Raw genomic sequence first — 144,179 nt, 5'->3', positions numbered from 1 at the left:
ATACTGTAAATATGTTTTTAGAACTCATTATGACAAAAACTTTTTATAACAAGGTACAATACTGTAAATATATTTTTAGAATGCTTATTATAACATCCATCCATTCATTTTCTGAACCGCTTAGTCCCCACGGGGGTCGCGGGCGTGCTGGAGCCTATCCCATGCGTCATCAGGCAGCAGGCGGGGGACACCCTGAACCGGTTGCCAGCCAATCGCAGGGCACACAGAGACGAACAACCATCCGCACTCGCACTCACACCTAGGGGCAATTTGGAGTGCTCAATCGGCCTACCAAGCATGTTTTTGGGTTGTGGGAGGAAACCGGAGTACCCGGAGAAGTACTGCAATTGTGTCGGGACTCCCTGCCTTCTGCTGGCGTGCGGTCAACTTTCGTGTAGTAATTTCTCAATTTAGAATTTTTATCTTACATTTTTTTTTTTGTAGAAAAAATCTGCGATGTGCTGAAGCCGCGATAAATGAACCGCGATGTATCGAGGGATTACTGTACTTACATAGATCTAACCAAACCAGGAGACGAGAACTTTTTCAGATGTGTCAAAGGAGCTTTTAGGAACTTTCAGCAGTTTTAGAACTTTGAGTTTTAAAACCTTCTTTCTTTGCATTAAGTTTCCAATAAAGGTAGTTTACACTTCTGCTGCACATTAAATTTCTTTCTTTGGACTGTCTTATTAAATGTGTTTGTGCGCGGGTGTTTAATTGCGGTGTTCTCCCACTGCTTTTGTGTTTTAACAGTGCCACCCTGATCGTCTTGGAGATGTGTGTGACTCAGAAGCAGAGTCTGGAAGGCGGAAATTTCTTGAAATTAATGCAGCCTGGAAAATCCTCTGTGAGCATGAGACGAGAAACCAGTATGATGAACAGAGGAGAGGTAATAACCCCTAATAATCTTTCGTACTGAAAATGGTTTGAAACAAAAACAAAACAGTTCACCTAGTCACTGTTGAGAGGTGTGTGTTGTTGTTTAGTGGTGCAGAGCTTTAAAGTATACTGATTTATAAATTTAGGACTCATTTAACCACATGCATGAGCTGCCAAGTATTCTAGATTGCCCGTAATTCATTCCAGCCATCTCTGAATGGGACCTCCTTACGACCAGAACATGTGGTGTTCCCAAAAAGAAAAGGCTAGTGGCTCTGATGATTTAGCATTTTTGTCATAGCTAGCAGACAAGTCCAAAGTGAGGTGAAAGCTAATGATTTGCCTTGATTGCGATTCCTTCCAGTATTAATCGAAGTTGATAGCTATTTATTGCACCCTGGGAATTTTGTTGTAGAGTGAAAGCTGAAGGAAGAAATTACCTGTGATACCGCTCTGTCACACATTTCGAGTGGAGCATCCTTTCACTTAAGGAGCTCCTCAGCGCAGAGTGTGTATGATGGATGGGGTGAGAGTCCCTGTCCAAAATTAGTTCACGACTTGACGCAGGCCCAGTCACTGCTCGTATTGATATGATGGAGGGGGTGAGAGTCTCTGTCCAAAATTAGCTAAATGCTAACGACTTGACACGACCTCAGTCACTGCTCATATTGATAGGATCATATCAGTGACAACAAACAAGGGCAGCCGCATAAAGGGAAGCGTCATTAGAATGTTAGTTGAAGCACCTGTGGCGAAAGCCAAATTGTTGCAGTTTTACCTTCTGAACCTAGATTTGCCACCTTCCCAATTTTGTCTAGTCTAGTCTAAGTTGTATGTATTACAATTTCTGCATAACATGTTGAAAGAATAGAGTATAGAATAGAATATCTCTGCGGAGGTAAAAAAAAAAAAAAAAAAAAATTAGGAGCGCCAATCCATTGGTGCGTACCGTATTTTTCGGACTAAAAGTCGCTCCGGAATATGGGTCGCATTAGCCATAAAATGCACAATAACGTGAAAAAAAAACATATGTAAGTCGCTGCGGAGTATAGGTCGTATTTTGGGGGAATTTTGACGTCGGACTGTTGCATCTAATTATTCCACAGACCCATATAACGATATATAAAGTATATTTCAAATAACTATCATATTACAACAATATTATCAAACCATCTGTGTCACTCCAAATCATTAAATCCATCGATCAAATTCCTCGTCCTTTGTCAAGGACCTTGTCGTTATTCCACATATCTAGTATATAAATATATTGTAGCGTTAACAAAGTACAAGCAAAGATGTTGGTCTGGTAAACGGCTCTTTATTTAACAAAACATGAGTTCAACGAGGCAACAACTACTGAACTGTAACGATAAAAACATACACAAGTTGCTACACAAAATAAAATATATCAAATAATTATAACATAAATAGTTCACCGCCACACGGCCTCAAGCACCAGCGTGGACTTCAAGGCGTGCGGCGGCGTGGACTTCCATCCCCGGAGGTGGCATTTCCATCCCCGGAGTTGGCATTTCCAGCCACGGAGGTGGAAAAGAGCGCCATAGAATAGGACCGGGCGTACGTAAAAGCCATGTCCGAGCCCCATCCACCGTCCCCGGACAGCCACCCGGCTGAGCGCCGGCCACCGATTTCCATCCACGGAGGTGAAAGAGAGCTCCGTAGAGTAGAACCGGACGCGCGTAAAAGCCATGTCCGAGCCCCATCCACCGTCCCCGGACAGTCACCTGGCCGAGCGCCGGCCCTCGACCTCCATCCACGGAGGTTAAAGAGAGCTCCGTCGAGTAGGACCGGGCGTGCGTAAAAGCCATAATAGTTTTTCAAACCTTTTGTGTCACTCCAAATCATTAAATCCTTCAAACTCTTCGTCCTCCGTGTCACTTACAAACAAAGCCGCTAATGATGCCGGTAGTACGTGGGGCCCTTCGTCATCTTCGTCATCCCGAATGGTTGTCCTTTATGTAAACAACACCCTCCCTTTTTTTTTGAATTTTGAAAACTTGTGAAAAAAATCACATAGAAGTCGCTCCTCAGTATGTCGCCCCCCCCCCAAACTAAGAAAAAAAAACGCGACTTATAGTCCGAAAATTACGGTAGTAAGGGGAATAGGGTGGAGGACAAAGTGAGAGAGCATACATAAAATGACATGGACAAAAAAATAATATGGAATGTAAAACCATATTACCACCTACTCTAGTGCAGGTTTTTCAGTTCAGGTGTCTTTCAGTTCAAATGTCACAACTTGAACAAGTATTCACCTTCAATCGTTTTGCTTCAACATGCCAATCGTGCTACCTGGCACGGATGGGCACCTAGCTACGTGAACTTGATTGACTTCATTTTTAATTTCATTGCAAGATTGCTGGGTAGTTAAATTTGCATTTGGTCTCATTGCAGTATTCGAGCCATTTCTTTCAAAAATCTTCTTTTGTTAATGCTGCATGTAATGCAGAGTCTGTGAGCCTGAACTAAGCAGAAAGGGGAAGGCAGAGGTCACAGACATACGTACACCATTGTGAGCAAGGAACTGTGAAAGAGCATTGTTATACTGAATAGTGAGAGACTACATGCGGCAAGAGTGAAAAAGTATGTGTCCCAAAAAATATCAAAAATGAATTGAAATTTGGCCATAAAACATCTACAGATATTAAAAATAATAGATCTGTTTGGGCAAATTCCATACAAATTTAAAATTTCATATTTGGCAGGTTCCACAACAAACTGCGTTATGAGTACCGTATTTTTCAGACTATAAGTTGCTCCGGAGTACAAGTCGCACCAGACATAAAATGCACAATAAACTGAAAAACAAACAAACATATATCAGTCGCACCGGAGTATAAGTCGCACTTGGGGCAAATTTATTTTTCAAAATCCAACACCAAGAACAGACATGAACCAGCAACAACAGGCCATATGATACGGCATGCTAACGTGACATATACACAAACGAGGAGTTGAGAACGGGCCTGACCTAACATTCAGAGTTATTCAAATAAGTATTACATAAATAACACGTTTGTCAAACCATCTGTGTCACTCCAATTCATTAAATCCATCGATCGTCCTTTATGTAAACAATGCCGCGTATGCGCCGCATATGCGCCGCTGACGTCGGACTCGTAAATTGCATTTCTAATTATTCCACAGACCCATATAACGATATATAAAATATATTTCAAATAACTATCATATTGCAACAGTATTATCAAACCATCTGTGTCACTCCAAATCATTAAATCCATTGATCAAATTCCTCGTCCTTTATGTCAACAACCCCGCGTGTGCGCTGCACAGATCTAGTATATAAGCTTTTCAAACCTTGTGTCACTCCAAATAATTAAATCAAATAAATTTAGGAGGGGACTCGCAGACCCCCCCTCTCCCCAGCCACTTCATCCAGCTCATCCCGGGGGATCCCAAGGCGTTCCCAGGCCAGCCAAGAGACATAGTCTCTCCAGCGCGTCACTGGGGCCCCTCTCTGGAGCCAGGCCTGGAGGTGGGGCTCGAAGGCGAGCGCCTGGTGGCCGGGCCTTCGCCCATGGGGTCCGGTCGGACATAGCCCGAAAAGAAAACGTGGGTCCATCTTCCCATGGGCTTACCACCTGTAGGAGGGGCCAAAGGGGTCGGGTGCAAAGTGAGCTGGGCGGCGGCCAAAGGCGGGGACCTTGGCGGTCCGATCCCCGGCTGCAGAGGCAGTTGCAGTTCAAATAACAGTAATCCCTTGCTACATCGCGCTTCGTTTGTCGCGGTTTCACTACATCGCGGATTTTTGAATTTTGAAAATTTGTGAAAAAATTCACATATAAATTGCTTCTGAGTATAACTCGCCCCCCACACCCAAACTATGAAAAAAGAAATGCAACTTATAGTCCCAAAATTACGGTATTGTTCACCCATACATCCAGGGAAGACAAGCAGTTGATGAACTTGTGTGTCAACTGCAACTTTTGCTGCTCCTACAATAGTTCAACAATACACAAACATAATACGCTTTTGTGATGCTCCTTTGTTACATTTTATTTTTTGTAGTATAAGTAATGCATTGTTTAATTAGTAGATAAATATCAACATAATTTGGTCATATGTTGAATCAAGAAAATAAGAAATATAGCGAGCCTAACATTGGCACTTATATTATCTCACAAAAGTGAGTACACCCCTCTCATTTCTGCAATGTTTTAATTCCCGTATTGGCCTGAATAAAAGACGACCCTGATTATAAGACGACCCCCTCTTTTTCAAGACTCAAGTTTGAAAATAGACTTTTTGAACACCAAATTTAATTTTTATACAGAAAATATTTACAGTACATCTGAAACAAATGATTACCGTATTCTTCGCACCAAAAGACACACTGGATTTTAAGGCGCACCCTCGTTGAATTTTTTATTTTAGAAATCCTTTCATATTTAGGGTGCACCGGAGTAAAAGGCGCATAAAATAGAAGCTATACGGCAACAAACTGAGGTTGACTAAGGTTGCGGTATGCATCCACTAGCCCAGTGGTTCTCCAACGTTTTTCAGTGATGTACCCCCTTTGAAATATTTTTTCAGCCATATACCAGCGCACTTCTGTATGCAGGAGTTGCTGCGTGTGTTCAGCTCCCATGTTTTCACAGAGGTGGCGGAACAAACATGCATTAAGTGGCCTTGACTTGATGAAGTTGATCACTTTGATGCTGTTGTTCAAAACGTCATGCAACACGGGGCTCATTAACTTGGACACTGACGCTTCCCTGTGAATCACACAGTGAGTCCACTTAATGTCGGGATTTTCCTTTTTAATCCGTGCAATGAGCCCTTTCGCACTGCCCGTCATTGATGCAGCCGCATCTGCACACGCGCTGCTGCAGGATTTCCAGCTGATACCATTTTTCAGAGAAAAATGCGTTCACAACATAAAAAATGTCCTCTCCGGTTGTTCTCCCCTCCAGACTTTAGCAGAAAAGATTCAAGATTCAAGAAGAATTTATTCGCCATGTTTGAGCGTGCCAAACAAGGAATTTGACTTCGTTACATCACAGTCTCTGTTCAACATTTAGATGACTAACAACACTCAGGACTTGTGAAAATGACAAATGACAATATTCTCAGCCATCCCCTGATCTTAAACTCCCATGAGGGCAAGGAATAACTCAAATCTCCGACTAGGGGAAGTGAGAAACCTTGAGAAGAGACCACAGATGGGAGGGTCCTGCTTCCAGGATGATCAGGCTGCAATGGATGCAGAGAAGACACATAGTGCAAACAGTGTAGAATATCCAAAAAGGTGTGGAGAGCAGGATGTTACAGCACAGCAATGACTCTGAGACTCTAAGAGTGGTGTGAGTTCATCAGAGCAACAGCCTGGGGGAAGAAGCTGTCTCTGTGTCTGCTGGTTTTGGTGTACAGAGCTCTGTATCGCCGTCCGGAGGGGAGTAGTTCAAACAGACTGTAACCTGGGTGAGAAGGGTCTGTAGAGATGTTGCTTGCGCGTTTCCTGGTCCTGGACAGGTACAAGTCTTGGATAGATGGGAGGTTGATTCCAATGATCTTTTCTGCAGTCCTGATTGTCCATTGCAGTCTGTTCTTGTCTTGTTTGGAGGCTAATCCAAACCAGACAGTGATGGAGGTGCAGAGGACAGACTGGATGATGGCAGTGTAGAAGGTCTTCAGCTGCTCCCGCGGCAGGTTGAACTTCTTGAGCAGTCTCAGGAAGTACAGCCTCTGCTGGGCCTTCTTCCGGACAGTCTATGTGGCCGGTTCATTTCAGGTCCCGTGAGATTGTGGTACCCAGGAACTTGAAGGTGTCTGAGGAGAGTATGGTATTACTGCAGATAGTGAGGGGTGAAAGTGGTGAAGGATCTCGCCTGAAATCCACTGTCATCTCCACAGTCTTGAGCGGGTTCAGCTTCAGGTGATTTTGGCTGCACCAGTGGACCAGCCGCTCCATCTCCTGTCTGTACGCAGTCTCATCACCGTCCCAGATCAGTCCGATGAGAGTCGTGTCGTCTGCATACTTCAGGAGAGTCACCTGAGGAGAAATCGTTGGTGTAGAGAGAGAAGAGCAGTGGGGAGAGGACGCACCCCTGAGGGGCGCCAGTACTGGTGGTCCTGGTGCCAGATGTGATGCTCCCCAGCCTCACACGCTGTCTCCTGTTGGTCAGGAAGCTGGTGATCCAATGACAGGAGGAGGCAGGCACCGCGAGCTGGATGAGCTTCTGTTGGAGGATGTCAGGAGCGATGGTGTTGAACGCCGAGCTGAAATCCACTAACAGGATCCTGGCGTACGTTCCTTTGGTGTCCAGGTGGTGCAGGATGTAGTGCAGTCCCATGTTGACCGCATCATCCCCTACCTGTTTGCCCGGTAGGCAAACTGGAGGGGGTCAAGCAGGGGACCCGTGACATGCTGCTCGCCACTGGCGGAGTTTCTGATCATTAAGTGCCGTCCTTTTTATCTGCCAAGGAAATTTACTGCGATTCTGCTTGTCACGGTCTACATCCCGCCTTTCAACATTGGAAGCGACAGGATCACGGCCCTTAGTGAACTGTACCAGGCTGTCAGTGATCAGCGGACGGCGCATCCTGACAGTTTCACCATCTTCGCTGGTGATTTTAATCATGCTGACCTGAAGTCTGTCTTTCCAAAGCTTCACCAGCATGTTAATTTTCCAACTCGTGGTGACAGCTTCCTGGACCTGGTCTACACTGCACATAAAGGAGCTTTCAAGGCCACCCCCCTCCCCCACATTGGACTTTCTGACCACATCACTGTTATGCTTATGCCCGCGTACAGACAAAGAGTGAGAGCTTCCAGGCCGGTTCGCAAGCGGGTAAGAGTGTGGCCTGAGGGGGCCTCTGATGCTCTTCGTGACTGCTTGTGCACTACGGACTGGGAAATGTTTAAGCAGGCAGCCACTTGCAACAATCAGACGGACATTGAGGAGTATACTGACTCTGTGACCTCTTACATCGCGAAGTGCATTGATGATGTGACCCTCACAAAATGCATCGTCACTCGGGCTAACTGGAAGCCATGGCTGACAGGGGCTGTCTTCGGGCTGCTGAGGGCCAGAGACAAAGCCTACAGGGCTGGGGATGAAGCGGTCGTGAGATCAGCTAGGGCGAAACTGTCCCAGGGCATCAAGGAAGTGAAAAAGGCATTCTCTTCCAAGATTACCGCCCACTTCAAAGACAGCAGGGATGCTCAGTGCCTGTGGCAAGGCATTCAGACTATCACGGACTACAAGCCCACGCCGCAGAGCTGTGAGGGCGACGTCCCTCTGCTCAACAAACTGAACGGCTTCTTTGCTCACTTCGACGCTCAGAACAGCATTTGCCCGCTAAAGACCCCTCCCCCTCCGAACGAGCAGCCCCTGTGTCTCTCTGCCGTTTGCGTGAGGAGGACGCTTGCCGCTATCAACACCCGTAAGGCGGCGGCCCCGGACAACATCCCAGGTCGAGCGCTGAAGGACTGCGCTGAGGAGCTGATAGATGTTTTCACGGACATTTCTAACATTTCCCTGCAGCAGGCCGCCGTCCTGTCATGTTTCAAGGCTGCCACCATCATACCTGTGCCGAAAAATTGTGCTCCTTCCTGCTTCAATGACTTCCGCCCTGTGGCGCTGACACCCATCGTCATGAAGTGCTTTGAGCGGCTTGTCATGGCGCACGTCAGATCTGTTCTTCCCCACACCTTAGACCCCTTCCAGTTTGCCTTCCGAGCCAATCGGTCCTCTGAGGATGCCATCTGCTCTGCCCTCCAGTCTGCCCTCACCCACCTGGAGAACAGAGACTCGTATGTGAGATTGCAGTTTGTGGACTTCATTTCTGCATTCAACACCATTGTTCCACAGCGTCTCATCTGCAAACTCGAACAGCTGGGCCTCAGCACCTACAATTGCAACTGGCTACTGGACTCTCTCTGTCAGAGGTCTCTGGTAGTGCGTATTAGCGACAATGTCTCCGTCAGGATCACGCTGAGCACGGGGGCCCCTCAAGGCTGCGTGCTCAGTCCGCTGCTCTTCACCCTGCTGACGCATGACTGCACCGCAACCTACAGTAGCAACCGCGTGCTGAAATATGCCAACGACACGACTGTGGTGGGTCTCATCACCGGGGGCGACGAGACTCAATACAGGTCGGAGGTCGACCTTCTGGCCAGGTGGTGCAGGGACAACAGCCTCCTGCTGAACGTCAGCAAGACCAAGGAGATTGTTGTTGGCTTCCGGGAGGGTCATGCCCAACACCTGCCGCTGATCATTGACGGTGCTGTGGTGGAGAGATTGAGCAGCACCAGATTCCTGGGGGTGCACATCAGTGAGGATCTCTCCTGGACCACGACGCTGCGTCGCTGGCGAAGAAAGCTCCGCGCCGCCTGTACTTTCTGCGGAAACTCAGGCGAGCATGTGCTCCTCCTGCCATCATGACCACATTCTACCGTGGCACCATTGAGAGCGTCCTCTCCAGTTGTATCGCTGTGTGGAGTGGTGGCTGCACTGAATACAACATGAAGGCCCTGCAGCGCATAGTGAACACTGCTAGTAAGATCATTGGGGCTTCACTCCCCTCCCTGAAGGGGACCACGATTGTGTGTGATGTGAGTCACCCCGCTCACTCTTTGTTTGATCTTCTGCCCTCCGGGAAGAGGCACAGATGCCTGCGCTCCCGCACCACCAGAGTCACCAACAGCTTCATACTCCAAGCTGTCAGGATCCTTAATTCTTTCCCCCCTCCACCCTCGGCTGCATAACGTCCTGTTCTTTTGCGCTATATTCTGGCTGTCTGCTGTATGCACGCTTGCTCCATTTTGCTCCTCTTATTTGTCTGTTTATTTTTTTATTGCTTATTTATTTGGGTTATTTGCTTATTATTCATTGCTCCTGTCTATTCGTTTTTACTCTTTGTGCTATTTGCTTGTATGTGTTATGTAATGTGTCTAGTCACCAAGGGACGGTGGGAAACGTAATTTCGATCTCTTTGTGTGTCTTAACGTGAAGAAATTGACAATAAAGCAGACTTTGACTTTGATAAAACATACCTTTGTATTTCATCAAACTTTTTATAATTAATTCTCAAGACAATCAGGCTTACGTTTTTTTTTTAATATCGGTATATATTTTTGTTAAATCTCACGTAACCTTGGAGTACCTCCACGTACCACCAGGGGTAAACGTACCCCCATTTGAGAACCACTGCACTAGCCAATAACCAATGAGCCCTCTGTAAACAATCGCGTTTCTCAAACTATCTCCTATAAAATGATCAGAACTGACTAAAGTTCGATCTAACTCATTGGTACTGCTTACCTATGTTTCCCTTCCATATCGATCGGTAAATTTACTCGTAACATTCACAGAGCAGCCTATTTTGAAATGAAATAGCCTTGTGCGTACAGCAGCTATCACTATAGCATTAGCCACCCACAAACTCCCATGAGCCTCAGCTTGCAGACTCCCATGAGCCTCAGCAAAGTGTAAACAATCGCGTTTCTCAAACGAGCTCCTATAAAATGATTGGACCTGACTGAAGTTTGATCTAACACATTGGTACTGCTTACCTATGTTTCCTTTCTATATTGATCCGTAAATCTACTCGAAACATTAACAGAGCAGCCTATTTTGACATGAAATAGTCTCGTGCGTATAGCAGCTATCACTATAGCATTAGCCACCCGCAAACTCCCATGAGCCTCAGCTCGCAGACTCCCCTGAGCCCTAGCAAAGTGTAAACAATCACGTTTCTCAAATGAGCGCCTATAAAATGATCTGAACTGACTAAAGTTCGATCTAACGTATTGGCACTGCCTATGTTTCCCTTCCATATCGATCTGTAAATTTACTCGAAACATTAACAGAGCAGCCTATTGTGACATGAAATAGCCTCGTGCTTATAGCAGCTATCATTATAGCATTAGCCACCCACAAACTCCCATGAGCCTCAGCTCGTAGACCTCCATGAGCCTCAGCAAACTGTAAACAATCGCGTTTCTCAAACAAGCTCCTATAAAATGATCGGAACGGACTAAAGTTCAATCTAACACATTACTGCTTACCTATCTTTCCCTTCCATATCAATCCGGAAATCTACTCGAAACATTCACGGAGCAACCTATTTTGAAATGAAATAGCCTCACGAGTACAACAGCTATTCAGTGACGCCCCCTGACCACGATTGCCGTCATGCTGGGAAGCGATGCAACCTTGTAATTTACTAGTTGTACTAAAACGTACTAAAAAATTTTGGCAGAGCACTGTGTACAACCAGTAGGGATAAAAAAATTCATCAATTTATCCATATATAAGGCGCACCGGACTATAAAGTAAGCCGACAGTGCACTTGAGAAAATGATAGGTTTTAGGTGCGCCTTAAAGTCCGGAAAATACGGTTTATTCAAGCCTCATTCAAATTATGCAAAAACTGTCCATCACATCTTAATATCTGAACATTTAAACATGTAAACTAAAGTGCAATCACATTTGTAAATGAATGGCTTCTGGTTTTTGAAATGTAATCTGCTGTGATAAAACAACAAAATTACAATAACTGCATTAGCCATCAAAGTGAAGTCTAAGTGTAACTGTAGTCTTGAAACAAATCTGAATAAGGAAAAACATTGCAGTAAAATAATGCAAACTGCTACCGCTATTGTTGGGGAGCTGAGGACTGTATTGGGGGTTAACTCAGATGGTTATGCTCTTTTCGCCCCCGGGTGTCGGTCAGAACACAGGAGGAAAGACGTAGTTCAGTTTTGATTGCTGTACTGAATTATTGACAAGAAAATAACAGACACTGTGGCTCATAGGGGCATACAGTCAAACTGGCAAAAGGGTATAAGCACACGTTCGGTCGTAAGGATGTGAGAGCAGGTTTTTGTAGTGTACATGGGTGATGGGAGTCTTTGGGTGTGTGAATGTGATTCTTGTGTTTATGATTATTGTTTTAAGCGCGTGGGTGTGTGGGGTTGTTTGTGTGTGGTGTGTGTGTGTGTGTGTGTGTGTGTGTGTGTGTGTGTGTGTGTGTGTGTGTGTGTGCGCGTGCGCGTGCGTGTGTGTGTGTGGTGTGTGGTTCTGCAGCAGACAGAAATACAGCACATAAGTCAATCCTCAACTTCTGACGTCACACAACACTAGTCGAAGGCACACATTACATAACTATCTGCGCGTATTGGTTCCGCTATACTAAATAACCATGAATGAAATAACTCTCGGCAACACACCAAACATAAGTCATCGAGACGACAAAATACATTTGCTGGCGACCGTTGGCAATCTTAAAGGAGTGCGCCGAAGCTATCAGTCAAACGGCACACACATAAAACAAACCGCGATCAGACAAATGGCACAACAGTAGACAGTAGTAACAATGAAATGTATATACCGTAATTTTCGGACTTTAGGTGGCTCCGGAGTATAAGTCGTACCAGACATAAAATGCACAATAAAGTGAAAAAAAACATATATAAGTCGCACCGGGATATAAGTCGCACTTTTGGGGCAAATTTATTTGTCAAAATCCAACACCAAAAACAGACATGAACCAGCAACAACAGGCTAAACGATACGGTATGCTAACGTGACATATACACAAACGAGGAGCTGAGAACAGGCCTGATGTAACATTCAGAGTTATTCAAGTATTACATAAATAACACGTTTATCAAACCATCTGTGTCACTATAATTCATTAAATCCATCGATCGTTCTTTATGTAAACAATGCCGCGTATGCGCCGCATATGCTGACGTCAAACCCATTGTAAGTTGCATTTCTAATTATTCCACAGACCCATATAACGATATCTAAAGTATATTTCAAATAACTATCATATTACAACAATATTATCAAACCATCTGTGTCACTCCAAATCATTAAATCCATCGATCAAATTCCTCGTTCTTTATGTCAACAACGCCGCGCGTGCGCTGAAGAGATCTAGTATATAACTATATTGTAGCAATGACAGAGTACCAGGAAAGACGTAGGTTTGGTAAACAGCTCTTTATTTAACAAAACAAGAGTTCAACGAGCCAACAACCACTGAACTTCCAGCCACGGAGGTGGAACAGAGCTCCATAGAATAGGAGCGGGCGTGCGTAAAAGCCATGTCCGAGCCCCACCACCGTCCCCGGACAGCCACCCGGCCGAGCGCCGGCCCCCAACTTCCATCCACGGAGGTGGAAGAGAGCTCCCCTCGAGAAGGACCGGGCGTCCGTAAAAGCCATAATAGTTTTTCAAACCTTCTGTGTCACTCCGACTCATTAAATCCTTCAAACTCTAAGTCCTCCGTGTCACTTACAAGCAAAGCCGCTAATCAAAGTCAAAGTCCGCCTTATTGTCAATTTTTTCACGTCAAAGCACACAAAGAGATCGAAATTACATTTCCCACCGTCCCACGGTGACTAGACACCGTACACAACACTCACAAAGAGTAAAAACGAACGAGAGCAAGAGCAACAAATAAGTAATGAGCAAATAACCCAAATAAATAAATAAATAAATAAATAAATCAATAAATAAATTGACAAATAAGAGCAGCAAAATGGAGCAAGCGTGCTAGTAGCAGGCAGCCAGATCATAGCGCTAAAGAACAGGACGTCATGCAGCAGAGGGTGGAGGGGGGAGGGAATTCAGGATCCGGACATTTTGGAGTACAAAGCTGTTTCTGATGCCGGTAGTACGTGGGGTCCTTCGTCATCTTTGTCATCCCGTGATCGAATCCTTTGCCCTTTATGTAAACAACCGCCGGGCGGCACGGTTGACGTCACTTGCAGTTCAAATGACAATAATCCCTTGCTACATCGCGGTTCGTTTATCGCGGATTCACTAAATCGCGGATTTATGAATTTTGAAAATTTTTGAAAAAAATCACATATAAGTCGCTCCTGAGTATAAGTCTGATTTATTGTCAATTTCTTCACGTCATGACACACAAAGAGATCGAAATTTCGTTTACCACGATCACACGGTGACAAGACATATATATATATCCTTCATCTTCTTCATTCCTTCATCTTCTTCCGCTTATCCGGGGTCGGGTCGCGGGGGCAACAGCTTTAGGAGGGACTCCCAGACCTCCCTCTCCCCAGCCACTTCCTCCAGCTCATCCCGGGGGATCCCAAGGCGTTCCCAGGCCAGCCAAGAGACGTAGTCTCTCCAGCGCGTCCTGGGTCGTCCCCGGGGTCTCCTACCGGTGGGACATGCCCGGAACACCTCCCCGGGGAGGCGTCCAGGAGGCATCCTGATAAGATGCCCGAGCCACCTCATCTGACTCCTCTCAACGTGGAGGAGCAGCGGCTCTACTCCGAGTCTCTCCCGGATGACCGAGCTTCTCACCCTATCTCTAAGGGAGAGCCCGGACATCCTGCGGAGGAAACTCATTTCAGCCGCTTGTACATTGGACCTCGTTCTTTCGGTCACGACCCATAGCTCGTGACCATAGGTGAGGGCAGGAGCGTAGATCGACCGGTAAATCGAGAGCTTTGCATTTGGCTCAGCTCTCTCTTCACCACGACGGACCGGTACAGAGTCCACATTACTGCCGACGCTGCACCGATCCGCCTGTCGATCTCACACTCCAACCTGCCCTCACTCGTGAACAAGACCCCAAGATACTTGAACTCCTCCACTTGGGGCAGGATCTCATCCCCGATCCGGAGAGGGCATTCCAACCTTTTCCGACCGAGGACCATGGACTCGGATTTGGTGGTGCTGACCCTCATCCCGACCGCTTCACACTTGGCTGCGAACAACTCCAGTGAGAGCTGGAGATCACGGACTGAAGAAGCCAACAGCACCACGTCATCTGCAAAAAGCAGTGACGCGATGCTGAGGTCCCCAAACCGGACCCCCTCAACGCCTCGGCTGCGCCTAGAAATTCTGTCCATAAAAATTATTAACAGAATCGGTGACAAAGGGCAGCCTTGGCGGAGTCCAACCCTCACTGGGAACGAATCCGACTAACTGCCGGAAATGCGGACCAAACTCTGGCATCGGTGATACAGGGACCGAACCGCCCTTATCAGTTGGCTCGGCACCCCGTACTCCCGAAGCACCCTCCACAGAACCTCCTGAGGGACACGGTCGAATGCCTTCTCCAAGTCCACAAAGCACATGTGGACTGGTTGGGCGAACTCCCATGGACCCTTGAGGATCCTCCCGAGGGTGTAGAGCTGGTCCACTGTTCCACGGCCAGGACGAAAGCCACACTGCTCCTCCTGAATACGAGGTTCGATCTCCCGACGGATCCTCCTCTCCAGCACCCCTGAATAGACCTTACCAGGGAGGCTGAGGAGTGTGATTCCCCTGTAATTGGAACACACCCTACGGTCCCCCTTCTTAAAGAGGGGAACCAACACCCCAGTCTGCCAATCCAGAGGCACCGTCCCCGATGTCCACGCAATGCTGTAGAGGCGTGTCAGCCAAGACAGCCCCACAACATCCAGAGCCTTTAAGAACTCCGGGCGGATCTCATCCACCCCCGGGGCCTTGCCACCAAGGAGTTTTTTAACTACCTCAGTGACTTCGACCTCCGAGATTGGAGAGTCCGCCTCAGAGTCCTCAGGCCCTCAGAGCTGAGCCAAATGGCAAAGCTCTCGATTTACCGGTCGATCTACGCTCCTACCCTCACCTATGATCACGAGCTATGGGTCGTGACCGAAAGAAAGAGATCCAGGATACAAGCGAACAAAAAGAGTTTCCTCCGCAGGGTGTCCGGGCTCTCCCATAGAATAAGGTGAGCCACGTTGAGAGGAGCCAGATGAGGTGGCTCGGGAATCTCATCAGGATGCCTCCTGGACGTCTCCCCAGTAAGAGACTCCGGCGACGACCCGGGATGCGCTGGAGAGACTACGTCCCTCGGCTGGCCTGGGAACACCTTGGGATCCCCGGGATGAGCTGGATGAGTGGCTGATCCTGCGACCTGACCTTGGATAAGCGTAAGATGGATGTATGGATATACAGTAATCCCTCCTACTTCGCGGGGGTTACGTTCCAGACCCACCCGCGAAATGGGAATTTCCGCGAAATAGAAACTAGATTTTTTTGAAGTATGAGCCATAATTTAGCCATAAGATATTCTATTTTTATCGCTGACATCAACCAGCTCGCTGCTAGGGGACTTTCATATCAATGGACTGTGCGCTCCGCATTCATGCCTTAGCGACGAGACTAACAGTGTGTTGCTATGTCCAGCTGAAGGCCACCGCCGGTGGAGAGAACGCCCTGAAGTCACATGTGACGATAAAGTATACTGTACTGACTCTTTAATTTATTCATTTCAAAACAAGAAAACGACTTTTAAACATAAGCTATCATTATTAAAGGAAAATGAAGAAACTCAAGTGGCCGCGAAACCTCGTGAAATGATGAAATTTCTGCGATAAAATCATTAATTTATTTTTGAAAACCCGCGATACAGCGAAGCCGCGATAGTTGAAGCCGCGAAGTAGGAGGGATTACTGTATATATTTATATATCCATATTCCACGGTCAAACAAAACATTTAAGTAAAGTAAAAAGTAAAAACAAGAAGGCACATACAATGAATAAATAAGAGCAATGAATAAATAATAAATACAGAAATAAATTAATAATTAGGAGGAGCAAAAATGGAGCAAGTGTGCATACAGCAGACAGTCAAAATAAAGTGCAAAAGTACAGGAGGAGTACTGCAAGGCAGTCAACCTGGCACAAAAGACCAGGATGTTATGCAGCCAAGGGTGGAGGAGGGAGAGAGTTCAGGATCCTAACAGGCTGGAGTATGAAGCTGTTGGTGAGTCCGGTGGTGCAGGAACGCCGGCTTCTCTACCTCTTCCCAGAGGGCAGTAGGTCAAACAAAGTGTGAGCAGGGTGACTCACATCACACACAATCGTGGTCGCCTTGCGGGTGAGATGGGAGGTGTAAATGTCCTTCAGGAAGGGGAGTGAAGCACCAATAATCCTACCAGCTGTGTTCATTATGCGCTGCAGGGCCTTCATGTTGTATTCATTGCAGCTACCACCCCACACAGTGATACAAGTGGAGAGGACGCTCTCAATGCTGCCACGGTAGAATGTGGTCATGATGGCTGGTGGAGCACTTGCTCGCCTGAGTTTCCGCAAGAAGTTCAGGCGGCACTGAGCTTTCTTCGCCAGTGATGCAGTGTTGGTGGTCCAGAAGAGGTCTTCACTGATATGCACCACCAGGAATCACTTTTTCCACCACAGGTCAGTGGCAGGTGTTGGGTGTGACCCTTCCGGAAGTCAACAACAATCTCCTTGGTCTTGCTGACGTTTAGCAGGAGGTTGTTGTCCCTGCACCATGTGGCCAGAAGTTCTTGTCGCCCCCGGTGATGAGACCCACCACAGTCGTGTCGTCGTCATATTCCAGCACGCGGTTGCTGCTGTACGTTGCGGTGCAGTATTGCGTCAGCAGGGTGAAGAGCAGCGGACTGAGCACGCAGCCTTGAGGGGCCCCGGTGCTCAGCGTGATGCTGCTGGAGACATTGTCGCCAACACGTACTACCTGAGGCCTCTTACAGAGGAAGTCTAGTAGCCAGTTTCAGAGGTAGGTACTGAGTCCCAGTTTATCGAGTGCAGATAAGTCGCTGTGGTACAATGGTGTAGAATGCAGAACTGAAGTCCACAAACAGCAATCTCACATACGAGTCTCTTTTTCCAGGTTGGTGAAGGCTGAGTGGAAGGCAGAGCAGATTGCATCCACAGAGGACCGTTTGGCTCGGTACACAAACTGGAAGGGGTCAAGGGTGGGGGGGGAATGGATCTAATGTGCCTCATTACAAGGCGCTCAAAGCACTTTATGATGATTGGTGTCAGTGCCACAGGGCGGTAGTCATTGAAGGAGGATGGAGCAGTTTTCTTCGGCACAGGTATGATGGTGGCAGCCTTGAAACATGAATGGACAATGGCTTGCTGCAGGGAAATGTTAAGGATGTCTGTGAAGATACCCTTAAGCTCCTCATCGCAGTCCTTCAGCGCTAGACCTAGAATGTCTGGGCCCGCTGCCTTACGAGTGTTGATAGCAGCAAGTGTCCTCCTCACGCTATCGGCAGAGAGCCACAGGGGCTGCTGGTGGGGAGGGAGAGGAATCTTCAGCGGGCAACTGCTGTTCTGACCGTCAAAGCAAGCAAAGAAGCGGTTCAGATCGTTGAGCTGAGGGATGTTGCCCGCACAGCTCTGTGAGGCTTGTAGTCTACTACAAACTCTAAACTAAACTCTAAACTCTACTACAGCTTATAGTCCGTGATTGTCTGAATGCCTTGCCATAGTCTTCGTGCGTGTCAATGTTTTGTGTGGCCACCATTATTTTCCAGCGCCGCCGTAACCCTTTTAGGCATGGAGTTCACCAGAGCTTTACAGGTTGCCGCTGGAATCCTCTTCCACTCTTCCATGATGACATCACAGAGCTGATGGATGTAGGAGACCTTGCATTCCTCAATCTTCCGTTTGAGGATGCCCCACAGATGTTCAATAGGGTTTAGGTCTGGGAACATGCTTGGCCAGTCCATTACCTTCACCCTCAGCTTCTTTAGGAAGGCAGTCGTCGTCTTGGAGGTGTTTGGGGTCATTATCGTGTTGGAATACTGCTCCGCGGCCCAGTTTACGGAGGGAGGGGATCATGCTCTGCTTCAGTATTCCACAGTACATGTTGGCATTCATTGTTCCCTCAATGAACTGTAGCTCCCCAGTGCCAGCCGCACTCATACAGCCCCAGACCATGACGCTTTCACCACCATGCTTGACTGTAGGCAAGACACACTTGTCTCTTTACTCTTCACCTGGTTGCCGTCACACACGCTGGACACCATATGAACCAAATGTGTTTATCTTGGTCTCATCAGACCACAGGACATGGTTCCAGTAACCCATATCTTTAGTCTGCTTGTCTTCAGCAAACCTTTTGCAAGCTTCCTTCAGTATCCTTTTTAGAAGAGGCTTTTTCCTGGGACAACAGCCATGCAGACGGTGCTGCTGGCACTTCAGTGTACTCTGTTTTTTGAGATACTGTATGCGATAAGGCTTTTTTAAAAAATGATTCCTCCTTAATTCCAAAGTGATTTAATGGTATTTTGGAACAGAGTGGCGATGCACTTTCTGATGCCCACGTTTTGGGTGAAGCTTGCTTGATTTGACATATCAGCCTGACTTCATCAGGACATTTACACCTCACGTCTCACCCACAAGGTGACTGTGTGTGATGTGAGTCACCCCGCTCACTCTTTGTTAGATTTTCTGCCCTCTGGGAGGAGGTACAGATGCCTGCGCTCCCGCACCACCAGACTCGCCAACAGCTTCATACTCCAAGCTGTCAGGATCCTGATTTCTCTCCCCCTCCACCCTCGGCTGCATAACGTCCTGTTCTTTTGCGCTATATTCTGGCTGTCTGCTGTATGCACGCTTGCTCCATTTTGCTCCTCTTATTTATCTATTTAGTTATTTATTGTTTATTTATTTGGGTTATTTTCTTATTACTTATTCATCGCTCTTGTCTATTTGTTTTTACTCTTTTTGCTATTTGCTTGTATGTGTTGTGTAATGTGTCTAGTCACCGTGGGACGGTAAGAAACGTGATTTCGATCTCTTTGTGTGTCTTAACGTGAAGAAATTGACAATAAAGCTGACTTTGACTTCGACACGATCACAATTTCCCCATTGGAAATCATTGTGCAGCCTATCGCTTAAAATGTCCAAAAACAGCTATTAATTGGCACCAAAATTTACATGGTCATCTTTACTTATGACCACTTCAACATATCAAAAGGATTAGCGTGTTTGTGGCTGACTTAAGAGAAATGTGCATCGTCTCTGCAGCTCAAGTGCCCTGTTACGTCGGTGTATTTCCTTTCACCAGTCTCCACCGTACGCAAACACGACGTGTTTCAAGAAGCTTTATGTAAACTGAATTGTTCATACGTCATTATATATTCAATTAAAATTGGTATGCTTCATTTGACTTAGATTTTCCCTGAAGTCAACATATGGATACCACCTCCGCCGCCTATCTAAATAGGTGCCACACTCAGCTAAAGGGTCGGTCTCCTCGCTGGGAATCCAGTGCTCACAATCTTTTCAACAAGCCGACCACTGGAGGTTGTGACACGGTCCGGGTCGAGCCTCCTGCCTGAGCCGCGAGCGAGATGACACTTGTATTTGTAAATTTCCATCTGAAGAAACTAGGTGTCTTTTCTTTTCGGATCATGAAAAAGACATATGAAAAATCCACTTTTTTTGCTTTTATATTCATTTTATTGTGCACTTGGAGTCTCCAAGATTGTAGAAAAGTGTAATCTATCCCTCCAGGTGTCGCAGAGATACTTTTATGATCTGTTTCTCCATTTTCTAATATGTATTTTACCTATTACATCACATCCGTTGGGGCGGGAATACCAAACAAGGTAATGGTTGTGGCCAAACGGTTTTGCAAATCCGCCATCTTTATTACTCGGAGAGACTTTTTTGGTCCAAACAAATCACAGATGCTGAAATGGAGAGATCAAAACGTTCCGTTGTTGGATGTATCAATCCACACAACACATTACACCGTCCCCCAGCATCAGAACCTCAAAGAAGTGCCTCGTCATATTTCATTTTTCAAGCAGTGTTCTTACATCTGTATTGCTAGTCCTGCTTGTTCAAGGACAAGTGTTTCAAAATCTGTTGTCAGTTTCGAGAAGGATTCGCTGAAAGACTGTTTTGTTGCTGGTTCAGTTCCTTCAACCTATGGAAACAACGGACACAGTAAAGCGGTAAGCTTTAGATGACAAAAATAAACTGTATTTCACTTTCATATTATTGCGTGTCTATCATGCACTCGTTTTTATCGCAGTTACAACAGTCTTTCTGCTGATTTTAGAGCTATATGCTCTGTTTTCACTCGTGGGTGTATGTTGAGTAGTTGTATCAGATGAATTGCATCGATGGTGCTGTATTATTCTTGGGGAACACAATAGTGTGTTAAATGCATTCCTTAGCTTCTCGCTAAAGCTAGCATTAGCTTACTGGTTCACTTGACTGCAGCACTTGTTTACAAGACGTGTTCATAAATATTGTGAGAGGATTTATTTTTGTACGTGTTATCTATGTATGGACAAGTCTTCTGCCATTGACATCTTTTAATCAATCAAAAAGTTTGCAGCGTAAGTAAACGCTACCTCGGCTGTAAAACTATGTCCAACTGAATAGGAAGGAGGCAACTCGGTGGGGCACTGGTTAGCAGATCTGCCTCACTGTTAGGAGGGTGCCGGTTCGATTCCATCTCCAACCATCCCTGTGTGGAGTTTGCATGTTCTCCCCATGCTTGTGCGGGTTTTCTCCCGGGACTATCGTTTCCTCCCACATCCCACAAACATGCTTGGTAGGCCAACTGAGCACTCCATATTGCCCCTAGGTGTGAGTGCGAATGCGAATGGTTGTTCGTCTCTGTGTGCCCTGCGATTGCCTGGCAAACAGTTCAGGGTGTCCCCCACCTACTGCCCGATGACGGCTGGGATAGGCTCCAGCAGGGACAAAGCGGTACAGAAAATGGATGGATCGATGGATGTGGCCTCTCTCCATCCATTGCAGCCTGGTCATCTTGGAAGGGGGATCCTCCCATCTGTGGTCCCTTCTGAAGGTTCCTCATTTTTCCCCCCGTAGGTTTTTTTTGGGAGATTTTCCTTGCCCTCCTGGGAGTTGAAGTTCAGGGGATGTTTGAGAATAATTGTCAATTTTTTGTACATGTGAAGTCCTTTGAGACTTGCCTGTGATTTAGGGCTATATATAAATAAACTTGACTTGACAAGGATTTTCAATGGGGAAATTGTGATTACAACCGAATGTGAGTGAACGCTGGCACGACTTGCTGCCGCTGCTCTCCGGTTACTTTTTAAAGTTTTTTTTAACGTCTTTTTCTTTTAATTGTGTTTGCTATTTTATGTTTGTACGGCAACCTTGAGTGCCTTGAAAGGCGCCTTATAAAAAATATGTATTATTATTCTGATTATTATTACTTCTTTCCGTGATGTCATAAACCAAGGCATGGCGGGGTATGTGGCTCTGATCCTCATTACAAGTGGGCATTTTTAAAGGCATTTGTTATTTCATTGTTTCTTCAAAATTAATGGATAAAATAGACAATGCTAACTTTATTCATTTTCCTGATAAAAAAAACAACAACATGAACTGGACTATTTAGTGAAAAATGACCCATCTTTGCTTTACCGTTCCTTTAAGGAGAAACTTAATAAAAGAGATGAGTTGACTCTTTCCAGGGAGCTAAGCTGAAAGACAGCTGGAGTTAAAGTGAACCTTTCTTAGATTGTGCAATCATGATGTTTTTTTATTTGACTTTGCTCACAGTCCCTCATTCATTGCCATCGTTTTACTCGAGTATGTTACTGAGCAGCAATTATCTTTTACATAGTTCAAACACTAATTAAAGCCTTTGCAAAGTTCGACACTAATTTATCCGTGACTCAGTCATTATCACTATCAAAGTGTTAAACGTGATAATGATTTTTACTCAGAACTAATCTGTTAAAATGAAGTGTGAACATTTGTTCACCTGTCTATTCACTCCCTTCGACAATTGTTAATGACCATTGTCTACCCATCAAGTCATGCATTACATTTCATGAACTTTCATTAATTTAGGGAGAGTACAAAGGTAATATTTTGGACCCGTTGTTTTTCCTTTGAATTCTTCGATTGCTCAGGATTTTAATTGTGGGGTTCATTAGACATGACCAGAAAAATCCTGCAAGTGGTTAAGCCAAAGTCTCATTAAACTAATCAAAATGACAACAGACAGAATATGGTCCACTGGCCATAAAAGTTGCTCAATTGCTGTTCCTCAATTTTTCTTCCTTCAGCTCAAGAACTTCAACAGGCCTGGCCAATTGACTCTATAGTCTCACTGGAGGACATGACGTGGGACCATGGTAAGCACACACGAAACTAATGTGTAATTTTAATTTGGCCCCCACATTGATGTTTTCTTTTTCAGACATTAAAACTTGCCTCTATTCTATTTTATTTTAAATTGCCTGTCATATCTGTTCTTGGTGTTGGATTTGATCAAATTTCCCTCAAAAATGCAACTTATACTCCAGTTCGACTTATATATGTCTTTTCCTTCTTTATTATGCTTTTTATGGCTGGTGCGACTTGTACTCCGGTGCAACTTGTAATCCAGAACATACAGTACAATTTTTTTTCTGACACTGTTTTTACTTAGAAACTGTCACTGTAAATGATAGTGTTGTTTGTAGCATTATTTTCAAATGCCACTGTAAATAAATATATAATGAAGAGTGTACATACTTTTTAGGCATAGTTATCTTTCATTTCTCAACAATATGGAACGTTTGCAAGTGTAGAACAGTCAAATAGTCTCGCTAAATAAATAAAAATTAAATAATAAAAACTTTCCAACGGCCAACCACCGGGAGTTTTTCTTTGTTTTTTATCTGAAATTGAATTGGAACGTGGCCAACGCGGTCTACGGCAAGCCTTCGCGCTGAGCCGCGGGCTTCAGACCCCGGGACGCATACCCTGGACTGCATCACAAGGTCTGGAGGTCGGCTTGTTGAAAATATTGGGAGCACTGGACTCCCAGCGAGAAGGTTGACCCTTAAGCTGAATGTGCCGTTTAAAGCACCTCCTTTTCGGAGGTATGGTACCCCATACGTAAATTTCAAGGGAAATGTAAGTCAAATGAACCCTTACCAATTTCAATTGAATATATGACAAAGTATGAACAATTCAGCTTACATAAAGCCTCTTGGAACCCTTCGTGTTTGTGTATGATGGTGAGTGGTGAAAGGAAATAGACGTGACAGAGCACTTCAACTGCAGAGAGGCTACACATTTCTCTTAAATCAGCCACAAAGATGCTAATCCTTTTAATATGTTGAAGTAGCCATAAGTAGAGATCATGAAAGTTTTGGTGCAAAATGATAGCTGTCTTTGGATATTTTAAGCGATCGTCTGTACAATTATTTCCAATGGGGAAATTCTGACGCACGCTTTGGCACTCTGTTTTCAGTTCACTCTGGATAACCGATTCGCAAATTTGAGCAATGCACTGAGTTTCCAAACAATCAGAGTGAATTTATATATGCTCGAGCATTTTCCCCAATGCCCCTGTAGTCGACATGCATTAATTACCACGATCGGACAGTTGTTGTAAACAAGTGAAGCATACCCTGCCCTGGGGGAACCAGGGCCACACTTAGCATTTTTTTTTTTAATATGCTAGCTCTGTTTAATTGTGCGGGACCTCTTACAAATATTACAATGTTGTTCAGCCAAAACATTTTTCTATTGTGTATAAATATTTTTATACATATTGTGTACTTTGCAGATGAGTGTTTATACACATACTGCTGCCGCTGTGGTGGACAATTCATCTTTTCAGAAGAAGAGTTGCCATGGAGGCAAGGGAATGATGATGAAAAGAAAAGAAATGAGAGCCAACATATGGTTGTATGCTGCGATACTTGTTCTCTCAGTATATATGTCAAACTTTCTTTTCATAACAAGACTCTAAATTCTTAATGTCAATAATAATACATTAGTGTACTGTTGTGAGCACAGAACCATAGCAAAGAATCCCCCTTTTTTGTTTAGACATTATTTTAACCTCCTATTAAGTGAGAACAAAAATTCTAAATTTCACACAACAGAGAAGAGGCATGATAACAATGCTGCCAAATTTGAATGATAAAAAAATTGTCAAATGTATAAAAGGAAAAACTGAAGTCCAGGCTGGTAGTGGCAGCCACTTTTGTTTTTATATTAAGAATATTCACAATGTGTCACAGGCTTAACAAATTAGCGTTCAGTGATTTTTGCAAAACATTTGACAGCTCTATGCTTTGCTGGCCTGTTCGCAGTTTTACGTTTTAGTTTGACTCAAAATGCAATGTGAAAACCTCCAGCCTTGTTATTTTTTTATTGATCGATGAATAATTACTTTTGTGTTTGATTGTATTTCTTTCGGTATAGTCTTGTCATGTAAGCACCGCCTTCCGGACTCAAACATGAGAACCTTCACACAGAAAGGCTTGAGCTGGGATTCAAAACCAAACTTCATTACTGTGTCGCTGATCCAAATATGTATATTCCCTGCTTAACCTTTTGAATGCTACAAATGTTTTAACCCTTTCTAGGACAGTATATCACTACAGCGGACAGCTATTTGCTTTCTCCTATATGAATTCTTTTTTTAATATCCTTATATAGGTAAAATTCAAGCATGAAAGGGGGTGAAATAAAATTCATAAGAACATTTATCACTGTATGTTTGGTCGGATCAGCTTTCATTAGAAATGTGTCCATATGAAAGCAGGTGTATTAAAACTTTGAATATTTTACTTTTTTGCTTTCTGATGATTGTCATTTTGAGATTTTTCCAAAGACAACACTATCAGTCTGTCGAGTATCATGTCATATAACCTTTGTTTGGGTCGCTAAAAATAGATAGAAGTAACTTTGATTATTATCGTTATTATGGGGAAAAAAACTTTTTTCACAAACACGTCACATATTATTTAACAAAATAAGTTATGACTGCACAAATTGTGTCCTTTGTTTCTTTACAGAAGATCAATCATTAGGTGGGCTCCTCACTGCTGATATCTGCTCTTGAGGTGGTTCCATTTCATCAAGTTGTCAGTTGTAACACTGAGCCTGTCATGGGATTTCTTCTGAACCAAAGTAGTCTAAAGTAGTGATGGTTCAAGATGACGGCGCGTGCACACGCAGCGGCCTCTCTCCGTCCCAACCGATCAGTGTTTTGTTCATTCATTAAGTGTTTGTCCGACAGTTTTACGTGTTCGTCTGGTCTTACCATGTCATGCTACAAGTACAGCAGGCAGGTTCTGCTCGACATCGGCAAATGCGAGTTTTGCGGCGTTCTGAACTTTGATATGGAGACATTAAAGACACTGGGACTACTCCGGCCTGAATCAAATATGTAAATATGAATATGTATATTCCCTGCTTAACCTTTTGAATGCTACAAATGTTTTAACCCTTTCTAGGACAGTATATCACTAGAGCGGACAGCTATTTGCTTTCTCCTATATTAATTCTTTTTTTAATATCCTTATATAGGTAAAATTCAAGCATGAAAGGGGGTGAAATAAAATTCATAAGAACATTTATCACTGTATGTTTGGTCGGATCAGCTTTCATTAGAAATGTGTCCATATGAAAGCAGGTGTGTTAAAACTTTGAATATTTTACTTTTCTGCTTTCTGATGATTGTCATTTTGAGATTTTTCCAAAGACAACACTATCAGTCTGTCGAGTATCATGTCATATAACCTTTGTTTGGGTCGCTAAAAATAGATAGAAGTAACTTTGATTATTATCGTTATTATAGGAAAAAAAGTATTTTTCACAAACACGTCACATATTATTTAACAAAATAAGTTATGACTGCACAAATTGTGTCCTTTGTTTCTTTACAGAAGATCAATCATTAGGTGGGCTCCTCACTGCTGATATCTGCTCTTGAGGTGGTTCCATTTCATCAAGTTGTCAGTTGTAACACTGAGCCTGTCATGGGATTTCTTCTGAACCAAAGTAGTCTAAAGTAGTGATGCGTTCAAGATGACGGCGCGTGCACACGCAGCGGCTCTCCGTCCCAACCGATCAGTGTTTTGTTCATTTATTAAGTGTTTGTCCGACAGTTTTACGTGTTCGTCTGATCTTACCACGTCATGCTACAAGTACAGCAGGCAGGTTCTGCTCGACATCGGCAAATGCGAGTTTTGCGGCGTTCTGAACTTTGATATGGAGACATTAAAGACACTGGGACTACTCCGGCCTGAATCAACGCCGGACTCGTCTGCTACTCCTTCCGCGGATAGACAGCGTCGGAAGCGGTGTGCGAGGAGGCAGAAGAGGGGCAAGCGCGGAGGCGTCCGGGGCAGGCTAGGGGCGAACCCGTAATCGCCCGGCCGTGCCTTCCATTCTTCTGGCGAACGTTCGGTCGCTGGACAACAAACTGGATTACATTCGACTGCTGAGATCCACGAACCGGACAGTGAGTAACTGCTGTGTGCTCATGTTCACTGAGGCTTGGCTGAATGTCAACATTCCAGACTCAGCTGTGCAACTGGAGTGGCTAGCGTGCTATCGAGCGGACCGGGCCATTGAAAAAGGGGGAAAATCTCGTGGAGGTGGTATCTGTGTCTACATCCGTGACGAATGGTGCCGGGACTCTGTAGTTATACGCCGGCACTGCTCGCCACTGGGGGGGGTTTGTTATCATTAAGTGCCGTCCTTTCTACCTGCCAAGGGAATTTACTGCGATTCTGCTTGTCGCGGTCTACATCCCGCCTTCCAACGTTGGGTGTGACAGGATCACGGCCCTTAGTGAACTGTACCAGGGTGTCAGTGATCAGCAGACGGCGCACCCTGACTGTTTCACCATCTTTGCTGGTGATTTTGATCATGCTGACCTGAAGTCTGTCTTTCCAAAGCTTCGCCAGCATGTTAATTTTCCAACACGTGGTGACAGCTTCCTGGACCTGGTCTACACTGCACATAAAGGAGCTTTCAAGGCCACCCCCTCCCCCACATTGGACTTTCTGACCACGTCATCGTTCTGCTTACGCCTGCGTACAGACAAAGAGTGAGGGTTTCCAGGCCGGTTCGCAAGCGGGTGAGAGTGTGGCCTGAGGGGGCCTCTGATGCTCTTCGAGACTGCTTTGGCACTACAGACTGGGAAATGTTTAAGCAGGCAGCCACTTGCAACAATCAGACGGACATTGAGGAGTATACTGACTCTGTGACCTCTTACATCGCGAAGTACATTGATGATGTGACCCTCACAAAATGCATCGTCACTCGGGCTAACTGGAAGCCATGGCTGACAGGGGCTGTCCTCGGGCTGCTGAGGCCCGGAGACAAAGCCTACAGGGCTGGGGATGAAGCGGGTGTGAGATCGGCTAGGGCGAACCTGTCCCGGGGCATCAAGGATGCGAAAAAGGCATTCTCTTCCAAGATTACTGCCCACTTCAAAGACAGCAGGGATGCTCGGTGCCTGTGGCAAGGCATTCAGACCATCACGGACTACAAGCCAGCTCCGCAGAGCTGTGAGGGCGACGTCCCTCTGCTCAACGAACTGAACCACTTCTTTGCTCGCTTCGACGCTCAAAACAGCACTTGCCCGCTGAAGACCCCTCCGACCAAGCAGCCTCTGTGCCTCTCTCCCGTTAGCGTGAGGAGGACGCTTGCCGCTATCAACACCCGTAAGGCGGCAGGCCCGGACAACATCCCGGGGTGAGCGCTTAAGGACTGCGCTGAGGAGCTGATGGATGTCTTCACGGACATCTTTAACATTTCCCTGCAGCAGGTCGTCGTCCCGTCATGTTTCAGGGGTGCCACCATCATACCTGTGCCGAAAAATCCTGCACGTTCCTGCTTCAATGACTTCCGTCCTGTGGCATTGACGCTCGTCGTCAGGAAGTGCTTTGAGCGGCTTGTCATGGCGCACGTCAGATCCATTCTCCCCCCCAGCCATAGACCCCTTCCAGTTTGCCTTCCGAGCCAATCGGTCCTTTGAGGATGCCATCTGCTCTGCCCTCCAGTCTGCCCTCACCCACCTGGAGAACAGAGACTCGTATGTGAGATTGCTGTTTGTGGACTTCAGTTCTGCATTCAACACCATTGTTCCACAGCGTCTCATCTGCAAACTCGACAAGCTGGGCCTCAGTACCTGCCTTTGCAACTGGCTACTGGACTTCCTCTGTCAGGGGCCTCAGGTAGTACGTGTTGGCGACAATGTCTCCAGCAGCATCACGCTGAGCACGGGGGCCCCTCAAGGCTGCGTGCTCAGTCCGCTGCTCTTCACCCTGCTGACGCATGACTGCACTGCAACCTACAGCAGCAACCGCGTGCTGAAATATGCCGACGACACGACTGTGGTGGGTCTCATCACCGGGGGCGACGAGACCCAATACAGGTCGGAGGTCGACCTTCTGGCCACGTGGTGCAGGGACAACAGCCTCCTGCTGAACGTCAGCAAGACCGAGGAGATTGTTTACTTCCGGAAGGATCATGCCCAACACCTGCCGCTGACCATGGACAGTGCTGTGGTGGAGAGAGGGAGCAGCACCAGATTCCTGGGGGTGCACATCAGTGAGGACCTCTCCTGGACCAGCAACGCTGCGTCGCTGGCGACGAAAGCTCAGCGCCGCCTGTACTTTCTGCGGAAACTCAGGCGGGCAAGTGTTCCTCCTGCCATCGTGACCACATTCTACCGTGGCACCATTGAGAGCGTCCTCTCCAGTTGTATCGCTGTGTGGGGTGGTGGCTGCAATGACTTTGAAAAGCTGACTTTGACTTCATACTCTGGAGAACACACCTGTGGCTTTTTTCTTTTCAGCAAGAGGGTCATCTACATGTCTCAGCTTGCCTACCTGGCATAATACTTTGAATATGTGATCCATTCTTCTCAAATTAAACACAAGACAGCTGAAAAATAATTATTGCTTTGTAGAAATTTCAAAATAGATTTTGGTTTCTGTATTTTTTTACAAGTATATCAATTTTGTTAAGCATGTTATGTAAATTTGAGGCAAGATCATTATTTTAGTATACTGTTTTATAATCTATAGGTTGATGCGCCATTAGCCCTATCTATTGCAAAAATATGTGCATTTGCTTAGTAAAGCCTTTAAAAAGGCCAAACGCCCCTGTCAAATGCCAAAATCTGTCAAAAAAGAGACCATGATAAATTATTTCTAATGTTTTTCTACCATTAATAAGACATAGAACCTGTACAACCTCAATAAGACGTTGAGTACAATTACCATATTTTCCGCACTATAAGGCACTCTTTAAAGGATTTAATTTTCTCAAAAACCGAAGATGCACCTTTTAATAAGGTGCACCTTTTGTGTGGACTGAATTCCAAAATGTGTAAATGTTGCAAGGAATGTAATATGTAGACACCTATCAGCAAACACTATATGATACGCGTAATACATACAATGACAGCGATGAACTAATCAGAGGACATTGTTTAATTTAAAATACATAGAGCGGGGCATTAAACCAATCAGAGAACTGTATGTAATACAAAGAGTACGTACCCCCACTGTGATTGTAGAATTAATACTATCAGTTTGTGCAAAGAAAACAGCATTAGGACCCTCACAAATTGGATTGAGAAAGACTAATGCTTATGAGGCACAATTCAAGTTTTCTGGAAAGCTAGGATCATTGCCAAAGAGCGACGTGACAACGACGGGAAGGAATTTGTCATGTTTAATGGCGAACTTGCCCAACTGTTTAATTCGGATACAGAAGATGATGACTTTGATGGATTTGCTGATGAATATCCCTTAACAATAACATGAGTACAGTACAGTACATGGTTAAAAAGTAAAATAAAGTACAACCGAACATACTGTTTTGCTATCCTTTCGTTTTTGTTTACTATAAATCATGGCATGCATGCGCCCTATGTGTGGATTAAGCACAGAATAGTCCCTGCAAACGAGTCTGCGCCTTTTAACCTGAAGCGCCTTATGGTGTGCAAAATATGGTAAAGGAAACTGTGACAATGTACTTGAACAAGCATGTACACCCTCTTATAATTGGGGATGTGGCTGCTTCCTAGCAGAAACCTGAAGGTTTAGGTTTTGCCTCAATAAACCATAGCCACTGCTTAACACCAAAACAACACCAGACTGACAGTGAAGTATGGTAGGAGCAACATCATTCTTTAGGCGTAGTTTTCATGAGATGAAACTGATGCCCTTAGTCAAGTTGTGGACAGTTCTAAATATCTATTAGCATAAAATCTTCAGACTAAAGCTAGAAAATGACAAAATATTAGGAAAAGTGTAAAACATTTCACATTTGTTTGGGGTTGAATTTGAGACACTTCAAATAGTGGCAGGCGTGTGCTGACCCTATAATTAATGATGTTCTTGGCTTCTGGTTGGGTGGGTAGCTGTTTTAGATCCAGGCTACTGTACATGATATGGCAGATTTACATTGTAAATGTATTTAAACAAACTACCATGTAAACGCCTTGTGTATGCTGTACTATATTAACATTTCATCAAATTATTTTGTTTTATAGGCTCTCGAATAGAATTGTAGAGCATGTTATGTATTAAGCATGTTATGCTTAATACATAAGCATTATGTATTTGTGTACATAATGAAGAATACAAAGTAGTTTCATATATATGAAACTACTTTGTATTCTTCATACTCTTTAAATTATTGTCTTGTTTATGTGTACTGTAGAAATAAGTTTGGCTTTTTATCTCGAACAGATATAAGATATATAAGATGTATATACAGATATACATTCATGTTTAAATGAAGGGTTTGGCAGTATGTTGACCCAGCAAATACAATAAGACCACAGCAGATCACTTGGTCATGCAGTGCATTGTGGGTAAGGTCATTTTTGGGCCTCTTAAATGGTATTCAATACTTCAAAATGAAGAAAATGGTCATTTAGGCCTTTTGTAAGTTGATTTTATTTTATTTTACATACATACGTTCTATACGGCTCGGTGCCGCACTGGGTAGTACGTCCGCCTCACAGTTATGAGGATGCGAGTTTGAGTCCATCTCTGCACCCTCCTAACTGTGAAGCGGACATGCTACCCACTGCGTCACTGAGCCGCCATAATATATAAGTATATGCATATATGCATAACCAGTGTATATCCCCATCTTTTTTGTATGTCAGGTCAATCTTTTCTGTCTGCAAATTGTAAAGAATGAATGGAGATTTGCAATGAGTTTAAATTGTGTTCTTTTCACACCAAAATCTAAGCCTCTAAATTCAATCAGATAAACATGGCACAAAGTGCACCTATACAAAACATGTCGCTTGTTTTTTTTCACAAAACTTGATTCTCGCATGCACAGATGAGATGTGCAAGTGGCTTAATACAAATGGCTTCTTTGTGTCTCAGATACGAAGGTAAGCAGCATTTTTTTAAATATTTGCCAATAATAGTTTTTTTGCTTCTTTAAAGCAACAACCAAATGTAGAATTAGTTTGATATGGTAGCTATAGTGCTTATTCATAGAAAGTATAAAGTATTTTTAAAAAGATGTTTAAATCTTTGCAGAAGAAATGCATTTTGTGACCCAGCAAATTTATATTGTGACCCCACAGGGGTGCCAAATCCCAAATTGAGAAGTGATGCCCTAAATGACAGAGCTATTCTCCTCTCAGCAGGATTGCGACAGACGTACAAAAGGGATAAAGACTGGTAATGACTCTGCTCTCTCTCTGGTCACTCAACCTGCAAAGGTCACAGCTGACAGAGAGACTGAATAACGATCATCTGTCATCATTTATCCCCTTTAATCCTTGTGGGTACACTGCCCTCCTCAGATATCTGAAAGAAGAATGCCCAAGAAAGTTAAAAGTTTGACAGAAAAAAGTGTGTGCAAATGAATTTTCTCAACCCTGCACTAATTAGACCCAACCCCCCCCCCCATCACAATCAGCGAAAGTGGTCAGCAGCATTGAAGATTATCCAAACTGGGGGTGGGGGACTTGACAGCTGATGTTTAAATGAAGGGTTTGGCAGAATATTGATGTAACAGAAACAGAAACCCGTAGAGTTGTACAAAGAAAGAAAATCACTTTAAAAAAATACCACCTGCAATTAGAATTAGAACGCTTTAGATCACGTTTCAAGATTCCCCAACCATCATTTATCGGACAGCCCTTCCCCATTCCACTTTCACAAAACAATTCAATATAGCAATCATAGTGTTGTTTTATTTTATTGTTCACAAAGCTCAGACAAAGTTGCCTTAGCAGAAGAACATTGAGGAGAATGTTATTATGTATATGACTGAAGTCCATACTTGTACATGTTAAAATGCATTTTGTCCTTCCTGTTTTCAATGTTTTATCTGAGGATAAAAAAAAAAAGCACATTTTCAACAATGGGAATTGCCTTACTTTGCAATTTTGCTATTTTTGTCAATACATGTAATGGGCAAAACATATCACAGTGACCATTAATAATAGTAAAATAATTTAATATTAATCAAGAAACAATTCCCTTATGTATCAAAATATGCTGTACTGTATAAGAATATACTATTTTAATATTATTTGCAGCAGTGAGACCAATTGCAGTTAGATGCAGGGGTTATCACATGAACACACACACACACACACACACTCCCTTTCCAAGAAGCTTATTTGTGAAGAAGTGATACCTCATTGGGCGCTAACTAATTGGCTGTGGCAGGCAGGGCCCTAGAGGTTCTCAGCCCTTGTCGAGTCATTAGTGTGTTGTTAGCTTGTTATTAGGTTCAAGCTTTTTGTTTTCTTACCTCTTCATCTTAATAAATGACTGGGAAAACAGTCACTGAACTACTCGGCTCTTTATATACTAAGTAGCTTCAAGTGTTTCTTCTGACCTTATTAGGATCTATTAGAGACCAGGCTGCAAAGAGCATGTGGAGGTAAAATGATATTTCACCTGTTTTGGGTGTGTTTCAGTTTACATGTGATGAGATGTGATGATGGAAGAAGTTGGACAGACATTCATAGTTCAGAAGACCAGCTTTTTTTTCATAGTATTTACATTTGTACGTATTCTTTTTACTCAGGAAAGAACACCTTTTGTTTGAAGACACCCATTTTTGAACTGAGTATAGTACTGGAACAGACATTATTAATCAACTTGAAGTGAGTAACATTTAATTTTTGGAGGCATAATTCTTACTTGCAATAACAACATCAAGCCTGCATCCCATTGGCTTCACCAAACAGTCTTAACTTGAAATGCCTTTACTGGCTAACCAGTACCACCAAAGTCCTACAGGATAAAAGGCCCAATAAGACTCCTTCAGCTTGGCAGGATCCCTTACCGCTGGTGTCCACCAGCATGTTCGGGGATTGCTGCTACAATGGGCACCAACAACCTTACGGCAACAGCTCCTTTTGGCCACCTCAATAATGAAGGCATGGAACAAGTCCACTCACGCTGAATGTCCCCCGCCTCCTGGACTCCCCCAGGCAAAGTTCTGCCGGTTGTGGGAGTTGAAATTCTTTCTGACAGGGAATTCTGCCAGACGTTCCCAGCACCCCCCTCTCCTTTACAAATCTTCAGGTGAGGAGTCACCTCAGAAAGATCAAGGTAGGGAAGGCCCCGAACCCAGACGGCATCTGGCCGAGACTGCTCAGGGACTGTGCGGACCAGCTGAGTGGTGTGGTCATGTACCTGTTCAACCTGAGCCTGAGCCTGAACAAGGTCCCAGTAGTGGAAGACCTCCTGTGTGGTCCCAGTACCGAAGGTGCCGCGCCCCAAGGAGCCTAACCACTTCAGGCCTATTGCCTTGACTTCCCACGCGATGAAGACTATGGAGAGGATGAACCTGGGTCACCTGCGTTCACTAGTAGGAGCGCAGCTGAACCCCCTGCAGTTTGCTTACCGGCCTGGTGTTGGGGTGGACGATGCAGTGATTTCTTGGAGGACATTGGGAGCACTGGGAGGATCATGTTCTTCGATTTCTCCTGCGCTTTTAACACCATCCAGCCATCACTGCTTAGGGTGAAGATAGAGAAGGCGAGTGTGAACCAGCACCTGGCTGCATGGACAACGGACTTCCTCACTGACCGGCCGCAGTATTGCTTCCCTGCTTGGCACTCAGCATTAAGGGTTGGAATTGGGGGGTTAGATCACCAAATGATTCCTGAGCGCGGCACTGCTGCTGCTCACTGCTCCCCTCTCCCCCAGGGGATGGATCAAAATCACATGGGGATGGGTTAAATGCAGAGGACAAATTTCACCACACCCAGATGTGTGTGTGACGATGATCATTGGGACTTTGGGACTTTTTCCTTTTCACCCTGTTCACTTCAGACTTTATCCACGACACCGCTCACTGCCACATCCAGAAGTTCTCCGACGCCACGGCCATTGTTGGATATGTCTCAGAGGGAAACGATCTGGAATATGGGATGGTCATTAAGGACTTTGTCAGCTGGTATGAGCTCAACCAGCTTCAGCTGAACACCAGCAAGATGAAGGAGTTGATTGTGAGCTTCGGGAGGACAGCACCCATCTTCACTCCGGTGAACATCCAGGGATCGGACATTGAGGTAGTGGAGAACTACAAATTCCTGGGTGTTCGCCTTAACAACAAACTGGACTGGACTTATCACACCCATGCCCTGTACAAAAAGGGTCAGAGTCGCCTCCACTTGCTGAGGAGACTGAGGTCCTTCGGTGTGTGCGGGGCTCTCCTCCAGACCTTCTATAACTCTGTGGTGGCCGCAGCCATCCTCTACGCTATGGTTTGCTGGAGTGGGGGCAGTACTGACCGGGACAGGGGGAGACTGAATAAGATGGTCAACAGAGCGAGCTCTGTTCTGGGCTGTCCCCTGGACTCCATTGAGGTTGTGGGTGAGAGGAGGACGTTGGTTGATTAAGCTTAAATCCATCATGGACATTACCTCTCACCCCCTCCATGAGATTGTGCAGTTTCTGAGCAGCTCCTTTAGCGGCAGACTTTTGCACGGTCGGTGTAGGAAGGAACAGTTCCACAGGTCCTTCATTCCCTCTGCTGTCAGACAACATGCGTGGCACCTGATAAAATTAATGTGTTTCGTCTCTACTAGCGGCTCTTGTGTTTGTCCTTGTTTGTTATTTACCCTTTTTTTTTTTTTTAAATTGGCACTTGTTTTATTCTTGCACTCATATGCGCTGCTGTGACAAGTGAATTTCCCCGGTGTGGGATGAATAAAGTTCTATCATCATCATCATCATCAAACCCTCATATTATGTTTGGGTCTGCCAGGTCAGACCATGAGCTTCCCCCACCATTGGAGCCAACACGTTGTCCACAAGAGCATTGAAGTCACCCAGGAGAACAATGGAGTCCCCAGAAAGAACACTCTCCAGCACTCCTTCCAAGGGCTCCAAAAAGAGTGACGAATCATAACTGCTGTTTGGTGCACAATAGACAGGACTCATCCCCCCACTCAAAGGCTGAGGGAGGCTAACCTCTCGTATACCAGGGTGAACCCCAATATACAGGCGCAAAGCAGGTGTGAGTATACTTATTGCCCCCCTTATTGCCTTTCAATGTGGGCAACTCCTGAGTGGAAGAGAGTCCAACCACTCTTGAGAGGACCAGAGCACAAACTGTGTGGCATTGATTCCGACTATGATAGTTCTGAACTTCACTGCCTCGCACACCAGACTTGTTCCCTGCCAGAGAGGTGACATTCCACGAACCGAGAGCCAGCTTCTGTATCTGGGGATTGGACCGTCTAGGTTCTTCTAAAATTACTGACATTTTATGTGATTGTAAAAGCTAAAAAGACCTTAATCAACGCAAAAAGTGCATAGCTTTTAACCTGTTTTTAAAAACATTTACAAATGGGCCAACTTGACTTTATTTGGCAGCATTTTCCATTTGACCTCAGCACAACAGCTAAATGCTGCTTCACCATGTTTGCTTTGATGGTCCACTGACCCAAGTCCGCAGACCTTAGAGCCCTACCGCATTGACTCCACATTTCTATAATATTTTCAGCACCAAAACTATGCAGTGATTTCTAGATCCATAGCTGAATTAGAAAATGTACTTTACAGGGGACTGAGAGCCTTTGTAAAACATTTAGGAACTGTAGTGTGTTCTGATGTCTCTGTTCTGGTCAGAACCTGAGCTGCATCATTCTGAATGAGCTGTAGTTGTTCAATGATCTTTTGAGGGAGGTCATTCTGAATTTCGTCTCAAGTCTACTGGAGGTAAAAGCATGGATACGTTTCTCCTGATGTTCTTGGAGCACGATTATATGCAATATTTTAATATTTTTCATTGTTATTAAATATTAATATTATTATTGATAATCACCACCCCATCATCATCATTAATGAATAAGACAAAAGGCAAAAGTATGACTTATTTTTCAAACTTTTTTCATAAAATCACTGACAAATAGGGCCAGTGAGAAACAAAGTTTCAAGAGAAACAACAGCTGAAACTCTTGTGTTCAAGTGTGTGGATGCGTGACCACTTGAAATTTATAGGCCAAAAGTAAGATATATACATATAATTTGTTCATTCATATGGGAGAAAAGGTCACGTCCTACAGTATGACTTTAAAATTTAAAGAAATGATCATAAAATAGAATTTAATAAATAAATTTCTGCAAAAATGCACATTTTCAAAAATTTTACCGAAATGGTACAAATTGTATTAATTTTCATTAGTGTTAAGCTTTGAGTATTGTTTGTGAACAATGATTCTTAACCTCTGTATGAATCCCAGCATGCTAGCTGCATCTTGCTGATATTAGGAATCAAAGTTATGGAACGAGAAGAACAGCATAGTAAATCAAATATACTAGTAATCAAGTATAAGTCATTGTTCGACTGAAACAAATGGGGGCGTGGCTTAGTGGTGGCGTGGTTGTCTCCCAACTCTATGGTTATTGGTACGATCCTCAAACCTGGAAGCCATTTTTGAAGTGTCCTTGAGCAATACGCTGAACCCTAATTTTGCAGTGAACCTGGCAGCGCCTTCCATGGCTACAGCCTCCCGTTGGTGTATAAATGTTTGTGGATGGATGAATGTGAGGCATTTTAAAGTGTTTTGTGCACCATATGTTGTAGGTAAAGCTTTACATAAATGCAGTCAATTTACCATCCTTAACCTTGAACGGTGTATACATTTGATGTTGGTGTTGATGCCAAGCAGTGAAAACATGTAATCTACACAGATTTTTGGCTATGAACTCAGTTATTATGACTTATTATGACTGTCCTGGGCGAAAGCTAATGCAAGCTTTGAGTAACATTGATGTAATTTTGTCTTGTGGTAATAAATTATGATTGTTCCTTGTATTCTATATTTAAAAGTAATATACATGAGGTTTGACTAATTTTTTGTTAAATTTCACTGAACGACATACTGCATTGCTGATATATATTTGCAATGCATTCTCCATAACCTCCAAATCAATTCCTTGATTCTCAGTGACTATTCTTACCAATGGTCTGATTTGTCTAACTAATGGTATTTGTTTTCTCTTCAGTGCTTCATTGTTCACCACTACATTCTACTAAAATGAGTGAAATGAAAGCATTAACCTTCAAATGATGTCTATAATTCACCTCTGCTCTAAGATACGAGGGCACTGATGGTCATAATTATTAATTATGCTTAATCATACTAGGTTTTCAGGTTCTGTAGGCCATGCATGGGGAGGTTTTATGGAGACATTTGAGATCCCGTGACAGCCTTTTATTCAGATGACAGTTCTTTAAGTATCGGGGTGGGGTGGGGTGGACGTCTTCATCAGCTATCTGTCTAGGTGGCTTTTGAACTGAGCTCAATAGAGCAAAAGCCTCACTAAAGCTAGTTGAGATTAACCTCAGTCGGTACAACAGTTCTATCTGGCCGCACTGTGCTTTTCATACAGTTTTTTTGCATGCATCCAGAAAAAAGGCCTGTGCTGACACTTTAGCTGCAAAGAAGCCTTACAGCAGCTTGTACTCTTTTGTACAAAATCCAACACCAAGAACAGACATGAACGAGCAACAACAGGCACTGCAACCTACAGCAGCAACCGCATGCTGAAATATGCCGACGACACGACTGTGGTGGGTCTCATCACCGGGGGCGACGAGACTCAATACAGGTCGCAGATCAACCTTCCTGCCACGTGGTGCAGGGACAACAACCTCCTGCTGAACGTCAGCAAGACCGAGGAGATTGTTGTTGACTTCCGGAAGGGTCACACCCAACACCATATACGGTGCTGTGGTGGAGAGAGTGAGCAGCACCAGATTCCTGGGGGTGCACATCAGTGCGTACCTCTCCTGGACCACCAACGCTGCGTTGCTGGCAAAGAAAGCTCAGCGCGCCTGTACTTTCTGCGGAAACTCAGGCGAGCAAGGTGCTCCTCCTGCCATCATGACCACATTCTACCGTGGCACCATTGAGAGCGTCCTCTCCGGTTGTATTGCTGTGTGGGGGGGTGGCTGCACTGAATACAACATGAAGGCCCTGCAGCGCATAGTGAACACAGCTAGTAAGATCATTGGGGCTTCACTCCCCTCCCTGAAGGACATTTACACCTCCCGTCTCACCCACAAGGCAACCGCGATTGTGTGTGATGTGAGTTACAGATGCCTGCGCTCCCGCACCATTAGACTCACCAACAGGTTTATACTCCAAGCTGTCAGGATCCTGAATTCTCTCCCCCCTCCACCCTCGGCTGCATAACGCCCTGTTCTTTTGCGCTATATTTTGGCTGTCTGCTGTATGCACGCTTGCTCCATTTTGCTCCTCTTATTTGTCTATTCATTTATTGTTTATTTATTGGGTTATTTGCTGATTACATTCATCGCTTTTGTCTATTCGTTTTTACTCTTTGTGCTATTTGCTTGTATATGTTGTGTAATGTGTCTAGTCACCCTGGGACGGTGGGAAACGTAATTTCGATCTCTTTGTGTGTCTTAACGTGAAGAAATTGACAATAAAGCAGACTTTGACTTTTAAACGATAAGTATGCTAACGTGACATAAACACAAACGAAGAGCTGAGAAACGGGCCTGACGTAACATTCAGAGTTATTCTAATAACTATTACATAAATAACACGTTTATAAAACCATCTGTGTCACTCCAATTCATTAAATCTATCGATTGTCCTTTATGTCAATAATGCTGGCCGGGTGTGCGTCGCTGATGGCGCTTACACTTCAAAATATTCCACAGCCCCATATAACGATGTATAAATTATATATCAAATAACTTATATCAGCAATAATATTATCAAACCATCTGTGTCACTCCAAATCATTAAATCCATCGATCAAATTCGTCGTCCTTTGTCAACAACGCCGCGCGTGCGCCCTGACGTCAGCCTCGTTATTCCACAGATCTAGTATATAACTATATTGTAACGTTAACAAAGTACAAGCAAAGACGTGGGTTTGGTAAATGGCTCTTTATTTAACAAAACAAGAGTTCAACGAGGCAACAACTACTGAACTGTAACGATAAAAACATATAGAAGTTGCTACACGAAATAAAATATATCAAATAACTATAACAGAAATAAGTTTTTCAAACCTTGTGTCACTCCAAATCATCAAATCCTTCAAACGTGGGGCCCTTCGTCATCTTCGTCATCTCGTGATCGAATCCTTTGTCCTTTATGTAAACAACCGTCGCGCGGCGCCAGTGACGTCATTTGCAAATGTCAGTAATCCCTTGCTACATCGCGGTTTGTTTATCGCGGTTTCACTACATCGCGGATTTTTTAATTTGGAAAATTTGTGAGAAAAATCACACAAGTTGCTCCTGAGTATAAGTCGCCCCACCACCAAAACTATGAAAAAAAACGCGACTTATAGTCCAAAAATTACGGGATATATAGCATGCCTTTAACTGCCTTTAACCTTGACAAACAACTCTACTTTTGTCCAGATGGTATCGATGGTCATGGGGTACCGGGAGATAAGCCTGGTCTTGCTTCCAAGAGACATGGACTGGGAGGAAAACGTCCAAACAGGCCCCAAGCACCGGCGTCGACATCCAGGCGTGTGGCGGCGTGGACTTCCATCCTTGGAGGTGGCACTTTCAGCCACGGAGGTGGAAGAGAGCTCCATAGAATAGGACCAGGCGTGCGTAAAAGCCATGTCCAAGGCCCATCCACTGTCCCCGGACAGCCACCCGGCCGAGCGCTTGCCCCCGACTTCCATTCACGGAGGTGAAAGAGAGCTCCGTAGAGTAGGACCGGGCGTGCGTAAAAGCCATGTCCGCGCCCCATCCACCGTCCCCGGACAGCCACCCGTCCGAGCGCCGGCCCCCGACTTCCATCCAAATGAAATAGAGTTCCGTCGAGTAGGACCGGGCGTGCATAAAAGCCATAATAGTTGAAAGAGAGCTCCGTCGAGGAGGACTGGGCGTGCGTAAAAGCCGTAATAGTTTTTCAAACTCTTTGTCCTCCGTGTCACTTACAAACAAAGCCGCTAATGATGCCGGTAGTACGTGGGGCCCTTCGTCATCTTCGTCATCCCGTGATCAAATCTTTGTCCTTTATGTAAACAACCGCCGTGCCGCTGAAGTCAGTTGAAATTCAAATTACAGCAATCCCTTGCTACATCGCGGTTCGTTTATTGCGGTTTTTTTAATTTTATTTTGAAAATTTGTGAAAAAATTCACATAAAAGTCGCTCCTCAGTATAAGTCGCCCCCCCCAACCAAACTAAGAAAAAAAAACGTGATTTATAGTTCAAAAATTACGGTATATGCAAACATATTTCTGTATATGTAGTAATTTTAGCTCTTGAGCACATATTGCACTGTTGCACACTATTTTGGCTGCACAGATTCTCCCATTGACTTAGGTGTGCATTGCTTGTTAACCTGGTCAAGTCTCAACTTGCACAAGTATTCATTCTGATTAGATTGTTTGTATTGAATTTCCTAAAAAGTGGGCGCATAAACACACGCATCTTCAAAGTAGTCTGCAGATAAACCGCGCTCACTGGCAATAATTTATGTATCTATGACGCTTGTTTATTTCAGAATCTAGACGAGAATTATGGCTATTTCATGAGTATATTCCCTCCCCCCACCTTAAAAGCCTGATGTATTTGATCAGATGTACGTGCATTGTATGGCTAATCTTTTAGTGGGCAATAATTTTCCATCAGATGGCTTTACAGTGACCTTGCAAGAGTGTTATACCTAAGAAAATTGAGATACCTGATTTTGAAGGGTCAAAAAAAGAGTTTATGGTAATAAAAAGTCTTTCATACATAAACAGACACTGGGTAGGTACAATGTAAAAACACTCAATATTTTAGTATTCTAGTAAAACCGTGTTAAAAATCGATGTAGAAATGAAACTGGATCTGTAAATTTTATTTTATTTTTTTCCATTAAATATGTTCTCAAGTCTTGATTTTTTTAATCAATTAATAAAATACATATCCAAGCAAAATTATGGAAAGGCATTGTAAATAAACAATAAAGAAATTTGGCAACTCTGGGTATATTCATGCACATAGATTGAGTACAAATGCCCAACACACAATGCTATTGTCTGGGCTAGGGCTAGGGTTTCATCATCCAAAGTAAAAAAAAAGAGCCACAATTAATAAAATAATAAACAAAAAATTGAATTATTTTTTGATTGCCAGTTCAGAGTCCTCAATGATGGTGCTAGCAATTGATAATTAGAGGGAAAGGTTATTTTTGATGTTAAGAAATACTAGAATGTTTGATGTTTGTTTATTATGTTTTGGCTTGTTCTCAAATCAATATTTTTTAGCCATTGAAACTTATCGAATATTATACAAATCGAAAGTCAAGTAGAAGTGGATTTCCCTCACAAAATTTTGTTTGTTCATGAGGACCAACAAAGTCTCCATTTTCAAAGTAACAGAACTGTCTCATAACTATTCCATGCTTCAGGCTTTAAATGTTTAACCCATCCCCTTTGTTTTTTTAAATTAAAATGATTAACTTTTATGATTTATGTTTTTACGTGATTTCAGTGTGCAGCCATGGGTTACTAAGGCAAATTAAGTTAATGTTGGGGAGGGGGTTGTAATATTTTATGAGACATCTCTCATTTAGTTAATAACTTTCCATCACTGTATGAGGTCTTTAGTGTAATTGTTGCAGATTACAGACTATGTGTGAGATTATGTGGGAGAAAAGAGACACGCACACGTTTCTGGCAATTTAATACTATACTGTATGCATAAATTGACTACAACATTCTGGCCACTTGCAAAATCAAAAGAGATGGAATCTAGGAACTTTATAAAACAGTTGGCTGGCAGGAAGGTATTCATTTATTTTGGTCATGTTTTTAAGATACATTTCAAATGAAGTTTCCAGTAAATACTGGTCAAAGTACAGATGTTTTGTGATGATGCTTACTAGATTTTTTTTTTTGGTGGATGATGGGGTTCTATATACGTGTATCAGTGTTATGAGAATCACAATTCACTCGTTACATTTGGGCGCTGTTCACATGGGCGTTCCAAACAAATCTTTTTGGTTGCTTTAGTATGAATCTATTTACCTTGGTTGTTTGATAATACAATTTATTTTCAATCATTAACTTTGGTGAACAAAAAGTTAGCTTTGTGTTAATTCACAATTGTGGAAAGGAACATCACGCAAAAACAAAAAAGGAATCAAACACTTTGAATAACCGAGTCGTTTAAAGCTTACCCCAGTGTTCTTCTTTCTTCTATTCAATGCTCAGGAGAGGACAGTAAACACTCAACCACGGTGTCAAATAAAGGCTAATACAAGATCCAGCCAATATCATCTTGTGCTGACAGCCATTCAGTTTGTTAAGTCAGTAATAACCCCTGTCGTTATGAGTCAAGCTTAACTCTTGACTGGGCATACCTATTAGAATTTTCTCGTCTCTGTCACCCGTTCACAGTGGTAACAAACAATCAGCACACTGGGGACTTCAGGTAGTGAATCTGCTGTGCTGAATGCCCTCAGAGCCCACTCTGAGGCACTATTTAGATCTACTACAGCTGCTTTGAGATGAACTGAACCGTATTAAAATGTAGGGACTGAGTATTGAAGCTGCATTGAAGAGCACTGAGGTTGAATTGAGATGTTTTTAGTCATATTTAAATTGTACTGAAGCTGCATTGAGATGTATCAGAGCACAGCTAATTGAAGCTGAGCAGCCAGAGAATGTCGTGCTTTGTAGCGGGACAGGATTGTCCATGCTGTTGCAGCACAGCATTGTGGCCAAAAGGGAACCTCCATTCTTTTGTGATGTAAGAAGATTGGCCACAGTAGAAAATAAGAAAAGGAGAAAAGCCACGAAGAGAAGGAGCACTTGAGCTGCCAGAGGTGATGTAAGTCTGCCTGGCTGTGTGTTGTTTGTCTCGGCTGCAATGAAGGGCGAGGCCCAAATTGAATTTGTCGAGTGTGTGGCCCAGGCAATCTTCTTATATGATGTGTGGCCTCGTCTCACTTATGTGTTTGATACGTGGCCCAGTCTGACCTCCATAATTGAAGTGCTGAGCAGTCCTACCCCTCTATTGTTTGAGAAAATACTCTAAGGCGGAGAGCATGGACCTTTACAAAACACTGTTTGACATCAAAACTAGGATGGATTGGTCATTTGGTTATCACCCTGTTAGGCAGTCAAATATATGGTTGGTTGGTTGGTTGGTTGGTCGGTCGGTCGGTCGGTCGGTTGGTCGGTTGGTTTTCATCATTCAGAAAGATAACTAATGTTGATAACTGCTTGATTCAATGCATTTAACATGCTGGGATGGGCAACTTGAAGCTGGCACACTCAATGCAATTTTAACATTTGTCATCGGACTTCCAAACTCTCAAAAAGATTAAACGTGACTTTAGACGAAACAAACATGGTGGACAAAGGCGCAACAGTTTTTGGTTTGTTTTCAGCCGAAAAAAGTATCAAAAAGAAAAGCTGTTGGGCTGACCCACGATTGTCAGGAGGGGTGATTCGGGGCTAAAATTGGGCCAGTAATCCTGCCGTGTGAACTTGGCTTTTAATGCTGGAGGGGGCCACAATTGTTTATCACCGCTATTAGGGGCTATTAATATGTTAATAATTAAACATTACATGATAACATGAGGGCGGCTCGGTGACGCACTGGGTAGCACGACCGCCTCACAGTTAGAAGGGTGCGGGTCCGATTCCACCTCCGGCCCTCCCTGTGTGGAGTTTGCATGTTCTCCCCGTGTCCGCGTGTGTTTTCTCCGGGCACTCCGGTTTCCTCCCACATCCCAAAAACATACATGGTAGGCTGATTGAGCACTCTAAATTGCCCCGAGGTGTGAGTGCGAGCACAGATGGTTGTTCGTCTCTGTGTGCTCTGCGAATGGCTGGCAACCAGTTCAGGGTGTCCCCTGCCTACTGCCCGATGACAGGTGGGATAGGCTCCAGCAGACTCGCGACCCCCGTGGGGACAAAGCGGTATCGAAAATGGATGAATGGGTGAGTGGTATGTTCATTCTTTCTTGAGAAATCAAAAACAGGGTTAATATGGTGGATCAAGACTGTTATAATGCTGATAAGTTCAAAACAAACTATAGAATGATTTGTTGCACTAGGCTGAGTAAGGTATGGGTAAACTACGGCCTGCGGGCCACATCCGGCCCACGAGGCCGTTTAATCCGGCCCGCCAACCCTGAATAAATTGTATTATTTACGAACTAACTTTTGTAACTTTTTTTTTTTTCGGTCATTTTCCCTGCAATAACTGCGTTTCCCCAGTAGATGGAGAACCACCCGCCTGGGCATTTTTTACCGGAAGCCGTGTCAGAAAGCTCGGTGCACACTCACAAGTGCGTGTACGTACTCAGTAGTACGAACACGCTGCACTCTGCGCTTTATTTCTATCAATTCCAAATATACATTGTGGGCTGTGACGTCACCATTCTCGTAATTCACGCGCTGAGCTTTCAGATACAGTTTTACGCTAAAGCCACCCACAAACCTTCCCCTGGAATCCTTGCATTAAAATGAGTCACCCAAGAAAAGAAAGGCGAACACTGAGTGCCATCCATCCATCTATCCATCCATCCATCCATCCATCCATCCATCCATCCATCCATCCATCCATCCTTGAGTTCACCGGCCCCAAGCGACAGCGGACACCGAGGCACGCGCTCCGAGCACCAGCGGTCACCGAGGCACGCCGTGGCTGGCTGGCACTTCCATACTTCCAGCCACGGAGCTGGCACTTCCATACTTTCAGCCACGGAGGTGGCTGGCTGGCACTTCCATACTTCCAGCCACGGAGCTGGCTGGCACTTCCACGGATGCATGGATGGATGGATGGATGGATGGATAGATGGATAGATGGATAGAGAAAGAGAGAGAGAGAGAGAGAGAGAGAGAGTGCTGTCAAGCAATTAAAATCCTTGAGTGTGATCCACTGCAGTAAACCATTTGAATTCAACAACATTTTAAAATAAATAACTTGAAAAATGATGTTAAATGCTGCACAAAACACTTTTGAATATGGCTATTAAAAGTCAAGTTTAACATTATTTTAATTTCGGTGTTAAGCCAAGCAGATGTGCTGAGTGAAGACCTGCTTTATTGATGAAATCATCATCTATGGACAGCTGACAATTTATTATTATTTATTATTAAATTATTATTTTCAATCAATAGGTTTGTCGGTTAGTCACACCATTTTATTGCGTCTGGTATGCACAGATGTTGGCAAGAAAATACCCCTCTGAGGTGGGATACATTATTTTGAATAAAACTAATCTAATTCCCATCTGCTCTATTTGGTTTCATTTCATCAATTTGGCTTCATCTCTCTTTATTTGCCCGCAAAACGGCAAGATGCCTTCCTGTCACAAATCCATCCTGTGACGATTAACATGCAAATATTTTCATTAGAATGTAGATTGTCAACATAACCATCACATTTAATCAAAATGTAAATTGTTATTGTTTTTATGAAGAGACAAGCAGCATGTGTGACGTCTGACATAATTTATTTGTTCTTTTTATTCAACTATTTAAACAACTCCAGTCATTCATTTACATTCAATTATCTACTCCTTGATGAGTCAATGTTGGGTAAGGAAGTTTTCATTGCTGTCTCTCTGTTTATTGTGGGCATGCAATGCTGATATATCTGGCAACCTGAACAGCGGTAATGAAAATGGATGGATTAAAAGTATGTTAAGCATTCCTGCTTCAATATATCATTAACAAAAATCAGACATATGTACTAGGTGTTTTTTTTATGTAGTAGTGTAGTGCTGATCCAAATTATAAAGTTTTTTTTGTATCTGAAAGTCTGAAATTGTGTGCCTGGCATGTGAAGAAATTGACAATAAAGCGGACTTTGACTATTGACTTTGACACAATTATTGGTGTTCCAGGGCGATAGGGGTGCAAGGGAAATGCAAGTGGGGGGGGGGGGATCTGTCATTTTTCAGGATGTCCTCCTATTTACTCTGTCCATTATACCGCACTGCAGTTGCTTTGCCCCTCCCTTGGGGTGGGTGGGGCTGCCAGCTGGCCTTGGGCCTATTGTTGGACTTGGCACCTCTCTTTTAGGGGATAGTTGCACTGCCCTGCCCCACTTGTCATCTGGGCGTCCTTTCCTCTGTTATCCTCTAGCAGCTAGAGAATAACAGAGGAAAGGACGCCCAGATGACTAGAGTCTAGCTGGACATAGTCTTCAGGCCTCTTATATCAACACAAGGCAAGGCAGCTTAATTTATATAAGAAGAGTATTTTATACACATAGTCCTTCAATGTCCTTCACATTATTATAAAACATTTTAAGACATTTTAAAGCAAATAAATAGCAAGTACCTTACTAGATAGAACTTACAGTGCAAGTGGAGTATTTTTGATTTTTTTTTTTTTTCAAATACTATAAAAGATCTCATGGAGGGTCCAGTTTTTGACATGAATTTAATAACATGTACACTAGGGGCTGACTGCACTTTTGTTGGCAGATTATTCAATTTATGCGCAGAAAACAGCTAATAGCTGCTTCACCAAGTTTGCTTTTAACTCTGGGCTCCACTAATTGACCTGGGTCTGCAAATGTCAGAGCCTTTCTGTACTTGTTTATTACACCCCAAAAATATTATGTTTCTCCATAGAATGCTGACATTCCCATATTAACCTCAATCAGAGGGGCGATAGAAAAATCATTCTTTACATACCATATGTGTCTGATGTGGCCAGTCAGTCCACGGAGGCACGGTTGACACCAACCAATGATTTATCTAAATGTTATTGACAGTGTTACCAATTAAAAACGACCCCAGCTTGATATGTAGCTTAATTGTTTGTTGTCTTAGAATTAAAAAAAAAAAATGTTTTTTTTGTTTGTTTTTTTAAACGTTATTGTATTTTGCAGGGAACCTACTGAACTTCCAGTTCAGCTTACTCCAGTCACTATGATGGGAGTATACAGTACATTACACCAGTAGATCGTGAGTGGATAAATGGATGTATGTATTTGGGGAAAACAACCACTGCACAACCTTGACACAACACAGACGGGCTAACTCCTCAGGTCAAGACTCAACTGTACCTGCGCCTCTAGGAGAAGCAGCACTTTTCTGAGGTCAAAATTGTACATTTTCTTGACAGAGAATACAGATGGTTTGAAAGAGGAGTGAGACATGCCATCTACGTTATTTTCAGCACCACCTATCCCCCCCCCCTCCCCCACAGACCTTTGTCTCCAACAAACAACAAATGCCACTTTTCCCATTATGAATGCCAGCATACACCACACCTCACCAAAAGCCATCCATTGATTTTCCATTATAACAGGTGTGAGGCGGGAATGCAGAGTGTCGGGTTCTGCTCAAACATTTCCCGACTGGCAAATCTTGGGAACTGTCCATCCATCCATTTTCTGAAACGCTTTGTCCCCACGGGGGTCGCGGGCGTGCTGGAGCCTATCCCAGCCGTCATCGGCCAGTAGGCGGGGGACGCCCTGAACTGGTTGCCAGCCAATCGCAGGGCACATAGAGACGAACAACCATCCGCACTCATACCTAGGGACAAATTAGTCTTCAATCGGCCTACCAAGCATATTTTTGGGATGTGCGAGGAAACCGGAGTGCCCGGAGAAAACCCACACGGACACGGGGAAAACATGCAAAGTCCACATATGGAGGGCCGGAGGTAAACTCGAACCCGCACCCTCCTAACTGTGAGGCAACTATTTTTGCAGAAATTCAAAACATGTATGACGTTGAATGATGTGTCAACGTAGCAAATTACAGCTCATTAAATGCCCAGAACCTTTACTATTTAGCTTTTTTTTAGGTGTACACTTAGATATGTACGATCATGCAAAAACGCTTTTTGTTTGGTCATCTTTTTTTTTTTTTTAAACTTGATTCTCACCCACGCGCAAATAAAATTTGCAGGGTTTGTGATTGCCCCAATTCTGTCTTTGAGGTCCTTGGAAAATTCTCAGAACTTGTTTTTTGTCTCTTAGCTGCTTTGTGAGCTGTGACATATGTAGAAGCTGTGTCTTTTGAAAGCTACTCCAGATACTACAAAAGTGTGTAAAAGTAAAAAAGATTAAGAAAAGGAACAATAATTGTGCATGAAATGAGTTTATTAAGGAAATCTTCCCTAATCATTGCGGAAGATAAATACTTAACACATGGACATAAATCCATACTAAGGACACAATTTATAAGAGTTTGTAATTCATTCTGTGTGCATATGGTACAATGTTTCTACATGAGCACAGGTCGGCACCCCAATCCCGTTTAACGTTTTGTATTTGATCAAATTATAAAATCACTCACATTTGACCAAGCATGTCATTGTTTAAACATTTCTCCACATATTTCATGTTTTTTTTTCTAACGAGAGTTCCAATTAAACACATTTACAGTTAATTTTCCCGTTCACGTCATCAGTTTTTGTAAAATGTTTATTTACATATCAAGGGCAATTAGTGTGTCTTTGTTAGCAAAAGAAAAAAAAAACATCACTTTACGTCAAGCACCAAACCACATTTTGAATGTCAGCTGATGAATGTGACATCGTGAGATCTGTTGTTGCTAATCTTGTACTGATTTACAGTAACTGGCAATATACTCAAACGTTGTTTCACTTGCTTAAAGAGTCAATCTGATCCTGAGTGGTATTCTCACTGTCTCAATGTCCTTTATGACATTTGCGTTAACAAATGCTGCAACATTGTTGACATCAATGACATCATTGCAGACGTGGCCAATACTGTGACATGTCTGTTTCATTTCCTGGAACTTGGACTGGAACTGAGACTCCTGGAGAAATCAGACCTAAAGAAGAAGGTAAATAGAATTGTGATTATAATACAGTAATCCCTCATTTATCGTGGATAATCGGTTCCAAAAACCAACCGTGATAAGGGAAATCCGCGAAAGTACGGTCACCCTCTCATCTGTAAATTTTTTTGAGTCAATAGATGTATATGAAACCATTTAGGCGCATATTTATTTTTAACCCTAGGCTAACATATGAAAGCATGTTAGATATCATGCCATATCATACTAAATTATCTTTTTGGCGCTTTTAGCCATGTTAAAATGCTAATTCCTCTCCAACACACCAAGCAGTGTTTTCCTCCATCTCATTCTTCCTCTCTAAGCACCAGCCCTACCTGGTCAAAGAAAATGACCAGATCCTCACTGTGTGACATCAGTCATAATGTTAGGACAAAAAAGCCAAGTTCTCAGAGCAGCTGACCCCTCCAGTTTGAGTAAATAAATAAATCATGAAATCTTTCCACATACTCGTGCAATCAGTTATTGCTGTTGTTGTCCTACTTTGTGAGTGGTCATTGAACGCACCTCAAGTCTGCCGACGAATGTGTATGAACAGCGAATGCAGCGTTTTAGTGAACCAGGCGTCTTATTTCCGGGTGGGAGTAACTATGACTCTCTTAAGTATGTGAATGATTTACTGTGGTAGGTTCATATTTCAAGTGATTGATCTCTTTTAGAGCAGAATAATTTGTAACCTATCCATCCATCCATCTTCTTCCGCTTATCCGGGGTCGGGTCGCGGGGGGCCGCAGATTTAGGAGGGAATCCCAGACATCCCTCTCCCCAGCCACTTCATCCAGTTGATCCCAGGGGATCCCAAGACGTTCCCAGGCCAGCGGAGAGACATAGTCTCTCCAGCAAGACCTAGGTCGTCCACGGGGTCTCCTACCGGTGGGGTGGGACATGCCCTGAACACCTCCCCAGGAATGTGTCCAGGAGGCATCCTGATGAGATGCGCGAGCCACTTCATCCGGCTCCTCTCAACGTAGAGGAGCAGCGGCTCAACCCCGAGTCTCTCCCGGATGACCAAGCTTCTCACCTTATCTCTATGGGAGAGCCCGGACACCCTGCGGAGGAAACTCATACGGCCGCTTGTATCCTGGATCTCGTTCTTTCGGTCACGACCCATAGCTCGTGACCATAAGTGAGGGTAGGAGCATAGATTGACCGGTAAATTGAGAGCTTTGCCTTTTGGCTCAGCTTTCTCTTCACCACAACAGTCCGGTACAGAGTCCGCATTACTGTCAACTCTGCACCAATCCGCCTGTCGATCTCGCACTCCATCCTGCCCTCACTCGTGAACAAGACTCCAAGATACTTGAACTCCTCCACTTGGGGTAGGATCTCATCCTCGATCCGGAGATGGCATTCCACCCTTTTGCGACCAAGGACAATGGACCCGGATTTGGAGGTGCTGACGATCATCTCGACTGCTTCACACTCGGCTGTGAACCGATCCAGTGAGATCTGGAGATCACGGCTTGAAGAAGCCAACAGTACCACGTTGTCTGCAAAAACCAGAGACGCAATGCTGAGGTCCCCAAACTGGACACCCTCAACACCTCGGCTGCGCCTAGAAATTCTGTCCATACAAGTTATGAACAGAATCGGTGACAAAGGGCAGCCTTGGCGGAGTCCAACCCTCACTGGGAACGAATGCGACTTACTGCCGGAAATGCGGACCAAACTCTGACATTGGTGATACAGGGACCGAACTGCCCTTATCAGTTGGCTCGGAACCTCGTACTCCTGAAGCACCCTCCACAGAATCTCCCGAGGGACACGGTCGAACGCCTTCTCCAAGTCCACAAAACACATGTGGACTGGTTGGGCGAACTCCCATGCACCCTCGAGGATCCTGCCGAGGGTGTAGAGCTGGTCCACTGTTCCACGGCCAGGACGAAAGCCACACTGCTCCTCCTGAATCCAAGGTTCGACCTCCTGATGGACCCTCCTCTCCAGCACCCCTGAATAGACCATACCAGGGAGGCTGAGGAATGTGATTCCTCTGGAGTTGGAACACATCCTCCGGTCCCCCTTCTTAAAGAGGGGAACCACCAAGCCAGTCTGCCAATTGAGAGGTACCGTCCCTGATGTCCACGCGATGTTGCAGAGGCGTGTCAGCCAGGACAGTCCCACAACATCCAGAGCCTTTAAAAACTCGCGGCGGGTCCCATCCACCCCTGGGGCCTTGACCCCGAGGAGTTCTTTTAACAACCTCAGTGACTTCAACCCCAGAGATTGGGGAGTCCACTTCAGAGTCTCCAGGCCCTGCTTCCACAATGGAAGGCGTGTCGGTGGAATTGAGGAGGTAGTATTCTCCCCACCAATTCACAACGTCACGAGTCGAGGTCAGCAGCATGCCATCTCCACTGTAAACAGTGTTGACGGTGCACTGTTTTGCCCTCCTGAGACACCGGAAGGTGGACTAGAATCTCCTCGAAGCCGTCCGGAAATCATTCTCTATGGCCTCGCTAAACTCCTCCCACGCTCCGGTTTTTGCCTCAGCAACCGCCGAAGCTCGGCCATCCGGTACCTGCCGGCTGCCTCCGGAGTCCCACAGGCCAAAACGACCCGATAGGACTCCTTCAGCTTGACGGCATCCCTTATCGCCAGTGTCCACCAGCGGGTTCAGGGATTGCCGCCACGACAGCCACCGACCACCTTACGGCCACAGCTCCGGTCGGCTGCCTCAACAATGGAGGACCGGAACATGGTCCACTCTGACTCAATGTCCCCCGCCTCCCCCGGGATGTGGGAAAAGCTCTGCCGGAGGTGGGAGTTGAAGCTCTTTCTGACAGGGGATTCTGCTAGACGTTCCCAGCAGACCCTCACAGAGCGTTTGGGTCTACCAGGTCAGACTGGCATCTTCCCCCACCATCGGAGCCAACTCACCACCAGGTGGTGATCAGTTGACAGCTCCGCCCCTCTCTTCACCCGAGTGTCCAAAACATGCGGCCATAAATCCGATGAGACTACTACAAAGTCGATCATCGAACTGCGGCCTAGGGTGTCCTGGTGCCAAGTGCACACATGGACGCCGTTATGTTTGAACATGGTGTTCATTATTGAGAATCCGTGTCGAGCACAGAAGTCCAATAATAGAACAACGTTCGGGTTCAGATTGGAGGGGGGGCCGTTCCTCCCAATCACGCCCTTCCAGGTGTCACTGTCATTGCCCACGTGTGCATTGAAGTCACCCAGTAGAATGAGTCCCCAGAAGGAGCGCTCTCCAGGACTTCCTCTAAGGACCCCAAAAAGAGTGGGTACTCTGAGTTGCTGTTTGATGCATAGGCACAAACAACAGTCAGGACCCGTTGTCCCACCCACAGGCGGAGGGAGGCTACACTCTCGTTCACCCGGGTGAACCCCAATGTGCAGGCACCCAGCCGGGGGCAATAAGTACGCCCACACCTGCTTGACGCCTCTCACCGTGGGCAACTCCAGAGTGGAAGAGAGTCCAGCCCCTCTCGAGAGGGCTTGTACCAGAGCCCAAACTATTTGTGGAGGCAAGTCCGACTATGTCTCGTCGGAACCTTTCTGCCTCACACACCAGTTGGGGCTCCTTTCCAGCCAGAGAGGTGACATTCCATGTCCCTAGAGCCAGCCTCTGCAGCCAGGGATCGGACCACCAGGTCCCTGCCTTTGGCCGCTGCCCAGCTCAATTTGCACTCGATCCCTTTGGCCCCTCCTACAAGTGGTGAGCCCATGGGAGGGGGGACCCACATTTTCTTTTCAGGCTGTGCCCGGCCGGGCCCGATGGCCGAAGGCCCGGCCACCAGGTGCTCACCTTCGAGCCCCACCTCCAGGCCTGGCTCCAGAGGGGGGCCCCAGTGACCCGTGTCCGGGCAAGAGAAAACTAGGTCCATATATTTTATTCATCATAAGGAGTCTTCTGAGCCGTGCTTTGTCTGGCCCCTCACCTAGGACCCTTTTGCCATGGGTGAGAATTCTTCAAGTTGGTTTGTGTCTGACAATTATGTCTTTTTTTGAAATTTGGTATTTTAATTTGTAAGGTGGGTGGCATAATGGATCACTCCGCCTCACAGTTCAGAGGTGCAGGGTTTGATTCTGGCCCTGACCTTCCTGTGTGGAGTTTCCATGTTCTTGCCGTGCCTGCATGGGTTTCTTCCAGGTACTCCGGTTTCCTCCCACATTCCCAAAAGATGCATGGTGGGCCGATTGACCACTCCAGATTGTCCGTAGGTGACAATGTGAGTTTGTCTAAGAGTGCCCTGCGATTGGCTGGCGACCAGTTCAGGGCCTATTGCCTGCTCAGTTCAGCAGAATTTTTAAAGTTAACAACCTTGAAAGTTTCCCTAACATCTCAACCACTAAACAGAGAATAGACCAATTTTACATTTCATGTTTAAAAAACTAACTAAAACTAGCGACAATGTCTTTTGTCAATAAATTTTATACACAAGCCTTTAGGCTTGATTTTCAATGTATTTATTTTGATATTACTGCACGGTCACAAGCCGGAGGGAGAGAAGGTTCAGCTTTGTAGTTCTATGAATGTGTCACAAAGCAGCAGCCAACAAAACAGAGCCACCAGATGACGTCGCGCCAAGGAGCCGAGCTTGCATGTGGTTTAGGCTTGTAGGGCTCCCGTGCTTTTCAGCCCGAAACACAATACTGGATAAGTGCCTCATTTATCAAAAATAAAATGCAATGTACAATCGCGTTTAAAACGTCTCAATGGGAATTTAAGCAACAAATCCACTTTAGAAGCTGACAAATTGGCAAACAAGGCCTCCTAGCTTTGTTTAATTTATTTAATTAGGGTGCATGCATTCATGTGTCTAACTTTAGAAGCAGCAATATGCATAGCACATATTGTGATTCAAAGTCTGTGGACTGTTAAACATCACCCAGTATCAAAATACTTGTTTTCTTAAAATTTAGCAACACGTAGTGTGTACCATTGTGTGTTGGGCACAAGCAAAAAACCATTTTATTAAAATGAAAACTAATATTGAAATCAAATCAAAGTATTTAAAAAAACAAACATAAAACCCTAAAATGATTAAAAACTCACATAGCCACCCGGAAAATTAATTAAAACTTAAAACTACAACAAAAACCTCAAACTACCGTAATTTCCGGACTAAAGGCGCACCTAAATACATAAAATTTTCTCAAAAGCCGACAGTGCGCCTTATATATGGATCAACTGATGGATTTGTTGATCCATACTGGTTGTACACAGTGCTCTGCCAAAATGTTTCAGTACGTTTTAGTACGATTAGTAAATTACAAGGTCGCATCGCTTCCCAGCATTACGACCTGAACCATGGTCAGGGGGCGTCACTGAATAGCTGTTGTACCTGTGAGCATGAGGCTATTTCATTTCAAAATAGGCTGGTCTGTTAATGTTTTGAGTAAATTTACGGATCGATATGGAAGGGAAACACAGGTAAGCAGTACCAATCTGTTAGATCGAACTTTAGTCAGTTCCGATCATTTTATAGTAGCTCGTTTGAGAAACGCGATTGTTTACACTTTGCTGAGATTCATGGGAGTCTGCGAGCTGAGGCTCATGGGAGTTTGCGGATGGCTAATGCTATAATGATAGCTGCTATACGCATGAGGCTATTTCATTTCAAAATAGGCTGCTCTGTTAATGTTTCAAGTAAATTTAGGGACCGATATGGAAGGGAAACACAGGTAAGCAGTTCCAATGCGTTAGATCGAACTTTAATCAGTTCTGATTATTTTATAGGAGATAGTTTGAGAAACGCGATTGTTTACAGAGGGCTCATTGGTTATTGGCTAGTGGATGCATATCGCAACCCGAGTCAACCTGTTTGTTGCAGTATAGCTTCTATTCTATGCGCCTTATAATCCGGTGCGTTTTATATATGGACAAAGTTTTAAAATGGGCCATTCATTCAAGGTGCGCCTTATAATCCAGTGCACCTTTTAGTCCGGAAAATACGGTAACTTAAATTAAAGTTCCAAAATCACAATAACACTGGCCGTGATATTTTTGTTTCTATGCTGGTCCTTCAAGCCCCACACAGTCAGGGAAACAATTTTCAGATGGCTGCCATTAGGTAAACAAAACAATTCTACATTGTTCTTGTGCATTGTTGGAATCTCAGTGCAATGTAAATATGTCACCACTTCTTTTTGATTTATCGAGGCATTCATATTAATTGTGTGCAGTTATAATTTTGAGATTAGTACACAGTCATAGTCATGAATGCAGTATAGTACAGTTTGAAGATGCTACCATGAAATAATCACTAAAATATTGTGAATATATGGGGCCATTGCCGCCTCTGACAGAGCCACCAGCCAAATAAGGCCTTCAATGCCGGACCTTGCATAACTTTAACAAAGAACAATTAGCCAACTAGAATTTGCAATTTCTGGAGAAATTGCGTGTGAAGGCGAAGAAGCTGAATATTTTTTTGGGGGGAATACTGTGGAATGATTTTGGAATGAGTTGAATTTCTCGAGAAACGTAGAATTTAGAGGTGAAAAACGGAATTTTGGGGAATTTGGTGGAATTTGGTGGAATTTGGTGGAATTTGGTGGAATTTGGTGGAATTTCAAAATTGAAAATGCGGAATTTTTGGGAAGTGGGAATTTGGGGAATAGCGTGGAAGAATATGAAGAGTTGAAAGCTGGAATGGGTTGAATGGGTTGAAAAACGTGGAATTTAGAGGTGAAAAACGGAATTTTGGGGAATTTGGTGGAATTTCAAAATTGAAAATGCGGAATTTTTGGGAAGTGGGAATTTGGGGAATGTTGAGAATCTTTCCCAATGTGATGTGAATGTGCTGAATGACGTGAATTTCAAACTGGAACGACGTGAATGTAAAATGTTGAATGTGCCATTGAGAATGAATGGGGAAAAATTTGGCGGAAATTTGGGAATTTGGCGGAATCTGAGAATTTTCGGAATAAGAAAAATGGAAGCGCTCATCTCGGGAATATTTGGAATGCGTGAAAAGTGGAATGGAGTGAATGGGTTGAATTGTGTGGAAGAAGAAGGACAGAAATCGCGGAGAATAAAATAGAATAATAATAATAAAGTAAAAGGAGTAGAATAACATAAGTGTGAAGGCTTTCGCCTTCACACAATAATAATAATAAAGTAAAAGGAGTAGAATAACATAAGTGTGAAGGCCTTCGCCTTCACACAAAAAGGAGTAGAATAACATAAGTGCACAATAACCCGGGTGTGGATCGTCCGCTAAATGCCGCAAAGAATAGGAAGCATTGGAGACGACGAGTCAACTCACATTGGCTGCGGTGTGCTTGCGGAACGTCACGACGTTCCCTCGCCGTCCGCAACCCTTCAACTGTATTTTCCGCCCCATAAGGCGCTTCGGGTTAAAAGGTTCACTTAATTGCGGGGTCTATTTTGTATTTAATCTTCACATAGGGCGCACTACATTGTAGGGCGCATGCATGCCATGATTTACGGCATTACAAAAAACGTACGGAACAAAAAACGTCATGGGAGGAAGACAGTGACTTTGGTTGTACTTTATTCTACTGTTTAACCATGTACTCTACTGTACTCACATTATTGTTAATCGATATTGAAGAGGGAGCAACAGCAATGTGTACATGTTCTATTAGGGTGGACAATCTCTGCACAATATGATGCTCATATATGTACAATTCTTTTATTATTTTATGCAAACATAACTGCTCAATCAGAACACGAATACAACACACATAACTGAATGAACACACACACATAGGCAAACACACACGCACATAAATTAAACATGACAAAATGACACTATATAAATATAAAGTGTGCTTAACCATGGTAGAAGAGCCAAAGTCCCAGAAATTACTGTTCCAAAAGCGTATAAATGTGAATGAAAGGATGGCTATTGTTTACAAATAGCTCTCTTCTACTCTCTTTTTATTGCCGTGAGCTCAACTCTTCAGTGTGCACCCCTGCCCCTTCCCCTGTGATCTTGTGGTCTCGTGGATGGAGATTTCCACAGGTGCAACGCAGTTGATCGCCGCCAGTGTGAGTTGCAATGTGCCAGTGTTCCGCGGAAAAAACTCAACTGTTCTGCACCCAGTGTGAGTGAGGTGTGAGTTGACTCGTCGAGTCCAATGCTTTTTATTCCTTATGGCGTGCGGTGGATGACCGTTGTGAGCAAGGCGTAACCCTAATCACTGCCTCTTTTCTCCCCAATCAACCTAGTGTTTCAGAGGGTATCCCCATCATGGACTGGTTGCCAATCAGAGCACATACCTACAAATTGACAGACAACCGATTTTTAGTGTTTAACATGTATAAATTTTACATAAAGTTTGTTTTTTCACAATTGCACAATAAAATGTTCTTTGAATTTTTTTGAAATTTGCTTTAAGTACTTTGTAATGCAGCAAAAATGCAGTGGAATGTGAATATTTACTTTGCAAGTCAATTTGCTCTGTGTGCTCCTAAATCTTACCGCGCTCCAAATATCCGCCGTAGTGGTCAGTAAATTCATGTACCTACTCCAGAGGTTGAATTCTCAACAGCACTTTACCTGTTGATGTAGCAGAAGAATTCAGTGGCTGGTTGTTCATGTGCTGTTGCATGTGTGGAGGAGTGTAGGTCTCATAATTCCTTCCATTTACTGGTGCGCCTGAGCTGGAGGGCAGCATGCATGAGTAAGACGTCTGACAAGATGCCTGAAAGTACAAATTAATATACTCAAACTTTATGCAAATTTCATGCAGAATACAGCAAGGCACACATGCAGTGTTCAGGGTCAGGGATCCGGTGTATTGGCTCTGTGGACATATACTGTTTTGTGGACCTGGAGAAGCCTTAGCCTTTGCGTTCAGGGTGTATTTCGTTAAGAGTATGTTTGCAGCTTCGTTGACGTCTAAAGGGGGCTCATACGAAGTTCCAGTACCCTTAAGACTAAAACTGCCAGTACTCTGTACTGCTTCAGACCAGCCCATTTAAAGCACTGACAGACATTTCTTGATGTCACTCCTTTACAGATGACTTTTCAAAAATGGAAAAGACAAACATTTTTTTGTGTGGATAAAGCCTCAAGTTTGGCCTAAAATTATTTGTCATATTTTCTGTGGACATATACTGTTTTCACTACTGTAATTATTTCGTACTGTATTTCCAAACATTCATCAAAAACAACCTAATGGCTTTGGGGTCTCTCTATCGGACCCTTGCGGTGTTCATTCATTGATGGCCGGCCATCAGTGATTTAGAATTAGGTTCCACACTTTAGAAGTCTTCATTTGTTTTGGTAAAACAAATGCAAAAGCTAATCTCAAATAGTTAACTGTAAAGCACATCAATTCAGAGTGAGTAATATTATATAATACAATTCATTTCAAATGACAGTAAAGTTCTGATATAATTGGGTTTTGGAAGTTGCACAGATCTAGTATCATAAGTATCATCCATTCCTTTTCAACACTGCATATCCTGTTCAGGGTTACGGGCATGCCCCTCCGTGAGTCGTCACCTTATCGTGGTGGAGGGGTTTGCGTGCCCCTATGATCCTAGGAGCCATGTTGTCTGGGGCTTCATGCCCCTGGTAGGGTCACCCATGGCAAAAGGGTCCTAGGTGAGGGGCCAGACAAAGCACGGCTCAGAAGACCCCTCATAATGAAAAAGACAAATGAACCTAGTTTTCCCTCGCCCGGACGCGGGTCACCAGGGCCCCTCTCTGGAGCCAGGCCTGGAGGTGGGGCTTGAAGGCGAGCGCCTGGTGGCCGGGCCTTTGCCCATGGGGCCCGGCCGGGCATAGCCCAAATAGAAAATGTGGGTCCCCCTTCCAATGGGCTCACCACCTATAAGAGCCACTTTGACCCGGATGTTGTGAGTGAACGCTGGCGCAAATTGCAGCCGCTGCTCTCCGGACATTTGTTTGTTGCTCTACGCCTGGCCGCCGTTTTGCCGGCCCTGATGAGCGTTTTTCTGCCCGTGCATCAAGCGTCCAACAACTCTGCTGTGAGCTTTATGCTCTGGTGGACTATCCTGTCCGCCATGATCTATCCAGCATCATTCATGTTCCAGTACTCGAAGACTCGAGCTTCTCCAACTCCGGCGCTGCCGGTATGCTCCCCCACCTGTGCTGCAGTGTTTCCCGAACATTGCTCGACTTCACCGTCGCAGATACATTCATCGTGGCTCTGGACGCAACTACTACATCGACGACTCTACTTCCATAAACACCATCTGGTCCTCCACTCGCCGCCATCCACCGAACAACACAAAAAGGAAGGTCGATCACGGCGTTTTAGCTAGCCTAGCTAGGTCAGCTAATTTTTTAAAATCCAATCTACACTGTGACGTCAAAATGGAACTACTCAACATTCGCTCCCTCACGAGCAAGGGTCAACTGCTACAGGACCTTCTCCTCGACTACAAGTATGACATTTTGTGTTTAACAGAAACATGGCAACATCCTGATGACTTCTCTCAATTAAATGAAGCAAGTCCGCCCGGGTTTGTTTACACCTGCAAGCCACGTCTCACTGGTCGAGGTGGAGGTCTTGCGATATTTTATCGTGAGTCCTGGAAGGTTTCATCTGTTTTAGTGCCAGAGTCCAGTTCCTTCGAATGTGGCCTTACAGCTGAATGGTCCCACACCAACTATTTTAGTTAATATCTACCGTCCACCCAAACCAAATAAGGATTTTATTAATGATTTCACCACATTTCTCACCCACATCTGCTTACTCTCACCCAACATCATTCTGCTGGGTGATTTAAATATTCACATGGACAACACCAACAGCACTCCTACTAAGGATTTTAGTTTTTGCCTGTACAGTTTTGGACTTAAGCAGCACATCGACTTTCCCAGCCACCCTAAAGGCCATGTTTTAGATCTGGTCTGCTGCTCTGGTGTCACTCCTTTTAACTGCTCTGCTGTTGATCTGGGAACAGGCTTCTCTGATCACTTGCTAGTTTCTTTTACTTTTAAGCTCACATTGTCCAAAATCAAACTGCCCCGTGTTATATCCTTCCGTGACATCAAAAACATAAACTTAGCAGATTTCACAACAGCGATTGAATGTCTACCCACCATCACCCTCCCATACACCCCGGATCAACTGGTTTTTAATGATAACAATGGACTCCAAACTTTGCTGAACTTATTTGCCCCCCTCAAAACCCGGACTGTTTCTTTTACCCACTCTGCTCCCTGGTTCTCTCATCATTTGCGCCAACTGAAAGCTAAAGGACGACAGTTGGAGCGTCTTTTTAGGAAAACTGGTCTCACTATCCACAAACAGTTATTTCACACGCACATTCTCCAATATAAGGATGCAATTTCCTCCGCCAAATCACAATATTTTGCGGAGAAAATTACAGCCGGTGCGGGGAACACCAGAGCTCTGTTCGCCACGATTAATGATTCAACCCACCCCCGGGACTCCCTCCCCCCTCAATTTTACTCTTCCGACTACTGTAACACCCTGATGTCCTTTTTTGACAATAAAATAGCCTTCATCCACCAGCAACTGATCCCTCACTCGTCTAGCCATCCATTTCCTTTCTTTCCCCATCCAAAACCCCCTCTCTTTCCTGCTTCCAACTTCCCTCGGCTTCTGACCTTTCTAATTTCATCCGGAATTCAAAGCCATCTACATGTATTCTTGACCCCATGCCTTCCTCCTTGGTCAAAGCCTCTCTCCCTTCTCTGCTGCCCCTGATCACTGCCATCATTCATTCTTCCCTCATCTCTGGCTCTGTCCCTTTACCTTTTAAATCTGCCGCTGTTACACCAACCCTTAAGAAACGCGGCGCAGACCCAAACACCCTCAGTAACCTTCGCCCCATCTCCAACCCTCCGTTTCTCTCCAATATACTCGAAAAAGTTGTCGCATCACAAATCCACACTCACCTCTCCAGTAATAACTTATATGAACAGTTCCAATCCGGTTTCCGTCCCCGTCACAGTACGGAGACGGCCCTTATTGAAATTACAAACGATCTTCTTCTTGCAGCCGACTCTGGTCTTTTATCCCTTCTCATTCTCCTTGACTTAAGCGCAGCCTTCGACACCATCTCTCACTCTATCCTCCTTGACCGGCTAGCTTCTATTGGACTGTCAGACACACCCCTGCAGTGGTTCCATTCATATCTCTCCGGCCGCTCACAATTTGTCCAGTTAAAATCATTTACTTCACATCCCTCCCCCCTGTCCTCTGGTGTTCCCCAGGGCTCTGTCCTTGGTCCAATTTTATTTACCATTTACCTCCTTCCGCTTGGTTTGATTTTACGAAAACACAACATCAATTTTCATTGCTATGCGTACGACACCCAGCTCTACGTCTATTCCAAACCCCCCTACACTTTCCCACCCTCCTCCCTCACTGCATGCCTTCAAGAAATTAAATGTTGGTTCACCTCAAACTTCCTCAAACTCAACTGTGATAAATCAGAGGTAATCCTCATTGGTTCCAAATCATCCCTCAACAAACAACCCCGTCTTATGCTCACCATAGACAACTCCTTGGTTTCCCCCTCCCCTCAGGCCAAGAGTCTGGGTGTCATCCTTCACAGCACCCTATCATTTTGCACCCACATTAATAACGTCATCTGTTCGTCCTACTTTCACATCCGTAACGTCAACCGCCTCCGTCCATCACTCACTCCGAACAGCACTGCTATCCTGGTCCACTCCCTCGTTACCTCTCGTCTTGATTACTGCAACTCCATCCTTGTTGGCCTCCCTCACAAACTCCTCCATAAACTGCAATTGGTCCAAAATGCCGCTGTCCGCATCATCGCCAGAACGCCTGTCCATCACCACATCACTCCTGTTCTGCTCCAACTTCACTGGCTTCCCATAAAACACCGCATTAACTAAAATCCTCCTCTACACATTTAAGGCCATCCATAACCTAGCCCCTTCATACCTGACTGACCTCCTCCACATTAACATTCCCACCCGGTCTCTTAGGTCTGCATCATCTATTACCCTCACCGTCCCCCCATTCCGTCTGTCCACTATGGGAGCTAGAGCCTTCACTTGCTCTGCCCCTCGTCTCTGGAACTCTCTCCCCCCTGACATTCGAAACATCGACTCCATTTTACAGTTTGCATCCCACCTAAAAACCCACCTTTTTAAGCAAGCATAAACTTGACCCCCCCATTCTGTTGCAGATGTTTCCTTACTTTTATACTGTTTTGATTGTGTATGTTATTTCATCTTTGAACGGCGTCCTTGAGTGCCTTGAAAGGCGCCTTACAAATAAAATGTATTATTACTATTATTATTATTATTATTATTATTATTATTATTATTATTATTATTAAGAGGGGCCAAAGGGGTCGGATGCAAAGTGAGCTGGGCGGTGGCCAAAGGGGGGGGGGGAACCTTGGTGTGTGAGGCAGAAAAGTTCCAACTAGACATAGTCGGACTTGCCTCCACACATAGTTTGGGCTCTGGTACAAGCCCTCTCGAGAGGGGCTGGACTCTCTTCCACTCTGGAGTTGGCCGTGGTGAGGGCGTCAAGCAGGTATGGGAATACTTATTGCCCCCCGGCTGGGCGACTTGGGGTTCACCCCAAGGGTAGCCTCCCTCCGCCATCGGGTGGGGTAGTCGGGTCCTGACTGTTGTTTGTGTCTATGCACCAAATGCCAGCTCAGAGTACCCACCCTTCTTGGAGTCCCTGGAGGAGGTGCTGGAGAGCACTCCTTCTGGGGACTCCATCGTTCTACTGGGTGACTTCAATGCTCACGTGGGCAATGACAGTGAGACCTGGAAGGGTGTGCTTGGGAGGAACGGCCCCCCCGATCTTAACCCAAGCGGTGTTCTATTGTTGGACTTCTGTGCTCGACATAAGGGTATCCATGTGTGCACTTGGCATCAGGACACCCTAGGCCGTGGTTCGATGATCGACTTTGTAGTTATGTCATCGGATTTGCGGCCGCATGTTTTGGACACTCCGGTGAAGAGCGCGGCGGAGCTGTCAACTGATCATCACCTGGTGGTGGGTTGGCTCCAATGGTGGGGGATGATGCCGGTCCGAACTGGCAGACCCAAACGCTCTGTGAGGGCCTGCTGGGAACGTCTGGCAGAATCCCCTGTCAGAAAGAGCTTCAACTCACACCTCCGGCAAAGCTCTTCCCAGATCCCGGGGGAGGCGGGGGACATTGAGTGCGAGTGGACCTTGTTCCGCACCTCCATTGTTGAGGCAGCCGACCAGAGCTGTGGCCGTAAGGTCGTTGGAGCCTGTCGTGGCGGTAATCCCCGAACCCGCTGGTGGACACCGGCGGTAAGGGATGCCGTCAAGCTGATGAAGGAGTCCTATCGGGCCGTTTTGGCCTGCGGGACTCCGGAGGCAGCTGACAGGTATCGGATGCCCAAGGGAAATGCGGCTTCGGCGGTTGCTGAGGCAAAAACCCGGGCGTGGGAGGAGTTTGGAGAGGCCATTGAGAATGACTTCCGGATGGCTTTGAGGAGATTCGGGTCCACCATCCTGCGTCTCAGTAGGGGGAAGCAGTGCGCGGTCAACACTCTTTATTGTGGAGTTGGCGTGCTGCTGACCTCGACTCGGGACGTCATGAGTCAGTGGGGAGAATACTTCAAAGACCTCCTCAATTCCACTGACATGCCTACCATTGTGGAATCAGGGCCTGGAGACTCTGAGGCGGACTCTCCAATCTCTGGGGTCGAAGTTAAAGTAGTCAAAAAAGTCCTCGGTGGCAGAGCCCCGCCAGTGGATGAGAATTGTCCGGAGTTCTTAAAGGCTCTGGATGTTGTGGGGCTGTCATGGCTGACACGCCTCTACAACATTGCGTGAACATGCCTCTGGATTGGCAGACTGGGGTGGTCGTTCCCCTCTTTAAGAAGGGGGACCGGAGGGTGTGTTCCAATTATAGGGGAATCACACTCCTCAGCCGCCCTGGTAAGGTCTATACAGGGGTGCTGGAGAGGAGGGTCCGTTGGGAGGTCGAGACTCGGATTCAGGAGGAGCAGTGTGGCTTTTGCCCTGGCCGTGGAACAGTGGACCAGCTCTACACACTTGACAGGATCCTCGAGGGTGCATGGGAGTTCGCCCAACCAGTCCACGTGTGGACTTGGAGACGGGGTTCGACTGTGTCCCTCGGGAGTTTCTGTGGAGGGTGTTTCGGGAGTACAGGGTGCCGAGCCAACTGATAAGGGCAGTTCAGTCCCTGTATCACCGATGCCATTGATCCGCATTTCCGGCAGTAAGTCAGATTCATTCCCAGTGAGGGTTGGACTCCGCCAAGGCTACCCTTTGTCACCGATTCTGTTCATAATTTTTATGGACAGAATTTCTAGGCCCAGCCGAGGCGTTAAGGGGGTCCGGTTTGGGTACCTCAGCATCGCGTCTCTGCTTTTTGCAGATGACATGGTGCTGTTGGCTTCTTCAGGCCGTGCTCTCCAGCTCTCCCTGGAGCGGTTCGCAGCCGAGTGTGAAGCGATCGGGATGAGGGTCAGCGCCTCCAAATTTGAGTCCATGGTCCTCGGTTGGAAAAGGGTGGAATGCCCTCTCTGGATCCTACCCCAAGTGGAGGAGTTCAAGTATCTTGGGATCTCATTCACGAGTGAGGGCAGGATGGAGCGTGGGATCGACAAGCGGATCGGTGCAGCGTCGGCAGTAATGCGGACTCTGTAACGGTCCGTTGTGGTGAAGAGAGCCAAAACCCAAAAGGCAAAGCTCTCAATTTACCAGTCGATCTTTGCTGCTACCCTCACCTATGGTCACGAGCTATGGGTCGTGACCGAAAGAACGAGATCCAGGATACAAGCGGCCGAAATGAGTTTCCTCCGCAGGGTGTCCGGGCTCTCTCTTAGAGATAGAGTGAGGAGCTCGGACATCCGGGAGAGACTCGGGGTAGAGCCGATGCTCCTCCATGTAGAGAGGAGCCAGATGAGGCCGCTCGGCATCTCATCAGGATGCCTCCTGGACGCCTCCCTGGGGAGGTGTTCCGGGCATGTCCCACCGGTAGGAGACCCCGGGGACGACCCAGGATGCGTTCTCCCGGGATGAGCTGGATGAAGTGGCTGGGGAGAGGGAAGTCTGGGAGTCCCTCCTAAAGCTGCTGCCCCCGCGACCTGACCACGGATAAGGGAAAGAAGATGGGTGGAAGGATGGATGGTTACGGGCATGATGAAACATATCCCAGTTGAAAAGGAAGACTCCATTGAACTAGTTGCAGAGCACACATACAGACAAACAAAGATTCATACCCACGCCAACACTGATAATCTTACTTGCATAGGCAGGCTGGCAGCCATACTGAAGTGTGGCATGGACGGTAGGCCGTAGCTGCAGGACAGGACTGAGTCCGACCTCCCCAACAAAGAGCCTGATGCGAAGGACACTAAAATACAAAACACCTGGGTTTAGAAAGAGAGGATCAGCAAAATTGTTTACAAACTTAAACCATAACTAAAGAAAACGAACAAACAACTCAGTCTGTGCCCTGGAATTAACTCAACTAATCCAGGGTTAGTTGGAATCGGCACCGACTCACCTGCAACCTGTATGAGTACAGACAATGTATGGTTGGATCCAATTTTTAATTTGGGAGGTTTTACTATTGTGGGTTATAAAGGTATAGGATATGACAATGAAAATGATGTCAGAATAGCCACCACAATGATAAACAAGAAAGATACAAACCAAATATCGTATTTTTCAGATTAAAAGTCGCTCTGGAGTATAAATCGCATCAGCCATAAAATGCACAATAAAGGGGGGAAAAAACGTATAAGTCGCACCGGAGTATAAATCGCATTATGGGGGAAATGTATTTGATAAAATCCAACACCAAGAATAGACATGAACCAGCAACAACAGGCTAAACGATACGGTATGCTAACGTGACATAAACACAAACGAGGAGCTGAGAAAGGGCCTGACATAACATTAACAGTTATCCAAATAACTATGACATAAATAACACCTTCATCAAACCATCTGTGTCACTCCAAATCATTAAATCCATCGATCGTATTCTTCGTCCTTTATGTAAACAATGCCGCGTGTGCCTCGCCGCTGACGTCGGACTCGTCTTCAGTTGCAATTCAAATTATTCCACAGGCCCATATAACGATATATAAACTATATATCAAATAGCTTTAATATAAACAACAATTTTATCAAACAATCTGTGTCACTCCAAATCATTAAATCCATTGATCGAATTCTTCGTCCTTTATGTAAACAACGCCGCGTGTGCGCCATGCTGCTGACGTCGTCAGTTGCAGTTCAAAGTACAGTAATGCGGTTCATTTAGCGTGGTGTCACTGCGGATTTTTCACCACAAATTAAAAAATAAATAAAATTCAAAATAATACTTTTATATTGAGGAATTATGGCACGAAAGTTGCCCACACGTCAGCAGAAGGCAGGGAGTGCCCACACAATTGCAGTGCGAACACTTGTACCTTTTTATAAAAACATTTTTTTTAGAATAATAAGAGTTCTAAAACCACATTTAAGAGTGTTATACCTTGTTATAGAAAAATCGTTATAATAATAAAACAGTTCTAAAAACATATTTACAGTATGTACACTTGTACCTTGTTATTAAAATTGTTATAATAATAAAAGCTGTTCTAAAAACATATTTACATTATGTGTTAAGAATTCTCCATGTTATTTTTGTTATTCAGCCGTGCTTTGATTTGAGGTAGGGTGTTTTATTTTGAAGGCCATTTTCAGCCGATACCATCTAAAAATAGAGGTGACAAAATGTTCAAACTGTAAACGCCTAATTACTAGAAAGGGGAGGAAAAAGTGGTTCATGTTGAATGGCAAGCGATCAAACAGCATCAACAAAACAAGACAACTAAATACAGTAGTATTTGTCTTTGTTAGTACCTGGTGTAGTAGGTTTGGGTAAAGATTGGTAAACGCTGGTGTTAAAACTGCTGCTGATAGGAACATGGTTGGAGGAGTTGGACAGCTGACGGCGTTGATTTCTCAACTTTTCCTCTCTTCTCCACTTTGCTCTTCTGTTGGAAAACCAAACCTATAAATAGCACAAACATAACTTTATTTAGTCCGTTGTGAAGAGAATTTGTCCCCTAAAATTGTTCAAATCAAATGTAACTCTTGCGTAGGCCTTAATAATAATGGCCTTACAGTAACATGTTTTTTTTTTTTCCACAAAAATCTACTGTTCAAACTGTGAATGCCCACCGCGTACAGTAGTTGGCAATGATCAGTGTGATCAATTCCATGATTGCTCTCTACCTGACTCTTTTCTTGTCATATAACAATTGTGATCCAGAACTCTGCAACAGAAAGTTTGTAACTACGGGCACGCTTCAGCATGATTTTTGAGTAGATCTGTCTTCTGCAGCTCCCTCTATTATCTATTAAAATTATTCATTGCAAACCTTATAACTCTCAAAATTCGTTGGAAGGAAAGCTTAGGTGACTTTATTGCCTCACAGACGGTCAAATGCCACTAGCTAAGGCAGTTTCTGCTGTTCAATCGTCTATCGATTCATTCTGGGAGGAGAACCAGGCTTCAATTGCCTCGATACACTCGATTGTAAGCGATTGTAAACTTCTCGAGCTTTTCTGGTTTAAGAAAACAACACGCTGAAATAGAAGCTAGCGTACTTATACACCATATATATATATATATATATATATATATATATATATATATATATATAAATTCCTCCCCTACCTCGGCAGCCTTCTCTCCTCCAAGGCGGACATTGACTCTGAGGTCAACCATCGCCTGAGCTATGCCAGTCGAGCGTATGCCAGACTCCGGAAAAGAGTCTTTGAAGACAGAGACCTCCGGGTTGACACCAAGCTCCTGGTTTACAAAGCTGTGGTTCTCCCCACCTTACTTTATGGGGCAGAATCATGGACAACCTACAGCAGGCACCTAAGAGCTCTTGAGCAACACCACCAGAGAACCTTGAGGAAAATACTCAGGATTAAATGGGAGGACAGACGCACAAACATCAGCATTTTGGAGGAAGCCAGGATACCGAGCATCACCACTTTAATAATGCAGCACCAACTCCGATGGACAGGACATCTCATCCGCATGGCTGACACCCGCCTCCCCAAACAGATGTTATACTCCCAGCTGGAGAGAGGTCCGCGAGCCCCGGGTGGGCAAAAGAAACGTTTCAAGGACAACCTCAAGACCAATCTCAAGAAATTCCAAATAACATCTCAGGACTGGGAGCGCATCGCCTTGAACAGGAACCTCTGGAGGGCAGCGGTGCAAGAAGGTGCAGCACATCACGAAAAGGAACTCCGCCGTGTCGCAGAAACCAAACGACAACTCCGTAAGGAAAGACAAAAACTGGCTCCAGCACACCCACAATCCATCACCACTTTCTCCTGCCCATACTGCACAAAAATATGTGGATCCCGGATCGGGCTCTACGCCCACCTGCGGACCCACAAGTAGACAACCCTGAGAAGAAGACTGTCATACTCGTCTCGAGTGACCGCCGATGATGATGATGATGTGTGTGTGTGTGTGTGTGTGTGTGTGTGTGTGTGTGTGTGTGTGTGTGTGTGTGTGTGTGTGTGTGTGTGTGTGTGTGTGTGTGTGTGTGTGTGTGTGTGTGTGTGTATGTATATATATATATATATATAGCAGGAGCAGCTCAAAGCGCGGCTGGGCAACTCCGGACACCCACACGCTCGTGAAAGATGGAAGGAAATAAGACTTTTTTTTGGTCTCATTTCCTAAAAGATCAATTAATTCATCAAACTTAATTCTCTTCCCCTGGGGCTTGCCTCCAAATCCTCCAAATCTCTCTCTCTCTCTCTCTCTCTCTCTCTCTCTCTCTCTCTCTCTCTCTCTCTCTCTCTCTCTCTCTCTCTCTCTCTCTCTCTCTCTCTCTCTCTCTCTCTCTCTCTCTCTCTCTCTATATATATATATATATATATATATATATATATATATATATATATATATATATATATATATAATGGCAACAGCAGACCACGGCCATTCATTGTCACTCTCCATCACTTTCGAGTAAGGAGTTGATCCTGCATCTTGCCAGGCAATCGGGCCCACTCTCCTACAATGGATCGAGAATTCACATCTTTCCCGACAACAGCCCGGATAACAACAAACGACGCGTGGCCTTCTCCGAATCTAAAAAGAAGCTCCACGCCTCAAAGATCCAGTTTGCCCTTTACTATCCGGCCACTCGTCAGTTCACGCACAACGGGAAACACATGAATTCACAGATCCTACAGATTTTTTTCAATGAAAATATAACCAAAAATTGAGATTTCACATCATAATCTACAGCTAAAGATTGAGGTAATATGCCAAAATTTGTCAAACTACAGCTGACTGAAAGGACGGTAACTTATTTTTATTTTTTATTTTGGATATATTTGTGGACATTTTTTGGTTGGTTATTTGAGTGATACAGTGATACATTTATTATTGTATTATTGTAATGGGTTGGGGATTTACTTTCACTTAAATTGTATTAATATTTAATAAGCATTGTTATATTTTTCTTCTAATTGTGTTTCACTCTTGTGTTGCCTCCTTTTTCTTACTATACTTTTTTCTATGATCAATAGTTATTGTTATTGTTTCAACAAAGGTAAAAGGTATCAATGTTATTTCACACATTATTTGAGAGGTTCTGTAAATACAGGGTAATTTGCTTTTGCGGGAAGCACGAAAAATGTAGGTTTGCGACAGTTTGATGTTCAGTGGTCTTCAGAGATGATATGAGAAAGAATTATCTCAAGCCTGAGTGCAATAATCTTACACAACACTTTACCATTGCAGTTCATCAAGTCAGTAGGTCTGTAAAAGGAACATTCACAATGATTCTTACCTTTTTTTTTTACAACAGTGGCATAGATCGCTCTCGAAGAGTAGGGAGAAGAATATTATTTTCCAGTGCTTGTGTATACACCGGTAGAAGAAGGGGTGAACGTTTCTTCACCACGAATCTTTAAATTTCTTATAGAAATCAGTTGGAAAACCATCTGGGTCGGGTGCGTTTCTACTTTGAAGGGTCATTATAGCATTAATAATTTCCACTAGCTTCAAACTTTCCTCCAGTCTCATTTCAGATTCAGAATCAATTTGCGGAATATTCAAATTAGAAAAAAAAAAAAAAAAAGATCAAATCGGTCGCAGTCAGCTATGGAGTCAGTATATACCGTATTGGCGAACCCCTGTCACAAAGAATTAAAAAAAAAAATAGCGGTAGCACGAAGAAGAAAAATAAAAAATAGCGATAAGAAAAAAAACAAGAAAATAAGAGAAGAGATAACAGAAAATGGAGAAATAGTAGGTTTATTTACATTTCAAAGAAGCCATTCATTTACAAACGTGATTGCACTGAAGTTTACATATTTAAATGTTCAAATATTAAGATGTGATAAACAATTTTTGCATGATTTCAATGAGGCAAAATAACATGCTTTTTCTCTCAAATATGTTGTTATAATAACTTGTTTCAGATGTACTTTAAAATTTTTCTATGTAGAAATTAAATTTGGTGTTCAAAAGTCTTTTTTCAAACATAAGTCTTGAAAAAGAGGGGGTTGTCTTATAATCAGGGTCATCTTATATTCGGGCCAATACGGTAAGTATTAAAGGGAAATGTGCTTTCAGCGGTTAGCAAACATATTTTTTAAGGTTGTGTGAAACATATAATCATATCAATATAATATCTAGTATTGGAGTGCTTGTGTGGATTGGTGGGGGGTGAGGAATGTGTAGGCACACTGCATGAACTTGTTTTCTTCTAAGAGTTATGGAACAGGCCCAGGAAGGGAGTACGGGACGGTACGGAACGAAGGGAGTACCGGACGATAACACCTCGAGGTCGGTGAGGAACGAGAACAAAGAACAATACCACGTCCAGGTGGTTGGGCTTCGAGAGGAAAACAACCAACCCCCTGACCACAGTGATGACACCTCGACGGGGAGGAGATGACCATCGACCAATCATCACACAATATTTTGCATGCTTTAATATTCATATTGTGTTTCTTTAAAACTGGGCAACCCGGAAGAATGTGTCGTCTTTTGGTGGTCACAAAAACGCACGAGTTTTAGTGTGAGGGACCCGGGACCCAGGCCTGTATTAGTGCGCTTTGTTAGGAATAAACATTTGGTAAATTTGGTCTGATTGATCTACTGGTCTTCTCTTTGACAGAACGAACTCGCAAAATTGTTAGGTGCGCCAGTGTGTGGATTAGGACATAGAAACTTGTGTTAAGTGTTGATCGTAATTTGGAGTCAGATCAATAGCTAAAATCCGTATCATAACAGTATACAAGTTTGAATACAACTCTTTAAGGCAATTATTGATTAATTGATTAATATCTTTATTTCTAACATCCAAAACAAAAAGAAAATTAAGCAAAACAGATAACACTTTGAAGTGCCATATATAAGTCCATACAACAGACAAACAAAAAATAAACCAACAAACAGAAAGAATAATTAATTTAAATAAATAAATAATAATGATAATACATAAATACATAGATCAATAAAGAATGCTCGAAAAGTGGGAGGAAGCATAGTTTTTTAGATTCCTACCCCTTTTTCACTTTATCCATTAAACCAGTGATTCAACATATACTGTAATTCTACAACAGAACGCAAGTAGACACACTTTCACACTTATTTTCTGTTTCATTTTTACTTGCACCTTTAGCCTTTGTACTCTCTAAACAACATATTTTTGTACATTCTTTTAAACTGGTGGATATTTGGACTTTGCTTGAGTTCCTCACTTAGATTGTTCCATAGTTTGACCCCGGTTATAGTTATACAGAAACGTTTTAAGGTTGTTCTTATGTTTAAGATTTTGAAGTTGTGATGCCCCCTTAACTTATAACCTCCCTCCCAATTCCAAAATAAGTCTTGGATATTTTCTGGTAGTTGTTTTGCTTTTGCCCTATACATGATGATTGCTGTTTGATAAGATACTATGTCGGTGAATTTTAATAGTTTGGATTGTATGAAGTGTGGATTTGTGTGTTCCAAGTAGTTGACTTTATGAATAGTCCTTATTGCTCTTTTCTGCAGAATGATAAGTGGCTGTAGTGAAGTTTTATAAGTATTCCCCCAAACCTCAGCACAGTAATGCAAATAGGGCAAGACAAGAGAACAATAAAGTGTACGAAGTGAATGATAATCCAGTAATTCTTTTGCTTTGTATATGACTGCCATGCTTCTTGAAATTTTAGACTTTACGTGTTCGATGTGTGGCTTCCAACTCAGCCTGTCATCTATTATAACCCCAAAAAATTTGTTTTTCTGCACTCTTTCAATTTCAGTCCCATCTATTTCTATTTGTAAATTTTTGTTCTTTTTGCCAAATACCATAAACTTGGTCTTACTTACATTTAATGATAATGAAATTATTGATAATCTGATGATCTTCTTCTGTCAAGGAGCCATCGGGTAAGATAATTTGTGATATATAAGTATTACGAGATGCAGGCGGTATGGTGAGTAACTGACTGGTTAGCACGTCAGTTCAGAGGGTCTGGGTTTGTGTCGACCTGTGTGGAGTTTGCATGTTCTCCCCGTGCCTGAGTGGGTTTTTTCCAGGCACGTCAGTTCAGAGGGTGCGGGTTTGTGTCGACCTGTGTGGAGTTTGCATGTTTTTCCCATGCCTGCGTGGGTTATTTTCAGGCACTCCAGTTTCCTCCCACATTCCAAAAACATGCATGGTAGGCTGATTGAGAACGCCAAATCGCCCGTAGGTTTGAGTGCGAGTGCGGATGGTTGTTCGTCACTGTGCGCCCTGTGATTGGCTGGCGACAGGTTCAGGGTGTCGCCCGCCTACTGCCCGATAACTGCTGGAATAGGCTCCAGCACGCCCGCAACCCCTGTGATGACAAGCGGTACAGAAAATGGACGGATGGATGACGAGATGACGCTTTTTGACGGCGTTCATGGGCTAATAATCTAGATGATTTTTACCCCTCTTCATAAAATCTGCCATGGGATTTTTGGACAAGCCTCTCTACCTGAGTACTGGTCAGGAGGTAAATTTCAGTTTGCATGGTCACTCTTCTTCTAATTAAGTCAGGGGTTGAAGAGCTGGCTATAAGTCTGTCCAGATCTTTAATGCCTGAAGATAGTTTTTCAAATTTCTCGACTTTAACTTTCCTAATATGTGCTGACCAAGAAATAGTTTGTTCTCCAAGATAAACTTTAACTGTCTCCCAGAGAGTTCAAGATGAAATATTAACCATTGTGTTTGTCTGTGAATTTTTTTTAATCTGTTCTGTAATGAACTGTATAAAGTTTGAATCAGCCAACAATAATGTATCAAGGCACCATGTCCATTTTGTCCTCTGTGTCGGAAAAGTCATAGTAGTACTCACTGGGCCATGGTCAGAGATAACAATCGGGTCATATTTACATTCCGTAATAATATTAAGCAGATGGGTGTCGGTTAAAAAAAAAAATCTATCCTAGAGAACAATTTACGTATGTACATTAGAGTAAAAGGAGTACTCCCTTTTAGTGGGATGCCTAATTCTTCATGGATCCGTACGTTTGTGTATATTTATAAACAATGTTTTTTTGCACAGATTTTATTGGTTTAGATATAGACTGAGCAGAGCGATCCAAAGTGGAATCCATCACCAAATCTCCAGACATGATTAAATGATGACTATCCAGGTTCAAGATGGTGTTTAGCATATTTTTAAAGAAGTTAAAGAAGTTTCAAAGTTGGGGCCACAAATATTTACGAAGACAACACGAAGTTTAAACAGCTCACCCACAACTATCACATATCTACCATAATGATCTGAAGTGGGAGAAACAGCAACGTGTACATATTTTATTAGGTTAGACAAACTCATATACTTTTTCATGTTCATACATGTGCAAATTCTGTTATTTTATATAAACATAACTGCTCAATCAGAACACTGATTCAGCACCCAGAGCTTTGTAACCTCCCAATACACATAGGCACAGACAGCAGACACAACACACACACAGGGCGGTGACACTCCAATACACATAAATACTAGGGTTGGGAAGATTCACCGATATGCATCAGAAAATCGATACGACCTGTAAGATGCAGTTGCATTGTATCGTATCGCACTGGATCGCATTGTTTTAAAATTAAATCGTACTGTATCGCAACGTATCGCAGGAGATGGGAGAATCATATCGCATTTGGCATTTGTCAATTCCATGAATCGTGAATGCATCGAATCGTTGGCAGTGTATCGAGATGTGTATTGTATAGCTTTGATGGTGAAGATTCCCATTCCTAGTATACACACTGTACTAGGATTGGGAAGATTCACCGATATGTATTGGAAAATCGATACGACCTGTAAGATACAGTTGCATCGTATCGTGCCGGACCGCATTGTTTTAAAATTAAATCGTACTGTATTGCTCCGTATCACATCTTATCATTGGCAATTCCATGAATCGTGAATGCATCGAATCGTTCGCAGTGTATCGAGATGTGTATCATATCGCTTTGATGGTGAAGATTCCCATCCCTAATAGATACCTAATGGTCAGGTGACACTTTTCCGCCTTTTCCAGACAGTATCTAACCTTCTGACCTGGGGGTTGTTGTTTCATCTGTTGCCGTGCCTCGTGTACTGGCCGCCATTAAACAACCCAAGTGTTGTTGTGACGATCTGTCACAGTTCATTTCCTTGTTTAAGCCCCGATAACCAGCGAGACACGCCAGTCTGATCGGTCTCGGTCGAGAAGGTCTGCCTAAATGCCTTTAAAAACGCTTTGTAAGAACAACCAAAATGCCTGCAGTCAGAAAATTGGGCCTCTGCCCATCGTAGTGCCTTGCCCGTGAGGAGTCCCAAAATAAAAAACGAGATCTTAGCTCAGTCGTGGGAAAAAGACTGGGGAGAACGACTAAAAACTAGTCCACATTGCAGGAGGAAACCTCCGCAGCCACCACCCTCTCCGGAGAACTTTTCCGGATGAGGGGAACTAACTTCGCCGAGGTGCAAACTCTGCTGCGAGACTGAGGTGCTCATGGCGCCAGCTGGCGGCGATGGGGTTTCTCTGACCTGGGTGTCTTGAAGCAGTCCTGCCATTTGTTCTAGATGAAGATTGATTTGTTGCTGCTGCTCCAGGAGAGCTTGGAGAGTGGTCTCGTGGGACTGGAGCCGGTGTTGCTGTTCCGCGAGGGTTCTTCTGAGTGACTCTGCTGGGTCTGATTGGCCTGAGTGTCCTGTCATCGTTTTTGCGATTGTTTTGACCCACATGCAGAAAACGAACTCGGAAGTCCAAAATGAGTGAGGAGTGTTTATTGGAGAGGATGCGGTGGAGGTCGAGCAGGAAGATCTTGAGCCAGGAGCACGGAGCGGGAGCAGCGATGACGGAGCGTGTGGAGTCCGGCCAGAACGGGATGGATCTTGGCGATGGTCCGTGGAGGGAATCGGAGGATCACAAGATGTGGCGTTGTCGAGCAAGAGGATATCGAGGAGCTAGAGGCACAAGCGTGGAGGTGATCACAACAGGTAGGACACTCAGGCAACGAGTAGCTGACAGCACGCTCCTTAAGAGCCCTCCTAAGCCTGATGAGTTGCACCTGAATCCTTCACTACTCTGCTCACGGGTGCTCCCTGTGGACATGAGAAGTACACCACCCCGGACCCTGACACCAAGATCTTGGCAATAAAGAACCAACTGTTACTCCACATCTTTGTTTTCCTTGCTCAACGACGGACATCTCAAACAACATGCAACAGATCCAAAATGGGAATTTGAGATACAAGTGGATTTTTTTTTTTATTATGAAGTGTAGACACTCCCCTTCTTTTACAATTGAACTGGGAGTGAAACATCTGCCCCACCTATTCTCTGTGAAATTTTTGCTCTTAACCACACCATTTAAACCTTTAACACTCCAGTTTATAATTTTCACAATATCATTACCTGGGACGACATATATTAAGAATATCAGCATCTCAGTTAAATAACAAGCAAGCCAGTTAAGTGCACAAGATATACACCATACAAATACCGTATTTTTCGGACTAAAGGTCGCTCCGGAATATAGGTCGCATTAGCCATAAAATGCACAATAACGTGAAAAAATATATATATAAGTCGCTCCGGAGTATAGGTCGCATTTTGGGAGACATTTATTTGACAAAATCCAATACCAAGAACAGACGTGAACAAGCAACAGCAGGCTAAACGATAGGTATGCTAACGTGACATCAACACAAACAGAGCTGAGAATGGGCCTGACGTAACATTCAGAGTTATTCTAATAACTATTACATAAACAACACGTTTATCAAACCATCTGTGTCACTCCAATTCATTAACTCCATCGATCGTCCTTTATGTAAACAATGCCGCGTATGCGCCGCGCCGCGCCGCTGACGTCGGACTCATAAGTTGCATTTCTAATTATTCCACAGATCCCTACAACGATATATAAAGTATATTTCAAATAACTATCATATTACAACAATATTATCAAACCATCTGTGTCACTCCAAATCATTAAATCCATTGATCGAATTCCTCGTCCTTTGTCAACAACGCCACGCGTGCGCCCTGACGTCAGCCTCGTCGTTATTTCACAGAACTAGTATATAACTATATTGTAGCGTTAATAAAGTACAAGCAAAGACGTGGGTTTGGTAAACGGCTCTTTATCTAACAAAACAAGAGTTCAACGAGGCAACAACTACTGAACTGTAACGATAAAAACATATACAAGTTGCAACACGAAATAAAATATATCAAATAACTATAACATAAATAATTCACTGCCACACGGCCCCAAGCACCGGCGTGGACTTCCAGGTGTGCGGCGGCGTGGACATCCCTGGAGGTGGCATTTCCAGCCACGGAGGTGGAAGAGAGCTCCATAGAATAGCACCAGGCGTGCGTAAAAGCTATGTCCGAGCTCCATCCAACGCCCCCGGACAGCCACCCGGCCGAGCGCCGGCCCCCGACTTCCATCCACGGAGGTGAAAAACCTGCTTGATAAGCGGATCAGGCTGTACTTGGTTGGCTAGTCTCCTAGCTCTTGTGAACTGACTCCTCCTGATCCTAAACATCCGCTCGAATACCAACAAAGGAGAGATACCCCACTGATTGCAAACTGATTTCACTCTGCCAGACTACATTTATTTCAGGTGTCTTGCCCTGCAAATGACTGGACTAACTCCCACTAACAGCTGTTTATTAACCACCAACATCCAATAAAAAATATCTTAACCTTTCTGATGCCCAACTTTATGAAACCCTTAAAATTCACTCATTAGCAACTTCAAGTCCTAAATCTACAGTTTTGGACGACAATAACTGGAGGTGGGGCTCGAAGGCGAGCGTCTGGTGGCCGGGCCTTGGCCCATGGTACCCGGCCGGGCACAGCCCGAAAAGAAAACGTGGGGGGACCCATGGGCTCACCATCTGTGGGAGGGGCCAAAGGGGTCGGGTACAGAGTGAGCTGGGCGGCGGCCAAAGGCGGGGACCTTGGCGGTCCGATCCCAGCCTGTACAAGCTGGCTCTTGGGACATGGAATGTCACCTCTCTGGCTGGAAATGAGCCTGAGCTGGTGTGCGAGGCAGAAAATTTCAGACTGGACATAGTCGGACTTGTCTCCGCACACAGTTTGGGTTCTGGTACAAGCCTTCTCGAGAGGGGCTGGATTCTCTTACACTCTGGAGTTGCCCACGGTGAGAGGCATCACGCAGGTGTGGGTATACTTATTGTCCCCCGGCTGGGCTCCTACATGTTGGGGTTCACCCCGGCGAACGAGAGGGTAGCTTCCCTCCGCTTTCGGGTGGGGGGGGACAGGTCCTGACTGTTGTTTGTGTCCATGCACCAAACGGCAGCTCAGCGTACCCACCCTTTTTGGAGTCCTTGGAAGAAATGCTGGAGAGCACTTCTTCTGGGGACTCCATCGTTCTACTGAGTGACTTCAATGCTCACGTGGGCAATGGCAGTGAGACCTGGAAGGGCGTGATTGGGAGGAACTGAGGTAGTTAAAAAAACTCCTCGGGGGCATGAGATCCGCCCAGAGTTTTTAAAGGCTCTGGATGTTGTGGGACTGTCCTGGCTGATACGCTTCTGCAACATCGCATGGACATCGGGGACGGTACCTCTGAATTGGCAGACTGGCTTGGTGGTTCCCCTCTTCAAAGTCCCAAGTTCAAGTCCCAATGATTATCGTCACACACACAGCTGGGTGTGGTGAAATTTGTCCTCTGCATTTAACCCATCCTCATGTGATTTTGATCCATGCCCTGGGGGAGAGGGGAGCAGTGAGAAGCAGCGGTCATTTGGTGATCTAACCCCCCAATTCCAACCCTTAATGCTGAGTCCAAGCAGGGAGGCAATGGGTTCCATTTTTATAGTCTTTGGTATGACCCGGCCGGGGTTTGGACCCACAACCTTCCAGTCTCAGGGCGGACACTCTACTACTAGGCCACTGAGCTGAAGAAGGGGGACCGGAGGATGTGTTCCAACTCCAGAGGAATTACACTCCTCAGCCTCCCTGGTAAGGTCTATTCAGGGGTGCTGGAGAGGAGGGTCCATCAGGAGGTTGAGCCTCGGATTCAGGAGGAGCAGTGTGGCTTTCGTCCTGGCCGTGGAACAGTGGACCAGCTCTACACCCTCGGCAGGATCCTCAAGGGGACATGGGAGTTCTCTCAACCAGTCCACATGTGTTCTGTGGACTTGGAGAAGGCGTTCGATTGTGTCCCTCGGGAAGTTCTGTGTAGAGTGCTTCGGGAGTACGGGGTGCCGAGCCAACTGATAAGGGCGGTTCGGTCCCTGTATCACCGATGTCAGAGTTTGGTCCGCATTTCCGGCAGTAAGTCGCATTCGTTCCCAGTGAGGGTTGGACTCCGCCAAGGCTGCCCTTTGTCACCGATTCTGTTCATAACTTTTATGGACAGAATTTCTAGGCACAGCCAAGGTGTTGAGGGTGTCCAGTTTGGGGACCTCAGCAATGCGTCTATGCTTTTTGCAGACGATGTGGTGCTGTTGGCTTCTTCAAGCCGTGATCTCCAGCTCTCACTGGAGCGGCTCGCAGCCAAGTGTGAAGCAGTTGCGATGAGGATCAGCACCTCTGAGTCCATGGTCCCCAGTCAGAAAAGAGTGGATTGCCCTCTCCGGATCAGGGATGAGATCCTGCCCCAAGTGGAGGAGTTCAAGTATCTTGGGGTCTTGTTCATGAGCGAGGGCAGAACGGAGCGTGAGATCGACTGGCGGATCGGTGCGGCGTCGGCAGTAATGCGGACTCTGTACCGGTCCGTCGTGGTGCAGAGAGAGCTGAGCCAAAAGGCAAAGCTCTCAATTTACCGGTCGAGCTACGCTGCTACCCTCACCTATGATCACGAGCTATGGGTCGTGACCGAAAGAACAAGATCCCAGATACAAGCGAACAAAATGAGCTTCCTCCACAGGGTGTCCGGGCTCTCCCTTAGAGATAAGGTGAGAAGCTCGGTCACCCGAGAGAGACTCGGAGTGGAGCCGCTGCTGCTCCACGTGGAGAGGAGCCAGATGAGGTGGCTCGGGTATCTCACAAGGATATCTCCTGGACGCCTCCCTGGGGAGGTGTTCCGGCCATGTCCCACCAGCAGGACACCGCGTGGACGACCCAGGACGCGCTGGAGAGACTGTCTCTCAGCTGGCCTGGGAACGCCTTGGGATCCCCCAGGATGAGCTGGACGAAGTGGCTGGGGAGAGGGAAGTCTGGGAGTCCCTCCTAAAGCTGCTACCCCCGCGACCCAACCCTGGATAAGCGAAGAAGATGGATGGATGGATGGATGGATGGATGGATGGATGGATGGATGGATGGATGGATACGTTCATATAACAAAAGCCATGTCACGTGAGCTGTGTTTGCTTATTGGCTTAGCTGCTTAACTCATTCCACAAACGCAATATTGATCAGAATCCCCCGTTTAGACTAGTGAGGCTGCGGAGAACATTGAAAAGGAACACTTTTAGTTGACTTCACTTTTAATATAAAACTCTCCTTGCTGTTTTTTTACTAAAAATGTTGAATAAACTCAAAATCATAATTCAATGCAAGATTCTTCTCTTCAAATATCCATCCATACTCACATTGACCCTCTTTTACATCTGCCCATCTGTCTTCCCATCCATCTGTCCATCCATCCATCCATCAATCCCTCCCACTGGAAGAGATGGACAACCATTTGCCCTCATTTTTTCAAGTGCATAGACACCCATTTCTGCGTATGTATGTAATGAGGAATTTATCAATATCTTTATACCTGAATTTGTGCGTATTCTGTGAAGAAATTCAGAACATCTTCAGGCCATGCATACACAAAACTAATTAAGGATTAGCTGCTGACAAAACATCACAAAAATTCACATTTACCCAAGATACACAACGTTGAAACTACAGTCGTCTATATAAACAATAATAATTTTAACAGGATATAATTTAATCGAAAATGTACTCATAAATTGAATATCATGAATAAACATTAAATGACACTTGTCACGTTTACCCTTGCTCAAGAGCTTGGACGTGCTTTTGTTCTGTATCTGAGTATGTTTCACGGTGTTGTCAATCAGTTGAGCCCCTGTTATGCATTCTAGCAGACCTGCCAACTGGACCTAATCTATCGAGCCGCTCGCATTTATTCAAAGCGTCAGTTTTCATATGAATGCAGTAACATTTTTACATATTTAGGCAAATGACAACAATCAATCATACAAATGCTTGAATGTAAATATTTATCCTTTACTGTTGATTTCAACAACTGTAAAGTCTTTTTATTGATCGCCTCAATAAATATTTCTGTGTTTTGATTCTCTAATTTAAGTTTCAAAATTATTAAAAAGTGATTGATACCAAGCAGGTTTTCCAATGATACATACTATCTTTTGAAATGATCCTTTTAAAAATTCTCGGTTTCCATCTTTTTCTGGATCAACATATTTTTTAATGAGTTTTTCCTTGGGAACTGTATGACCTGGCCACAAAATTATTGCACTGTTGCCAAAAAACAAAACCCTCTACATTTAACATGACTAAACAAGCAACCAGCAACGATACACACTGTGTTTACCAAATGTCTGCTTCTTGAATCACTTCAGAGAGAAAATAACGTACTCTGTGTTATGACAACACAGGCTCATACCTCTAGTATGCACTCACATTTACACATTTAAAAATCAAACCAAAGTGCATACCTGTATCCGTGCTTCAGGCAGGTCGATTTTGTTGGCAAGACGTTCTCGGGCAAACACATCTGGATAGTGAGTTCGCTCAAATTCTGCAACAAAAACAGTTTGAAGGATTTAATGATTTGGAGTGACACAGAAGGTTTGAAAAACTATTATGGCTTTTACGCACGCCCGGTCCTTCTCGACGGGAACTCTCTTTCACCTCCGTGGATGGAAGTCGGGGGCCGGCGCTCGGCCGGGTGGCTGTCCGGGGACGGTGGATTGGGCTCAGACATGGGTTTTACGCACGCCCGGTCATACTCTACTTTCTTTCACCTCCGTGGCTGGAAGTTCAGTAGTTGTTGGCTCGTTGAACTCTTGTTTTGTTAAATAAAGAGCCGTTTACCAAACCCACGTCTTTCCTGGTACTTTGTTAACGCTCCAATATAGTTATATACTAGATCTCTGCAGCGCACGCGCGGCGTTGTTGACAAAGAACGAGGAATTTGATCGATGGATTTAATGATTTGGAGTGACACAGATGGTTTGATAATATTGTTATTAAATAAGCCCACGTCTTTCCTGGTACTTTGTTAACGCTCCAATATAGTTATATACTAGATCTGTGTGGCGGGCGTGCGCGGCGTTGTTGACATGAAGGAGGAGAAATTTGATCAATGGATTTAATGATTTGGAGTGACACAGATGGTTTGATAATATTGTTGTTATATAAACCCACATCTTTCCTGGTACTTTTTTAACACTACAATATAGTTATATACTAGATCTCTGCAGCGCACGCGCGGCGTTGTTGACATAAAGAACGAGGAATTTGATCGATGGATTTAATGATTTGGAGTGACACAGATGATTTGATAATATTGTTTTGATATGATAGTTATTTGTAATATACTTTATATATCGTTATATGGGTCTGTGGAATAATTAGAAATGCAAGTTACAATGGGTCCGACGTGAGCATATGCGGCGCATAAGCGGCATTGTTCACATAAAGCACGATCGATGGATTAAATGAATTGAAGTGACACAGATGGTTTGATAAACGTGTTATTCATCTAATACTTACTTGAATAACTCTGAATGTTACGTCAGGCCCGTTCTCAGCTCCTTGTTTGTGTATATGTCACGTTAGCATACCGTATCGTTTAGCCTGCTGTTGCTGGTTCATGTCTGTTTTTGGTGTTGGATTTTGACAAATAAATTTGCCCCAAAAGTGCGACTTATACTCCGGTGCGATTTATATATGTTTTTTTTCACTTTATTGTGCATTTTATGACTGGTACGATTTATACTCCGGAGCGACTTATAGTCCGAAAACTACGGTGTGTGTGTGTGTGTATTTGTGTGTATATATATATATATATATATATATATATATATATATATATATATATATATATATATATATATATATATATATATATAATATTTCTATCTATCCTTAGATTATTTCACTGCTGCCCTTAATTAACATAATTGGTATTTTATTAAAGTTGTAGGATGTAAAATTATACTTATTCACTTGCAGTCCTTAACAGATTTTCTTAAATTGAATGGTGGGATTTTATGGCTGATTAATATTTGATTTCTGAAGAAGTCTAATGGGGCGGCTCAGCTTTGAGTATAACTGCGAACTCAGTTTTATTTGTCTTATTTCTGTTCAAAGTGGAGGAAAACACCATGAAGTACTGTCAATGACAATTAAAGTTTGCTTTAAAGCACTTGTATGTTTTTTTATGCCACTATTTTGTAAGACAGCGTTTGAATATTCCAGGTTTACCATTTCTAAAAAGCGGTGACAATTAAAAACTGGTGCATTGATGCACACCTTTTTCAAGTGCTTCTATTTGGTCTTGGGTGAATGATGTTCTGTTTCTCTGCAGTTTCCTCTTCAGCTGAAGCCTCATTTGAGTCTCCTCTGAGTCTTCACTGTTGGAATTAGCTGATATTGTGTTTTCCGCTCCTTCTGCTTGCGAACACACATTTTCTGAAAACAAGAATGTCAATTGCATTAAACTTCCCACTTGTATTGTACTGCAAGATCTGGAAAAAGAGAGTCCAAGTTGTCTTTTTGGTCATCTATTAATGGGAATAGATGCACTCACCCTTTCCATCTGATGAGTAGAGTGAACAAATTCCCCCTTCTTTTATGTTATCCACATTCTTTCAGTTTTAAGTCACTTTCTTTCTAATTCCATCATTTAGTATTGCAAAATATTTAATTCTGAATACACCAAATGCAACGATTTTCATTGACATGAGAGTTTTCATTGTACTTAGTTTGATACCAAAAATAAACAAAAGTCTTGGATATTTAGGTTCTTCTCAGAAAAGATATTATTCAAGGGATTGGGGAATAAGAAAAGTTCAGGTGGTCACCAACATGTAATTTCTAAACAGATTGGAGCTTGACTCGAGCTCCCTGTGGAACCCATGTTATTTGTGGTCCTAGCCTAATTATTCATGATTCCCAGCAGACAAGTGAATGCAAAAGAGAATAAAGCCATTGCTCAGTGTCACAGTCAGTCAGGTAGAAACAGACACAAATGGCGCCAGACATCACCTTTCTCCCCGATACACACACATATACACACAATGGCACAGACAAGCTATAAACTGATGACTTTATCCCACTGTTTGAATCCCAAAGTGCAGCTGGAAGAGGAGGAGCAGAAGGTTACAAGCATGCTCCCACAGCAATTTGGCCTCTTTGGTGGAAGCAAAGGAGCGCCAACAATTCAAGCTTCAACATGCCTGTTTAGGGGATGTATATGTTATGTGTTTTCACAAAACCAGCCTCATGTCTCCCAAAATTAAAATTTTGCTTTTTTTGGAATAACAAGACCTTAAGGGGTAAAATGATGCATAGTTAATGTAAATCTGAACAAATTGGTGGTTAAATGGATGGAGTCAAAACTCATTAGGAAAATGCCTGGGAGATTAGTTGACCTCCACCTATACATTTTTCAGTGACCCGCACAATTTACTAAAAGTTACATTTGACACGACCTGGAAAGATAGTTTAAAGAGAAAAGAGAAGGGAGACTGTCAAATAAATAGGTGCCACTACTAATTAATTGGTTTCTATTCTGCAGAGCTTTTCTAAATATGCAAAGATACAAACCTAGAAAGCAGTTGTTATAGATTATCAGATTAATTAGAAAGCGTAAACAATATGTATTTGCTTGCTTGATAGATTTTAGCATGTTTAATGACTTGATTAATTTTCTTCCATTTTTCCACATGACGCGCCAAAAACAAAAAGGTCTGGACACCGCTGACCTAGGCCATCAGACTTCAAGTTATGTAAATTAAATCAAAATTCACAGAGACGTTCTTTTTTTTATGATTGTATTTTTTTCACATTTCATTCATCTACTCACCCTTGCTTTCACGGAGTAACATTAGCCATCCACATGATGGTGGAAAGTAGATTTCAAGGGCCTACCCATGAGCTCGCTGGCCAACTTTCAATCCACCTATGGTGGTCTGCTTTCACTTTTTTTTTACAGTTATTGTACACTCTAAACTAAAGGCGATGGCTTGAACCATTCATTTTTTTGTTTGAGAACCCTTTTTACTTCTTGTTAGAACTCTATTAAGGTTTCACTTCGAACCTTTTCAGAGGGTTATTTTCTATCTAGAACACAACAAGCACTATATGTGAAAGGTTCCACTCAGAACCCCATATTGCAGGTTCTCGAAGAGCCCTTTCACTCTGTTATGGTTTCATCTTGAACCAACACAGGGGAGTTCCAGTGAAATTCATTTTATATTTCAAGGGTTTTATCTAGAACTCACACAGGGGACTTTTTTAAGAGGGTTTCATCAATTTCCCTAATGTCTTCTAATGGTAATATGAAGAACCACATTCATCAGGAAGGCAAAATTATTGAATACATACTATATTGTGTATTATGTTCATCTGTAATTATTGACATTGAGAAAATTGTCAACACTTTCCATGGGGATTGTTTTATTATTATTAGTTAAAAATATTTAAACAGTGAATGATAAGGACAGCAAACTCTCTGAGGAAAAGCCAGCATAGCAGGAGAGCTTATGTACTGTAGATCCTGGAGGGAACAGGACAAAAGTCAGCATAGAACCAGTGGAATCAATAACATGACTGACAGACTCAAGCCAAATACATTCGGTTGTTCTTAGCAGGTGGATTCAGACCATCTACAGCAATGGAGACATAGAAAGGGAGGCAAAAAAAGACTCTAAGGAGCACTTGTATTGACAAGGCATAAATATTACACAGTAAGGTTTGCATGGACCAATGAGAGCAGCCAGAATATAGGCACATAGTAATAAAAAGTGGAACAGACTGAATAAGATCTCACCAGAAAAGATGTTTGAAAATTCACCAGAACCCTGTTCAAGCAGTGACACACATCATCAGTGGACCACACTTTGTAACTCATGTCTACAAAAAAAGACATAAAAGGAACAAATATAAACATTAAAACGTCTACCTTAATCCATAAAGGTCCTGAGCTAGTCAAATTTGCACAAATAACATCTTGGTTATTTGAGGTTTCCTGTGTCATGTCAATCCAGCTTCTAATACAAATTCACAAATAGCCAATCCATTAATGTCCGAATAGTAATAACTACGAACACGTCACACCGCTTTGTAGAGGGTAGACTATGTAATCCGTCAAATCAAACAAGCCACGTCCGTCTAAGGCCCTACACATTTAACTCCAGCTTTTGATTCCCATCTCCAACACACCTCCACACTATACCTTTTTGCCATCCACTAGTGATGGGCAAAATGAAGCCTCTTGAACCACTGGGGTATTGCTTCATTACTCGACGATTCATTCCCATTTGCTCTTTACTGACACCTGCTGACACCACTGGCTATTATAGCAGATGAAATCTTCAAATTGTTTCAAGTATCCATCCATCCATTTTCTGAACCGCTTAGTCCCCACGGGGGTCGCGGGCGTGCTAGAGCTTATCCCAGCTGTCATCGGGCAGTAGGCGGGGGACACCCTGAACTGGTTGCCAACCAATCGCAGGGCACACAGAGACGAACAACCATTCGCACTCGCACTCACACCTAGGGACAATTTGGAGTGCTCAATCGGCCTATCAAGCATGTTTTTGGGATGTGGGAGGAAACCGGAGTGCCCGGAGAAAACCCACGCGGACACGGGGAGAACATGCAAACTCCACACAGGGAGGGCCGGAGGTGGAATTGAACCCGCACCCTCCTAACTGTGAGGCGGACGTGCTACCCACTGCTCCGCCGAGCCGCCCCTTGTTTCAAGTATTACTACAAAAAAATCTTCCAATATGATGAAACTAAGATTCACAAATTATTGAAGCTTTCTAGTCAACAGACATTGAATGAAATAAGAATATAGTCTTAACAATGTCAACAGTTTTAAAAATATTGGGGATCAAACTCACATGTTGAGCAACGCTTCACTTAGCTAACTATACCAATCGAGCATCTATGTTAAATATACAAACAGTATAAAGATAAAAATGACCGAAAACCTTGACCACTCCAAATATTCTTTTCTAATGTAACTCCACAACTCACCAGCTGTCTTTATGCTCACCACAAACGCAGAGAAAACCTGAAAAGCGGCACAAAAACTCCAGTGTTATGAGCCTTGTATTAAATGAACCAATGACATTATCAACGCAAACTGAAGCCTCGTTTGTCATCGTCACGTGTTTTTTTGAGGAACCAACACCGAATCTTTATCGGGGCTTTAAACGGCATGCCCGCTTTTGCTTGAGATGCTCTGAAGCCCCACTTCATTCGGCCTATCACTACCATCCGCACCCAAGAAAAAACCCAACTAATAAATCTCCAGGGAATAAAATTTTGTGTGTGGGGGTTATGTGCTTCTCCTTCCAGTAAGGGTTACAAGACCATGGTCAAAACTTATTTGGTGGCTTCGTGGTTAAGAGCAGAGCAGCCCTATTTTGTAGATTGATGGTTCAAGATATGATCTTCCCAGCAAATTGTTTTGCCATGTTTATTTGCTTTGATGTAATTTCATATATTGTGAATTAGGAATTAAACCCCTCCCCCAAACAAATCATGACAGATTTTCAGCAGACAAATGCCCCCAAATCAATCCCACACACAGTGCACTGCCTCGTATTAGTTCGATTACACCGTTTGATTACTTTGGTGGCAAAAGAGAGACTTCCCTCACTGAAACTGGGGTTTGGCTGGGTGCTTAATGAAGTTGTTGGTAATTTGGGTTCAATACCTGGAGTAGGAGCCCCCAACTGCTTCATTGTTTTCAGAATTTGGACACATAGGCTGTCAAAGATGTGTCTGGAAAGGTGTGGAGGAGCTGGTAAATCAAAGTGCATGGACATGCTCCCTATACTGCTCTACACCTGTTTCCATTTACCTTTGTATGGCATGAAATGTCGAAAACTAAATTTAAAATTGTGGCAGACCAAGCACAATGAATTCATGTGTATTCCAGATACATTTGCTTTAGAAATACTGAAACACCACTATACATTTGTGTATTTGTTGGAGAGGATCTTCTCATACATTCAATAACCCTTGGAAAACTCCTTCCAAAAAGGGTTCTCTTTATTGAAACAGTTCTTTCAGCAACCCATAATCTTATAAAGACCCTGGAAAAAAACTGAAAAAAAGTGTATTTCAGAAGCAAATGGTTCTAGGTAGAACTTCTGCTTTTCAAGATGAACCCCTTTGGAACCCTTACGTCTAAGAGTGACCTTTTTGTGCGTCGACCTCCTGCGTGAACTCCGGGAACTCAGTTCCTCCTTCCGGCATGTCAAGGACTTAGTGCCTCTTACGTATCGATTTAAAGGAAATTAGAGGAGATGATCAAAATCAAGTTGGCCATGCTCACGCCCACAACGACTCAAATTTTAAACTGCACAAAGCTGTGTGCGTCTGGGAAAATACTAAGAACAAGTCAAGCCCGCCCCTGCCAAAATTTTGCACCAGGCTGGTCATGAAAATAGACAATAAGTGAATATCTCTTTAAAATGTTTTTTTTTTTTCGTTTTAATGCTAGCCTTTAATATAGTATTTTCTTTCCAGTCTCTCTATACCTTGTGTGCCAGTACCAATCATATACTTCCATTCATGGCCTGCTTTGCACTTTGAGTGACTGTAGCATCTTAGCAAGCTTAAATGACGCAAGAGTCAGTTTCTTACCTGTGATAGTGAGTGTCGACCCAGGGTACCACCCAGTGCGCCCCACCCAGGTAGCTTGTCCATTGAGCATTTTTAGCTTTTCAAAGACGCCCTCGTTTACAAGTTGTTGCTTGTCACTGGCCAGGTTCCTGAGTACTCGATTTATTGAGGAAACCTGATGAAAAAACAAAGTGGTTACATTAATATTACTTATTAGTGATGGTGTGCAATACTATTTTGGTATCCATCCAATACCAATTAAACACAGGGCAGTATTGCCGATATTGATACCGATACTTAACAAAAAGTAAGAAGGTTGCGTTATCGAATTGCTAATTCTCAAATTAGTTTCATTACCTGTAAGTGTTTTGCCATGTTAGTCTTTTTATTATTATCATGTTAAAAGTCAGGACAAAGTTTTTGGTTAATATAAAATCCTACTTCTTTTTCCCCATACATTGTCATTGTCTGATATATTTTACATTTAACTGAACAAAGTGTTCCGAAACTATTATTCAAAAATGTAATAAAAGGTATTCCCTCTGTATTTATTTTTTGTTTAAAAAGAACAAGTTGTTCAAGATATCAGTTCACAACAAATACAAAATCCAGTACAAAAACAAATGTTGGAAAGTATCGTTATGAGGAAATATAATAAGAAAATTACAATAAAAGTGTAAAAAATTAAACAATACCCAAAGCCTTTACTTAAAAAGCCAACCTATGCTTAAAAAACATTTTGTTTACAGTTCTTTGTGAGCGAGTCAAAGCTGCACCAGCAGGGTACACAGGAGCAATACTGAAACTTCAGTATCAATCTCATCATGCTAGTATCCATCCAATACTGAAACTGTCTTGGTATTCACTTTATTGATATTTAGATTGATTTGCCCACCAATACTTATTAGCAACAGCATCATTTTACAAAATATAACCAATATATCATTCTATATATAAAATATGTATGCCATTACATATTATACAAATGTATCACTCAAAAATGATCCACTCGAGTCTATGCCACAACATGGGCCAATTCAATTTACTGTCATGCAAAGGTGTGTTGAAAGTTTAGTCTGATTTGTATAAAACTTGTCACAGAGATAGTTGCATGGTTAAAATAGTCACAGATATTATGCAGTCAACAAACAAGTGCCACTGGAATGTCTACAAAAAAGCTCGGCTCGAATGGAAGATAAGTCACTTTTAAGTGACATCCATCCATCCATTTTCTGTACCGCTTTGTCCCCGCTTTTGTCGCGGGCGTACTGGAGCCTATCCCAGCTGTCATCGGGCAGTAGGCGGGGGACACCCCAAAACAGTTGCACTCACACTCACACCTAGGGACAATTTGGAGTGCTCAATCGGCCTCCCAAGCATGTTTTTGGGATGTGGGAGGAAACCGGAGTGCCCGGAGGAAACCCACACGTGCTCGGGGAGAACATGCGAACTCCACACAGGGAGGGTCGGCGGTGGAATCGAACCGGCACCCTCCTAACTATGAGGCGGACGTGCTAACCAGTGCCCCACCGAGCCGCCACTTTTAAGTGATATGAATATGGTAAATATTGAAATAAATACTCAAGTGTGATAAGCTATGCCTGTCATCAACAATGTGGAAAAATAAAACCTTACACTCGGTATGTTTTCATTAGTACAGGCTTCCTCTGCCAGCAGCCTGTCTCTGATTTCCCAGGCAAAGATAGATGGACATTCTCTCTTGTACAGAGCAATTTTTCCAACAACTTCTGGAGTGGCCACTCTGGGTTTACTTCCTCCAATTGCTCGAGGACGAATAGAACCCGTCTCGTAATATCGGCCCAAGATCTTACTCACACAGCCATTGGATACCTGGATAAGATACAAATATAACACATTCAATGTTTGCTGAAGCAAAAGCAAAAGTAGTAAAACAAAACTACCTATTCGTTTATTTCAGTGAAAATTTTGTAACAAAATAAAAGGCTTTATAGCAGAATATACATGAACTGTATGTTACCACTGTACCCAGGGTGTACCTGCAAAATTCGCGATATGTCGCATGGTCGAGCGCCGCTGTGGGCCAGCTCCACTATCTTCTGCCGAGTGGAATCAGGCAAAGGTCTCCCATTCACAAACACACCTCCAAGCTGGTTTACTCCGCTGTGATCTACACTTGCAAAAAAAAATTATATATATAAATAAATAAATAAATAAATAAATATATATATATATATATATATATATATATATATATATATATATATATATATATATATATATATATATATATATATATATATATATATATAAATATATATATATATATATATATATATATATATATATATATTATTTAGCAATTGACTAGTTTGCCACAACTGATCACGCAAATGCAAGCCATGCACGTACTGTAGCTTAGAATGGATAAATCAAAGCTTAGTCCATTGTTGCACATTTTTGTTGCTTTTAATTATCCCATAGCCTTTCACAAAATGAAAAGCCTTTTTAATGCCCTGCAAATGCTGCCTGGTTTTATTGATGATACTATATATCAAAGTCAAAGTCAGCTTTATTGTCAATATCTTCACATGCCAAGACACACATAGAGATCGAAATTGCGTTTCCCACTATCCCACGGTGACAAGACATTACAAAACATCCATGAAAACAACAAAAAGTAAAAACAAGAAGGCACATACAATGAATAAACAAGAGCGATAAATAAATAAATAAATAAATAAATAAATAAATACATAAATAAATAAATAAATAAATATATAAGAGGAGCAAAAATGGAGCAAGTGTGCATACAGCAGACGTCAGTAGACAGAATATAGCGCGAATATATGGGCAAATACGTTCATGAGGGGCTGAGCTTGACTTCTTAGTTCCTCCTGAGTTTTAATTATTTACTATTGTTTTTTGGGCTGACCTTTTATGTACAGCACATTTTTTTTCAGCTGAAGGCCTAGTTACATTCGTGTGGGTGACAACTGCCATGTTACATCACGTGAGTGAAGCATTAGGTGGCTCAGCACGTTTGCGACCGGTCTGCAACACATGATGCTCTCAAGTCAGAAATTGTTGTTGTGCGTCAAATGCCGTGTGGATTTCCTTTGTGATTGGAATGTTTAGTCACATGCTGTGACCCTGATCATTTGTGTGTGAATGGAAACTTCTAATTTAATAATACTAATATTTATGAAATTACTATAACTTTTCATTACGTTTCTCAATTATTTGACAATGATGCCATCTCAGTGGCTTCTTATCCAAAACTTTAATTGCCTGCTTATAGAGAGTGATCACTGGCTTCAAGATAGAAGTTGATGTTTATCACAGAATGATAAATGTAAGAAAATTATAGCGCACAAGAACAACAAACAGCATGATCCAATAACTCCCATCTGATAAAGCAAAAACAATTAAGATTAAATTTAACCTTTTTGCATACATTTTCAATCTGTTTTCGAAACTTTAACTGTTTGTCCAGAATGATATCAACATATTTTGTATCATCCACCTCCTGTATGATTTCATTATTTAAACATACTTCAAAAGTATTTTCAGGGGACCTTTTCTTTAAAAAAAAAAAACACATAGCGAATGTCTTTTTGACATTTAGTGTTAAGTGGGACAACTCAAAGACCCCTCATGATGAAAAAGACAAAAGAAAAAGACAAATGGACCTAGTTTTCCCTCGCCCAAACGCGGGTCACCGAGGCCCCCCTCTGGAGCCAGGCCTGGAGGTGGAGCTTGAAGGTGAACGCCTGGTGGCCGGGCCTTTGCCCATGGGGCCCGGCCGGGCATAGCCCGAATAGAAAACGTGGGTCCCCCTTCCCATGATACTCACCCACCTGTAGGAGGGGCCAAAGGGGTCGGGTGCAAAGTGAGCTGGGCGGCGGCCAAAGGCGGGGAGAACCTTGGCGGTTCGATCCCTGGCTGCAGAGGCTGGCTCTAGGGACATGGAATGTCACCTCTCTGGCTGGAAAGGAGCCCGAGCTGGTGTGTGAGACAGAAAATTTCCGACTAGACATAGTCGGACTTGCCTCCACACATAGTTTGGGCTCTGGTACAAGCCCTCTTGAGAGGGGATGGACTCTCTTCCACTCTGGAGTTGCCCACGGTGAGAGACGTCGAGCAGGTGTGGGCATACTTATTGCCTCCCTGCTGGGCGCCTGTATATTGGGGTTCACCCCGGTGAACGAGAGGGTAGCCTCCCTCCGCCTTCGGGTGGGGGGACGGGCCCTGACTGATGTTTGTGTCTATGCACCAAATGGCTGCTCAGAGTACCCACCCTTCTTGGAGTCCCTGGAGGAGGTGCTGGAGAGGGCTCCTTCTGGGGACTCCATCGTTCTACTGGGTGACTTCAATGCTCACGTGGGCAATGACAGTGAGACCTGGGAGGGCGTGATTGGGAGGAACGGCCCTCCAGATCTGAACCCAAGCGGTGTTCTATTGTTGGACTTCTGTGCTCGACACGGATTTTCTATCATGAATACCATGTTCAAGCATAAGGGTGTCCATGTGTGCACTTAGCACCAGGACACCCTGGGCCGCGGTTCGATGATCGACTTTGGAGTCGTGTCATCGGATTTGCGGCCGCATGTTTTGGACACTCGGGTGAAGAGAGGGGCGGAGCTGTCCTGGTGGTGGGTTGGCTCCAATGGTGGGGGAAGATGCCGGTCCGACCTGGCAGGCCCAAATGCTCTGTGAGGGTCTCCTGGGAACGTCTGGCAGAATCCCTTGTCAGGAAGAGCTTCAACTCACACCTCCAGCAGAGCTTTTCCCACGTCCTGGGGGAGGCGGGGAACATTGAGTCCGAGTGGACCATGTTCCGCGCCTCCATTGTTGAGGCAGCCGACCAGAGCTGTGGCCGTAAGGTCGTTGGGGCCTGTCGTGGCTGCAATCCCCGAACCCGCTGGTGGACACCGGCGGTAAGGGATGCCGTCAAGCTGAAGAAGGAGTCCTATCGGGCCATTTTGGCCTGCGGAACTCCGGAGGCAGCTAACAGGTACCGGATGACCAAGCGGAATGCGGCTTCGGCGGTTGCTGAGGAAAAAACCCGGGTGTGGGAGGAGTTTGGTGAGGCCATGGAGAATGACTTCCAGACGGCTTCGAGGAGATTCTGGTCCACCATCCGGCGTCTCAGGAGGGGGAAGCAGTGCGCGGTCAACACTGTTTACAGTGGAGATGGTGTGCTGCTGACCTTGACTCGGGACGTCGTGAGTCGGTGGGGAGAATACTTCAAAGACCTCCTCAATTCCACTGACACGCCTTCCATTGTGGAAGCAGGGCCTGGAGACTCTGAGGCGGACTCTCCAATCTCTAGAGTCGAAGTCCCTGAGGTAGTTAAAAAACTTCTCGGTGGCAGTTCTTAAAGGCTCTGGATGTTATGGGGCTGTCATGGCTGACACACCTCTACAACATTGCGTGGACATTGGGGACGGTGCCTCTGTATTGGCAGACTGGGGTGGTGGTTCCCCTCTTTAAGAAGGGGGACCGGAGGGTGTGTTCCAATTACAGGGGAATCACACTCCTCAGCCTCCCTGGTAAGGTCTATTCAGGGGTGCTGGAGAGGAGGATCCGTCGGGAGGTCGAACCTCGGATTCAGGACGAGCAGTGTGGCTTTCGTCCTGGCCATGTAACAGTGGACCAGCTCTACACCCTCGGCAGGATCCTCGAGGGTGCATGGTAGTTCGCCCAACCAGTCCACATGTGTTTTGTGGACTTGGAGAAGGCGTTTGACCGTGTCCCTCGGGAGATTCTGTGGAGGGTGCTTCGGGAGTACGGGGTGCCGAGTCAACTGATAAGGGCCTCCTGGACGCCTCCCTGTGGAGATGTTCCGGGCATGTCCCACCGGTAGGAGACCCCGGGGACGACCCAGGATGCGCTAGAGAGACTATGTCTCTCGGCTGGCCTGGGAACGCCTTGGGATCCCCCGGGATGAGCTGGATGAAGTGGCTGGGGAGAGGGAGGTCTGGGAGTTCCTCGTAAAGCTGATGCCTCCGCGACACGACCCCGGATAAGCGGAAGAAGATGGATGGATGGATGGATGGATGGATGGATGGATGGATGGATGGATGGATGGATGGATGGATGGATGGATGGATGGATGGATGGATGGATGGATGGATGGATGGATGGATGGATGGATGGATGGACTCAAGCCAACTTTAGATGTTATGCAGGTTTGTGTCAGCTTCATCTCAGCCAAAGCAGTTTTAGTAGAAGCATAGAGGACTGTATCTGCATACTATTGGCAGCTGACAGCCTGACAGCACTCCGGGAGGTTATTTATTCACATTGTAAATAACAGTGGCCCCAACACTGAACACTATGGGACACCAATGTTATTTGAACAAGAAGTCTATTTGACACCACTGACTCTTACGTATTGCTCCCTCCCCTCCAAATAAGACCCAGACCACAAAACTTCAGAAGACAAGTGAAATCGCTGTAACTTTTCCAGTAATATATATTGGTCCACCATTTTGAATGATTTTTTTTTAGATCCATAAAGACCGCACCAACATTATTGCCTTCATCAAGTGAGCCTCTCCACCAAGTAGCAATTACCTGTTTCAGTACTATATTTCTGCCTCATCCCAAACTGTTGTGCATACAGAAGTTGGTTACACTCCAGATGTTCAATTAATTAATTAAAAGTAAGGCATAAAAAGATCTAGTTAAACAGAGGACTAATGTATTTCTTTCTTTTCTCAGGACATTCCTCATCATTGACCGACCTATCGGTTGAGCACTCCAAATTGCTCGTAGGTGTGAGTGCAAGTGCGGATGGTTGTTTTCCTCTGTGTGCCCTGCGACTGTCAGCCACGCTGGACAACCCTTCTCCCCAAAGGCTCAGTCTCCACAAATAAAGACAACTCTGGCCCTTTTTGTACTGAGCATTTGTGTTGTCTGTGCAGTTCAATTTTATTGTTTAGGTGAACACTAAGATGCCTAAATGTCTCAATGTTCTATCCCATGGATGTTCACCGATGTGTGTGTGTATGTATGTATGTATGTTTGTAGGGGGGGGTTCTTTACCACCTTATATCAACAGCCCACAATCCTTTGCGTGAAATGTGAGAGGAACTTTCGGTTTAGAGAAACCAGTGATTTTTTTCTATGGGAACTCCACTTTCCATGACAGTTAGCTGATGGAGTCTGGTCTTGAAGCTGATCTTTCTCTTCCTTAGCTCCCTCTCACCCTGCTTTGTTGAGATTGAGAGCGGGTAGACGGCGGGTGAGTGGAGAAGAGCTGCAGTATAAGAGAGATGACTGGTTTCAACAGGTGTGAAGAATTGGGGCCATGTTGTTTGGCAGGTGGAGGGGCAGCAAAGTTGGTTTAACTGCCTTGCCCAAAAAAGCAAACATGCAAACTTTAAACGATGTATGGCTAAATTTTGGCGACTTAGGGCATGAAGTGATGCGGTTTGTTGTGGTGGTTTGATGTGGTGGAGAGACACCGTCGGCTAGCTTCGATCCGTCTTGGAAAGCTGTTCGGAGTCCAGTATTTCATTCAGTTTCGGGAGTTGAAAAGCTTAGAATTTTTGGTTCGAACTGATTTGTTCGAACCTGTGGACGTTCGAAATGGGGGGTTTGTCTGTATCAAGTGAAAATGTAAGGTGTGCGTGTCTGCACAGTTTGATAAGAGTTTGACAGAGTTTGATTTTTGTTTCTGTCATACACCATTTTCAGTATTTGTCTGTACATACATTTTCTTTTACTAAGAACCCTATGTGTGTGATAATTGAGGCTCCTGGTCTCCAATGCCAACTTGTCCATCTCAACTCTTAAGTCTCAAACTATGTTTAGGAACTTGCCACACCTTTCTAGCTTTCTGCTCAGGGCACTTCTTAGTTGCTGCTCGTCCTTAATATTTCTTTCTTCATGTTGTACGAAAGCTTCCATTGTACGTTTTGTAACTTCTCTTTGTCTCCTTAAATCAGTGCTTTTTTCATTTCTGTTATCAAGGAAGAAGAAAATAACTATCCTAATTAACATGTTCCCTGGAATCATTAGGGGATCAACACACACACATGCACAGGCACACATATACACGCACACACACACGCACGCACACACACACACACACACACACACACACACACACACACACACACACACACACACACACACACAACACAAGAACTGCCTCAGATGAACGTTCCCCCTTATGATGGTCTTCATTCCCCTCCTTTCGAGCACATGCCTCCTTCTTTCTAAATGTTCCTCCATCTCCTCCCTGATTTCACTGCAGATTATAACATCGTCAGAATCCACGGGGATTCCAGCATAACTTTACTATTATTTTATCCATCACTTTAGCAAAGAGGAAGGGGTTTAGAGCTGATCTCTGATACAGGCCCACCACCACCGTAAACCCCTCTATGACACCTTTAGCACACCTACCCACTGTCCTGCTACCCTTGTACATGTCCTGCACTATTGTGACATACTCATCTGCCACTCCACACTTCCTCTCTGGGTACTCTGTCATAGGCTTTTTGTAGATCAACAAAGACACGATACAGCTCCTTCTGACCTTCTCTGTACGTCTCCATTAACGCTGTCAAGGCAAATTATGCATCTGTAGTGTTCTTACTTGGCATGAAACCATATAGTTCACAAATACTCACTTCTGTTCTGACTCCTCACACTTTGGTTCTAAAATAAATTTCCAATTTTAGCCTTCAATTTTCTACAAGGCAGATGCATGTGATTTAAAATGATAAAATCAATCAATTGACAGTTTTTGTAAAAGTGCACCATTATCCTTCCATCAAGAGCAGAAGATAGAAATGTTATGTGAACTGTAGATCTGGTTCAGAAAAAAAAAAAAAAAAACATGACCTTGGGCTTCACTATCAGTAACAAGTATCAGCCCATACAGTGTTTTGATATATTTTCCAAATCTGCAGCAGAGCAGTACACTAGACAACTGTGTAATCCTAATTAAGGTGGAGTCCTGTATGTGCCACATTTTGACAAAGATTATTCACATAAAGGTAAATAATTTGTTTTATAACTTTATTGTTTTCCTTCTTAACATTATTATAATTTATTCAAATTTTCCTTGACAGTGACCGCTCAAATGTCCTTCATCCCATTTACTATGATGTGAATGATGCTTCACTACCACAACACGATTTTTTTTATAGCAATCAGCATGTTCAGTGTCGTGATGAAATGAAATGTGTCTTTTTAGTATTCTCCTATTGTGTTATTTATATTGTATATTACATTGCACCTTTTACTGTATACTCGGTAACCTTGTTATATTTCTTCTCACCTTTGATCCACTTACTTCTCCCAACCTCCCCCAACCCCAACCTTGAATACAGCATCCATTATGGAGTTGAATTCTCAACCAAAACAGGAAGGAAGTCAAATTCTGTGGATGAAGCTTAATCCTCTGTCTGCCACTGCAACACAGTGTGGAATTGTGTTGCAACACGTGTCAGGTTAAGTAGGGATTTACAGTACAATTAATCAATTGTCTAATGTCAGTTAATAGCTTAGTGGGAGAAAGCATATTGCAGATTTAGGAAGCTCTTCATAGTGCATTAAAAAAATTATTATTCATCGGCCAGAACACACATGAACTGTTCATATAAACGAGCAGCTGTCAAATGAGGCTTCACGAAAGCTCTATACTGTCTGTCCATTCAAAGGCATCTGAGGTAGGGGGTTCAATGTTATTCCAGGTGACACCATGGACTGGCCGTCCGTCAATCACAGGGCGCATATAAATCACCTACTCTCACATGCACACAACCACTGAGTGGCAACTGAATCTTCATTGCCTGTATGGAAATCAGGCACGTAAACATTATTGTCAATAATTTGATACAATTTCGTGCACATATATATTTTTTTAAATGGTATATGAACATGTTTCATATTTCCACAGTCTTTAAGAGCAGACGAAACATTGGATTAGGAACACTGGGATTTTCACTTCCAGTGTGGCATAAAATGTGATTTTCAGTTCACATTTATTAAACCGTTGCACTAAATTCTTGCTTTAAACCTCACAAAATGTGTAAATTGTAGATTATCAACACCCCAAAATTGATAGATTTTTTTTCTTAATCAATTTTAGGCATAATGACCTGTGTTGCAAATATTGTTAACTATATTTTTTCAAAATTATCATACCATTGTTGTTTGTGAAATATCACAGAATTTGACATACACAATTTCTCTCAACTGTGGCCCCTAAATCATGTATTAACTTTTCTGAGGTGGGTCATTCCTCTCAGTCTAACCTTGCTGCCTCACACAGCATGTTTACACTGTGTTATAACTGTGATCATCTTCTAGCACAAATCTTAATCACAGTTTCATTTCCCAGAGGAGCAACCCTATTTGCTTACTGACATACAATTAATAGACAGACATATGGCGTCAATTTGGCTGCACTCCCTTTGCGAATCTGTCTATTCACACCTCCCAGCCCAACCCCCAGCAAAAACACCCACCCATTCAAAAACATTAGTCTGTGTGGACCCTCATACACCCACACGCATGCAAACCATGCTGCACACAGACCAAATGAGAGTGCAGCAGGTTTCATTTTGAATCAAATCATTGAAGTTGAATGGCAATTTATATTCATTCTAATTAAAGTATGTTTAGTAATTAGATGGATGGATGGATGGATGGATGGATGGATGGATGGATGGATGGATGGATGGATGGATGGATGGAGGGAGGGAGGGAGAGAGAGAGAGAGAGAGAGAGAGAGAGAGAGAGAGAGAGAGAGAGAGAGAGAGAGAGAGAGAGAGAGAGAGAGAGAGAGAGAGAGAGAGAGAGAGAGACAGACAGACAGACAGACAGACAGACAGACAGACAGACAGACAGACAGACAGACAGAGACAGAGACAGACAGATAGAGACAGAGACAGACAGATAGAGACAGATACAGACAGATACAGACAGATACAGACAGAGAGACAGAAAGAGAGAGAGAGAGAGAGAGAGACAGCGGCCGATCGACCGACAGACAGAGACAAACAGACAGACAGTTTGAACTAACAACTGGTGGCGGTGGGGGTGGGGGGTCTCAGGTATGATTTTATGTGTATGGACTCCGTGCACATTCTCTTTTACCTCATCTTACTTGATGAGTAAAAAACCCGGGGGTTCAATGTTATCCATCCACACAAACACATTTTTTAAATGTATTGTTATGCATGTATATCAGAATAAAACATAGAATTTCACCTTAAAAGACAAGAATGATTAAGTAGCACTACCAAATGCCCATGTTAAATACACATTCCTCCGCTGCAAACAGCATGAACCTCTTCAATCAGACAGTGTTCATCTTAAAACTAAATGATCCTAGGTTGGAATTAAAATCCCAGTCAGTCTGTCATGCTAGTTACTTAGTAAGTAAGTAGGTTAGTAAGTAAGTAGGTAAGTAAGTAAGTAAGTAAGTAAGTAAGTAAGTAAGTAAGTAAGTAAGTAAGTAAGTTAGTTAGTTAGTTAGTTAGTTAGTTAGTTAGTTAGTTAGTTAGTTAGTTAGTTTGTTTGTTTGTTTGTTTGTTTGTTTGTTTGTTTGTTTGTATAAATGTGATAGGATAAATACAACTCTCAAGGTGTTTATTGACAAGTTGACTGATGTTGAAACATGGGTTATTTTGTGCTAAACACTTAAAAAATATATAGAACAAAGATTTTGGAGAAAGGGGAAAGAGTTTGCATCTTTGAACAGAAACCAGCAGCAATGGAGCACCATCACAACACAAAAGAGTCATATTCATCAATATCGGAGAGCAAAGGTGGGTAATTGAATGATCTGACCGTTTTTCTTTTGTCACATGCCAGTGTATCGTCAATTATATTCACGATGTCATTTCACGCAGAAAATACCTCAGAAAATGTCTCATTATCAATGCCAACAATAAGAATAAATGCCATATACATCTACTGATACTAAATGCCGAGCTCACAAATGTAATTATCTGACATCGTATGCAAATAAAAGCTCAATTCATGTTTTAGTAAAAGAGTCAACATAATATTTTATAAAATTATAATTGGTTCAACAATAGGTTCAAAGGTATGATAATATGGATGAACTCACTGTTTTGCATCATGGAGGCAACTCCAGTCTCCCAGCTTGTTTGACTTCTGTAATCTGTCCAAACAGACAAAATTTTTATCATGTTATCATGGAGAGCGTGTACATTGTCACGTACAATTCATCTAAGGCATTAAGTCTCGTAACTAATATCAAATGGCAAAACTGTGCATCAAATTCTCGTCACTGTTGATGAAATAATTTAAAGAGAAAATAAACAATCACTTAGAAAAGGGATTTAAATTTAACTTATTTTGATTCAATAAAAAAAAAAGGCAGTTTGTTGAGTGTTAAAAACTGATGTTTATTAATCATTCGCTACCGTTGAAACGTTTGGGGTCACCCAGACAATTTCCATATTTTTTTCCAGAATAAGAAGGTAATTGCACAATGGATTCCAAGGGTTTTCTAATCATCCATTATCTTTCTAACATAATTAGGAAACACAATGGACCATTGACCACACTGGAGGGATGGTTGCTGGAAATGGGGTTGCTGGAAATGGGCCTTTATACACCTATGGAGATATGGCATTAAAAACGAGATGTTTGCAGCTAGAATAGTCATTTCACACATTTACAGTGTATAGTGTATCCCTGATTAGTTTAATATTATCTGCATAGATAAAAATAGCGATTTTATCAAAAAAATACGGACATTTTGAAGTGAGTCCAAACCTTTGAACTGTTCTGTATATGTGCCAATAGTGTGAGAAGAGAAATACTACATAAGAAATAATAAACATTTTTAATATATTTCAATAAAATCACAGAACCTGTCTTGAATAGCATGTATTAGAAAAGTGATTCCAAAGCAGTGAACTGGGAAACATTAAAGACTGTGCTCTCTACACATTAGGTTGCAGCTGAAATTAGTTAGAACACTTCTAATATTTTATATTAATATATTATTTAATATTTAGTGTTGCAAATATTAATACATACTGGTCGAAGTCTAACGAACATTTTTTTGTATACAAATAATTAAATTAACAAGAATCCAACCATGGATAAAATTGTAATTCTGGTCTCCGAGAAAGTGACTTTTAAAAATCGTGCTTTTCAAAGGGCCTGTAGTTATTGTGGTTGAGCCCTGGGTGTATTTTGTTTTGTTTTTGTTTGTTTGTTAAACGTTGTATGTCTGCAATTGTTGAATCCACCACAACTCTTCTAAACGAATTGGTAAGCAGAGGAGAATAATAATGATAATAATAATAATATAAATAATAATAATAATAATAATAATAATAATAATAATAATGGCGGCTCGGTGGCGCACTGGTTAGCACGTCTGCCTCATAGTTAGGAGGGTGCGGGTTCGATTCCACCTCCAACCCTCCCTGTGTGTAGTTTGCATGTTCTCCCCGAGCCCGCGTGGGTTTTCCTCCGAGCACTCTGGTTTCCTCCCACATCCCAAAAACATGCTTGGTAGCCGGATTAAGTACTCCAAATTCCCCCGAGGTGTGAGTGCGAGTGCGGATGGTTGTTCGTCTCTGTGTGCCCTGCGATTCGCTGGCAACCGGTTCAGGGTGTCCCCCGCCTACTGCCCGATGACCGCTGGGACAGGCTCCAGCACGCCCGCGACCCCCGTGGGGACAAAGCGGTACAGAAAATGGATGGATGGATAATAATAGCTGGCCTATTCAATCGAATCTGTTTCTTTGCTTCCTCTTGCAACTCACTGTGTCTCAACATATAACCTGTTGCTAAAATGTAGTATTGTAGACAATTCATTGTTGTCAATACATCAACGATAACGCCATAAATTGCTCGGTTTAGTCGATTTTGTGCTACCTTGAACTTTGCAGAATCATTCATTTATAGCATTGATATATTGAAACGGAGTGACTGATAGATGTGACATGATATGATGATCACACCGTTGATGTAATTCATCCATATCCTCAACTAAAGCTCTCTGCTTGGTTTGAGAATTACTTGAATGACTTCAAAGCTTCTCTTCCCGAGGCGCTTGTCATTAACGAACTGCATAATGAACATGAAGCAGCTCCATACACGGGCAGCAGCGCGAACAGAGGCCGGCTCTGGGCACCTTGTCCCGATTCCGCGGCACCTTCCACCATGTGAAAGAGGACAAAGAGTCCGGGCAAAGAAGCCGTAGCTCCGCAGCTGCCTTTGTGTGTCGGCGGGATTTTTGCGGTCTTTGCCTCGTTAGTTGCGGCTCGTTAAAAAACAGCAGTACAAAACCGCGGCAGGAGCTCAGTTTGACCAGTGTAGCTGCCATAATGGAGTTCAGTTTAACACACCTATGACCAATTTAAACGTTTCATTTAGCCGCTTTGAGCGTTGCTGATATTGAAGAGAAGGGATAACGGGGAATATATTTATTTCTCTTTAACAATACTTCACTTATTCCTGCTGCGACAAGAACTACTAACACGACATAAATAAATAACAACAACAACGATAATGATGATGATAATAATAATAATAATAATAATAATAATAATAATAATAATAATAATACCGCTGCAAAATGTTCCGATATGTGCAATGCGATTGGCTGGCGACCAGTTTAGGATGTCCCCGCCTGCAGTCGTGGAGATAAGCTCCAGCACGCCCGCGACCCTCGTGAAGATAAGCAGTTTTGAAGAGTGAATACTACTACTACTACTACTACTACTACTACTGCTACTACTACTACAACAACAACAACTACTACTACTACTACTACTACTACTACTACTAATAATAATAATAATAATAATAATAATAATAATAATAATCTGAGATATATTTCGACTCGCTCCAAAACTTTGCTTTCAAACACAACAAAACAAAAAATTACCATACTGAATTTGAGCGCAATATGGTTTCTGCAGGGAAAACGATAATTTGCCTGTGCTGTAAAACATAGTTCATAGTCATTTTTTGCTTTTATTTTTGTCAATAGCCTACCTCATCTGTCGGCAGAAGTGTGAAAGCACTCGGTTCATCTTGTCAACGCATTGTATTTAGTTTTTGGGTGCTACGGAAAATACAAACGCTTTTTTGGGGGGCGAGACTGCAGTCTAGACTATTCATATTAGATTTATAATAGATTATTTGGAATGGCACGAGTCGCTGAATAACGCGTATAACAAAAAGGAAGGGAACAGACATGGGTGAAAAATAAACACCCAACACATTGAGGAGCCTATATACAATTATTCTTTGAAAAAGAATAACTCAACAGAAAGCCACCATCATAAAAAATGTTTTTATTTCGTCACGGGCTGTAATAGAATGTGGTTCAGGTAGTCCCGCGTGCATTCAGACGCGTTTGTGCAAGTGGTGTATCGTGAGAAAACTCCGGATATCGGATGAACGATATAAATTCACCATCTCTCTCTCTCTCGCTCTCTCTCTCTCTCGCTCTCTCGCTCTCTCGCTCTCTCGCTCTCTCTATATATATAACCCACAACGATTTATATATATATATATATATATATATATATATATATATATATATATATATATATATATATATATATATATATATATATATATATATATATATATATATATATATATATATATATATATATATATATATATATATTGGGGGGGATTAGGCTAGAATGAATTGAATGTAGGCTAGAATGAATTGAACGTAAAACGGGGCTCTTCAAAAATGAACAATATGTGTTCATTAAAAACATCTTAATCATGTGCAACCAAAAATTAAGTCCCAGTGAATGGGATTTTGCAGAAATTCAGATCTGGGACGGTGTAATTCCTCCCTGAATTGATTGATTTGTGACATCAACAACTTAATTGAAAAATTAATCAAGCCCAGCTGTTTTACATAAATTGTTTCAAAATATTTCAGAACGAATTTCAAAACAATAAAAAAAAGCTTTAGACATAATGACAACTGTGACAACAACAGTACGAGACCTGTGACAAAAGAATTACTCTCTTCCCAAATCGGTCAAATTATTCTGTGTTCGAGGCATTGTGAAAAAAATTCCAAAATGACCCTAAAACAATAGAATGCAGACCAATACAGTTTGTCATTTTGCAGAGTAGCATTGTTCTGTAAAAGATGTTGCAAACCAAACTCTATGCAAAATGACTATAGATTATTCATTATAATTAAAGAATGTCAAGTTAGCATCTTTTGCCACTTTTAGTAAGTTCTGAGTATGAAAAAGCATGCAATTTGTTTAAACTGAGATGTTATTTGAAGTGTTTTTGATGTTTTTTTCACATAGCCAAATATAAGTGGGGTAAAAATCAAGAGAAATCTCAGCTTCCTTTCAAAAGAAGTTTCTATCCTCCCTCCTCTGTCCTCAAAATCTGCTGTTTCAATTGTACTACTAAAGCTAATTTTGTAACATCTATTTTATCATCTTCAAATCCCCTCTCAATAAGGTTCAACATTTCGAGTAACTTTCAAGTCCAGTCTCTGATAGGTGTATATTGATAAGAGGTGAAGAAAGATAAAATAAGAAGCAAATGAAAGTATGAATGGCATGGCCTACCTTTTTGTGGCATTCTGTAAGAAGTAAACTTTTAATTCGCTTAAACTTACAACCGCTCCTTCTTATTCTTTCTTCCAATTAGTTTCTCCTTGACTGAAGAGACAAGTGCAGAGAAAGACAGAGTAGAGGGAAAAGAGGGTGGGAGGTAGGGAGGGTGATTGGTAGAGGGGACTGCTAAGGAGGAGGGGGTACTGAGAGGTGAGCAATAGCTAAGAGGGGGAGGGAACATTTGAATAGTGGTGAGTTCATTAATGAATGATTCTGTGGCTGTCTCAGTTTGTATTTGTGAGCGAGACAGAGAGACAAGAGACAGTGTCATACACATATACACTCTCTCTTCCTCTCTTTCGCTCGCGCTCTCTCTCACACATGCACACACGCTCGTGCCTTGCTTGCTGGGTCACTTTACTTCACTAAAGTTCAAAGATGCAATGTAAACATTCTTTGTTGTGGCCAGTTTGTGATGGGCAGATGGAGAGGGTGGCCAGTTCAACTGGTTGATTGATAGTAAAATGTTATGAACACTTGTGTTGTTGAATTTGGAATCCGCCACTATTCATACCTATGACTATACCTTATATACAGACCTAGGCAGTGTCAATAATATAAATTACTAGGCCAGTCAGTGGGCTCGGTGTTACCGCTTGGACTGGGTAACCCTCTCTTTGCAAGCGCTGCATGTGCCCTCTGAGTATTGAGGTGCAAGCACTGGTTTTGCACTGAAAAAGGTTCCAATAAATCAAAATCCAAATAAAATGGTTTTCTTGAAAGGGACATTGTGTAAAATGTTTGAATGTCCATTCATATTGAAGAGCCACTATTAATTTATAAAATATGCAAAATATTTGTTTGTTGGAGTCCCCTTCCATTTGAAACGTCTGATAACAGGGAGCTCAAGATGGAGAGGCAAAAAAGGAAGCACTCAGTGGCACAAAATCGCTAAAGGAGGGGGGATCTAAAGACAGTAGGCGTGTTTAGCCCATAAAGGGAATAGTACCCCCAAATTTTTTTAGATCTTGTTTATCCTTATTGTGTCGTGACATAGCTGGCACGGGGTGGAGCCTCACAGTACAGAGGTGGTGAGTTCAATTCCGTCTTCAGCCTTCCTGCGTGAAGTTTGCATGTTGTCTTTGTGTCTGTGTTTGTTGCCTCTGGGTACTCCAGTTTCCTCCCACATCCCAAAAACATGTGTGGTAGGCTGATTGAACAATCCAAATTGTCCATAGGAAAGCATGTGAGTGTGAATGGTTGTGCCCTGCGATTGTCTTTCAACCAATTCAGGGTGTCCCCCACCTGCTCCTCGAAGTCAGCTGGGATAAACGGTATGGAAAATGAATAGATGGATGCTTTTAACAAGCTACTAGAAAGTTGTTTAAAAACATGCATCACACAGTTGAAACCTTTTTTTTCACAACAAACATAGAGCCATATCCACTAGCCAAAGAAATAGTTTGATCTACGTCACCCCTCATTTTAGCACACTGAGCGGAAGTGAGCCCTAGTTGTGCCACCTCACCCGACATATGTACTAGAATGAATATGTATGTGTACCATGCTTTATGTGACACATTTCTTACCTTCTACTAAAAATCAACACATTATTATTATAGTTTACATTGATAGTTTTGACGCAGCCGTCAACTCAAAATCAACATTTTTAAAAGTAAACGCCAAAAACCAGTCAGAGAATATTCCGTTTTACATAGATCAGGGCAAAAATAATCAGAGGACTATGTATACAAAACACGTAGAGTACGTACCTCCGCCACCATTGATAAATAAATACTATCGTTTGTGCAAAGCAAACAGCATTAGGACCCTCTAAAATGGCATCGACAAAGAGACATGCTGACAAGGCATCTCTCAAGCTTTCTGGAAAGCCGGGATTATTGCCAAAAAATAACGAGACAATGACAAGAAAGATCCTGCCCAACTGTTTAATTTGGATAAAGAAGATGAGGACTTTGATGGATTTGCGTATTAATATTGATTAACAATGTGAGTATAATACAGTACATGATTAAATAGTAAAATAAAGTACAACTGACCTCACTGTCTTGCTCCTGTGACTTTTTTTTTTTTAACCATACTTATTTCATGGCATGCATGCACCATATAATGCGGTGCATCCTATATGTGGATTAAGTACAGAAAAGCCTTCGGAATCGAGTCTGCGCCTTATGGTGCGGAAAATTCGGTATAAGAGATAGCCACAAATGATACACTTCTGTCTCTTCTTCTCAGCCCTTCCAGCTATACCTCCACCTCGCACACAAACTTCTCTTCCTCTCAACCCTCTACCACTTACTCTCAATCTACCTCTCATCTGCCTTAGACCTCTTCGATCCATGCTTGCAAAGAGCAACACAGGTCTGAAGACTGATCACAAATAAAAAATTTTATAGAGGAAGTGTCAGACAGGTGCTTTTAGTGATTGCATACTGATCAAGGAGATTCCAAGAGCTCGGACCATATGGTTTTTGTTCTGTAACCACAGCTAAAAGAATAGAGTTTGGACTTGCTGAATGACATCTGTGTTAACAGTTTTGCAAAAGGGTGGGAAAACTGTGTCAATTCAATGATGAATGAACATTTTTCTTCTGCTCTGCTGATATGGTGATGATGAAGACTGAAAAAGGTCAAAGCAATCAATAAAAACTGTAATTGACATTTAAGGTAAAAAAGAAAAGAAAACCCCCAATATGCGCAAGTAAAATAATATTCAAATTAGATTCCACTACTTTAGCATGCTGGCTTTGGGAGGGCAATTGGAGTTTGCATGTTGTCCCCGTACTTGCGTGGGCTTTCTTCAGGTACTCTGGTTTCCTCCCACATTCCAAAAACAGAAATGGGAGGCCAATTGACCACTCCGAATTGAGAGACGGCAGGCGTTTCGATGACTTAAGTTGCAAAAATGATCCCTGTTAACACTGTCAAGTGGCGACACGTTCGTCTGATTCCGTGAAATTTAGGTGAACCCTATATAATCTTAAATGGTTTATAATTTCAGTGGACCAGCCAGGATGCTTCTTGCACTGCGTCAGCATCAAGCAGTAGCATGCTGGGATAATTTTTCAGCCCAGGAGTTTCAAATCCAACAGGCCCAATGGCTGATGCACAGGGATAATAGAGTACCCCTATATCACTTAACTCCCCTATTTATGTGCTGACTGTGGGTGTCCATCACAGAAAGTGAAAAGTTAAAATAAGAAAGGTTTCTCACACTCATCACAACATTTTAATGTCATTATGAAGGCCCCCTATAGAAGCAAAGCGATTTGGTACTACTATCTGTGTTGATCTGTGCTGTCAACAGCCTTGTATCTGACGTTTAATTCATGCTCGTAGATCCAGTGTCTGATTAAAATGTCCACAAGATGAACACAACCATAAACGCAGAGGTATTTTAATTCAACGAATCCATAAATGTACACTGAAATACCATTAATACTTATCAGAAGAACAGTAGTAACGTGATAGCAGCACGACAGACACTGGATCTCAAAGTCATCATTGTGTATGTGGCCACAATCTTTGGCCCCTACAGTGACGTCTAGTGGTTGAAACAAGCATTTTGGCCCCTACTCTAAAGGCATCTTGACGCTGGAAAAATCACATGAAGAGCAAGAGGGGTAAAAACATTTTAATTAAAATACTGAAAATAAACAATTATATTTGACCTTTGCTGGGAGAAATATTACAAACCTTACAAATTACATACAGAACACAACCAAAACTTGCTATAAATAATACACCAAATGAGCCAAGCAATCAGAGATAGCAATAGTGCGGTTGAACAAACATTCTAGTCACTACAGCATCAATGTGTGCCAAAGGAGTACACTTGTATCTGCAGCTTTGCTGCTGCTCAGATACTACAAAAAGCATGCAATTAATGAGTTAGTAGGTTGGCAACTTTAGTTCCTAACTATTCATTAGTACATTGTTAATTTAATCACACATGTTTACTGTTTTGAAAATGTGGATTTTGAGTTGATGACTACGTCAAAACAATAAAAACTGTAAAACGGTGGGGAGGAAGATGCAAAAGCTTGCATGCCTCCTAATAAAGTGTTTAATTATTTACCGTAATTTTCGGACTATAAGTCGCGGTTTTTGTCATAGTTTGGGTGGGGGGGGCGACTTATACTCAGGAGCGACTTATATGTGATTTTTTCACAAATTTTCAAATTTCAAAAATCCGCGATGTAGAGAAACCACGATAAACAAACCGCGATGTAGCAAGGGATTACTGTCATTTGAACTGTAAGTGACGTCACGTCCTTTTATGTAAACAACCACCACGCGGCACTGGTTGTTTACATAAAAGGCAAAGGATTCAATCACGGGATGACGAAGATGACGAAGGACCCCACGTTTGAAGGATTTAATGATTTAGAGTGACACAAGGTTTGAAAAACTATTTATGTTATAGTTATTTGATATATTTTATTTCGGGTAGCAACTTGTATGTTTTTATTGTTACAGTTCAGTAGTTGTTAGCTTGTTGAACTCTTGTTTTGTTAAATAAAGAGCCGTTTACCATACCCACGTCCTTCCTGGTACTTTGTTAACGCTACAATATAGTTATATACTAGATCTGGGCGACACGCGTGCGGCGTTGTTGACATAAAGAACAAGGAAATTGATCGATGGATTTAATGATTTGGAGTGACACAGATGGTTTGATAATATTGTTGTAATATGATAGTTATTTGAAATATACTTTATATATCGTTATATGGGTCTGTGGAATAATTAGAAATGCAACTTACAATGGGTCCGACGTCAGCATATGTGGCGCATACGCGGCATTGTTTACATAAAGCACGATCGATGGATTTAATGAATTGGAGTGACACGGATGGTTTGATAAATGTGTTATTTATGTAATACTTACTTGAACAACTCTGAATGTTATGTCAAGCCCGTTCTCAGCTCCTTGTTTGTGTATATGTCACGTTACATACCGTATCGTTTAGCCTGTTGTTGCTGGTTCATGTCTGTTTTTGGTGTTGGATTTTGACAAATAAATTTGCCCCAAAAGTGCAACTTATACTCCGGTGCGACTTATATGTTTTTTTTCACTTTATTGTGCATTTTATGGCTGGTGCGACTTATACTCCGGAGCGACTTATGGTCCGAAAACTACGGTAATAAAAAAATATTGTGGGATGTCAAATCGCCCTGCTAAACAGACGGACGGACGGATAGACAGACAGACAGCATGATTTGATTGTATTTTCATGCTAGTCTTGCTTTTTCCCCCCATGCTCCTTTATGTATTTTTTTTCTGATCTAACATTAATTCGTTGGACTATTATGCTTGATATTGCACCACAAAAGATCATGTGGCCACAAATCTAACCAATACTCTTGAGGTCAGCATACCCCTGAAATTTGTTTAGGAACTTTTTACATCCAAAACAGATCCGTATCTTGTTTCAATATGTATCTTTTAATTGGTTTGTGCAGAAAAAAAATCTATAATTTACAAATTAATGTAACCTTCGCGGCTCGGTGGTGCACTGGGTAGCACGTCCGCCTCACAGTTAGGAGGGTGCGGGTTTGATTCCAACTCCGGCCCTCTCTGTGTGGAGTTTGCATGTTCTCCCCGTGTCCACGTGGGTTTTTCTCCGGGTACTCCGGTTTCCTCCCACATCCCAAAAACATGCTTGGTAGGCTGATTGAGCACTCCAAATTGTCCCTAGGTGTGAGTGTGAGTGCGGATGGTTGTTCGTCTCTGTGTGCTCTGCCTGTGATTGGCTGGCAACCAGTTCAGGATGTCCCCCGCCTACTGCCCGATGACGGCTGGGATAGGCTCCAGCACGCCCGCGACCCCCGTGGGGACTAAGCGGTTCAGAAAATGGATGGATGGATGGATGTTCTCATTTTCAGGCAAAGATTTTTTATTAATTTTTAACCAGCGAAACATTTAAATGAAAGAAATGGTATTTCTGGACCAAACAAAATTATTCTCTTCCTTTGAGTATCCCACGCTCCCTAGCGCTACAAAACTGTTTCATTAACTTCACTGATTGGTTCAATTTAGAATTAAATATCTAATTTTAAAGTTACTGCGCTATCAATGTGTAAATGTATGGGCAGACGTTTACAGTGTGTGTGACCAGCAAATAAAGTAATGCTTTTAATTTCATTGTTCTCCGATGTTTATCAGTGGGTGAAAGTCACATTAACCTTTCCATCGGCCCTGACATTTCCTTTCCTCCTAAATGGAGAATTAAAGACCATTGGAAAGTCATTAGTGAAATTTACTGCATCTCTTGGCTGGCCAGCCATTAAAGAGTCCTATTGCACAGCTTAGAATCTTATGGCAAATAACTTTTTATTTGTGGGAATAAGCACTGACTATTGAAAAACATCTAATGAATTATTTAAGAGTTTATATTTTCATACAATTAGGTCCAGAAGTAGTGGTCTTTACACATCACAATAGATTGATATTTAGAAAACCAGACTTATGAATGAAATATTTTGAGCGAGTGTCAGGAATGAGAAGAACCAGTTGTTAGGGATCTTCTGACTCTAACTTATTTTGCAAGAACCACACGGAAGCATCTAAACAAGGATGTTTCCACACCATTTGGAAAGTCTCAACAACTGAATGGTTAAACTTTTCAGGGTCAAGGAAAGGTAAAAGGTTCAAACAAAGTTCATCATTCTAGTCTACATCCCAACATAATCATATGATCAAGATAGTTTATAAACCCTAACACCAGTCGACCAAATGCAGCTTGAACTGGGGTTTACTGAAAGGAAAGGGAGTTGGAACGGAGTCAAAGGCAAGTCAAAGTCTGCTTTATTGTCAATTTCTTCACATGTTAAGACACACAAAGAGATCAAAATTACGTTTCCCACCATCCCACAGTGACTAGACACATTACACAATACATACAAGCAAATAGCAAAAAGAGTAAAACCGAATAGATAAGAGCGATGAATAAGTAAGAAGCAAATAACCTAAATAAAAATAATAATAAATAAATAAATAAATAAATAAATAAATAAGAGGAGCAAAATGGAGCAAGAGTGCATACAGCAGACAGCCAGAATTCAGCGCAAAAGTACAAGACGTTATGCAGCCGAGGGGGGAGGGGGGAGAGAGTTCAGGATCCTGACAGCCTGGAGTATGAAGCTGTTGAGTCTGTTGGTGCGGGAGCGCAGGCTTCTGTACCTCTTCCCAGAGGGCAGAAGATAAAACAAAGAGTGAGCGGGGTGACTCACATCACACACAATCGCGGTCGCCTTGCGGGTGAGATGGGAGGTGTAAATGTCCTTCAGGGAGGGGAGTGAAGCACTAATGATCTTACTAGCTGTGTTCACTATGCGCTGCAGGGCCTTCATGTTGTATTCAGTGCAGCCACCACCCCACACAGCGATACCTGGAGAGTGGAATGTGGTCATGATGGCAGGAGGAGCACTTGCTCGCCTGAGTTTCCGCAGAAAGTACAGGTGGCGCTGAGCTTTTTTCGCCAGCAACGCAGTGTTGGTGGTCCAGGAGAGGTCCTCACTGATGTGCACCCCCTGGAATCTGGTGCTGCTCACTCTCTCCACCACAGCACCGTCGATGGTCAGCGGCAGGTGTTGGGTGAAACCCTTCTGGAAGTCAACAACAATCTCCTTGATCTTGCTGACGTTCAGCAGGAGGTTGTTGTCCTTGCACCACGTGGCCAGAAGGTCGACCTCCGACCTGTATTGAGTCTTATCGCCCCCGGTGATGTGACCCACCAGAGTTGTGTCGTCGGCATATTTCAGCACGCGGTTGCTGCTGTAGGTTGCAGTGCAGTCATGCGTCAGCAGGGTGAAGAGCAGCGGACTGAGCATGCAGCCTTGGGGGGCCCCCGTGCTCAGCGTGATGCTGCCGGAGATATTGTCGCCAACGCGTACTACCTGAGGCCTCTGACAGAGGAAGTCCAGTAGCCAGTTGCAAAGGTAGATACTGAGGCTCAGCTTGTCGAGTTTGCAGATGAGATGCTGTGGAACAATGGTGTTGAATGTAGAACTGAAGTCCACAAACAGCAATCTCACATACGAGTCTCCTTTTTCCAGGTGGGTGAGGGCTGAGTGGAGGGCAGAGCAGATGGCATCCTCAGAGGACCGTTTGGTTTGGTACGCAAACTGGAAGGGGTCTATGGTGGGGGGGAGAACGGATCTGACGTGCGCCATGACAAGCCGCTCAAAGCACTTCATGACGATGGGTGTCGGTGCCACGGGGCGGTAGTCATTGAAGCAGGAAAGAGCAGTTTTTTTCAGCACAGGTATGATGGTGGCAGCCTTGAAACATGATGGGACGATGGCCTGCTGCAGGGAAATGTTAAAGATGTCAGTGAAGACATCCATCACCTCCTCAGCGCAGACCTTCATCGCTCGACCCGGGATGTTGTCTGGGCTCGCCGCCTTACGGGTGTTGATAGCGGCAAGTGTCCTCACGCTAATGGCAGAGAGGCACAGGGGCTGCTCATTTGGAGGGCGAGGAGTCTTCAGCGGGCAAGCGCTATTCTGAGCGACAAAGCGAGCAAAGAAGCGGTTCAGATCGTTGAGCAGAGGGACGTCACCCTCACAGCTCTGCGGCGCGGGCTTGTAGTCCATGATGGTCTGAATGCCTTGCCACAGGCTCCGTGCGTCCCTGCTGTCTTTGAAGTGTGCGGTAATTTTGGAAGAGAATGCCTTTTTCGCTTCTTTGATGCCCCGGGACAGGTTCGCCCTAGCTGATCTCACGCCCGCTTCATCCCCAACCCTGTAGGCTTTGTCTCTGGCCCTCAGCAGCCCGAGGACAGCCCCTGTCAGCCATGGCTTCCAGTTAGCCCGAGTGACGATGTATTTTGTGAGGGTCACATCATCAATGCACTTCGCGATGTAAGAGGTCACAGAGTCAGTATACTCCTCAATGTCCGTCTGATTGTTGCAAGTGGCTGCCTGCTTAAACATTTCCTAGTCTGTAGTGCCAAAGCAGTCTCGAAGAGCATCAGAGGCCTCCTGAGGTGGGGAACCACAAACACATACGGGACAGAGACTCACGGCCAGAAAACAGACAGACCGACCGACAGAAGTCCACTTGGACAAGGATAAAATTCTGACCGTGAGCCTCCAGACAAGACTGGGGGAAACCAGGCGACAGGAACACCGGGCGCGAACAAGAAACGAAAACAACAGTAGACACTGACAAGGAGGAACACACGGGCAGGGTTTAAATGCATGAGACAACGAGAGGAAGCAGGTGACAGACATTACGGTGATGAAGGGGTGTGGCTGAGGGAAGTTGCCGGCTGAGCGTGCTCTGGCACAGGGGTGACAGCGAGACAATTTGATATGTGCCGAAAGGTGCACATTACCCCTAAAATTTGCTTCCACTTTTACTGAAATATCCATCCATCCATTTTCTTCCGCTTATCTGGGGTCGGGCCGCGGGGGCAGCAGCTTTAGGAGGGACTCCCAGACTTCCCTCTCCCTAGCCACTTCATCCAGCTCATCCTGGGGGATCCCAAGGCATTCCCAGGCCATCTGAGAGACATAGTCTCTCCAGCGCGTCCTGGGTTGTCGCCGGGATCTTCTACCGGTGGGACATGCCTGGAACACTTCCCCAGGGAGGCGTCCAGGAGGCATCCTGATGAGATGCCCGAGCCACCTCATCTGGCTCCTCTCAACGTGGAGGAGCAGCGGCTCTACTCCGAGTCTCTCCCGGATGACCGAGCTTCTCACCCTATCTCTAAGGGAAAGCCCGGACACCCTGCGGAGGAAACTCATTTCAGCCGCTTGTATGCTGGATCTCGTTCTTTCGGTCACGACCCATAGCTCGTGACCATAGGTGAGGGTAGGAGCGTAGATCGACCGGTAAATCGAGAGTTTTGCTATTTGGCTCAGCTCTCTCTTCACCACGATGGACCGGTACAGAGTCCGCATTACTGCCGACGCTGCACCAATCCGCCTGTCGATCTCGCGCTCCATCCTGCCCTCACTCGTGAACAAGACCCCAAGATACTTGAACTCCTCCACTTGGGGCAGGATCTCATCCCTGATCCTGATAGGGCATTCCACCCTTTTCCGACCGAGGACCATGGACTCGGATTTGGAGGTGCTGACCCTCGGCTGCGAACCGCTCCAGTGAGAGCTGGAGACCACGGCCTGAAGAAGCCAACAGCACCACGTCATCCGCCCTTATCAGTTGACTCGGCACCCCGTACTCCCGAAGCACACTCCACAGAACCTCCCGAGGGACACGGTCGAACGCCTTCTCCAAGTCCACAAAACACATGTGTTCTGGTTGGGCGAACTCCCATACACCCTCGAGGATCCTGCCGAGGGTGTAGAGCTGGTCCACTGTTCCACGACCAGGACGAAAGCCACACTGCTCCTTCTGAATCCGAGGCTCGACCTCCCGACGGATCCTCCTCTCCAGCACCCCTGAATAGACTTTACCAGGGAGGCTGAGGAGTGTGATTCCCTGTAATTGGAACACACCCTCCGGTCCCCCTTCTTAAAGAGGGGAACCACCACCCCAGTCTGCCAATCCAGAGGCACCGTCCCAAATGTCCACGCAATGCTGTAGAGGCGTGTCAGCCATGACAGCCCCACAACATCCAGAGCCTTTAAGAACTCCGGGCGGATCTCATCCACCCCCGGGGCCCTGCCACTGAGGTGTTTTTTAACTACCTCAGTGACTTCGACCCCAGAGATTGGAGAGTCCGGCTCAGAGTCTCCAGGCCCTGCTTCCACAATGGAAGGCGTGCCGGTGGAATTGAGGAGGTCTTCGAAGTATTCTCCCCACCGACTCACGACGTCCCGAGTCGAGGTCAGCAGCACACCATCTCCACTGTAAACAGTGTTGACCGCGCACTGCTTCCCCCTCCTGAGACGCCGGATGGTGGACCAGGATTTCCTCAAAGCCGTCCGGAAGTCATTCTCCATGGCCTCGCCAAACTCCTCCCACGCCCGGGTTTTTGCCTCAGCAACCGCCGAAGCCGCGTTCCGCTTGGCCATCCGGTACCTGTCAGCTGCCTCCGGAGTCCCGCAGGCCAAAACGGCCCGGTGTCCACCAGCGGGTTCGGGGATTGCCGCCATGACAGGCACCAACAACCTTACGACCACAGCTCCGGTCGGCTGCCTCAACAATGGAGGCGCGCAACATGGTCCACTCGGACTCAATGTCCAGCGCCTCCCTCGGGACGTGGGAAAAGCTCTGCCGGAGGTGGGAGTTGAAGCTCTTCCTGACAGCGGATTCTGCCAGACATTCCTAGCAGACCCTCACAGAGCGTTTGGGCCTGCCAGGTCGGACCGGCATTTTCCCCCACCATCGGAGCCAACCCACCACCACGTGGTGATCAATTGACAGCTCCGCCCCTCTCTTCACCCGAGTGTCCAAAACATGCGGCCGCAAATCTGATGACACGACTACAAAGTCGATCATCGAACTGCGGCCTAGGATGTTCTGGTGCCAATGCTTACATGGACACCCTCATGCTTGAACATGGTGTTCATTATAGAAAATTTGTGTCGAGCCCAGAAGTCCAACAATAGAACACTGCTCGGGTTCAGATCGGGTGGGCCGTTACAGGTCTCACTGTCATTGCCCACGTGAGCATTGAAGTCACCCAGTAGAACGATGGAGTCCCCAGAAGGAGTGCTCTCCAGCACTTCCTCCAGGGACCCCAAGAAGGGTGGGTACTCTGAGCTGCCGTTCGGTGCATAGACAAAAACAACAGTCAGTCATTTGTGGTCCCTTTTCAAGGTTTCTCATTTTTCCCCTGGTGGGGTGTTTTTTTTTTTTTTAGTTTTTCCTTGCCCTCTTGGGAGCTTCAGATCAGGAGATGCTTTGAGAATAATTGTCAATTTGTTTTGTATATGTGAAACCCTTTCAGACTGCTTGTGATTTAGGGCTATATAAATAAACTTCACTTGACTTTACTTGTGTCCGTGTTATGCTGCACTAAATACAAACTTTTTATTCAGCCACTCATATAGTGGTTTAAATTTTTACAGGAAGGTTCCAGATTTTAAATATATGATCAAACTTAGATGTGATTTCCTAAGCTTGTGGGATAGTTACATCTGGTTCTCCACTAAGACCTCTGGCAGGATGTCACCACGAGATATTCCACAGCAACTGATGCATGCAGAGCACAATGGCCTGAATATCTCAGCCACCGCATCTCAGGCATGAGTTATATGGGTCGACATGATACAGTATGGTATAAGCCGCAAAGTAATATGACCTACATTTTAACCACAATTTTCTTTCATGAAGGTCTTCCTTATTCATCATTACAAAATCTTATTCTTGCAGAATTATTTTTTATTCACGGTTGCTTAACAGCCTTCTGTTGGACAATGACAATTTTCCACACAATTTTACAGACAATAGCCACCGAGTGGCGCAATTGATGACACGTCATGGCAGATTCAAATCATATCGCACGGTTATTCATTTCTGCGGAAGTGTTCCACACAAGCTTACAGATGGTAACTTACTGTTGGTCTAGTGGCACAATGGATAATGTATCTCACTATGGACCAGAAGATTCTAAGTTTGATTCCTGGCTAGCTCATTTTGTGGTAAACATGAGCTATGTGTACTTGAAATTTAAGGGTTGAACTAACTCACGGACACTGTCAATAAAGAAATAATCCAATGTTGTCTCATCATGTCGTCTCACATGCGAAAGGTCCTTGGTTCGAAACCGGGTGGAATCGATCCTTTTGATTTGCTTTTCAAAACTGTCCCAGCAAAAGCAATGTGTTCACATGGCATCTGCGCAGTTATTATGCTATGGTGTACAAGGGTGTCCTGGCTTAATATCTTGAAGGTTTCAAATGTAAATTATACTGTAACATACTGGCCATGATCATATAGCAGTTAGTATTCTGCATTGAGGCCGCACCAACGCTGGTTCGAATTCATGGCATAATCAAGTTTCCCTGCTGAATTTTTTTGGTTATTTACTGATGCCAAACAGCCTTCTGTTGGGCAATGACAATTTTCCACGCAGGTTTACAGACAATACATATGTCCCCAGGGATTTTAACATCAACTTTGTTTCATGATGTTGCTAAACAGCCCTCCATTGGAGAATGACAATTTTCCACACAAGCTTAGAGACAATAGCCACAACTTGTCGGGTTCATGGTGCAATGGATAACGCGTCATGGCAGATTCAAATCAGGTCGCCCATTTAATCCTTTTTTCACTTTTGCTAAAGAGTTCCATTGGTGTCCCTGGCACACTTTGCAAAGTTTAGAAAAAAATGTTTCCACCCAGTCTCAAACTGGGGACCTTTTTGCGTCTAAGAAGACCATAATGGCCACTACAATATGGAAACTGCTGTGACGTCCAAAGCATTTATAAGGAGCCCGGCAAAAGTTCAACAAAAGTGAGTGAGAAGGAAAGCAGGCCTTTGTGAACTTTTTGATTTGCAAAACTGTGCCAGCAAAAGCATTTTTTTCACAATAAGAAATAAACTCCGCGTCTGGGAATTGAACCCGAGTCTGTCGAGCCGAGGCCGGGTATAGTTAAGTTAAAGGGTACCTGATTTGAGACTGGGTGAAAACCAGGTTTGCACTTTTGATGAACATTTGCCAGGCTCTTCATAATGCTATTTCTGTCAGGGAAGTGTCCATAGTGTTGTTATCACATTCGTCTCAGATCCGAAAGGTCCTTGGTTCGAAACCGGGTGGAAATATGCCTTATGATCCTTTTGATTTGCTTTTCAAAACTGTGCCAGCAAAAGCAATGTGTTCACACAAAGAAATTAATAAACTCCGCATCGGGGAATTGACCCCTAGTTTCCCGAGTCGAAGCTGTGAATAGTTTTGCCCTCAACCGATCCCCATTCACTTTCATTTTATCCTAAAATCATAACTTGGAGGCGGCTCATTTGAAAAATTCATCTCCGTCGCCAGTCCGTGATGCCACTTTTTGCAAAATGTCAAGTAGGTTTGGGAGTTTTCTACCTAAATATCTCAAATCAACAGGATTTGATGGTAAGTTTTGGCCTAAATAAGTCTTTTGCAAGCGCATTGGTGAGGCCAAACAGAACTACCAAGTATTCATAGTGGCAGCGAGGGATGTTGAAAGCCGTCTTCCACTCATCTCCCTCTCTGATCAGATTCAGAATCAGCTTTATTGACCGTTTGTGCATGCCGTGAAGACAGGGAATTTGACTCCGGTTGATCTCAGCCTCTGTACAATATTTAAGTGACTGACAACATTCAGGTAACTAACAACATTTAAGTGGCGAGAGCAGGATGTTATTGCACAGTGATGTCTCTGAGTCTCTATGAGGGTTGGGCCAGGACTGATAATACTAGGTGGAACTAGATGGTCTCTTAATGATTATTGGAGAATAGCATCATCACTGGGGAAGTGATGTGGCTGACAGTGCCTATGAGGCGTCCGTCGAGTGTTTGTCCCATAATGGGTTCCGGCAGGGAAAGATGGTCAATCCGTGTAAGGAAGCCCCTTTTCCAGATCTGTCATGTGAGTGTACATTCCGATATTGTGATTCCTTAGTCTTTTCCAGCATAACTTTCAAATCAGATTCCTAGTATATGAAAATCCTCCACTGTGATACCAAATATACATCATCCCAAACAGTTGACTGATTTTAGACCAGTGGCACTCACGTCATTAATAATTGAAAATCCTTGATAAAATTTTTAAATGCCTGGTCATGTCTTCTATTGAGGGTCTTGACCCGTGACACTTTGCCTATCAAGCAGGGAGCAGTGTAGACGATGCAAAGCTTTATATACTCAACCACATCTACAAACATCTTGAAAAACCACAAACCCATGCAAGGCTCCTATTTGCTGATTTTTCTTCAGCAGTGTAGCCACACCTCTTGACTGAGATACTTTTGTCCAAATCTGAAATATCTACCAGCTTGTGTTATGGATTATAGATTTTTTTAACTGGCAGAGAATAGAAGGTTTTAATTAATAGCTGTCTCTCTGACTCTGTAACCATCTCTACAGGCTCACCACAAGAGTGCGTCCACTCACCTTTGTTTTTGACGAATGTAGGGGCAGACATGAAAACAGCTATATGATAACACAGAAGACACACAAGGATGCAAAGCCAAATAATGAGTGCCCTGACTGATTTTCTTTCCTGGTCTTACTGCATTTTTTTAGTTTTTAACATATCACAAACTAAGGAATTGTTTTTCGATTTTAGAGGTAAAGAGGGATACCCCCAGGGAGTGCATCACACACAATGAAAACGTTGAAATAGTCTCATCATAAAAATACTTAGAAATCTTTTTTTGATCTGAAATTCAATGTACAGTAAATATAGATAGAGTTCATTGTGACTGTGGGGACAGTAGAGGATTCACATCATCAGGAAACTGAATTATTTTTTTGTCAGGCCATTTATAGGCCTTAGATTTATTAAGTATTCATTTAAAGCCGTATTTAATTTTCCTTCATCTGTTGGTTTCATTATCAGTTTAAGACAGAAACAGCCTGGCTGGTGTAGTTAAACTGTGTTCAAAGATCATTGAAGTAAAACAAAGAGATTAGGGTTTCCTTCTGTAACCAATAAATCCTTCGAAAAGCAGAGTGCATTTTGGCCTCCCCAAGCCATGTCCTTGCTGGCGATTTCATTCTTGTTTTCTTCAGGGTGCTGTTACGCCGAGGCCATGTGCAGAACAAAACGGTTTTCAAATTAAATGATCCCCTCTGCCTTCAGACTCTTTTTTTTTTTTATCTCATATTAATGATACTGTCCATTTGAGCTCTTATTGTGTTGTTGTATTGGTGTCTTGTTTTTATATTATCCTAGCGTGAAAGGCATGTGCCACAGAAACTGCTGCTTAAAATTAACTGCCCTTGGTGGGATGAGTAAAGTTGTGATCGATTGATTGATTGATTGATTGATTGATTGATTGATTGATTGATTGATCTTTGGCACATACTGGAACTATAACTTCTTGTGTATTATATCTAGGGTCAATGATTGGAACTAGTATAAAATCACATGTAATTTTCTTGACACAAACTTGGATCGACCTTCTGGATTTTTTATTTTTTTTGTCAAAATATTCAACTCTGATTTATTAGATGATAACAAAATCTCGCAAACATGTGTATTGCACTTTTGTTCCCCAAATATAGTTGCCATGTAAGATACTGTGAAATAAATTCACAGTGACATGTTTGACCAGGGGCCAGCCTGACTAAATGAAGACACATAACATACTCAAGAACCTGTTCTTCAACACAACACCTGTCACACCTTGACACAGAAACATACCAATGAAGAACAGGGGTTGAAAAGTAGCTCACGTAGCACGCATATATTAGGCAAATATGAAACTACAGTAATCCCTCGTTTTTCGCTGGGGTAACATTCCAAAAAGAAGGTGAAATCCGTGAAGTAGAAACCTTTATTTTTTTACCATTATTATACAGCAGGGGTGGGCAATTACTTTTGGATGCAGGCCAAAAGAAATTCAGCCAATGGCATCGCGGGCCATTGCATTTTTGGGGGGCAGAGTCCCTACTATTTAAATTATTAATTATTATATTAAAATAAACATCATCTTACTTTTAAAATGCATTTAATTTAATTCCCTTTGAACAGACCTTGTTATGTTGTTAATTTAACGAAATATAGACTATTTTTTACCTTGCCCACTAGAGGAGGGAGACAGGACACTTTGGGGTTTTTTTTTTGCATAAGACTATGCGCACTCGCGTGTCAATACTGTTCCGACCTGTGCGTCATGGATAACTGAAACAGGATGTTCCATCTGTTGTTGTCACTAAGGACTATCATACATCAATAAATGTTTTGAATTTGATGGGATTGTTGTATGGCATACAACAACCCCATCAAATGTATGCCCTCTTTTTCTTTTTAAAAAATATGTTTTGTTTTTTTTTTGGTTTTTTTTTAGTACATCATATTAAGGTCATCTCGCGGGCCAGACAGAATAGATGGCGGGCCAAAATTGTCCCACGGGCCCCTATTTGCCGACCACTGTTATACAGGTATAACATTGAAACCAGAGAACAAAACTTGTTTTCAAGCCCAAGCATTTGTTTAACAAAGAGAAGTTAAGACTTTCTTCCAGATAACTACAGTAAAATAATAAATCTAATCATCAGTACATACTATATAGTGTGCCTCTGCGGCCGGACTCCGCTCTGTAGTGGTTCACCTTTCACGGCCTCACTGCTTCACAGATTTTTTTCACTGTGCATTGTGTTATGCCTTCAGAAGAAAAAGGCACCATAGAGTGGAGTCATGCCCTAGTGGCATTTTGGCCTCCAAAAGTAGTGAAATACGAGTGAGTCACAATTTGTCCTACTTTACGGTACGTACTTCGTATTGATGATTAAAATTATTATTTTACTGTAGTTATTTGTAAGAAAACTTTTACTTCTCTTTGTTAAACAAATGCTTGGGCCTGAAAACTGGTTTTGTTCTTTGGTTTCGATGTTATACATGTATTCTAATGGTAATAAAATAAAGGTTTCTACTTCACGGATTTCACCTATCACGGGTTCTTTTTGGGACGTAATCCCAGCAAAAAACTGTACTGTACTTCAATGGTGGGCGAGCACTCACACACACACGCGCGCGCGCGCACGCACACACGCACAAGTGTATTATGGTTTAGGCAATTCTGTGTTGGCATGACATTGTTTTGAATGCGTGCCGTCATCTTCCATGCCCCGCCCTCCGCCTGCAGCCTTCTCGGATTGGAGGTGGATCCGCATCTTGGCTCCTCCGGTTTAGCTCGCAACACTAAATTCAGAATATCTCACCTGTTTCGGAGGCAATGGATTTTTACACAATACACTAGAAACCAAAACGCGAATGTTATGAAAAGTGAATTTCGCCGGTGCTCTCTCACGCCTCTATGCTGTTGGAATTGCTTTAACCGGACTGGACGAGGAAAACAACTGTCATATTGCTGAATGATTTTAGCCGCAGTGCCGCAGTTTGTCATCCAAACCGAACGAAGAATGTCACGACAACAGCAGACGTCGTTTAAAGCAGCGGACAGCGTGGTCGAGGTCAAAAGTAAAGTACGTCGGTGGAATGATGTTGGCTTGCTTACATATTTGATGACACGCCATGCACTGATTGCTAGTGCGTATTGTCCTCCAGAAAATGCAGTTGAAATTTAAATACTCTTAACGCATTTTTCTATTTGAGATAACGTATGCAGGGGCGGCTCGGTGGAGCACTGGGTAGCACGTCCGCCTCACAGTTAGGAGGGTGCGGGTTCGATTCCATCTCCGGCCCTCCCTGTGTGGAGTTTGCATGTTCTCCCCGAGCCCGCGTGGGTTTTCTCCGGGCACACCGGTTTCCTCCCATATCCCAAAAACATGCTTGGTATGCCGATTGAGCACTCCAAATTGGCCCTAGGTGTGAGTGCGAGTGCGGATAGTTGTTCGTCTCTGTGTGCCCTAAGATTGGCTGGCAACCAGTTCAGGGTGTCCCCCGCCTACTGCCCGTTGATGGCTGGGATAGGCTCCAGCACGCCCGCGACCCCCGTGGGGATAAAGCGGTTCAGAAAATGGATGGATGGTATTATGAGCATGTTTTGATGACGATGATGATGACTCCACCAAGCAGCCGAAGGAATGTATGTTCCGCATAGTTATCAGACAGTGTTTGAAAAACCAGTTTATATTTTGGTAAACAATATAGGGTTAGGGTTAGAAATTTTTCACGCACCCCATTTCACACACTTAAACACACGCGTTTGTGTATACGCACGCACGCACACGCGCACACGCGCACACGCGCACGAGTAGTTACACTTGACTCAATACAGTAATTCAAAATTCAGGGATCTCCTGCATTAGTTGCACCTCTGCTTCACACTACTTGTTGCCACTCCAAATGTTTCTTTGAAGTTGAGTTTTTTGTTCTGTTTATGTTGTTTTTTAAGAGCCAGTAAAAAAAAAAAAAAAAAAAGTCTTTTTTGTGTACAACAGGGGTCACCAACCCAGTGCCCGCGGGCACCAGGTCGCCCGTGAGGACCGCATGAGTCGCCCACAGGACTGTTCTAAAATTAGCTCAAATAGCGGCACTTGTCAGTGAGCTACATCTATTTATTTTACAGTCAAACCTCGGTTTCCTAACGTCCCGGTTCTCGAACAGATCGGAATTTGAACAAAAAATTCAAGATTTTTTTGCTTTGGTTGTTGAACAAAATTCGGAGGTCGAACTTTGCGAGATGAGCCGGGAGGACCCAAGAAAACCAGACCGTGCGGCCCGGATGCCGACTGACTCCGTAGTTATTGTACTTTCATTACTTTGAGGATTGTATTAACCCCTAATCATGAATCCAAAGAAAGCAAGTGGGAGCAGTAAAGCCATCCTAAAACACAAAGACGCTCTTAAAGCAATGCGACAGTGAACGCCCGGCGCGCTGCGGTTGTGCGATCGGACAAAATTAAGCTCCCTGCGCACTGAGGTCCACTTAAATTTTGGAAAGTGCATCAGGACTTTAAAAATATTTTCTAAATTTCAGCGACGGCTCTGTCACAATAATGCACAATAATAGCGCGGTTCAGTTGCGCGGTGGCGACGCGCTACGGTTGCACGTTCGGCGGTGCGCTGCAGTTGCGCAATCGGACAAAAATGCGCAAATGAACGGACCAAATTTTTTTCCATTTGTTATGGGAAATATAGATTTGGAATTTGACGGATTCGCTTCTCGAACGGATTGTGGTCGAAAACCGAGGTTTGACTGTATTTTTGCTATTCTTGTCAAAATCACATTTACATGTGAACTGGAAATGACAATAACACATAGTGAAAGCTAAATTGAGCAAATGGGCTATTTCAGAAGTGTGTGTCAAACTGGTAGCCCTTTGCCTTCATCAGTACGCAGGAAGTAGCTCTCAGTTTAAGAAAGGTTGGTGACCCCTGGTGTACAACCAACCTTAATCCTATTCTATTTCGGGTTGCCTCCTGGGTCAGACAAAAATCCTGTAACCATCGAATAGACCTTTTGGTTTGTAAGCAATGGCACCCTTCGCACATCTAACCCAAGATAAAGAATAACCCTTCTACGCTGTAATTGTATAGCTCTAATGAGTTACAATGACACTTCCTAATTATTTGTTTAGTTAATTGCTTTATTTAATAGCAGGCCTTTATTATTTTGGTTCAATTTCAATGTTTTTTTGTTGTGGACATCTGGGGGCAGTATTGGGGGGGAATAAATGATTATCTTCTGTTTGCTCATGTGGAATAAAAACAAGTAGTGGATTTATTCACAGTGTGTAAGAATAACTAAATGTAGCAATGTAAAGTTTAATGTTAAACAGCTTACCTGATTGCTTAGACTCTAAGCGTGAGTCACACCTAAGGGGTGTCAATCTTATTTTTGTCGCGGGCCACATCGTAGTTATAGTTTCCTTCGGAGGGCCATGACTGTCAATGCCTTTTTACAGTAAAAGTAAAAACACGTTTTTTTTAATATATATTTCAAAAAGATGAATGGTACTAATAATTCCCAGCAATTTTTTTAATGTGAAGACAATTTATAATTTTAGTATTGACACATGAAGTCGTTGCACAATTACTCTTTGTGGGCCACATAAAATGATGTGACCCACAAAGAGTTAATTTTTGCTAACTAGGCCAGGGACTGCATCTGGTCCCCGGGTTTGACACCTATGGCTTAGAGTGTGCTGTGTGCTTTGCATGTGTTTGCCTGTGCCTCTGCTGCTGGGCTGGGTTCCATTTTGATGTTTTTTAGAGTTGGCGTGATCATCTAATGCGGTTTTACACGCTTGAGGAACACAGGGAGCAGCTAGCATAAAATGGATCGCCTGGACATGGCCTTAGCCACGTAACATATTTCTCCTGTTTTAACCAGTCATTGTGCAAACATGACCATTTATATTTGTTCTTTACTGGCCTGTCATCACCTCCTGTAGCACCCTCATCATCCATCTCTCCACCCATTTTGACAATAAAACTTTACTCTTTTTAGTCACTGGATCATTTCCTTTCTGTCTCGCTCCTTATCCTACACACACTCTGTTTCCACCTCATCATTCCGAATGAGCCTACACTGACCGCCCACCCACCACAACAAACAAATGAGTATGCTACGTTTTTTAGAGCCAATAAGGCAGTGCACAAGTTTATGGACGTAGGTACGCTACAGTTAAACTGAAATACACATTTTGCACATGTACAAAAAATTCAGGACATCTCAGTGTCCCAGATTTTTTTTTTACAGGACAAACCATGAAAATCCAGGACAATCAGGAAACTCTGGAACAGGTGGCAACACTAATTCTACTGTAATTCCATCTTGAGAATGCAAACGTCTCTTTAGACGTCAGTGTGCTGAAAAGGTGACTAGAAAAAAACAAAACAAGAAGTGATTTGGCTCGTCAGTGATTACCCCAAGATGACTCCATGTACGTACAACATGTATGACTTCTCCCTTGATGCTTTACGGTTTAAGATGAAATCTTTTCTTCCGCTTATCCGGGGTCGGGTCGCGAAGGCATCAGCTTTACGAGGGACTCCCAGACCTCCCTCTCCCCAGCCACTTCATCCAGCTCATCCCGGGGGATCCCAAGGCGTTCCCAGGCCAGGCGAGAGACATAGTCTCTCCAGCGCATCCTGGGTCGTCCCCGGGGTCTCCTACCGGTGGGACATGCCCAGAACACCTCCCCAGGGAGGCGTCCAGGAGGCATCCTGATGAGATGCCCGAGCCACCTCATCTGCCTCCTCTCAACGTGGAGGAGCAGCGGCTCTACTCCGAGTCTCTCCCGGATGACCGAGCTTCTCACCCTATCTCTAAGGGAGAGCCCGGACACCCTGCGGAGGAAACTCATTTCGGCCGCTTGTATCCTGGATCTCGTTCTTTCGGTCACGACCCATAGCTCGTGACCATAGGTGAGGGTAGGAGCGTAGATCGACCGGTAAATCGAGAGCTTTGCCATTTGGTCCACCTCTCTCTTCACCACGACGGACCGGTACAGAGTCCGCATTACTGCCGAACCGCTCCAGTGAGAGCTGGAGATCACGGCCTGAAGAAGCCAACAGCACCACGTCATCTGCAAAAAGCAGTGACGCGATGCTGAGGTCCCCAAACCAGACCCCCTCAACGCCTCGGCTGCGCCTAGAAATTCTGTCCATAAAAATTATGAACAGAATCTGTGACAAAGGGCAGCCTTGGTGGAGTCCAACCCTCACTGGGAACGAATCCAACTTACTGCTGGAAATGCGGACCAAAATCTGGCATTGGTGATACAGGGACCGAACCGCCCTTATCAGTTGGCTCGGCACCCCGTATTCCCGAAGCACACGCCACAGAACCTCCCGAGGGTCGTGGTCGAACGCCTTCTCCAAGTCCACAAAACACATGTGGACTGGTTGGGCGAACTCCCATGCACCCTCGAGGATCCAGCCGAGGGTGTAAAGCTGGTCCACTGTTCCACCGCCAGGACAAAAGCCACACTGCTCCTCCTAAATCCGAGGCTCAACCTCCCGACGGATCCTCCTCTTAAGCACCCCTGAATAGACATTACCAGGGAGGCTGAGGAGTGTGATTCCCCTGTAATTGGAACACACCCTCCGGTCCCCCTTCTTAAAGAGGGGAACCACCACCCAAGTCTGCCAATCCAGAGGCACCGTCCCCGATGTCCACGCAATGCTGTAGAGGCGTGTCAGCCATGACAGCCCCACAACATCCAGAGCCTTTAAGAACTCCGGGCGGATCTCATTAACCCCAGGGGCCCTGCCACCGAGGAGTTTTTTAACTACCTCAGTGACTTCGACCTACGAGATTGGAGAGTTCACCTCAGAGTCTTCAGGCCCTGCTTCCACAATTGAAGCCGTGTCGGTGGAATTGAGGTCTTCGAGTATTCCCCCCACCGACTCACGACGTCCCGAGTCGAGGTCAGCAGCACACCATCTCCACTGTAAACACTGTTGACCATGCACGGCTTCCCCCTCCTGAGACGCCGGATGGTGGACCAGAATTTCCTCGAAGCCGTCTGGAAGTCATTCTCCATGGCCTCACCAAACTCCTCCCACGCCCGGGTTTTTGCCTCAGCAACTGCCGAAACCGCAATCCGCTTGGCCATCCTGTCAGCTGCCTCCGGAGTCCCGCAGGCCAAAACGGCCCGGTGTCCACCAGCGGGTTCAGGGATTGCCGCCACGACAGGCACCAACGACCTTACGGCCAAAGCTCCGGTCGGCTGCCTCAACAATGGAGGTGCGGAACATGGTCCACTCGGACTCAATGTCCCCCGCCTCCCCCGGGACGTGGGAAAAGCTCTGCCGGAGGTGGGAGTTGAAGCTCTTCCTGACAGGGGATTCTGCCAGACATTCCCAGCAGACCCTCACAGAGCGTTTGGGTCTGCCAGGTCGGACCGGCATCTTCTCCCACCATCGGAGCCAACCCACCACCAGGTGGTGATCAGTTGACTGCTCCGCCTCTCTCTTCACCCGAGTGTCCAAAACATGCGGCCGCAAATCCGATGACACGACTACAAAGTCAATCAACAAACTGCGGCCTAGGGTGTCCTGGTGCCAAGTGCACACATGGACACCCTTATGCTTGAACATGGTGTTCATTATAGAAAATCCGTGTCGAGCACAGAAGTCCAATAATAGAACACCGCTCGGGTTCAGATCAGGGGGGCCGTTCCCCCCAATCATGCCCTTCCAGGTCTCACTGTCATTGCCCACGTGAGCATTGAAGTCACCCAGAAGGAGCGCTCTCCAGCATTTCCTCCAGGGACCCCAAGAAGGGTGGGTACGCTGAGCTGCCGTTTGGTGCATAGACACAAAGAACAGTCAGGACCTGTCCCCCCACCCGAAGGCGGAGGGAGGCTACCCTCTCGCTCACCGGAGTGAACCCCAATGTGCAGGCGCCCAGCCGGGGGGCAATAAGTATGCCAACACCTTCTCGATGCCTCTCACCGTGGGCAACTCCAGAGTGGAAGAGAGTCCAGCCCCTCTCGAGAGGGCTTGTATTAGAGCCCAAACTATGTTTGAAGGCAAGTCCGACTATGTCTAGTCGCAACTTTTCTGCCTCACACACCAGCTCGGGCTGCTTTTCAGCCAGAGAGGTGACATTCCATGTCCCTAGAGCCAGCCTCTGCAGCCGGGGATCGGACCGCCAAGGTCCCCGCCTATGGCCGCCGCCCAGCTCACTTTGCACCCGACCCGCCTATAGGTGGTGAGCCCATGGGAAGGGGGACCCACGTTTTCTTTTCGGGCTATGCCCGACCGGACCCCATGGGCGAAGGCCCGCCCACCAGGCCCCGGTGACCCGCGTCCGGGCAAGGGAAAACTGGGTCCATATATTTTACTCGTCATAAGGGGTCTTCTGAGCCGTGCTTTGTCTGGCCCCTCACCTAGGACCCTTCTGCCATGGGTGACCCTACCAGGGGCATGAACCCTCAGACAACATGGCTCCTAGGATCATAGGGGCACGCAAACCCCTCCACCACGATAAGGTGACAACTCACGGAGGGGTATTTCATGTTCCAAAATGAAAATTGTTTGTTGTGCATATGTTACTTGGCAAAAAGGTGTGTTTTACCTTTTATTTATTTTATTTTGTTTGTTAGAAACAAATGGTTGGTTAAGTTAAACTTGGACCATGGATGAAATAGATGTGCTGATTGATGACTTGCTGGCCCAGGATCCCTAGTAATGACCACCATGAGGTAGATTATGAGATGGATGGAAATAGCGTTGGTCTACATGCACTTGTTAGCACGTCTGCCTCACAGTTAGGCGGGTGCGGGTTTGATTCCACCTCCGCGACCCTCCCTGTGTGGAGTTTGCATGTTCTACCCGAGCCCGTGTGGGTTTTCTCCGGGCACTTCGGTTTTCTCCCACATCCCCAAAACGTGTTTGATAGGCCAATTGAGCACTCCAAATTGCGTGTGAGTGTGAGCACGGACAGTTGTTTGTGTGCCCTGCGATTGGCTGGCAACCGGTTCCTCGCCTACTCCCCTATTACAGTTGAGATAGGTTCCAGCACACCCGCGACCCCCGTGGGGACAAGGCTGTCCAGAAAATGGATGGATGGATGGATGGATGGATGGATGGATGGATGGATGGATGGATGGATGGATGGATGGATGGATGGATGGATGGATGGATGGATGAGTATATGCTTGAGCTTGAACCCACGGTCCATTGCCAATGACTGGCTAGAGTAGAGGTTTACTTGTGATAGTATAAACTTACATTTAAGTGAATCTGGGAGTTTTTGCCGCACTTCCTTCTCTCAGATGCTCTTCCAGTATTGATCTGTTTCAGTCTTGGTTGGGTCTGTACCATATGATAAAATGTAAATGGAATAAAGTTGCATTCCTGGCTAGTGGTGTATTTTGTGGAATAAGAATTTAAAGGCCACATTTTCAGCATTATAGGTACACAATATTCCACCCACACGCGTTCAATTGTGTAAGCAGAGCCTGGGGATTCTGAGGTGGGCTCTCCTATCTCTGAGGTTGAAGTCATGTGTTTTGTGGACTTGAAGAAGGCATTTACCCATGTTTCTCAGGGAGTTCTGTGGGGGGGTGCTTTGTGAGTATGGGGTACCAAACCCATTAATCGCAGGGTTCGATCCCTGTATCACCAATGCCATAAATTGGTCCGCACACAAGTGGGATTTATTTGCGGTGAAGGTTGAACTCCGCCAAGGCTCCACTTTGTCACAGATTCTGTTCATAACCATTAGGACAGAATTTCTAGGCACATTAAAAAGAAAATCCTATATTTCCTGTTGTGTGGACCCGTGCAATGCACTCATTGTGGTTGTAGCAAATTGGATGGCCCTGACACTGATGCGGCAGTCCTCAGCAGCTATAAGCAATTACCCACTGGTGGTTTGGCATGGGGCGGCATCGCCGGTCAACTCTCCACAGCCGCGACACGATGTATACAAGATGTAAAATACTTCAGGGAAGATGTATTTTTTCAGGTTGGAGGGATAGCTTCATGGTAACTGCACTTTTGTTGTAAATAATTTAAGTGTGACTAAATAACAGCACTCCGTTCATGTATAGTAAGGGGAGGGCCAACTCATAAACAAGCACAGTTATGAATGTCAGTAGTCGGGAGTGATGAGTTGACTTAATTCTTGGCAAATTGAAGAGATTCCTCTCTTTCCCCTTAAATTCAGTGCAAGTGTGGCGCCGATTGGATTTCGGAAATTAATTGGATTTGATTCACAAGGGTCCGATTCGATTCAATTCACGATTCTCGAATCAATTTATGATTCAATTGACTTTTAATTCCATTATATCATGCACCGGTTTTAATTTTATAAGGAAGACCTTCTCAGAACAGCAAAAAGGATTTTAGTTAAAATATGAATATGTATATTAAGAATTAAGAACCCAAAGCAGTTATTGTAATTATTAATGTACTTTTTATTTAACATGACCTGACTGAAACACAAATGCAATAAATCGAACAACAGGACAGGCTGTGTAAATAAAATAGCTCAAAGATTTTGTGCAAATGTCACAGTGGTTGGCAAAATAAATCTCTATCATAAGAGACACAACCTTAATAATCAACTACCGTATTTTCCGGACTAAATGTCGCTCTGGAATATAGGTCGCGTTAGCCATAAAATGCACAATAACGTGAAAAAAAAACATGTAAATCGCTCCGGACTATACGTCGCATTTTGGGGGAAATTTTTTCGACAAAATCCAACACCAAGAACAGACATGAACGAGCAACAACAGGCTAAACGATAGGTATGCTAACGTGACATCAACACAAACAAAGAGCTGAGAACGCGCCTTACGTAACATTCAGTTATTCTATAACTTGTTATATAAATAACACGTTTATAAAACCATCTGTGTCACTCCAATTCATTAAATCCATCGATCGTCCTTTATGTAAACAATGCCGCATATGCACCGCGCCGCTGACATCGGACTCGTAAGTTGCATTTCTAATTATTCCACAGACCCATATAATGATATATAAAGTGTATTTCAAATAACTATCATATTACAACATTATCAAACCATCTGTGTTACTCCAAATCATTAAATACATCGATCAAATTCCTCGTTCTTTGTCAACAACGCCACGCGTGCGCCCTGATGTCAGCCTCGTCGTTATTCCACAGATATAACTATATTGTAGCGTTAACAAAGTACAAGGAAAGACGTGGGTTTAGGGAAACGGCTCTTTATTTAACAAGACTTCAACGAGGCAACAACTACTGAACTGTAACGATAAAAACATATACAAGTTGCTACACAAAATAAAATATATCAAATAACTATAACAAATAGTTCACCGCCACACGGCCCCGAGCACCGCGTCGACTTCCAGGCGTGCGGCGACGTGGACTTCCATCCATGGCATTTCCAGCCACAGAGGTGGAAGAGAGCGCCATAGAATAGGACCGGGCATGCGTAACAGCCATGTCCGAGCCCCATCCACCGTCCCCGGACAGCCACTGCGCTGGCCCCCGACTTCCATCCACGGAGGTGAAAGAGAGCTCCGTCGAGTAGGACCGGGCGTGCATAAAAGCCATAATAGTTTTTCAAACCTTCTGTGTCACTCCAAATCATTAAATCCTTCAAACTCTTCGGCCTCCGTGTCACTTACAAACAAAGCCGCTAATGATGCCGGTACTACATGGGGCCCTTCGTCATCTTCATCATCTCGTGATCGAATCTTTGTCCTTTATGTAAACAAATGAAATTCAAATTACAACAATCCCTTGCTACATCGTGGTTCGTTTATCGCAGTTTCCCTTTTGTTTTTTTGGGTTTCTTTAATTTTGAAAATTTGTGAAAATATTCACATATAAGTCGCTCCTCAGTATAAGTCGCCCCCCCCACCTAAACTAAGGAAAAAAAATGCGACTTATAGTCTAAAAATTACGGGAAGAAATTAAAGCAATCGGAAATAAAATTGAAAAATATTCTAAATTGTCTTGTAGTGCAATTGGTCTTTTTTTTCTTTTTGTGCAAATGTTAAAAAATACTTTTTTTACTGTTAGCAATAGCCTTTGTTATTTGCTGGGATCTAGTAGAGTTTGCCAGTAACTTTGTACGTGCAAATGCAGTGTCGAGCTGCGTTTTCTTTGGAGCCCATACAGACGGTTGGTGTCTCGTTAGATGGTTTCTGAGATTCGTGGTGTTGCCGCGATATTTCACTTTCATGCCGTACATATTACATATTGGTTTTCTCTTATCCAGTTGATTGCTCCCTTGTTTTTTAAAAAATCTAAATGTTTCCAGACACCTGTGTTTCCAATGCTTTCGTTATGTTGTTGTGTTAAGACATTCACCACCAAAACTGTAGTCCGTCAGTGACATCAGTACTGGCAAAATGCCCATCTCAGTTAAAAGGATAAAACATGGATGGAAAAGTAAATATTAGATTGTAATTCATATCCTCAATCTGCCACACAGACGTATTGTTTCATTGTAGTGATGGGAATTCCAGTTCTTTTAGATGAACTGAATCTTTAGAATCAGTTCATTAAAAAGATGCGTTCAAACAAATCGTCTTTCCAATTTTTTTTTTTATACATCCCGTGGAAACAACCCATACACATCAAATACAACTACACAACCCGCCCCCACCAAATTGTTATATATAATCGGCTCGGGTAATTAACACATTTCTTTCTATAATACAACACCTACACACTGATCCGTTGTCAACAGTCTCACCTGGTCGTGAACGGCAAGTTGCGTCACTGACTCGTTTGTGAACGGGAAATTACGTCACTGACTCGTAAAGTCCCTCCTTCATCTATCACTCGCTGCTGATTGGTCGTTCGCGAAGATTCACGAAAGAGTGACAGACAGCATTGCCGCTATGCCATTGCCATTAATAATAATAATAATAATAATAATAATAATAATAATAATAAAAGTGGGCCTCGGTGGCGCACTGGGTAGCACGTCCGCCTCACAGTTAGGAGGGTGCGGGTTCGAGTCCACCTCCGGCCCTCCCTGTGTGGAGTTTGCATGTTCTCCCCGTGTCCGCGTGGGTTTTCTCCGGGCACTCCGGTTTCCTCCCACATCCCAAAAACATGCTTGCTAGGCCGATTGAGCACTCCAAATTGTCCCTAGGTATGTGTGCGAGTGTGAATGGTTGTTCGTCTCTGTGTGCCCTGCGATTGGCTGGCAACTGGTTCAGGGTGTCCCCCGCCTACTGCCCGATGACGGCTGGGATAGGCTCCAGCACACCCGCGACCCCCGTGGGGACAAAGCGGTTCAGAAAATAAATGGATGGATAATAATAAAAGTTCATCTCAAACCAGCAATCTAGCGTGAAACTGCAGTCGATATATTGGATAACATATTTAGGCCTATATATGCATACACGTTATATAAACTCACTTATTCGTTCGTTGATGAACGGGAAATGCAATCCACGACTCGTTCGTGAACGGGAAGTTACGTCATTTTCTTCTTCGGCGAGGTGGCACCAGCTTCAATGCGCATTACTGACACCTACTGGTTGAAGTCATGTAAACTGAAAAAAGAACGAATCACTTTCAGAAGTGATTCGGTCACTCTCATTCACTGAAAAGATTCGTTCTTTTGAACGAATCGTTCACTCAGGAGCCAACACTATTTCATGGTTTAAAATAGAATTCCTTGCTGTTCAATATCTTGTTCACAGTTTGACGCTGAATACCGCCGATTTGCTTTCAAGAAGAACTGCCCAGGTGGCTTCCAAGAGTTCTATAGCCTCCTCCAAACTATCCATCGCATCCCTGAAGTAGACATGTTATTGGGATACGCAGATGACCATGGAGACCTTCTTCCAATCAACAATGATGATAACTTCCACAAAGCTGTCTCATCAGCAAATTCCTTACTTCGCATTATCATAACCAAGAAAGGTAAGAATACAGTATTCTATAGTATTTTAAAAAAAAAACACAGTTAAAAATTCATAAAGGCTCTAAACCCGGGATGTGCATTGAAAAACATTTCCTTAATAAATATTTATTTATAATCATAATTTTAAAATAACTATAATAAACCATGGAGTGTAGAAAACAGTCATAAAAGGTCCACTTTTTATCACGCATGCATTGATCCCACTTTTTTCGGACTGAATAGGAGTACCAACATTTGCATTTGAATACTTGTCGTTACTAAGTACAGTGGAGCCTCGGTTTTCGAACACAATCCGTTCCAGAAGGCTGTTCGAGAAGTGAATCATTCGAATTCCGAATCATGTTTTTCCATTACAAATAATGGAATTTGTTTTTAATCTGTTCCAAGCTAAATAAAAGCATCATTTTTTCATTTGCGCATTTTTGTCCGATCGTGCAACTGCAGCGCACCGCCAAACGGGCAACCATAGCGCATCAACGACCGCGGAACCGCACCGCGCTGATCGCATTATTGTGACAGAGCCGTTGCTGAAATTTAGAAAATATTTTTAAAGTCCTGATGTACTTTCCAAAATTTAAGTGGACCTCAGTGCGCAGGGAGCTTAATTTTGTCCAATCGCGCAAAACTGCAGCGCACCGCCGAACGTGCAACTGCATGGCGCTGGTCGCATTATTGTGACAGAGCGGTCGCAAAAATATTTTTAAAGTCCTAACGGACTTTCAAAATTTAAATGGACCTCAGTGAGCAGGGACCTTAATTTGGTCCGATCCTGCAACCGCCCGCAGCGCGCCGGGCCCTAACTGTCGCATTGCTTTAGGAGCGTCTTTGTGTTTTAGCATGGCTTTACTGCTCCCACTTGCTTCATTTGGAGGCATGATTAGAGTTGATGCAATCCTCAGAGTAGCGAGAATGTAATAACGAACGGAGTCAGTTGGCATGCAGGTCGTCTCGGCTCATGTCGCGAGGTTCGACAACCGAATTTCATCCGACATCCGAAGCAAAAAAAATCTCGAATTTTTTGTTCGAATACCGAATTGTTCGAGAACCGGGACGTTCGAAAAACGAGGCTCCACTGTACCAATATTTGAAAATACTTTTATGTCCTTTAATCGCGATGAAAATGTGTTTTATTTCAATCAAATATTGGTCAAAAACACAAACTGACATCTTTCACACCTTTTAAACTAACACCTTGTCATTACAACATGACCATTCTAACAGTGAAATACTGTGATATTAAATGTTGATGTAATATTCTAATTTGCACTGAGATGGATTTAATGACTATTCTACTATAACCAAGACTATTGCCAGTAAGTAATATGCCAGCAACGTTATTTCCCTAAAATGACAGCATGTCAATGTACTAAATATAGTAGATGTAAAGCCAACAAACAATACTCCCTAAATTTTGAAAGTCAGGTGATGGGTTCTGGTGAAGTTTTTTTTTTTTTTTTGTCTATGTGTCTCTGTGTGGGAAACAATAGTATTTTGTGGTTGGCCTATCTAAAATCCAGTCTTAAACATCTTCAAATTAGAGTAAAACATAATAGTAAAACACTTTCTTAACATACTATATTTCCTCGACCGTCTGATTTTCTCTGCTATTTTGGAACCTCTTATCCAGATGAACAACACTCTTACTTGCCCTAAAAAATTCCCATAAATGGCACAAATGTAAAATTACTCCTGAGAAAAGAGTATGAGCAGTAGGGATGATTTTAGAGACGTTTGAAATGCACATTTGTTTTTGTTTTTCAAATTTCAACGAAGATGGCAGCCACTTGTCATGTTACTCTTAAAATTATAACTGCCTACTCAAACCAAACCAACAAGGTTACTGTTTTCAAAGGTCCTAACACTTTCCCGGATGACTCAGCAGTCAGTTTGAAAACACTGCCATAGCAGCAACAACAGTCTGACCACTTGCACAGTACAATGAAATCCTGTACGAGAGCTGCATCAAATATTCTGCCTTTTCCAAGGTCATAAAGCCGAGTTTTGTCAGAGAGGTATTAATTTAACAATATGATGATTATTTTAGTGGTGTTAAACCACACTGCATTATAGTGAGCTGTCTGTATTATTTCCACAAGTTACTACGAATTATTTTATCATGATTACACACATCTCTCCGTATGTACAGTATCTGACTTTTTCATGGAAACTGTTAGCTAATAGCCACCATGAACATGATTTTAAAGAGTAAAAAATGTTTCTCTTTTCTCCATCTTCTTCTGTCAGAGGATGAACCTGTAATTTTTGCCACTAACTCCCTCCAGAGGCGAAAAAAAGGGCTGGGTTTGACAGGTCTTCGTCCCGCCGGTTCATTGTCTACCCACTCAAAGAGCAAAATGGGTCTCATGATTGGTCGACCACAGAACTTCCGTCAAATTTCATCAATTATTGACGTGGATATCCTACCCGAGACACATCGCCGAGTACGGCTCCACAAGCACGGTACCCATAAACCTCTGGGCTTCTACATTCGAGATGGGGCCAGTATGAGAGTGACGCCTTATGGTGTAGAAAAGGTAACATTCATCATTTGATATTAATATACTACACTGATTAAATGGTGTAACACATTCAAATGTTTCAATTCAATTGAACACACTGTTGGGCGCTTCTAAACTGAATTATTACAGAGTGTATCGAATGTGGGCGCCACGCATAGTGGCGCATTGCCTAGCACGTCTGTCTCATAGTTCTGAGGTGCAGGGTTTGTTTCGGGCTCTGGCCTTCCTGTGTGTAATTTGCATGTTCTGCCCGTGTCTGCGCGAGCTTCCTCGGGGTACTCCACTATCCGCACTGCCTGGCGAACAGTCCAGGGTGTACCCTGCCTGCTGTGCTAAGATGGCTGGACTTGGCTCCAGCTTCCCTGCAACCCTCGTGAGGATAAGCAGTCTGCAAGAATGAATGAATTGCTTGACCTTTTCCAGGAGCCTATCGTAACTTCTACAATACCTTCTGTAGCTGTCAAGACGTACTTTTTCTATTATTCATTGATAGAGGTTGATATACGTATTTGTCCCTTTGTTGTATTTACTTTATCCCTTTCACTGCAATAGGTTCCAGGAGTGTTCATATCCCGCCTTGTGCGTGGTGGTCTTGCAGAGAGTACTGGGCTCTTGGGAGTTAACGATGAAATTCTTGAGGTCAATGGTATTGATGTTACAGGAAAATCTTTAGACCAGGTAATTTCCAATTAATAACACAAAACTGTTCAGAAATCATCCATTTGTAAACATTTATTTTGACTCTTGTATTCATGCCTTGGCCTACATATGCTGTAACATAGCCATGTGTATCTCCTCACCTTCTGTACTACTAACACAAGTACAGGTATTTCAAATAGATAGCTGATGGGCTTATTTGGATTTTCTATCACTTCATGTGAACCATTTTCAGAAAAGAAGCCAGGTGATATTTCATTATCTAATTTTAAAGTACATTGTCATGAACATCACATAATAAATATAATGCATTATACACTGCTCAAAAAAATTAAAGGAACACTTTGAAAACACATCAGATTTAAATGGTGAAAAAAAAAGTTGGATATCTATACTGATATAGACAGTTTAATGTCTCAGGAACAAAAGGATGCCACATCTTTTGATGGAAATAAAAGTTTACAGCCTACAGAGGGCTCAGTATATAGACACCCCAAAAATCAAAGTGAAAAAATGATGTGGCAGGTTCGTCCATTTTGCCTAAACTCAATTTCTGCAATTCAAAACTCTTCTCAAAATCATAAGTAGCCCCCACATGCTTGTATGCATGCTTGACAACGTCGCGGCATGCTCCTAATGAGACGACGGATGGTGTCTTGTGGGATGTCCTCCCAGATCTGTCTAAGGGCATCAGTGAGCTCCTACAAAGTCTAACGAGCAACCTGGCGGCGTCTGATGGACCGAAACATATTGTCCCAAAGGTGTTCTATCAGGTTTAGATCAGGTGATCGTAAGGGCCATTCAATTGTGTCAATTCCTTCATCCTCCAGATACTGTCTGCATACTTTTGCCGCATGAGGCCGGGAATGTCGTGGATCAGGAGGAACCCAGGACCTACTGCACCAGCGTAGGGTCTGGCCATGGGTGCAAGGATTTCATCCCGATAACTAATGGCAGTCAGACTGTCATTCTCTAACCTGTAGAGGTCTGTTTGTCCCTCCATGGAAATGCCTCTCCAGACCATCACTGACCCACCACCGAATCGGTCATGCTGAATGATGTTGCAGGCAGCATAGCGCTCTCCTTGGCTTCTCCAGACCCTTTCACGTCTATCACAGGTGCTCAGGGTAAACCTGCTCTCATCTGTGAAAAGCACAGGGCGCCAGTGGCTGAGTAGTGAGCATAGGGCACACTACAGGACGTTGTACCCTGAGGCCACCCTCGTGAAGTCTGTTTCTGACTGTTTGGGCAAAAACATTCACACCAGTAGCCAGCTGAAGGTCATTCTGCCGGGCTCGGGCAGTGCTCAACCTGTTCCTCCTTGCACAAAGCAGCGGATATCGGTCCTGCTGATGGGATGAGGACCGTCTACGGCACTGTGCAGCTCTCCTAGAGTAACTGCCTGTCTCCTGGAACCTCCTCCATGCTCAGGAGATTGTACTGGGAGACACATCAAATCTTCTTGCAACAGCACGCATGGATGTGTCATCCTGGAGGAGTTGGACAATGTGCGCAACTTCAGGAGGGTTAAGAAATCGCCTCATTCTTCCAGTCGTGATAATGACTCTTGCGAAAGCCAACACTTGTGGAAAAACAGCTAAATAAGATCAAGAGGGAGGAGCTTGAAATGGCCTCCACCTGCAAAATCAGTCATGTTTTGGGAACCATCTCATTGTTGCCCCTCTAGTGTACCTGTTGTTAATTCCATCAACACCAATGCAGCTGAAAGTGATTAACAACCCCCTCTGCCACGTGCCTGACCAAAACCTTATCAGAAAAGTGTAATTGAATTCATGCCATACCCTGATAAAAAGACTGTTCCTTTAATTTTTTTGAGCAGTGTATATATAATGCATTAGATTTATATGGGGCTTTTTCGGACAATTTAACTGTCAAACGACTCGCAATTAATACATTGTTCATGCACTTGCACATTCACACTTGGGGGGCATAAACTACTCTCACAGTACTTAAATCAAATTATGTAAAGTACCACAAGGAATTTTCTTAGTCTACCTATGAAATTGAGATACGCTGTTTTTGTAACCGAAATGGGGACGTTATGCTACTAGTGACAGTTACCATCAGTTGTGCTAGTAAGCTTAGCCCGTAAAACAAGGCTCACTATATGCTCCCGGTTGTAATGTTTGTATTACAGCGCTTGCTTTTTGCATTTTATAACTGTGATATAATAGAAAATGGAGACCAAATCCAGGTTACAGGGTTGGCTTTGTTTCTTTCTCATCAAAATCAGCAGCAGCAAAGTGTGTTTTATTTTTGCTCTGCGATCATAATAGAAAGAGTAAATTATGTGTTCTGATAAATGCCAAACCTATTCAACAACACTCACAAGCATGCTTGTTTGCATTTTTTATTTCAGAACTTGCAACCTTTATTCCCATATCGTTTCAGGTGACAGACATGATGGTGGCCAACAGCCACAATCTTATAGTGACAGTGAAACCAGCTAACCAGAGGAACAATGTCATGCATCGAGGGAGTAAAACAACAGGAAATTCTGGTTCTTTTGGCTCAAATGGATCTACAGGCTCCGCTGTGTCACATGATTCAACGAGTCCTGCCACTCACAGCACCCCCATCACTGCAAGGTGTGACATGTCATGTAATTCCTTCTCAGAACTACGCACCCTTAAAACTGCTGGATTGTAAATTGTAGCGCCCCAGGAAGTTGGGTCAGTTAGATCCACCTTTTGTTTTTTTTGCAATGTTTTCATTTTTAACCCAAATTGTTTTTTTTAGCCCAGCATTTTTAAGGGTATAATTGGGTTTTACTCTCCACGTGTTCAGCACCGGTTCCAATGAGTTTTGGGATGAAGCCATGCTGCTCTGATTTTGTGTTTGTAAATCGCTGGTGTCAGGCGGAATACTCATACCAAGACCAAAAGTATTTGAGGTCTCCTTTTGGAGACATCTACAGTTCACCAATTCACAGTAGGTGTGAATTGGCTCAGGTGGTAGAATGGTTGGCTCCCAACCTGTAAGTTGCTGGTTTGTTCATCAAGCCTTAAGAGATTTTTTTTTTTAACTACCGAGAAATAGAATGCAAGTAAAATTCATTCAAAAACTCTCCTTGAAAACTTTCCTGACAATTTCTGTGTGAAGTAAACATCACAAATTTGTTTCAATGTAATTTTTTAGAGCACGCACATACACATTGATTGTCTGGCCACATTCTTTGTTTGACTGTCAAGATAAAAGGTGCTCGAGAGGGTGAGGACACAGGCACTGTTGTTGTCCACTTGGGGTCGCCTTCCACACATGAACAGTTTTACTTTTGCTTCACTCCACCCATGCTGACAAATGAGGCACGTTGTGTCCAATAGAGTTGCAGTATATTCAACATATACAGCAACGTTTGTTGGTCCTGGATATGTTTGGACATGATTCTATACTGCTGTGGAGTACTTTGCCAATGCAAATGTTCAGTCACTCTGATTCAAAGTGGTTGGTGAAAAATATGTGAAATGAGATGCCCCCTACCTGTTTTGATGTAATAATAATAATAATAATAATAATAATAATAATAATAAACATTTTATTTATAAGGCACCTTTCAAGGCACTCAAGGTTGCCGTACAGACATAAAATAGCATAAAAAATGACCGGATGAAAATGTAGCCAAACAATGTACTGTAATTTACTTTTTATTTAATGTTGGCTATATATGTATCTTTTCAAACATCGACAAAGCACCGGAACATAAACCCCCAGCATGTTGGTCAGAGGTCCATGTCGTTTCGGGAAAAACTATCCAATAATAATCCCAATCATAAAACACCTAAACAGTTAAAGGCAAAGAAATTTTCAAGTCGCATCAACATTAACAATAGAAGAGCATCTAGAGCAGGGGTGGGCAATTATTTTTTCCATGGGGCCACATGAGAAACTGAAAATATTGTGGAGGGCCGGCCAAAAGGCTGAACTCAATTCTTCATATTATTAATTGCATTTCTTTATAAAAAGCAGTAAATAACATTATTTTTGACAAGCTGGTAAGAGTATATATCATAATTAAGTAATGAAAAAGTGAGTTTTCCTTGCAAAAAATGTCATTTATTCAATCAAATTTTCCCAAAACAATGGTAAACAAAATGTGAACGTTTTTTACTATCTGTGACATTTATCCAATAAACTTAGATGCAGGCAATCAGGTAATCAATATCTCTGAAGAAAAGCATGTAATTAAATAATTAAATCACTAAAACAACATAATAAAAACACACTAAACATGCAAATAAAAATAACCACACTACAATTAAAATCATGCACAACTCAACCATAAAAACATGCTTTAAAACTTCTACCTTCTTACATTTTTAAATTCTTTTTTCTTGTTCAGTGAGAGAAATCTAGTCTCTGCTGTGCTTTAACGAGTGCATCGAAGTGAGGTTGCATGTCTGAGGTGGAGATGCGAAGCACAGCTGACAGATGATCGCCAGTGAGATGTAATGCCGACTCAAATTGTAGTCTTTAAACACGGCGATCTGCTCCCCGCAAACTAAACACACGGCTTTACCTCCGACTTCAGTAAATAAATACTTAGCAGTCCAGTTTTTGTTGAAAACCCTGCATTCGGCATCTCACTTTTTTTAGCAGCGGACATTTCTGAGGGCTTAAGTCTTGTGACTTGCTAGCGACAATGATCCAATCATGCGCACGTCTCGCACGCCCCGATATACGTATTGCGTCATCATGTACGTGAATAAAAAACAACTTCAAAATAAAAGCAACGCAGCTTCAGTCCATGCATCAAGTAAAATAAGAAAATGTTTATTTTGTACGGGCAAGTCAAAGTCAACCAAAGGGCCGTATGTGGCCCGCGGGCCGTACAATGCCCAGGTCTGATCTAGAGGCTTCTGAATGACTTTTCTGGAAAGTATCTTACCTTTTGTGTTTCATCAAAACAAGATGTGAAAACATCTGCTTTCACTTTGGAAAACAATGACCATCAATCTTTTTTATGTGATATTGCTTAACTGTTGTTTGGATGTTTTTAAATTTTTAAAAAAATAATTGGTTAATAAACAGCAATCGATGGAAACAGGTTTTTGTTTGTACTTTAATGCAAGTAAAATTGTATCAGATTATTTCATTAATCGATGGAATAATAAATTCTAAAAACATTCAATGACAACACGCAGAGCAGCAATATCGGAGATACTGACCATGAATTTACATGGTATCGGATTGATGCGCCTTCCTCATACTTTCTGAAAAGGAATAATACATTTTCATACATTTGTCTATGTTCAGACTTTTCCATGTTTGGGAATAAACACTCATAAGTCGTCAATTGTGCAATTTGGTTTTATTTACTTTGAAAACATACTGCTATTATGCTGAATACAACCACAAATGTCCACATGGTCGGGGGACTGGGATGATCAAGGCTGCAGTGACAGTGATATAATTATTGTGCTGTTATCTGTACTCTTTGGTTATGAAGCATAGTTCTGTTAATGACGTGGTTTGTTATGTCATATGTTTCAGTAACAGCATCGTAGAGGGTGACAGCGATGAAGAAGAAGATGATGATGGTGACCTCATCCTGGAA

At 43.6% G+C, this 144,179-nt stretch overlaps 3 protein-coding genes and 1 pseudogene across 7 annotated transcripts in view; 2 read left to right on the top strand and 2 right to left on the bottom strand.

Moving 5' to 3' along the window:
• Nucleotides 1-25,231, top strand: part of dnajc24 (DnaJ (Hsp40) homolog, subfamily C, member 24) — a 26,794-nt gene extending 1,563 nt beyond the window's left edge. The window contains exons 3-5 of the mRNA XM_085913599.1: nt 754-889; nt 22,727-22,795; nt 24,220-25,231. Coding sequence (XP_085769725.1) covers nt 754-889; nt 22,727-22,795; nt 24,220-24,413 — 399 coding nt within the window. The 3' untranslated portion in view covers nt 24,414-25,231. The remainder of the gene's footprint in view (nt 1-753; nt 890-22,726; nt 22,796-24,219) is intronic.
• Nucleotides 25,232-49,492: 24,261 nt separating this feature from the next.
• On the bottom strand, nt 49,493-105,579 carry LOC147056158 (paired box protein Pax-6-like). 3 transcript variants are annotated; one of them, XM_085913902.1, is made up of 12 exons: nt 105,552-105,579; nt 101,069-101,122; nt 100,256-100,285; nt 91,005-91,135; nt 90,622-90,837; nt 89,008-89,161; nt 83,653-83,811; nt 81,831-81,913; nt 67,511-67,661; nt 65,896-66,005; nt 58,207-58,351; nt 49,493-49,684 (listed from the first exon to the last, which is right to left on the bottom strand). In XM_085913902.1, exons 1-12 carry the CDS (start codon nt 105,562-105,564, stop codon nt 49,599-49,601), a joined length of 1,332 nt encoding a protein of 443 aa, XP_085770028.1. In that variant the 5' UTR covers nt 105,565-105,579; the 3' UTR covers nt 49,493-49,598. The 3 variants fall into 3 exon arrangements, with proteins under 3 accessions (XP_085770028.1, XP_085770029.1, XP_085770026.1); XM_085913903.1 differs by lacking the exon at nt 105,552-105,579 and adding an exon at nt 88,022-88,038 and having other exon boundaries at nt 89,028-89,161; nt 90,622-90,873; nt 101,069-101,117; XM_085913900.1 differs by lacking the exon at nt 100,256-100,285 and having other exon boundaries at nt 105,552-105,564.
• LOC147056159 (uncharacterized) lies at nt 92,684-94,398 on the bottom strand (annotated as a pseudogene).
• Nucleotides 105,580-123,286: 17,707 nt separating the features above from the next.
• pard6a (par-6 family cell polarity regulator alpha) overlaps nt 123,287-144,179 on the top strand; it is a 22,222-nt gene continuing 1,329 nt past the window's right edge. Inside the window, exons 1-7 of one of the 3 annotated variants that reach the window (XM_085914241.1) lie at nt 123,287-123,600; nt 135,205-135,427; nt 137,673-137,962; nt 138,213-138,320; nt 138,500-138,625; nt 141,017-141,213; nt 144,116-144,179. The exon at nt 144,116-144,179 is cut by the window's right edge and continues 1,329 nt beyond it. In XM_085914241.1, the coding sequence (XP_085770367.1) occupies nt 135,310-135,427; nt 137,673-137,962; nt 138,213-138,320; nt 138,500-138,625; nt 141,017-141,213; nt 144,116-144,179 (903 nt within the window). In that variant the 5' untranslated portion in view covers nt 123,287-123,600; nt 135,205-135,309. Of the gene's footprint in view, nt 123,606-135,204; nt 135,428-137,672; nt 137,963-138,212; nt 138,321-138,499; nt 138,626-141,016; nt 141,214-144,115 lie in introns of all 3 variants that reach the window. The other 2 variants (XM_085914239.1, XM_085914240.1) reach the window with 2 other exon arrangements.

The sequence above is a fragment of the Syngnathus leptorhynchus genome, chromosome 6, assembly GCF_054491065.1.
Source record: "Syngnathus leptorhynchus isolate UIUO chromosome 6, UIUO_Slep, whole genome shotgun sequence".
Taxonomy (NCBI): domain Eukaryota; kingdom Metazoa; phylum Chordata; class Actinopteri; order Syngnathiformes; family Syngnathidae; genus Syngnathus; species Syngnathus leptorhynchus.
This window is presented reverse-complemented; position numbering and strand designations above follow the sequence as displayed.

What these genes read in the sequence shown, in the direction of transcription:
- LOC147056158 (XM_085913902.1), bottom strand. An exon ending in TGCCTCCATGATGCAAAACA is followed by an intron (nt 100,286 to 101,068) that starts GTGAGTTCATCC and finishes GTCTGATTGAAG; the next exon opens with AGGTTCATGCTGTTTGCAGC. An exon ending in TGCCTGAAGCACGGATACAG is followed by an intron (nt 67,662 to 81,830) that starts GTATGCACTTTG and finishes TGCTATTTATAG; the next exon opens with GTTTGGTTTTCCAACAGAAG.